Source organism: Nycticebus coucang, chromosome 9 (assembly GCF_027406575.1).
Source record: "Nycticebus coucang isolate mNycCou1 chromosome 9, mNycCou1.pri, whole genome shotgun sequence".
NCBI lineage: Eukaryota > Metazoa > Chordata > Mammalia > Primates > Lorisidae > Nycticebus > Nycticebus coucang.
Window position 1 is genome coordinate 5,385,512 of NC_069788.1, and position 144,179 is coordinate 5,529,690.

Genomic DNA, 144,179 nt, shown 5'->3' on the forward strand with positions numbered 1-144,179 from the left:
AACACAGACACCTAAAAGGAAAGCATGACAGAATGTTTTTTGATTAAGTTCCTGAAAGAAAATGGAGCGCCTCTGTTACAAGTAAGGACTGTGGTTTTTGCAGCTATTCTAAGCCTTAGGTATATATTCAGATTAATTTTTTTTTTTTCTCAAAGTGGTATCCTGGGGAATTCAGAGACAAGGTCAGATCACAGATTTCTTTCCTTAAATATCTTGACATCAGAGTTGGTTAATTCCCATTCTACTATGGTGCTGGTGGACTCGCTGTCTGCTAACCCAAATTATTTTAATGTGGAATGGCAGGTTCCTCATCCTGTTGCTAACTGATGAACAATCCTCAAACTCCCCGTCCTTGCCCACAGCATTTAATCTTCATCTGACACGAACATACGTAATTGGATTCATTATTCTCTGCAGGGCAATAGGCACTGAACTTTCATTTATTCAATCACACCATCAGCCCACGAATTATCTCTACTTTTTTTTTTTTTTACTTCCTCTACGTTTTCTTGGCAGTGAGCTATTATTTGTTAATATTTGGTGTAGTTTAATATATCTGGGCAGAGTTAGAATTTACCTTAAATGAAATGCAATTTAAAATTACTAGATTATTTTCTAAATGTCCAATCTATGCCACAATAGGCTTTTGAAATGATGCATAATTCCAAGAGAAACTTGAGACAGAGGCAAACATTACTATAGCTTCCATTTCCCCAGTGTTGCCAGAATTGACCATTTCAAGCCTTGGGTCAATCAGTACAACACGTTTTTGAATACAGTAGGAAATGATTTATAGATTTCTGTTCGTCTGCGTCCCAGCACATGGCCAGCATCTCTCTTTGGCCTTTGCCTAAACATTTGCTCTTGCAGTCCTAAGAAAGCAAACTCTCCTGTGTTCAGACCCTGAGGAAAACGTGCTCTGATGATCCCCGGCTTTACCGCCAGGGGAGCTGAAGAGCTAGGGGTCCAGTGCGCGCGGCCCAGAGGCCTCCCGCAGATTCAGGGTGATGTACATCGTACAGGATTCGCCAAGTAAGGCTCAGGGCCGGTAGTACAGTGGTTACAGCGCCGACCACATACACCGAGGCTGAGGGTTCGAACCCAGCCCAGGCCAGCTAAACAACAACGACAACTGCAACAAAAAATAGGCAGGTGTTGTGGCGGGTGCCTGTGGTCCCAGCTACTTCGGAGGCTGAGGGAGGAGAATCGCTTAACCCCAAGGTTGCTGTGACCTGTGACACAATACCAAGAGCACTATACCAAGGGCGACATACTCAGTCTTTAAAAAAAAAAAAAAAAGAATTCGCCAAGTAATTCTATAAAATGGGCCAAACATACCTTACTCTTAAAGAAAAAGGGCGATCAAAAGAAAAAAAGAAGAAGAAAAAGTACGACCAATTCTATTTCCCCAAAATTAAATGTTCTCTCTTCCCAGCTTGTTTCCATAGAGCCCATGCACAGGAAGGCTTTAATGTCTTTCCAGCATTTTAACAGAATTTACAAACATTCATCTTTTTAAATGTCTATAGCCTTTGAAGTAACAAAAGAAAGCATCACTAATTAGGTATGCAGAAGGAAAATTCGGTTCATTACGAATCGTCCAGGAGCCGCACGCACCATTCCAGCTATGGAGAGTCAGTCCCATCAGGGAGCCAATGGGCCCCGGCTTCTCCATCCAGAGGGTGTCTGTCATTTAAAATCGTACACAGATGTGAACATACACCCGGGTTATTTTAAAAAGCACTTAATTTGCTATAGTCTTTAACACCTGGCTTCTTTACTTGCGCCTTTTCCCATTTTATCCGAGCTCAGATTTAAAGCTAGTCCTCCCAGCAGCACCTGACATCAGCACACAAACCCTGGAAAGGATGTGAAATATACAAGCGACGTGACTGTCAGTCTAATCACCTCTGTATTTCTAAAAGCAAACTTCTGTCTCCAAAGAATAAGAGAAGGCCTCCACCCCCCAACCCCCCACCCAGGATATGAACACCTTTGATTCTCTTTCCTGTTTCCCTCTTCAGCGCGCATGCTCAGCTTCCATCACCCCCTGTTAGGGTTACTGGGTGCTGTTACCGGATGGCACCTGCGCACTCTTGATGCCTGGGCAGAAACCAGAGCGTGAATAAAAGGAAGAGGCTGCAGCTCTGAGATTGATGAAGGTGGGGTCTGGGGTCTGGAAGAGAAGGCAAGCTCCCTCCCAGGAAAACCTGGACAGTAAGATCCTAGTCCCAAAACTCAGGGGGATTTAGACATTTAGACAACCCATGAATAGTCGCTTATTTTGCTGTTGTTTTTCACTGCACTCTGTTTAAAAAATACATAGGATTCATTCTCCTCACAAACATGGAGGGAGATACTGGCCAGTGTATCCTCTAGGGTCAGAAAAGCAGGAAAAGTCTGCCCAGCAGCAACATCAATCACACCCTCCTATTATGGGCATGGCCACGCAACTGACCTCACCAGACAGTGTATCTACCCGAATTTCCAGGAAAATCTTGATTCCCATAATTTATGTCAGTAGTATCTGTGAAAGGTGAAAGCCTAAAAATCAGAGTCAATAGAAATATTTAATATCATGCCTCTAATGACACAACCACAAAAGTTTTAGAACAGAAATGTTCAGGGCCATCCCAGTTATCTTTCTCAAAGTTTCATATTTAGATGACGCAGATTTTAAGGTCTTCACTGCTTTAATTTTTTAAATTTTCACTAAGAGTTGAGAGTGACAGGTGTCAATAAACTAAAAATCTTCACAAAATAGGTAGATAGGTCTATCCTACAGAAAATGTTGAAGGAAATAAGCATTGTTGGGCTTCAGCCTCTGCTTCTGGTGAACTTGGTTCCTGCACACTGTAACATTCTCTGTCTTAATGCTTTATCTATTTTTTAGAAAAATCTAATCTTAGAAAAGGAGCTGATAAATTTAATCCTAAGATATAAAAAACTAGAATTTTGCTCCCAGGGTTAAACCTCAAGCCAACACTAAAAGCATTCTGACAGTGGAATTTTAACCAAAATCACATTTTAAACTTAAAAATATTTTGAAGAAACTGGTGATGTTGCTCCAAAGCATAAATAATTTCTGTGAAAGAGATACCTTGGCTAAATTCTATGTTTATAAATCAATGTATCTAAATTTAACAAGGTCTAGTCATTTTTGAAATTTATTCAAAATTTCATAATAAGCCAAAGCCATTGTGGAATAATCTCTTTACTCACAGTGGGGCACATGATGACATATAACTGTGTGTTTACATTCATAGGATTGCCTGGAAAGAATGGATTTTAAAATGGGAAAACCTGGTATAAACTAAAAGTGTTTTAAAGCATGAGACTATTGTTACGATTTTATTCCAGGAGATGTAAGGAGGTAACAGTCTTCCTAGAAGTAGTTTCATTCCCTGGGCTGCTGAAAAGGCCCACAAGCCCAGTTGGCCCTGCCCATGTCAGGTGTCAGTGTGTGGACGGCCACCTTTTCTCCTATGTATTTGTGAGAAGGATTCTCCTTTCCAGAGAGTGCCTTATGTGATCTAGTTTATCAGAAGTCTAGAAAAATTTAGGAAAATATGAATTCGACAAAATCCAAAAGGGATTTTGTGAATCCCAGAGGGTGCCTTATGTGACCTAGTTTATCAGAAGTCTAGAAAAATTTAGGAAAATATGAATTCGACAAAATCCAAAAGGGAAATTCAGGTGGGCATGTAAATCAGAATCATACACACACACTTCCCAGAACCTTAGAATCACATATGGGGTTATTATTATATCTATTTTTATAATTTATAAAAATCTATTTATAAAAATAGATATAAACTTATTATAATTTATAAGTCTATTATTATCTATTTTGTCCTAATTATTCCTAAATATAGAAAATATATTGTCACTAGCATCTGAAATTTTAAAAACCATATTTGAACTATTCTAAGCTAATAATGACTATGACAAAATTTACCTAGCATTTTTTAAAAATAAATATCTTTATGGTCCATGTCACAAGAACCTGCAGTACTCATTTAGAAATACATGGGCCCCAAAGTAAAAACACATAAAATAGCATCGTTCTTTTTTTCTATAAACACAGTTGAGAAAGGTAATTTTATAGCCCAATGTAATCAATAGCCTAAGAAGATTTTCCAGTATTCTAATGATGGAATGCCTTCAGCATACATAACTCAAATTTAACAATTTCTAGTCATTATTTAATTGAGAGACTTGAGTATGTTAACAATTTAGGATACATTTACATAAAAACCAATCCTTTGGTTTATAATTATCCATTCCAAAAAGTAAATTATTGGGGACGTCTCTGTATTTCCCAGAGGAAATGGAAGAGAGCAAACAGAAAGAAAAAGAAATATAATGAAAATTTGGAAAACAAGAAGGGAAATCACACCACTCAAAGGACGACTTGCCGTGATTGATGTGGTGGCTTTTGGCTAATTTCCGAGAGAGGATTTTGTGCATATTGGGACATACACATATCTTCAGAAAAATCTCCAAAACTGAATTGTTTGTCCTTGCAATTTTTGAAACCTTAGATGATTTGGGGATAAACTCAAAGCCCAAATATTCATGTCAAAGAGAACAAGTCTCCGAAAGCAAGTTAGGGCCAGACCACACCATTTCTGGAAACAAAGGAAAACTGTAACCAACCCAGTTAGAAACACACTCCCTGGGTTCCCACCAAGCAGCAGAGAGGAGACGGGCCAGAACAAACTTACTCTGTGGTCCCTGCAACACAACCATTTCCCAATGCCCCCATGAGAAATCTTAACATCTACAAGCACAGGGTGGCGCCTGTGGCTCAAAAGAGTGGGGTGCCGGCCCCATATGCCCGAGGTGGTGGGTTCAAACGCAGCCCTGGCCCAAAACTGCAAAAAAAAAAAAAACACCCCAAAACATCTACAAGCACAAAAATGAAAGTTCCTGTTTTTTTCCAAAAACTGCCACTCTATTGACAACCCATGTGCATGTATTTTTCCCTTTGGGTAATAGACTCCCTCAAAAAATGCATATCAGACTGATTCCGGAATTCACCAACATGCGTGGTTATTGAGCTAGGGTAATTTGCTTTGTTAAGAGTTAAAATTTCTGTCTCACATTCAATTGAAAGGTCTCCTTCCATTGCCTGCCTAGCAGAGATAAGCTTGAGGCTCCAGAGGCTTGGATGGGAGGACAGGGGAAAGGTGCTGGTCCAGAAGGATGGAAAAGGGACAAAAGTCATTTCCTAATGCAGCTACACAGAGCAAGCAGGTTTCCCTTTTTTGATGTCAGTGGGGGCCTCCCTTCATCCACGATAATGAGATTGCTGTCCTGATTCTTTTGCTGATACAGTTTCATTATCTAGACAAATTTTCCCAAAGGACTTCCCTAGTCGCCTTAGCCCAACTCTAGGGCCTTAGTCATGGGCACATGCTTGGAACTGGGGGATAATCTTGTGCTTTGTGCACAGGATATGCTGCCAGGCCAAATTCCTTTCTCCCACTTGGGAGCACCAAGGTGTGTCTTCAGGCTCAATGACTGAGCAAACAATCAGGACATGAGAACCCTATTTCCCCACAGAATTAGAAATGATTCTCTTAGTTGGGAGAATCATTTAAGACGGATTTGTACCAAGGGCAGGGTGGAGGGAGGGGTCCATCCCTTGCAGGCAATAAGGCTGTGCGTTGTCTGTAGAGAATTGTAAAGCAATAATAAACCTCGCTATGAGTCAGTCTGTTTTTTTATCATCACTAAAAATTCTAATCAATGTCAGTGATAAAATACTTTTTGGTTTAAGTTCTAAATAATTACTGGAGATTTTGTGCACGTGAGTGTACTGTGTATGTGCTCTTCAAATTAGTACATTTTTATTGCCTATCCTTTAATAAATATTTATTGGACGTGGAAGTTAATATGGAGAAATCACTATTAGTCGATTGGCTCCCAGTAACTTGGGAGTGCAGTAACTTGCATTCTTCATAAAGACTCAACTTATAAAGGATAAAGTTTGATCTGAACACCGTTGTAGTACCCCATAGTCTTACTTTAAACAGCAATTCAAAACTAAATATCAATAACGCAGAGATTGGAAAGTAGAAGCAGAATCAAAGAACTTCAATTCTGTTATTCTGTGTGGCCCCCTGGTGTTTTTATAATATTTGTGTTTCAAATGTGAAATAGTACAAAATGGGAGGTGTGATACTTCTGGTTAGTACATGCCAATCTCAGTTTGTATATGCAATATATTAATGAATCTGAATAATAGCTTTAAAGAATTGAAACATATTCTCTCTTTTAAATTGCCAGCTAAAGAATAAGTCATGAAAGTAACACATTAAATCGATGGCACCATTGAGTAATGGCACACATTTTAAAAAGCACACTACGCAGGGATTCTTTAGCTAGTGTTCTCTGTGATTCAAATAATGATCAAATGTCAGATGTGTTCATGTTGAAGATGATAAAGTTGAAATGGAATCATTCTTGGTTTTCCGTGCTATTTCTGGAAGACTCTTGCTGAGCCCACAGAAGAGAAGTTGAAACAACTGAATGGTGGTGGGTTGACGTGGTCATTTGTCATGGTGAGTGACATGACAGAAACCCACACTGACATCGGGCAAAATCAAAGGAATTAATCCCAATCTTTATGTGTATCTTGTGTTAATCATTCTTTAGAGGTTTTGCAGAGCTCATTTTTTTGGAAGTGTTATTTTATTGAGGTCTGTTCTGGAACTCTGGAAAAATTGCATTCATCTAATTCTTCCCTCATTGATGAGAACCACTACAGGATGTGCCCAACAGTGAAAAGACCTCCCCAGACTCGACGGCAGGCTCATTATAAAGCTGCCCAGTCCCAACAAGTTTGAACCTTAATTTTCATCTTCAAAGTACCACAGAATCCAAAAGAAAATGTGTACTCAAGAGGATTGGTGTAACATTCTTCTCTGCTGTAGGCAATTTTTCTTTTCTGAATTATCTCTTTTTCTGGTGTGAAGTTTTAGATGAGGTTAATAAGATCCCAAAATATTTGCAGACAGCCACAACCGGCCTTGAACAATGTACAAGGAAACAACAAAGTTTAAAATCACTGCTTAAAGATCAGGACACAGAAATGCTGAAGAAAACGTTAATTATGCTACGTGACACTATAGGGACAGACAATCCACTAGAATCATAACAAACTGGAAACCTCCGAGTTGCGGCAGATGCAGACGGGAGCCTGATCTGAACTTCCCTTGTCTGACTAAAGCGGAGCTTCAAGTGAGGCAGTGCCCTGAACATCCCTGATCCCCAGGAGAGGTCTTTGGTTACAGAGGCAACTGACTTCGGATGCTGAGACAGTCCCCAAAATTATGTAAATGAGCCTCATCAGAATCTTCCATTGCGGCTGAGTACAGTGGCTCATGCCTATAATTCTAGCACTCTGGGAGGCTGAGGCAGGAGGATCTCTTCAGCTCAGGAATTCAAAACCAGCCTGAGGAAGAGCAAGACCCTGTCTCTACTAAAAATAGTGGTTGTTGACTTTACTCCCAGCTACTCAGGAGGCTGAAGCAGGAGGATCGCTTGAGCCCACGAGTTTGAGGTTGCTATGAGCTATGATGGCATCATAGCACTCTACTGAGGGCAGTAGAGTAAGATTCTATCTCAAAAAAAAAGAAGAAGAATCTTCCATCATTTGAAGGCCTAACAACTACCCCTTTCCCCCTTATTAACCAGGTATATAAGCTTTTCCCTCTGTGTGTGCCAGGAGCTGCTTTCTCTGTAGACTACCCCTGCATGCATAATAAATTTTTCTGCTGTTTATCTATTGTCCTCATTAATTCTCAAGCTCCAGACCATTCAGACCTACAATGGTAAAAGAAAAATTTTTCCTCCCAACAACATATAAGTAAATAGATATTAACATTTAAAAAGTCACATTTTGGTCAGATGCAGTGGCTCATACTGTCAGAAGCCATATAAGGTACAGCTCGGCCTTACTTCCTCTTCAAGTAAAAAACAGTTTTACCTTTTCCCGGTAACTTTACCTGGCAACTAGCCAACTAATCACCTTATGCCCCATCTTACTTACTCTAGCCAATCCCCAGTTAACAACTCCTCTGAACCTCCCAACAAGACCCACCCACCTTCCCTGTAATGCTTATAAGGCACAAGTTTTTTCAATAAAATTTGAGACTTGATCAGAAAACTGTCTTGTCTCCCTTTCTCGCGCCCCTTGTTTGTTTTTCTCCTTTAGGTGGTTCCTGCGTCCCCCGTTACTGTCCCGCGGGCCGGGACATCATACATGTAATCCCAGCATTTGGGGAGCCCAAGGCAGGACTGCTTGAACAAGCCCAGGAGTTTGAGACCAACCTCCACAACATGGCAAAACCTCATCTCTACGAAATTTAAAAATTAGCTGAGCCTGTAGTCCCAGGTACTTGGGGAGTTCTGGGCTGCAGTGAGCTGTGATCATGAGTTACACTTCAGCCTGGGCAGGTCGCAGAGTAAGACTTTGTTTCTAAACAAACAAATAAATAAAACTGTGAAGAATGCCAGGAGAAATAATAAGAGATACCAGTCAAGCATTAATAGGAGATATAAAAAGTGATAGCATTGAACTATTTCATTCATTGTTGTAAGAACCAGACATTTGTTCTAAAGAAAAGGATCGAATCATCTCTGATTTTTGCAGAAGAAAAACTTCTAAGTTTTTACAAAATACGATATAAATATATCTGAGCTTACTAAAAAGACATTGTAGTAAAAAATTTTTTATTTAGGACATTTGAAAGCTACTAAAACAGATCCCAAAGGGAAAAAAATGACATGCTTAGTACTGCAATTTCTTGAATTTATCATGAAATGCCATTTTTATAAACTTCTGTTGAACTTACTCTTACATTTAACACTTTACACTACTACTTGTGTAGGTATTGTTTCATGTGGAAAAGAGCTTTGAAATTAATAAAAATGGTCTTGTATCAACCATGAGTGAAGATAGATTGAAAAATCTGGCTTATACCATCATGGATCGTGAAGATGCAAAGAAGATTCATCTTGATAAAATTAAAGCTTGAAAACAAAAACTGCAGTATTATTCATTACTGTGACAGACCAGTTTTCAAAAAACTCATTGATAAAATTAAAATATGTTAAACTATTGCTTTTTGCTTTTTTCTGCCATATTTTGTTCATTTTTGTTATCTTTTACTGGCATAATCAAAATTACAAAAATCTATACAGTATTTTTCCACTGACTTTTGTTTCTGTCTGTTATGACTACCTATTTCAGTCTGTGATAGAAACAGTGTTCTTCTAAACACAGAATGTCACCGGAACATGTTTTATAAGAATTTGTTTCTGAGATATTCTCTCGGCTCACATTCTAGGTCTGGCATTAAAGAATGACCGAGTAATACTACTGATGCCTCTTTGCCTTTTTCTACTGGGGCAAAAGTCATACAGCAATGTACACTATACATTGTACGATAGTGGTTTATAAAAGATTTTTGACCACAAAATTAGAAGGATAAGAATCTAACTCTTAAGAAACTCAAGCCAATTAAAAATCTATACTTGCTTAATAGGAAGCAGCAATTTTGTTTTAGTGGACTAATTCTGAAGCTTTCCCTAATAACAACTCTTTTCAATTCTCATCTTTAAGAATTCTGTATCACTGCAACTTGTAAATTTCATATAGAATGGGGAGAATTTTTAAATATGTACTATTGTAACTTTAATGCACCAAGGTAAAAAATAGAATGAATTAACACTCTGTTTCAGCTGCCGGCCGTACCAACAGGAGTTGCCAGTGTGGAGAACTTGGCTTTCATTTCCAGTTGAAAGAGATAGAAATGGTGTCGAAATGCACGGTGTTCTTTTGCAAAGATGTATATTTATTAAATTAGATTTTAAAACTTGAAACAACACGGCATAAACCCTCTCTAAAATTGTTCAAAGTTGCTCTCAGGAAAGTCATCTTCCAATTGCTTCCTGTTTTCGCTTCCCCAGGCTAGAAGTATGAGAGTTTGAAGGTGAGTGATTCTCTCTGCGGTTCCCTCCTGGGGAGAAGTCATCAATGCTGCCTTGCAAATGAGCAACCCAGGCTGAGTTCCCTGGTCAATGAACCAGAAGGCTGGGCAAAGGGAAGCTGGCTTTTATTTTTCTCTTTTCCTTCTGTTACTGGTCGGTAATTTAGGGGCTTGAGATCAGGCTTGATTTTCTGTGGGTAAGCTAACCCATCAGGTGGAGCCCTTGGTAATAGCATTGCGGAAAGGGAAGAAGAAAAACAAGATAATGAAACTTAGATGCCTTTTGGTTTGGAAGGAGGTTTATACTTTAATGACTTTTTTTTTCTTTTTTTTTAAAACGTGCACTGCATGAAAAGAGAAAATTAATGTTTTTGTATGTCTGTTCTCCATTTAAAGAGAATATCGGTTCTAGTTGACTAACGCAGAGGTAGGAAAACTAGTAAGCCAAGTTCAGTCACCATGATTAATGGCTTCCTCAGAAAATCTTTAAAATTATGCATTTTTTCTTTTAACAAGAGACTATCTAGATTTGATTTTTAAACAAAGAATCCTAAAATGCTTAAAGTCTGATACTTTGAAGGAAAAATGTTTAATCATAAAGGGGATACAGAACTGTCCTAGTCTGGTGTTCTAAGGTCTTATAATTTGGGCTATACCTGCAGCATTAGGCCATTTCCTTCTTATCTTTTCTTAAGACCTAAAACAGCTGAAATAAGTATTTTTACACATAGTTCAGAGTGCCTCTCCTGTTCTACAAGTCATAAACCACTTGGGCTGAGTGCCATAAACATTTTTATTTAATTCCTTAAACTTGCCTTTCAAATCACTCTTTGCCATGTATGATGAATTAATTGGGAAACTATAAATAGAGGTGAACTAGAAGCAAAATATGGGTGTGTTAATTTCATTAATTTATGGCTAAAGAATTGGACTGAGTGCTACTGAGTTTCGTCTGCCCAACAAGCTTTCAAATCCCCTTCTTCTCAAAACAGACCCTGGTCCTTTTGGCCACAGAAGTGGGATTAGCTAATTTGTCCCTCTTCACGACAGTGACGGATCCCAGTGTAAGTCTGTGACCAAGCAGGGCCAACCTTAGTCCTGGCCTGGAGTTTTTACATGAACACTCAAAGGAAATTTCTCTTTCCAGCTGGGGTATGAAATTGGGATAGCCATGAGTGAGGGTGGGAGATTGGTAGGAGAAAGTGACCCAGCACATGACCAAGGACAGGTGGAGAGAAAGGGTGTCGGCCTCTGTGATCTGGGGTCTCCTCTGTCAGCCCTGCTTCCTGGATCCCTGCCTTTAAATTTGTCCCCTATCACAGTGTCACTTCCGGCTGGCTACCGAGCAACGACTCATCTCTCGCTCTCTTTTTTTTTTTTACTGAATGAAAATCATTTCAGTTCTGCAACTTGCAGCCAAAATGTTTGGACTAATGTGTGTGTGCCATTTGTAAGTATTTATTTTAATTTAGTTTTTTGTTTAACAGGAAGACTCACTTCTTTTTTTGGATGTGCACTTGTATCAGTTCTATTGGCTTTAAGAGACATGTGAGAAGCTCCATGATCCAGAAGCAGACTGGCTTCACCACACTCAAAAATGCCTTCCCTGTGCCCAGCCCCAAACCTTGGGAGATGGTCTATCCCAACTGCCTGCCTTTTCCAGAATGTCATATAAATGGAACCACAAAGAACACAACCTTTGAACTAGGCTTCCTTCACTTAGCAAAGGGATTGACAAACTTTTTCTGTAAAGGGCCAGGTGCATATTTTTAGCCCTGTGGGCCATGTAGTGACTGTCATATCTGTTCAGCTCCACCACTGTGGCCTGAAGCCAGCCCCTACCCCATAAGTGACATGGCCCTGGACTTGGCCCTTAAACCAAATAGTTTGCAGACACTTGATCCAGCATAATATTCATACACTTAAGGTGAAGTTCACCATCTCTTTGCCTCTATTAATAGTCTGTTCCTTTTGATTGCTGAGTAATATCCCCTCAACATGTGAAAGACACTTGAATTGTTTCCACTTTAAGTGATTATGAATAAAACTGTGCTATGGTCTGAATGTGTCCCCCCAAATTCATATGTTGAAACTTAGTCACCAATACAATCACCTTAGGAGGTGATTGGGTCATGAGAGCTCTTCCCTCAGGGATGGACTTAAGGCCCTTCCAATCACACAGGACTTGGCCCCTTTGTCCTGCTCTTCTGCCCTGTGAAAATGCTGCATTCATCCCCTCTGGAGGTTGCAGCCATCATTTGGTACCATCCTGGAAGCTGAAAGACCAGCCCTTAAACTTGCCAGAGCCTTGAGCTTGTACTTCCCAGCTCCCAGAACTGTGAGAAATGAATTCCTATTTTTTGTTAATTGCTCAGTCTCGAGCACTTTGTTACAGCAGCATGAACAAAACTAAGACAAACTGCAATCAACGTGTGTTTGTACAGTTTTTGTATGAACTTAAGTTTCATTTTTCGGGTGAAATAACTAGGAGTAGTATTACTGGGCTGTGTGGTTGGTGCATGTTTAGTTTTATAAGAAACCGAGAACCGTTTTCCAGAGCAGCTAGGCCATTCTGCATGCCCACTGGCAATATATGACAATCCCCCTTGCTTCTTATCCTAGATAGCACTTGATATTGTTAGTTTCATGGGGTTTTGCCACCCTAGTAGCAGTATAATAGTATCTCATTGCTAATTTTTACTAATTTGAGTTTCCCTAATGAACAATGATGTTCAGTATCTTTGCAGGTGACCATCTTCTTTGGTGAAGTGACTGTTCAAACCTTTTGCCCATTTCTTACTGGGTTATTTCCTTTTTTTGAGTGTTAAGATTTCTTTACACATTTTGGTTAAAAATTCTTTGTCATATGTGTGATTTTAAATATTTTCTTGGAGACTTTATCTCTTTCATGTTTACATGGATGGAGCTGGAACATATTCTTCTTAGTAAAGTATCTCAAGAATGGAAGAAAAAGTATCCAATGTACTCAGCCCAATTATGAAACTAATTTATGGCTTTCACATGAAAGCTATAACCCAGTTATAACCCAAGAATGGGGGAAGGGGGAAAGGGAGGGGAGGGAGGGTGATTGGTGGGATTACACCTGCGGTGCATCTTACAAGGGTATATGCGAAACTCAGTAAATGTAGAATGTAAATGTCTTAACACAATAACTAAGAAAAGCCAGGAAGGCTATGTTAACCAGTGTGATGAAAATGTATCAAACGGTCTATAAAACCAGTGTATGGTGCCCCATGATCGCATTAATGTACACAGTTATGATTTAATAATAAAAAAATTAATATTTTCTTTCAGTCTTTGGCTAGTCTTTTCATTCTCTTGATGGTATATCCCAGAGAGTCTACTTTCTAATACTTTATGGATAGAATTCCAACATAAAAAGCAGGGGGCACAAACATTCAGTCAATTACAAAGAGAATAAAAAATAATGTCACTCTTGCTCTACAAAAGTTTTTGAATTTTGATGAGGTTAGATTGGTCAATTTTTATTTTATAGTATTGCTTTCAGAGTCATATTTAAAATCTCTCCAATTCAAGGTCACAAATATTTTCTCCTATGCTTTCTTCTGAAAGTTTTATAGTTTCATATTTTACATTTAGACTTATCATCCCTCTCCAGCTGATTTTTGTATAAGGTGTATAATATCTAGGTTTTTTTTGTTTGTGTGTTTGTTTTTGCATATGGCTGTCCAGTTGTCCTTGCTGAAATGACTATTCTTTCTCTGGTGACTCATCTTTGCACCATCATTAACAATCAATTGGCCATGTTTCAGTGGGTTATTCCTGGGTTGTCCATACTGCTGCATGGACCTACATTTGTCAATATCACATGGTCTTGATTTCTGTTACTTTATAAGAAATCTTGAAATCAGGTAATGTGGTTGGAAGAGATGACAAGCTCTGCCTTACCATTTGTGGGTGGTATTTCCCATGTTCACTTTTCTAAGTCCACATACATGATCCACTGGGAGGTCGGTCTGGGACTTGTGCACTAAGAGTAGATGATGGTTTTGCCCTCAAATCTTTGGCTATGCTTCTTTGGGTCTACTTTGCCCTTGCACAGCTTGGGAGTAAGCCTGGAACTTGTCACTACAGAGAATGTCACTACAGGGTCCCTTCTCTCCAGCTTTAGCTCCCTCGTCTATGCAAATAGGGCTGCCCTTGGAGTGAACTCGTGAGAGGAAGAGTGGGAGACCACAGAAGTCGTTTCTCTGGGCTTTTAGATGCTCAGGCCAGGGAAGCCTGCTGTGCACAGCAGGGCACCGTCACGGTTCCAGGCTGGCCTCATGGCAGAAGAGAAGAAAGGCAGGGGGAAAGGATGTCTTAATCTATTCAGGCCCATATAACAAATTTATAGAAGTTGTTTTCTCACAGCTCAGAGAGCAGAAGTCTATGATCAGGGTGCCAACATGGTCAGGTTTAGGTGAGGCCTTCTCAGCTGCAAACTACAGACTCCATACCTCATGCTCACATGTAGAAGGGCAAGGCAGCTCTCTACCTCCTCTTGTATAAAGGCACTAATCTTAATCATGAGGGCCCCACCCCCATGGCCTACTCAACCCCCCCCCCCCAAAGTCCTCACCTCCTAATGCCATCACCTCAGGGTTGGGACTTTAACATATTAACTTTAGAGTGGCACAAACATTCAGGCCATTACAACAGGCAATCCTCCATAGTCTCCAACCCCATCCTTTTTTCAGGCCTCCAGCTAGAAAGAGGCAGTTTCTTCTGTAGTCTCTCCTGTCCATGTCCCCTTTGCAGGTCCCAGACTTGGCTTACCCTCAGGTCAGGCTGAGAGACAAACGATAGAAAGAAATACAGCAAAGCACCATTGTGCTGTTGGGCTGTTCTTCTGGTTTGGACTTCCCTCCCTGATATGTCTACTTTGTTTACCTTTCAGAACCTGTATGTAGTTACTTTTTACATTTTATTCAGATGTTAATAAACTTTTTACATGTTATTCAGATGTCAATGAGAAACAGACTATTGTGGGCTTGTTCAATTTTTGCCAACACTTGAAGTTCAATTGCTTATTTTTAAGGCTCGTTCTTAAACTTCTTATATTCCACTAGAAATTGCAAAAATATTCTTTCATATTTTTTCCCTCTCCTCATTTTTTTTATGTCTTCTTTCCCTACTTATGATATCCCATTATGTCAGCTTCTACTAAAATTGGACTTTCAACCTGGCACTCAGGCATTGCACCTATAACCTGAGATATCTTTATTTCTTTTTTGTATTTGATTTGGCTAGGAGAATATAGTGAAATGATTCAACGAGAAAGTGCTAGATTATTAAAAATAAAGATCTTATACAGTAAGGTTTTTACATCTTGCAGGAAAGTTGATTGCTTAAAACTACCAAACGTTCATAATTTACCAGATCTTCCAACTGTGTTAGTTTTCTTTGGACATGAAAGATATAAAAGAACACACCAGAAGAAAAAGCAGAAGAGCTAAACTATGTTTGCATACTCTGCTTTCCCTTCATCTGTGTTCTTGAAACTTGAAAATACACAAGTTATACTCCAATTTCCCAGCAGTTAAAAACATAAATCAAAAGAGATAAACCTTAGTCTCCATGTTACCTTTCACTGGTTGTGTGACCTTTGATAATTTACTTAATTTTTTTGAATTTAATTTCCTCATTTGTTAAGGGAGCTTATTGGACAAGAGGTCTCTACAACCTTCCTTTTTCAGTTGTGACCTTCTATAAATTTATAAGAGAATAATTGAAAATAGACTCTGCATCAGAGAATTACTCATCAGTGACACCGCTGAGCATACTAAAGAGGGAGGCAATCAGGAGGGTCCCTCCCTGTTTTTCAGAAAACCAACAATCACTGAGTAATTAATCCAATGTTTTTGGACAGTTAGTGGCTGTCCAAATTAGACTATAATTTGAAAATGTATAATTTGCTATTAAGCTAAGGCTGTTTCTGAGTTTCTGATTGAGCTGGCATCTCAGTACAGGGTTCATAGAGGGGCTTGGAGGAGCTGACAGATTAAGATGATTAGAAAAAAAAAGCATTCCCTGGAATGTAGTTATTATTAGTTAAATGCAGACATTTTTCTCCCTTGCTAAAGAGCTCTGGAAGAAGAAAGATGAAACTTTTCAATGTGCAGAGCAGAGTTGATCTATTTAACTAAAAAGAATGTGAAGCACCCAGAACATCTAGTTGGAAAAGGGGACAGTCTCTTCAATAAAGTGCTGGGAAAACTGGATATCCACATTCAGATCAATGAAACCACAGCCCTCTCTCTCATCACATACAAAAATCAAATCAAAATGAATTAAAGACTTAAATGCTGGATGTGAAACTATGAATCTATTACTAGAAAACATTGGGAAAATGCTTCAGCACACGGGGTTGGGCAAAGATTTCTTGAGTAAGACCTCAAAAGTACAGGCAGCCAAAGCAAAAATTGACAAATGGGATCATGTCGAGCTTCCACACAACAAAAGAAACAATCAACCAAATGAAGGTACAACCTAAAGAGGGGGAAAAAACATTTGCAAACTATCCACCTGACAAGGTATTAGTAATCAGAATATACCACATGAGGACCTCAAACAACTCAATGGCAAAAAGCTAAATCTGATTTACAAAATGGGCAAAAGATCTGAACAGACATTTCTCAAAAGAAAACAAATGGCCAAAAATCCAATGGAAATGATCCACATCACTAATTATCAGGGAAATGCAAATCAAAACCACAATAAGATATTATCTCACCTCAGTTAAAAAGGCTATTATCAAAAAGAGAAAATAATGAATGCTGAAAAAAATGTGAAAAAAGGGGGACCCTCATACCCTTTTACCTTTGTGAAAATGTAAATTAGTATAGCCATTATGGAAACAGTATGGAGCTTTCTCAAAAAACTAGGCTTACGAAGTGACCCACCAATTCCCCTGCTGAACATATATCCACAGGAGGGGAACTCAGCATTTCACGGAGACACCTGCATGCTCACCATTCATGATAACCAAGACATGTAATCAACGCAGGTGTCCATCAAAGGGTAAATGAATAAAGGAAATGTGGTACATATTTACAACACGATATTATTCAGCCATAAAATAAGGATTAAATCCTGTCATTGGCAGCAAGATGGATGGAACTGGAAGACATTATGTTCAGTGAAATAAGCCTGGTACAGAAAGACAAATCACACGTTCTTCCTCATATGTGGGCGCTAAAAAAAATTATCCCATGGAAATAGTAATAGAATAATGGTTACCAGAAGATGGGAAGGGTTGTAGGGAGGGAGGGAGATAAGGAGGGCAGAAAATAAGGGGCCAGGTGTGGTGGCTCATGCCTGTCATCCTTGGCACTTTGGGAGTCCATACTGTTTACTGACTTATGCTATATTGTCATATTTGGGAGGGGGGATGGGTGAAAAACATGACAAAAATAAATACAAAATTCATCTGGAAAAATAAATATGGTGGAATTGCCACTTTTTTTTTTTTTTTTTTAAATAGCAGTGCTGGTAAGAGGTGGTAGCTTTTAGGAGGTGATCACACCATGAGGACATGGCCTGAGGACGGATTAGTACTTTATGACAGGGCTGAAGGCCACCAGTGGGCCCTTTTGCTCTTCTGCTGTTCGATCCCAGGAGAGCATGGCATTTGTCCCAGAATGCTGGTGTGTTCCCAGCCTCCAGAGCCTTGAGAAAATACATTTCTGTTGTTTGTAAATTACCCAGTCTCAGCATTTCCTTGTAGCGGCCCTGATGGGCTGACACAGGACCTAACCTTTTACTTTCGAGCTCTCTGAAAAGCACTAAGTGCTCCATGAATATATGTCAAATGTCTGATGAACAAATTAATCAATGAATGAGCTAGTGGATCGTAACAATAAAATAATCCCATACCTCCATGTGTGGAATTTAATAATAACTACTCTCACTTGAAAATTTAATGCAGTTTCCTGAGCAATTAACTTCTACCTTTACTTGACATTTAAATCTATAGGCTCACGAACTTAATCCTTAAAATAAATGCAATGTAAAACGCTTAAAATGTGTCAGGGTATCTGAATTAAAAAGCATAAGCAAATACAACTTGCCATGTTAGATATTGATTTCACCATTTCTGGCCCCGGGAAAATAAAATCAATGTTTATCGTGGCAGCCAAGGAGGAACGGTGGGGGCTCAATGAGCTTCCTGTGTGTGTTCATTCTGCCGGGAAGTGAAACGAAAGGGATCCGCTGTGAATTACGTCGCGGTGACGTTGATTAAAGCCGCTGTGAATTACGTCGCGGTGACGATTAAAGCCGCGCGCCTTCGCAGAGCGACTGCAACGCCGTCGGGTGCGGGAGGAGTCGCCCTCCGGGACGGTGTCTGCCCTGCGGGGCAGCGAGCAGGCAGCCTTTCCCAGCTCAGTGATTTTACTGCATATATTCAACGGCATCCAAGTGCAACAGAAAATGCTCTGCAGTGCTAGCAGGACAGCCGAACCATAAATGCGTGGCTGCTTCAGAGAGTCCCCATGCAAGGGACGGTGTGGTTTGATAAGCGCTAAGAAAGGGGCGACGCTCGCCAGGCATTCATTCCATTGTGTCCTCAAAGCCGGACTGGGGAAAACCCTGTCTCTTTGTTGGTTGGTAAGCAGACAAGGAAGGATACTATAAGCAAATATCCAAAGACAGAAAAATATAAAAGCCCTCTTTCACACCTGGCCAAGTACGCCATGCTGTAATACGTGATACAAAGAATTGCAGAGCCATTGAGGAAGGTGCGACTGTGGAAATAGAAAATTCCCTCGTGGGGCTGTCTGTGTAGCTCTGCTCTCCCTGCACCTCCCACCGGTGTTAATATAGCTCTTGCTAGGATATGCAAATGATGCTAAGGAGCAGATGTGAGAACATTCTCTGTAAAGACAAGTTATTGGGTGTGGAGCTCTGGGCAGTGCAGACTGGAGCCATGGTCCTTTTACTCACGGTACCATAAGTAGGAAGAAGAAGATGCATTCACCGTGAACACAAAAGCTGCAGAAAGACACCAGGGAAAGGCCAATTCGCATCTATGCTTAGGTAGCCTTGTCTGGTTAAAATGCACTTTGCCATTTTCAATCGGTTGTAGTTAGAGGTTACAACGAGGAGCATCTGGTCTGGCATGAACACATTTCCCACAGAGTCCAGAGAGTTCTATGATACATTCCTTTATCATCAGGTTATCATGAAAACATTTACTTAGCACCTTTTAGGTTTAGGAATGTTGTTCAGGAAATGATTTCTTCAAGTCCCTGAGCAATGGTGTTTATTTTAGCAGAGGGCAACAGTTAGGGGTGCTTTATTTATTCGTGTGTTCAAATTCAGCCATTTCCTGACTTCCTAAGGCTTTGTGTTCGTCTTTTATTCTCCCGGGCCATTTTAGGAATCTCTGTCGGGCATGTCCGTTGAAATGGAATTAAATTTCCTCAGCAGCTAGTTATTAAGGCCACGTGTCACCACTTAGAAAGTCCTTTCAGCTTTTTTCCCAGCACGAACGTGAAAATGAATACCAGTCCAGAGGCTCATAGGCTAAAACATCTGCCAAAATGGAAGCGGGGGCGCTTTTCCTCTGGGGGTGGAGGGGGGGGAATTCTGCATTTGGGGCTTTCAGGGAGCCCGGCTGCAGGCCTATTAGCCCAATCTCATCACAAGCAGGACAAGGGAACTGAAGCAGGCGGGGTAACACCAGCAAATGCAAGGACAGTGCATTTCAGGGGCCTTATGGAATTCTAAGGCATTCCCTGATACCTGCGCGAGGCGTCATTCAGCGGCTTCTCTCTTTCTGGACTGTATTTTCTCAATTATTTGGCATTTGGAACAAACACTTCGCCTTACATTACACATACTGTTCAATCCAATAAGCATTTTAAAGCTTCTACTTATACTCTTTCAGCTGAGAAACCTTACCCACAGGGACAAGTGCTAGTCTCACTAGCTTCATAACCAGTGGGCAATTTCTGGAGTCTAAATTTTATAGCAGAGTCAATTCAAACATTTTTATATTAAAATTACTAATACAATATGGTAGCATGGAATATAAAATTCACATGAATTTTTAAGATAAAGCATACCTTCGGACAAGTTCCATCCTAAAGCAACCTGAAGGCCTTTACTCCTCTGCTATAAATGGTACTGAGGGAGCAGACCTGAGAACAATCTCTGTAAAGACAAGTTATTAGGCGTGGAGCTCTGGGCAGTACAGACTCTAGCCCTGGTCCTTTTACTCACGGTACCATAAGTAGGAAGAAGAAGATGCATTCACCACGAACACAAAAGCTGCAGAAAGACACCAGAGAAAGACCAATTCTGCTTAATGGGCATGCCGCGTGAGTGCTGGTACCTGGGAAAGGCCTGGAGATGGGAGAAGAGTTTCCACTGGTGGAGTGTATGGAAGGGCTTTCCAGGCAGAGGGATTGGCCTGTGCAGAGGCATAGCGGCATGAACCAGGATGGTAGATTGAGGAGCAAGAAGCCATGTCACGTGACTGGAAAGTCAGGCAGAGCACTGGGAAGGTGTATCAGAAATTGTGCTTATGAGGCCAGGTCTGGTGGCTCAAGCCTATAACCCCAGCACTCTGCGGGGCTGAGATGGGAGGATCCTTTGAGCCCAAGAGCGTGAGGCTGCTGAGTTATGATGATGCCCAGCACTCCACCCAGGGTGACAGAGTGAGACTCTTTCCCCCAAACAGTTGTGCTTACGTATACTTTTTTGTGTGTTATTTCGGATAAACCAATATTCATTGGAATCTTCCATTGAAGAATTGACTTCGTAAAGTGAAAATAACTTCTCCATTTATCTAGAAAAAAGATTGGACTTTTAAATTCATTTAAATTGGGGCACAAATCCATGTTATCTTTTATAATAGATTATGTGGGTATTTTTTTCCTTCATTTGCCCACAAAGGTATTTTATTTATTCTGCAAATATTTATGTAATGCTTACCACTGGCAGATACAATGATAAAACCAACTATCAAAAGATTCCTCCTTCTCCCCCTAAAAGAAATACAATCTTTTCTGAAGGAAGACACTGAGCCTAGCTTTGTACAAACATTTATGCTCCTCTGAGCCCTAGAGGAAGACCAGGCTTGTCCCAGGTGCTGGGATTATACAAGAGGGCAGCTCTGCCTGGAGAGGCCTGCTGCGTTTCTCTTACCAATGCTTACCAGCCGAGGCCTGAACCTAAGTGCATGAGAAAAAACCAGTCACTGTGATGCCACCAATTATAGATAGTAGTTTCCAATATTCTCACAAACTTGGAAGAAAACAAATCACAACATCTAACTCAATACCAGTATTTCCTCCCCAAGAATCAGAGGATTTTGTAGAGGTCCCACCTTACTTCCACTTTCCCTTACTCAGAAATGAATCCTTGGTTTTCTATGAATAATACTGAGAAATTTGAAGTTGTGAAAAATCAAGAATAATGACCATATTTAAAACTTTCTCACTGGAATCAAAAAGAATGGCTGTTGAGATAGCAAATTATTTAAGGTCATTGGTTGACATAGATAAGAAAACACATTGGGATCTTATCAGAAGAATTCCACGGTGCCTGAGACAGGGCAGGCGGGGCGAGGTAGAGAGACTGATGGGCCAGAGAGCAGTGAAGAGTGTGGCGATTCCTTGTTATGGTCCCCACTACGTGGTCTGCTCACCAGCTTCCTAGACCAGGAACTGGATTTTGCCAGTGCTCCCAGAATGATACAAAAAAAAAAAAAGCAAAGCAGAAACTCTTCTGTATCAGCCACAATGTCAGTTCATAAATCCTGGGATTAATGGTCAGGAAGATTCCTTGTCATGACTAGTGGCACACTGCCACCCAGAGCACCCGTCTGACACCAGTTTCCTGGGAAGGCAGGGGGTGGCGTGGTAAGTCTGGAACTGGAGCAGAGGATGGCGGAGTGTGATGACGTCATACAGGCCTCAGCACAGTGATAATGCAGGGGTGGGGGTGCCCTCTGCCAACCAGAGGCAGGGGAATAGCATTGTGTGTGTGGACTGGGGGCTCAGCCCCGCCATGTATCACCTGTAGGACCCTAGGGATAGCTGCACGGTGTCTCCACGCCTCAGTGTCCTCATCTGTAAAATGCCGTGTGGATGGAGCAGTAGCTGCCCAGGCTGAGCAGCCAGGCTGTGTGCCTGTTGTTTTGTATACACACATCTCAACTGACAGCGACCTTCAGAGGTGAGCACTGTCGGTGTCCCTACTCTGCAGAGGAAGAAGGTGACACACTTCCACTTCCTGCGGAATGATGGCGCCTCTTTCCTGATGTGGTGGCTTACAAATGTCCCATTTCCTGGTGGCCGGCTTTTCTCCTTCTCCAGACTTCTCCTGTCGTACAAAGGACTCAGGGGACAGGTGGGGTCTGGACAGACAGGAATTGTGCTGTGCAGAGGAGAGGACAAGTGGCGTCTCGGAGCTTCTTGTCTCTTTAGATTCTAAAATCAAACATATGTCATACTCTGAGGAAGACTTTAATTTCTCTTCCACTCTCTAAATCTCTGACTGGCCCTCGAGAGTAATTCACATTCTTCTTTTAATGTATTTTTGCCTTTATTTTGGTGTTGACTAGGAATCTGGATGTGAATTTCCTGAGTGCACTCACGCGCTCACTCCCCATGGTGCCCTGCACAGACAGTGGTTGGGCCACCCCTCCTCCCTTGCTCTCTCCCATGGCTTGGATACAATTACGTTCAATGTTTTTACCCAGCCACACAAATCCCTTATGCAGTGGCCCCAATATTAACGTTTGTTAGGCCATATGTTTCTCTTCCATGCTCAGCACAGGAAAAACACCCTCAAGTCCTTTCGTGATGTGCTTCAGGTGCCCAAACCAGAATAAACCTGGCTCAGGTGGCCAGTCTCCAAAGACTCCACCTCCAAATAATAGGGACTAAAAGCTTGTTTTCTTTGTTTTGTTTTGTTTTTATTTTTGGAGACATTGTCTCACTATGTCACCCTTGGTAGAGTGCTGTGTTGTCACAGCTCACAGCAAACTCCAACTCTTTAAGCGATTCTCTTGCCTCAGCCGCCCAAGTAGCTGGGACTACAAGTGCCCACCACAACACCCGGCTATTTTTTTTGTTGCAGTTGTTGTCGTTGTTTTAGCTGGCCCAGGCTGGGTTTGGACCAGCCAACTTTGGTGTATGTCCCAGGCACCCTAACTACTGAGCTACAGACATCAAGCTGGGACTAAATGTTTTTGTCCCCTCAAAACTCACATGCTAAGGGCGGCGCCTGTGGCTCAACAGAGTAGGGCGCCGGCCCCATATACCGGAGGTGGTGGGTTCAAACGCAGTCCTGGCCAAAAACTGCAAAAAAAAAAAACCCCTCACAGGCTAATGCCCTAACCTCCAATGTGATGTTATTTGGAGGTGGAGTCTTTGAGAGAAAATCAGGTTAAGATGAGGTCATGAGGATGGGGTTAGTCTCCATACAAGAGGGGACACAAGAGAGCCTTTTCTCTCCCTCCCCATCTCTGACACCGTGAGAAGGCAGCCATCCTTAAGCCACAAAGAGGGCCCTCCCCAGAGCTCAACAATGCTGCTCCCTGACCTTAGACCTCCAGCTCCTAGAACTGCAAGGAAATAAACTCTACTGTTTGGGCCATGCAGTCTCTGATTGTCACACAAGCTGACTAGTGCGGTGATGCCACCTTCTAACCTGGTCTTCTTACTCAAGTTACCAGAATCTTTAAGATAGCTGTCAATTTTCTAAAAGTAGGTTATTATCTAGATATGGCAAGACCAACAGATCAGGAAACACTATGGTTCAAAAGAGAGTTTGTTATATTTAGGGATTCAGAGAGGAGGAGGCAGGGCACGCCACAGGGGGCCCCCTGGGTGGGGCAGGGGGCGGAGGGAGGGGGCGGGGGCAGGGGGCGGGGATAATGTGGACAAGAGCCCTTGCTGTGGTTTCTGTAGGACAGAACTGATGAGGCAAGGCAAAGGTGCCTAGAATTTCAGTAATGTCAGTTCTGGGGTGTAGGGATGTCCTCTGTTGTCTGGTACCTGACCATCGGGAGATGGGCAGGTGGACAGTGGTCCAGCATGTGACAGACCAATAAAGGAGGTGGGGGTTGGTAATGAGCTCTGGATTGGCTGGTTTGCATATGAACAGGGCACACTCTGGAGTTTTTTATCTCTAGAAATTAGTCAGCCTTGGAAGGACAGTCCCTCCAGCCTCAGCAAGGCCCAAGCTGGCAGAGCATCGGAGAATAAAGGCACGGTTCATACAGCAGCGAGGCCTATCTGATGTAGATGTTAATACCAGACGATCTCATTAATTCAGCCCTTAATAAAAATCACAATAACATACTCGTTAAGTTACATTCATAACTTAATGAAGGGAATAACTTAATGAAGACCATATGGAATAAGATCTTTAAACAAATTACTCCCATTAGCTTGTGCACAGTTATTTACTAAAAACTACAAATGCCGTGCGCAGTAGTAATTAAACCTCCAATGTCGTCTCACCAGAAATCTTTAGAACCCTTAGCCACATGGCCAAAGAACATTTCTCCTTGTTTTTTCTTTTTTCTTCTACACTGCTGTCCTGATACCTAATTCCCTGTTGATCTAACTTCTGTGATTCCCACCCGCTTGTCGGAACAGTCACTTCTTATCTCTTATAATTAATTTCAAAATTTCTCATTCTCTTGTTCAGCAACTATTAACAAATTTGATCTTAGAAAAGCAAAATCTTCCCCAATTGAATTTCTATGACCTTGACAGTGTATCATGAATGTTAAACTTGTTTTCAGGAGTTTCTCATGGAAGGCCCCCTGACAGTTGCTTACCCTGGGAATTGTGCTGTGTGCAGAGTGGCAGAATTCCACTGGCTCGTGTCTTGCTTAAGAGGTTTTTATCTGGCACTTGGTTATGAAAGAAATTACATTTCTTCTAGTAGCCGTGGAGTTTTGCCTGTAATGCTTGGGATTAAGCGTGATGGAGCCCCCCCTGGCCTCTGCTCTGTTTCTCTCTGCTCCACCCCGACTTCCTCCATCCTGGGGGATGAGCCCTGCGAGTACCACGGGGCATTCACAGGAGAGGATTCATTCATTACTGGCTTTCACAGGTGAGGGGCTTTTGATGGGGGCATAACTGCATTCTCCCACATCGACTTCTATGTTTAAATACTCTTTCTGCTACTGTACAAATGTGTGACCGTCAGCAAGTTAACTCAACCTTAATAAGCCTTAGTTTCATCCTCTGTCAATGAAGTTCATAACGATTAATACTTGCTCACAGGTTACTGGGGAGATTAAATGAGATAATGCAGGTAACACAATTAGCATAGCACCTGGTTCATCATAAATGCTAAATAACAATTACAACTACTATCACAAATATCCCAATTTAGTTCTTCCTGAGAGGCTTGCTGTATTTTAAGGTCACTTTTTATAAATCGTTGGTTTCATGTTCCTTTTACTAGTTTAACTCTCAAAATGTAACTTCTTTGTAAATGTAACCACCAAGTACCACCTTCTGGACCTAGAATGCAGAGACCCTTATAGTGTCTCCTAGGCTATATGTAAAATCTGAAGTTTTATAAATTCCTGGACATTAGGATCTCTAGTGTACAGGACTGCATTACAATTCATGGGCCCTTTCCTCCAAAAAATAAAGAATAAAAATTATATTTTATGACTGAGTTGGTATAAAGACAAATATAATCTAGGCAGCATTTATTATTATATTAGCTCTTTTTTCTTTTTTTTTTTAGAGACAGAGTCTCACTTTGTCACCCTCAGTAGAGTGCTGTGGCATCACAACTCACAGCAACCTCCAGCTCTTGGGCTTAGGTGATTCTCTTGTCTCAGCCTCCCAAGTAGCTGGGACTACAGGCACCTGCCACAACGTCCGGCTATTTTTTGTTGCAGTTTGGATAGTGCCGAACCCGCCACCCTCGGCATATGGGGCCGGCCCCCTACTCATTGTACCACAGGCACCGCCCTATATTAGCTATTTTTAATGTCCTTTCTCTAATTTTACAAGAAATTAAAATAAAAACATTTCCATGAGCCCTTACATGTACCCAGGCCCAGTTGGCTGCTGTGTCACAAGGTGAAGTCAGCCCTGATGGTGGGCTCAGACCACAGCGAAGTTCAAGGTGCCCCGGGGAGGATCGTTCTGAAGACACAGCTAAAGATGCTGCTGTAGCTCTTTTGTTGACGGGAACAGTAGAACTTTGACCAAAATCATTCTTACAAAAAATGTTATTGATTAACAACAGTGTGAAACTCACTTGAGATCACCTAGCTCAAGACTCATAGTTCATGGATGTGAGTTAGACTCACTGTCAGACTGAGCAGCTTGGAGCCCCGGACACATGGCACTGGCACCAGTTCCGCTGATGACAGGCGGGTTTCTCATCCTGCTATCCATTACTCTTCAAAATCACATTTGAGCTTATGCCAAAATGTCACTTAAAATATTTTGTTTCTCCAGCAAAGCAGTGTCCCCAGCAGCATATTGCATGGATACTTATTGGCCCTCAGGGAGTGGAACCTATGGAATGGGATTTGCAGTCTCTCCTCTTCACTGCACTGCCAGCAACTATTTTTCAGGGTAAACTGGTATTACGTTTGTTTATAACCACTTTCATTAGTTCTCAACCTGGGATAAGCTAGTTCAGCCTTTAGTAGATAAATAACAGAACCATGCTATATCTGGTAGCTTTAAAACACGACACGCAGGCCAGGTGCAGTGGCCCACACCTGTAATCCTAGCACTCTGGGGGGCCCAGGTGAGACGACTGCTTGAGGCCACGAGTTCAAAATCAGCCTGAGCACGAGCGCGACCCTGTTTCTACAAAAATAGGAAAATTAGCCAGGTGTAGTGGCATGCGCCTGTAATCACAGCTGTTCAGGAGGCTGAGGCAGTAGAATCCCTTGAGCCCAGGAATGAGACCCTGTCTCAAAAAAATAGAGAAGAAAAGAAAAAAAGAAGAAAATAACATCCTTAAATGGATGCCCACATGGGAAGAGAGATAAGAAAAGAAAAAAAGAAGAAAATAACATCCTTAAATGGATGCCCACATGGGAAGAGAGATAAAAAAAAAAAAAAAACGGGCGGCGCCTGTGGCTCAGTGAGTAGGGCGCCGGCCCCATATGCTAAGGGTGACGTGTTCAAACCCAGCCCCAGCCAAACTGCAACCAAAAAATAGCCGGGCGTTGTGGCGGGCGCCTGTAGTCCCAGCTACTCGGGAGGCTGAGGCAGGAGAATCGCCTAAGCCCAGGAGTTGGAGGTTGCTGTGAGCTGTGTGACATCACGGCACTCTACCGAGGGCAATAAAGTGAAACTCTTCTCTACAAAACAAACAAACAAACAAACAAACAAAAAAACAGTAGGCTGGGCATGGTGGTTCATGCTTGCAATCCTAGCACTTTGGGAGGCCAAGGCAGGGGGGCCACTTCAGGCCAGGAATTCGAGACCAGCCTGAGCAACATAGAAAGATCCTATATCTAAAAAAGAATGATAATAATTAAAATTTAGCCAGATGTGGTGGTGGGTACCCGTGCCTGTGGTCCTAGCTACTTAGGAGGCTGAGGGGGAGAATCACTTGTGTCCAGGCATTGGAGGCCACAAGGAGCTCTGACTGTGCCATCTCACTCCAGCCTAAGCAACAAACTGAGACCGTCTCTAAAAAAACAAGACAGTAAATGATGTTAAATATTCAGTCAGCCAACAAATGTGTGTTGGCCATCGATTCTGTATCGGTGTCCATGCTGGTCACTGGTCACAGAATTTGAGACGGAGAGCAGGTTTTTTCTTACCTCTGTCAGTCATTATATACCCACGGTGTTACACACATGAGTGGCAGTTCGTTTTTGATTATAATAGTAATATATTTTATGGAGAACAATCTGTGTAAATTATCCCTTAACTTAGACATTGCGTGTTATTTTTAAACTGTATAGAGAACTTATCATGCACTGTCTTGGCTCTTGCTCAAAATTTACTTATTTTGCTCCTTCTAAAAAAGATAGTTTCTGTGAACGTACAAGTCTCAGTTGATAATTATGTTCTGTCAACATTTTGAAGATGTTATTTTATTGTTTTCTAGCTTTCATGGATTTTATTGAGAAGTTACATGTCAGTCTAATTTTAGTATAATAGGTCCTTTTTTTCCGTGATACTTTTATAACTTTTCTGTGCCCCTTTACATGAGTGTGTTGAAGTGAAGGTTACTTTTATTTATCTGGTTTGGGATTTGTTTGGGTTTCCTGAAGTTGGGAGTTTGAGACTTTCTATGATTTTGGAATGTTTTTAGTATCGCTTGGATATCACTTTTCCTCTAGTCTGTTATTTTCTTCTGAAACTCTGAACTGAATTTAGTTAAACCTCCTTACTATGGAGCTTTCTCTTATATTTTTTTAATCTTGTTTATCTCTGTCATTTTTTCTGAATAATTTCTTTGGACCTAATTTATAGTTTACCAATCTTTTTTCAGCTAGGTCTAACTGCTATTTAACTTATCCATGGAGCTTCTCATTTCAATCATTCTTTATTTCTATAAGATTTTTTTATTATTAAATCATAACTATGTACAATAATGCAATCATGAAGTACAATGTGCTGGTTTTATATACAGTTTGAAATATTTTCATAGAACTGGTTAACATAGCCTTCATGGCATTTTCTTAGTTATTGTGTTCAGACATTTATAAAGGGTACAGGTGAAACTTACAAGACTTTTTATAACTTGCCAGATCATTTTGTAAGTCTCTTGGTCCTATTCATATATACAATACTTTTAAATATTTCCGTAAGTACAGTAGACCCTCCATACTTGACCACCTCCCTCAGTTGACCCCATTTTCATAGACTGGACAGGCACCATATGTACATGTCAGTACAGGAGGCCTCGTTAACTATGGCGACTGCCTCCGTATGATGACCAGTTTGTTATAGTCTCTTGGGTGGTCAACTTGCAAAAGTTCTACTGTATATTTAACATACTTATTATACATGTACATTCAGGTATCAAATGTTTCCAATATCCATCCTCCAATTCTTCAATTTGTTATTTCTGCTAACTCTTGGTTATGATGGTTTCTTTCTTTCTTTCTTTTTTTTTATTGTTGGGGATTCATTGAGGGTACAAAGAACCAGGTTACACTGATTGCAATTGTTAGGTAAAGTCCCTCTTATACTTGTGTCCCACCCCCAAAAGGTGTGTCACACAGGTTTATTTCTTCTTGCATTTAGTGGTTTGTAATTTGAGCTCACTCTGGGAACATACGCTAAGAATTTTTTATGTTCCGGGTATACAGTCCTTACACCAGAGAGGAATTGCATTTACTGGGCTTGTGATGCTGTCTGGAGCAGCAGGTGCAGAGTCAGTGCTCCCTGTCCCTGCCCCACAATTCCTCCAGGGCCCCTCTATTCCATGGCGGGAGGGTTCTGTCACAGCTTCCCCGGGAGAAGACTCCTTTAAATAGGGTTCCTCCTTAGATCCTGAAGTCCCAAAAGTGAGGGGACAAAGGGTGGAAAAGGAAACTAACATTTAAGGGGTTATTACATGACAAGATCCAAAGTAGATGTTTCATATCCTATCTGTTCTTTAATTTGGAAAGCACTTATCAATATCTCATATCTTGAAGACTCTAAGAACCCGACATCCACACCTTGCTATTTGACACAAGCAACTAGGGAAACCTAAAGCATAATTGGTTTCCTTCATGTACTGACCCTTTTAGAGTTCACCTTGGTTTTGACCCACAAGTTTATAGTAAATTCTAACACTAATTTAGCCTGGGTGGTTAAGTTTCCCCAAGATCGACACATATTTGCATATCATACCCCCTGAAAGGATGTACCGAGTGGCCCGGCAACCATGATTCCAGCCTTGCTATGATACACAGGTTAGTTACATTGTTGTGACATTTCCAAAAGTTTGGCTTCGTAGCCAAAGGGGCTGTGTTTCTCTGCAATGAGTATCCATCAGCGTTTCTGAGAAACGCCCCAGCATGACTCCACAGCCTCTCTAATGCAGCCAGATCAATCCTCTGGGGTACAAACTATCACTATTTCCATAGGACAGTTTCCATCTGGAACATCCCATGCTAGGCATCAAAGCAGTATTGAAGATGAAATATTCAGCCTACATGGAGAGGCATTCAAAACAAAGACCAGCCGTTGTGTCTACGTCCTTGGTGAAGAAACTCCCGGGATCCATAAAGCATCTGGACAAGTGGCTGAAGATGCTCCGTGTGAGGAATGTGCTTTTTACATTTGCACACAACTAAAGCGGAAAGTCAGAGAGAGCCTTGAAAGGCCGGGACTATCTTCAGCTACGTGACAGGAGTGAAGAGAGAAAGCTTTAAAAGTTATTGATTATAAGACAGCCAGGATAAACTATGGAGTTTTAATTAAACCCTGCTCAGTAGAAGTAGGGTCCAGTCCCAACAAGTTGCAGGAATCAGATATTTGTAGACCCCTCAGGGCACCTAAGTGGCCTGCACATATTACATTTGCTTTGCCTGATGTGGTAGTGCTAGTAGCAGGTAGCTATTTCAATTTAAAATAAAATTAATAAAAAATTAAATAGGACCGAATGCTGGTGGCTCACACCTGTAGTCCTAGCACTTTGGGAGGCCAGGGCAGGTAGATCCCTTGAGCTTAGAAGTTCAAGACCAGCCTGAGCAAGAGTGAGACTCCGTCGGTACTAAAAATAGAAAAACTAGCCTGGTATTGTGGTGGGCACCTTTAGTCTGAGCTGTGAAGGAGGCTGAGGCAGGAGGATCTCTTGAGCCCAGGAGTTTGAGGCTGCTGTGAAGTCAGCTGACACCATGGCACTCTAGCCTGGGACAATAGGCTATTAAATAAATAAAATATAGCTCAAAATTCATTTCCTTTGTCTCACTACAGGCTGAGTATCCCTAATTCAAAACATCTGCATTATACAATGCTCTAGTATCTGAAACTTTGACCACCAATGTGATGCTCAAAGAAAATGTTTATTGGAGCATCTTAGATTTTGAATTTTTGAATTAGCAACGTTGAAGTATCCAGTAAATACATATAAAGCAAATACTTCAAAATCTAGAAAATACTTCTGGTCCCAAGCACTTCAGATAAGGGATGATCAAACTGCGTCCACGCTCAGGGATTCCACGGCTAGTGGCTGCCATGTGAGACAGCACTGACCAGCATGGTCCCGTCCCCGCAGGACGTCTCTGGGCATTCAGTGAATGCATGTTGAGTGAATGAACAATGACTGCCCAGTGCTAGAAAAGAGGAGAAGAGGTACTGTTTTTGTAAAAAGTTGATTCTTTTTTTTTTAAAAAGTTGATTCTTAAAGAATTTTTTTTTAGAGACAGAGTCCTACTTTGTCCTTGGTAGAGTGCCGTGACATCACAGCTCATGGCAACCTCCAGCTCTTGGGCTTAAGCGATTCTCTTGCCTCAACCTCCTGAGTAGCTGGGACCACAGGCGCCCGCCACAACACCTAGCTATTTTTTGTTACAGTTTGGCTGGGGCTGAGTTTGAACCCACCACCCTTGGTATATGGGGCCGGCACCCTACTCACTGAGCCACAGGCACCGCCCTGAAGAAGACATATTCTTCTTACTGAAGACATAATCTATATTTGGAAAGAAAAGAGAGGTGGGGTGATAGAATGACGTTTTAAGAAGTATAATGTGAAGTTCCTTTGGGCGTTGGTTGAATTTCTATCGCAAATCCCTCCTCTCATGTCTTCATGGTTTTATTCAGGAGGACTTGTGTGACTAGGGACATCTTCTAGGAGCTCGGCGAAGGAGCTGTCCTTCACAGGGGGGCAGCCAGGTGGAGAAAAGAGGCCTCGAGTAAGGAAGAGGAGCCAAGAGAGTGAAGCTGTGAGCACACGTGTCCACCAAACCAGACAGGAAACTCGACCATAGCTTTGAAATTCCACAAGCTGTGACACTGGGCTCAGCCCACTTTGTCTCTGATAAAAACACTCTAGCTGACATCTAGGCTGTATTGTCATAAACCAGTTCAGGGGCTGGCAAATTGCAGTCTGCCAAATTTCGTCCACTGCCTGTATTTGGAAAGCCTAAGAATTTTTTTTTTATGATTTTAAATAATTGTAAAAGAAACCCCAAACAATGTTTCATGACACATGAAATGTGTGTGTGATTCAAATTTCAACATCTATAAAGGTTTTGTTAGAGCACAGTGAGCTCATTTGTTAGGCACGGCCTGTCACTGGATCTCCTGCCATAGTAGCAGAGTAGAGTGGTTACAACAGACCCCACGGGGCCTGTAAAGCTTAAAACATTTACACTCCGACCCTTCCTAGAAAAAGTTCTCCAACCCTCTGCTAACTACACTAGCAATAGGAAGAAAAGGGATTTGCATAGTCTGAGTGTCCTTTATCTGAAATGTGTGGGACCAGAAGTATTTTGGATTTTGAATTTTTGTCAGATTTTGGAATATTTGTGTTATATTTAGCATCCCTAATTTGAAAATTTGAAATCCAAAATGCTCCAGTGAGCATTTTCTTTGAGTGTGATGTCGGCACTCAAAAAGTTTCAGCTTTTGGAGCATTTCATATTCCGAAGTTGTAGATTAGAGATACTCAACCTGTCTCACAAAACACTGAGGCTAGGAATAGGTTAAACCAAGGTACAGCCACCTCGTAAGAAACCAGAACTGAACAGAAGGTTTAGAAGACGGGAAATGATGGAAGGAGTACAGAGTTACTTTGCAGGCTAAAAACAAACAAACAACGTCTTCATCAAATGTAAACTGCTGACTTTGTTATCAATGGTAGCATGGAATTGGACAGATAAACAGAAGTGAACTACGTCAGTGAACCATCTAACCTTTCTGAGGATCAGCTGGACATCACAAGTTCTTCACCCCACATAGAGTTATTTCGAATGCAAACACAGAGATAAAAGCACTCTGTTATGCAAGTATAAAGTAAAATTTCTACTGATAAATAAGTGGGATTAAGAAGCTGTTTATATGGCTCAGGGCCTGTAGCTCAGCGGCTAGGGCGCCAGCTGCAGACACCGGAGCTGGAGGACTCAAACCCAGCCCAGGCCTGCCAAACAACAATGACCACCACAACCAAAAAATAGACGGGCATTGTGGCGGGCGCCTATAGTCCCAGCTACTTGGGAGGCTGAGACAGGAGAATCGCTTAAGCCCAAGAGTTGGAGGTTGCTGTGAGCTGTGATGCCACAGCACTCTACCAAGGACGACAAACTGAGACTCTGTCTCAAAGAAAAAGCTGAATGACATTGGAGACAGATGAAATGGGGAGCAGTATTTTACAGAGGAGTTAGCACAAGTGTTCTATTTAGCAAGAGCCTATGTCACTGAGCTGCAGACAGGGCCAGGCGACCTCCCCAGAGCAGGCCAATTCCAAGCATGCCAAGCGCTCAGCTGAATCGGCACCGACGCTGCCCCACCCCCACCCTCCAGTGGCGCCTTGGGGTGGAGATGGGGCAGAGGACAAGGTGCTGGTTGGACAAATGTCTGTCTTTGATATAGAATCATCACCAGCAGCTGCTGCAAGGCCATTTGCTCAACAAATGTCTACTTAGTGCCCCCCCACGGGAAAGCTACAGTCACTGGGACAGAGGACGGGAAGCCTAAACTGTGGTCCCTGTTCTCTAAACACGTCCTGTGCCTGGAGAGATAAGGGAACACACTGGATTATCAGTGACCATCAAGTGGCAAATGAGAAATTCTGAAAACAAGTTATAGAAAGGAATGAACTAAAGATCAACAGAAGTAGTCAGGAAAATCTTCCTAAGGAAGGAGGAAGGACTTGGATTGGAACTTGAAAACTGGCTGGAGCAAGGGCAGTTGAAGAACTGGCTGAAGAACAGGGAGGCCATGGCTCCCCGTGGGGCAGGAGAGAGGCACTTTCCAGCAAGGGAGAGTCAGCCAGGCTGGGGCAGGCGAGTGTGCTAGGAAGAGTCTGGAGAGGGATGCTGCAGGATGGGGGTCTGGGAAGGTTTTTGCAAGCCAGATGGAAGGATCAGTTCACGTGACAAGGGGGAGACCTGGCATGTTTATGTGAACACGAGGAGGAATGAATTGGTATTCTTCAAAGCCACGGCCCAGGGAAGAGCTGCACAAGCACAGAGGAAACGGGAAGTCTGGCAACGTTCTAGAACAGTGGTTCCAACCTTCCTAATGCCGTGGCCCTTTAATACAGTTCCTGTGGGTCGCGAGCCACAGGTTGAGAACCGCTGCTCTAGAAGAAGAGAGATGAGCAGCCAGAAATACAGTAGGCACCATAGTCCTTGTAAGATGGGGGACAATAGTTCTAGCAGACAACGCATCATACAGACCTCCTGAGGATAAGATAGGCCAGGGTCTGAGGACAAAGCTGGCCGTCGGGCAGCCCGTGCTATGAACTCAGGCACATCGTGGCCTGGCCAACTGTTGGCCGCACGGCGTGGATTTATTTATACAAGGTCCCGATGAACTTCTTTGAAAAGACAATGAGTAGAAGCACTGGCTCAGAGAACTTGCTTCCCAGAAAATGTGTCTGGTAAGGGCCTGTTCCCTGCTCCTAGAGGGCACCTTCTTCTTGTGTCCTCGCGTGGTGGAAGGGACAGTCTTTTACCCTGCTGGATAAAGGATTCGAATAAAAGGAAATGAGGCTCCAGGGGAGAGGGATTCTGAGGACACGAGGCAAGGCCACCACCTGAGTGTTCGTGCCCTTCCAGAGTTCATATGTTGAAATCTTAACCCTTAAAGTGATGTGGCTTGGAGGTGGGTGTTGTTAGACAATTAGGTCATGAAGAGGGAGCCCTCCAGACCAGGATTACCACCTTTATAACAAGGCCCCAAAGGGCTGCCTTGTCCCTTCCATCACATGAGAACACAATGGGAAGGTGCCCCCTATGAGCAGGGAACAGGCCCTCACCAGACACTGAATCTGCCAGCACCCTGACCTCTGACATCCTGGCCTTCAGACCTGTGAGAAATACATTGCTGCTGTTTATAATCTCCCCAGTTTGTGATATTTTTGTTATAGCAGACCCCCACATTTAAGAAGCCACCAATCCTGAATGGGAGAGAGAGAGACATCTTGAAGAATAATGAAGACGTTAAAGGAGCCTCAAAACTGCCATTTCAAAGACTTCACTCAAAGTGGCTACTGGCAGGTGCTACTGTTTTTATACTGTCCTTGGGAACTAAGATTTTTACTCCTCAGATTGGTGACCAACCCTAAAATTTTTGGCTCATACAAAATCAAAAAATTTTTAGTAAATTAATGAAGAATTATTTTGTTGGTTTTGCTAGCAGATTTAACATTAGGCATAGTTTTTACTAGAAGTCATTGAGTCTTGGCTCAGCGCCCATAGCACAGTGGTTATGGCGCCAGCCACATGCACCGAGGGTGGCAGGTTTGAGCCTGGCCCAGGCCAGCTAACCAACAATGACAACTGCAAAAAAAAAAAAAAAAAAAATAGCCAGGCATAGTGGCAGGCGCCTGTGGTCCCAGCTGCTTGGGAGGCTGAGTCAAGAGAATCACATTAGCCCCAGAGTTTGAGGTTGCTGTGAGCTGTGACGCCACAGCACTCTACTGAGGACAACATGGTAAGACTCTGTCTGAAAAAAAAAAAATTATTGAGTCTCAAAGGTATTTCATTAAAGATTTTTACTGCTACATCAATACTGATTTTATTTACCAGTGTGAGTAAATCAGACTGGCTTGGATAAATGACCCAAAGGCCAATTTTGTCTTGCACGATGTACCTGTCAATACTGGCTGAAGTGTACTTACTGCTTCATAGGAGAATGATTAGAGAAAAAGAATTACAAAGCTGTTCCATGATGAGGACGGCTCTCGTAGGTAAGCCACAGAAGATAACCAATGATCAGATTGATCATGCGTGCTTGAGAAACAGACTGGTGATGGAAAACAATTAACAGGCAGCACCTGTGGCTCAGTGAGTAGGGCGCCAGCCCCATATGCAGAGGGTGGCGGGTTCAAACCCAGCCCCAGACAAACTGCAACAAAAAAATAGCCGGGCGTTGTGGCGGGCGCCTGTGGTCCCAGCTGCTCGGGAGGCTGAGGCAAGAGAATGGCTTAAGCCCAGGAGTTGGAGGTTGCTGTGAGCCGTGTGACACCACGGCACTCTACCCGAGGGCGGTACAGTGAGACTCTGTCTCTACAAAAGAAGAAAGAAAAACAATTAACAAAAACTTCCAACCACCATCTCCTGGTGAACAGAATTCACCATCTCCATGTACAAGTAGACTTAGTGTGAATGGTGAGGGGACACAGGCAGTTTCATATCTAAGAAGATATCCAAAACATCTCAACCTTTCCGTAATCCACAACCACCTGAGTAACTAAGTATTGAGGGCCCTGAACTTGCAGCGTGATTCTACACTAATTTCTAATCGATAGGATGATTACATTACTAAATGAACCAAAATAGATTCTATCAAGAATAAAGGGATAGTCTGGGCACAGTAGCTCATGCCTGTAATCACAGCACTCTGGGAGGCTGAGACAGGTGGCTCACCTGAGGTTAGGAGTTCAAGACCAGCCTCAGCAACAGCAAGCCCCCATCTCTACTAAAAATAGAAAAAAGCTAGCCAGGCCTAGTGGTGGGCACCTGTAGTCTCAGCTCCTAGGGAAGCTGAAGCAAGAGCATTGCTTGAGCCCACAAGTTTGAGGTTGCTGTGAGCTATGATGCCACAGCACTCTACCCAGAGTGACAGTGAGACTCTGTTGGAAAAAAGAAAGAATAAAGGGGTACGGTGGTCTAATATCATATGATTGATTTCTACCAACAGAAAGGGGAGATAAATGGTTAAATATAAAAATGAAACATAACTGGTTTGTTGAAGAAAGTGAATCTAAACGCTTTTCTATCGTCTATTAAAAAAAATTGTTCCCATTACATTTCAATGTAATGAATTAGAATTATATTATAAAAATTCTAGGAAAATCTTTCAGAAGTAAAGCAAAAAACCCCAAAATTCTCAAGAGAAAAGACAAAATGGCTAACTGGAAAAAATTATCTGTATCCCTTTCGGATGAAAATCAAACACATTTAAATGTCCAGGTGCTTAAGAAGGTTATTTTTAAAATCATAAAGTTCAGGTCAGTCCCTGCGGTGAATACTAGTAAGTGGTGAACAGTTTGTCTGGTACTTTCTCTAAGGCCATAAATTCAGCAGTGGTACAATATGAAAATAAAGAGATACATTTATTTGTCTACTGGGAGCACCACTTCCTGAACCCTCATTAGAGGACAATGTATATAACACCTTTTTGCTAACAACTCTAACATACTGCAGTTGGGATACTGCCCAGGGAGTACACATTCAAATGAAGAGACCTTATTTTGAGTAATTGTTATTCTCAGTTATTAAATGTCTTTCTCTTCCTTGCTTACAAGCAAATTGCTCTGAGGTAAATGTTTATTTTAAAGCAGGAAATTTGGAAAATCAAGGTTGATACAGCAAAGTGCACCGTTTATGGGGTAAATATATGCTTGCTGTTAGAATTTAAATAAACGTAATTCATTTAACCCTCACTTTTTGGCTAGAAAAGGAAAGGAAAAAAAAAAAAAGAAGAAGAAGCTCCATCTTTCCTTTCAAGTAACATATGTTTTGTGTACATGGGCCACGACAAACGTTTTGAGACAGACTGTATTATGGTCCATTATTTCACTTCCAAGAGACACAGGTGACAGAGTCCTTTCTGATTTAGCATGCAAGTTTCAACTTGTTCATCTTACTGGTGTTGCTAGGAGGGCTTCATTTGTTTCTGTCTGTGGGGATTTCAGGTTTCTTTCTTTTTTTTTTTTGCAGTTTTGGCCGGGGCCAGGTTTGAACCCGCCATCCTCGGTATATGGGGCCGGCGCCCTACTCCTTGAGCCACAGGCACTGCCCAATTTTATGTTTCTTGATTTTTGTGTGTCTCAAAACTTTCATAATGACCCACATATAAATAAGGAGTCCAGAGGTAGAATCCAGAGTGTGTGGCACAGGTACCCAATTCAGGGCAGGGGCATGTGGCTCCCTGGCCAGCAGGTATGAGCCACTAAGATAGCCAGCTCTGCTCACTCCGATAGAATGTGGAATCCAACCAAGACTAGAAGTGTCTCCATCAGAGGCTAGAGAATATTAACAAAATGATGCTTCCAGTAGATAGAAGTCCCATACACGTCCTGGGAGCCCAGGTACTCTGGCTCCAGGAGAAATCTATCTGCAGGCATAGAAAGCGCCATCTCTGGACGCTCACATTTCAGTTGTACATCATAACATAAACCCTTGCTCTTTTGGGAAAACAGGTTGTTCTTATTTAGCTGAGCTGATCAAAATTTTCTTCTAGTGTCTGTGGGTAGATTCAAATTTTGTGGGGCCTGGAACTTATACAAAATAAAGAATACAAAATTAGGTATGAAAGGAAATGTTTGTAAAAATGAGAAGAGACATCACATCAAAGCACAAATTTAAAAAATAATTGACAAATACCAACACTCCTAAATCCAGAAAAAGAGCACACTGCTTATAATTAAATGTCTAACATAGCTATGTTAATACTTTCCCTACATTTGTGGTTGTATGTTTTTGATCATTTCTTCCTATGGGAAATTATTTTGTAATCCAATTTGTAGAGATAATAGAAATTGTATCTCCTTTCTTCTAGCATCGTTGATTGAACATTTAAAAAAATCATTGGTAGTTTACAAAAAGTTTTTTTCTGACTTCACAAGTCATTACTGAGAAAGACGCGTACATTTTTAGGAAACTTCTATCACATTTCTTTTATATATGCATTCTATGATTTCAGGGCTTTTCAAGTTTTCTGGCACAGTGACTAATTCTAAGAATTCTTTGAACTCATACTTTGGAACCACCAGACCATGTCAGGACAGTATGTATTAATATTAGAGCTGCTAGGACTAGCCCTCCAATGTGTTGGGATCCATAAAATATGTCCTAATGGATATCTTCACTGATTCTCTATAGGTTCCTGTCAGTGGCTATCCACCATCCCACTCTTGACACCACACATCGGGTTCCATCTGGGGTGCCACTTATCAGGCCCAGGACTGGCCATGTCTCCTGCCCCTGGCTTATTCCAATTTTAGTATATGTGCTGCCAAGCGAGCACTGCCCCTGGCTCATTTAGCTATGTTCCAGACATGGACCACTAGGCTACCTTGCTCGGGAACAATTGCTGTTAGGTGCCTGAGGGCTATTTGCTTTAGCAGAAGGGAAAGAGAGAAAGACAGTATTTGAGGGAGTAAAGCAGTGTTAGTAAGAAGAATACATCTTAGCAGTCTTTTGTAGAGAGAGACGTCATGCAGGCGTTCTGCAAGGACAGAGTAAGAGTGAGCAGGCTCAGGGTAGAATGCGCACCTCCAACTGCCTTCTTCTCCAGCCTCTTACAGACACACTCCCGTGGCTCTTAACACCAGAGGTGTAGAGATTGCTAATCACTGATGCTAATCATCAGCTCTCCCCCAGCTCTCATGTTTGTTAGGAGAGTCAAATCCCTCCTCAAGCCCTTTTCACCAGGGTGTTACATTACCAAGCTGTAGGTGTTACAACTCTCACTCCTCCTTGCCATAAGCTATATGGACTGCTACAGGTTCCAAACAGAAATTCAGGTCAATTTTATTTTGCAAAATTCCCATAAAATGAAGAAAGTATGTAGTGTTTTTGTAATTGCACATGTTTGTATTGCAGTGAAACACACCAGCCTCAAGTTCAGTGGGTTGAGATGCTGTGTTCTTTCCCATGACTGTAGGATGGCGCTCAGCTGGGCAGGTCAGCCTGGCAGGTGTCAGTGGCTGAGAACATGGCGGTGTTGTGTGTGTTTGCTGAGAACATGGGGGGTTGTGTTTGCTGAGTACATGGGGTGTTGTGTGTTTGCTGAAGGACCTTGCCTCACCCTGCGAGTGCCCTTCTGCAGTTCCTGACAGCTTTCTGCTCTCTGTCCCCCGTTCTGCATGAGGACGACTCTCCTTCCCGTCACCTCCCTTCTAGGGTTATGCTGGAATCTGTTAGGACAATCCTCCTTCATACCATCGTGTCCCTGACTGCCTTGAACAAAGTTCTGCTTTCCACATGGTCTCACTACTCCTTGCTTTGCTGGGGTTTTTCTTTTCTGATCATTTTCAGAAAATCTCCAGCCGGCTAGGTTCACTTACTACTTGGGATGTGGAAGAGAGCCGTTATTTTCATCAACCAGCACTGCTTCTGTTATCTGGCAAGAGCCCACCCCCCTTTTCTCTGGGGGACCACCCTTGCTATTCCATGTGGTTCTTGCAGACCATGCTGGGGCTCCACTGCCTAACATCTTCTCTGATGTCCCACACGTGGTCTTTACTGTTCCTTCTTCAGCACATAAAACACTCATGCTAGACGTGGATGCAAGCAGGGAGCTGGGCAGCTGGGGCCTCGAGAGCCGGCCCTGCCTCGCGTGTTGACTCTGCTTCTCAGACCAGTATTCACTATTATCATTGCTTTTAAGAAAAAATGGGTCAGTTCCACTTGCTTTATATCCAAAGTTATCCTTGGCACCAGGTGCTGGTGACGTAAGGTGACAGCGGGCAGGAGGCTGCCCAGTGAGAAGGACTGACGTGGAAAGTCAGGTGGGCTTAAGGAAAGAGGCTGGAAGCTGGAGTCCGCAGCAGGGAAAAATTCAATTAAGCACACCACACACGTGGACAGAAGTGTGCAAACAGGGACGCTGACAAGAAACGAATAGTGTTCAATGAGTAAAGACCCTGCGTGGGCGGTCTGTCTCCCTGTAGGGCCAACCACTGAACCAGCCCAATTAGCAGGCAATTAAAAAAGCTTTCAGATTATTATGCTTTGCTTAGAGGAAGAAATTATGTATACAATGACTGAGTAAAAGTAAAGACTCCGACAAGTACAGCAATTAGTCTCTCATTTTTTGGTTAAATTACATTTAAAAAGACAAGAAACACAAAAATTATGGGAATAAAAAAGGATATCTTCAAATCAAGTTTAATGAGTTATTCTAGAATGGCAGAAGTTAGACAGTCACCCCCAGGTCTGTGAGATTTTGCTGTTCCCAGATGGAGGCCCTGTGGGCTTGGCTTCCTAGGTAGAAAGTTCCCTGGAGACACGAACTTTCTAGAAGATGCTAAAAAAATTATTATGCTAAAAAAAAAATCTCAGTGTAGCCCACAGAATGTGGTCAGCCAACACGATCTGAGAGCTGGAGGATGCTCCCCAGGGGTAATGCACCGAGGAGCCCAGCAGGGAAACGCAGAGTGTCCCCCTCGCTGTGAACTGCTATTCCTGATATAAGACTGTAAGAAGGTTTAACTCCATGTACCTGTTCCTAATGAGACACAAAACTGAAGGCATTCTGAATTACCAGTCTTAAAAAGGAGAGTCACCCCTGTCTTTCTTCAGCTTCTCTTCTGTGAAATCTTCACGGAGCCTCCAGCACCTCTGCTCTCCACTGTCTCAGCTTTTACCTTCTTGTTTCTGGACTCTCCATGTCTCAGTCGGCTTTTGTACGATTTCTGCTGAAGCATTCTTCTCTGTAAGTGGCTTACTGGCATCCCAGGGAGTCTTTAAAAATTACATCTGTTACAGAAATCCCACTTGCCCCAACTTACACTTTTTCTTTAGTAACTTATTCCAGGCATCTCGAGCCCTTTTCCATCTCTATTCACGATTGCTCAATTTTAGCAATTCTTTCCACCTGTTTGGCATGTTATTAAAGCATTCACTCAAAACTTGCAGAAAGTTGAATCCAAAGGATGTATTCTAGAGTTTGTCTGACCTGACATTTTTCTGAGATTCCTCTCTCCCTGGCTTTCAAACAGTCCTTTATCCTGGTTTTCCTATTTCGTCGGATGATCCTTCCTTCCCTGTTCTCCAGGGCTTTCTGAATTATCTCATCACAGCCACTGTGCTGTTCAATAGTGAATTCATTCACCTGGTGGTTTAACCTGTACCTCAATCTCAGGATGTCCCAAAACAGCCTCATGATTTCCCCATTTTGGCTAATTGTATCCATCAGTCAAACCAGAAAATATGAGTGCCATCCTTTACTCTTCCGTCTCCCTAATAAGACACCTCTGCAGCCTCGACCCTAGTTCAAGCCATTGTCATCCTTCAGTTTACTTTTGAATTGGTCTCAGAGCCACATCACCCCACATCACCTTCCCCCACACCCTGTCTTTTCTCATTCACATTCCTGAAAATGCAAGTATGAATGTTTGACACTCACTCTAAATCCTTCAGCGACTTTCAATGCCCACAGCAGAGCTTCTCAGACACTAAAGAGGCTCTAAACTGCCCAGAGACCTTGTTAAAATGTGATTTTGACGGGAGCAAGCTCTAGCACATTTCGTGTGGTGTGCTGGTCCATGGGCTGCACTTTGAGTAGCAAGGCTTTACAGGTTAATTTCCAAATTTCACAACATAGAATATGAGGCCAGTTACAACCTAGCCCCTTGCCCAGAATACACGTGCCACCACTATCATTGCAAACTTTTATTGGGTCCCTTGAACATGCGGTTGCCTCTGTCCAATGCTCTCTTGTTCCCGTTTCCTTTCTCACAAAACTTCTTTCCTTCTTTTTAGAGATGAGATCTTGCTTTGTCACCCCGGCTGGAATACAGTGGTACGATCACAGCTTACTGCAGCTTCAAAGTCCTGAGTTCAAGCAATCCTCCTGGGTCAGCCTCCCGAGTAGCCGGGACCATAGGCATCTGCCAACACACCCAGCTAGTTTGTCTACTTTTTGTAAAAATGGGGTCTCCCTTTGCTGCTCAGTCTGGTCCTAAACTCCTGCACTCCAGCAATCCTCCTTCCTTGGCCTCCTAGAGGGCTGGGATTATAGGCATAAAGCATCAGTAAACTTCTGTTGATTGGGCGTTTGGTTAATTGATCTTATTCATTCATTTGTGATGGAGCTTCAGAATGACACCCTCTGATAAGACGTTTCTAGTAGAGTCTCCAAGACATAACTTTGGATCACATGTCCTTCCTCTTTGTTTTAGTCATGCTTTCATTCTGGACGTCCTTCAGGTGTGTCTTTTAACATATAAATAACAGAAGAAAAAAAAAACATATAAATAACAGAACTGCTGATACATACTTGCTTTCCATCTTTACCCTGAGACCGTCTGTGGCTCTCTGAAGGCAGACTCTGTCTTACGCGGCTCCCTGCGGGCCTGGCACGAAGCAGCTTTCAGCTATGTGCTAATCTTCACGCTTTCCTTATCACAATCTTCTCACAAGCTTTGCGAGGGATCTGAACAGGTCAGGAGGCTCTCGATTCACCGACTCACACGATTTTCTAGCCACAATTCTTATATCTTTCTCCGGTGAGTGAAATAGGCCCCAGCTGTGAATTAGTCCATCCAAAAGATAAAGATCAAATACAATTTCCATAATAGTAGGAAAATAGATGTTTTACAAGTTCTTTAGTGTGAAATGGTTCAATAATACCACATTTGTTTCACGTGTCTTAACAATTCACCTTTGGGTCTTTTTACAGGGGTGATATTTTTTTCTTAATGAAAATCTCACTAAAGTTTTCATGAGCCCACTGGTGAGAGAGCAGAAGCATATTAAGAGCCTTATGAAAAATATATTGTACATCTTTCTCTGGAAATTGTCTTCATCATTTTGCTGGATCATCAATGGCTTATCATCATTCTAGCTTTACAGCTCCTTTTTCTTTTATCACTAGAAGTGGCTTATTAAAAAGATAGATTAAAATACATTTGGCTGCTTAACCAGGTTCGGACATCATTTCCTACAGCACGAACACGGGGCCGCAATGTTATGTGAGAACAAATCCATCTCCTTTTTTTCTGAACCCGGAACAGATGTTATCATCAGAACAATCTCTCTGCACACAGCTGAGCCATTAAGGGACAGCTTATCTCCGGTCTCGTGGGCAACACAACCGAACATCTTATTAATCGTGGAAACCGCTGAGCTATTTTACTGCTGTTTGCTCTGCTTAAAACTCGTGTTCTTCCAACCTCTTCCTCCCTGGGCAGCAAGGGAAGCCACGAGGCCAGGCCCTGGGAACTGAACGAGGACCTCTGCTCCGCGCCGGGCAGGCCCAGCCAGCACAGTAGCCTCTGGCTGAGTCACTTCCTGTTGCCCACTTGTGCGAAGTCCTGTGGTCAGTACCCTGAAGAACCTTGTCTGGTATACGATTCACTTTAAAATTCTCTGAATCCCAGCGCAAAGCCTCCGGCATGGGCCCCTGCCCTCCTCCAGGCCCAACCCGCCTGCCCACTGGTCCTCCTGCCCACCCCCGTGCCGCCCTCCCGCCCTCCACCAGGCCCAACTCACCTGCCCACTGGTCCTCCTGCCCCCGCCCCCACTCACCCTCCTGCCCTCCACCAGGCCCAGCTCCCATTCCCCACAGTACGACAGGTGTGTGCCTCTTTCCAGAATCCAGGTTTCCTGACCCACTTAAGTAACTTTCTGAGATATTGCAAAGCCTCCCGTCGCCAGGCCTCATGTCCACTCTACTGTACTATCATTTGCCATGGAAGCATTTTTCAGGGATTAAGTTTCATTTTCACAGCGGTCTCCCAGGTCGCTGCCATTAAAAGCAGCGCAAAGCCCGCCCCGCAGCGTGTGCTGCGCCGTCCGGCCTCTAGGTGGCGCCGCCCGCCAGGTCCGCTCGCCCGCTCCGCCCGGGCGTGCTAAGCGCCTGCGTCCTTCCCCGGGATTATCCAGCAAATACGGACACCGAATTTTTTAGTCATGGAACATCAGCATTTCCCTCTGTTCCCTTTTAGCTCCTGTTTTCTGTGCAAAATTCAAATTAAGAGAGTAAACGATGCGCCTGATTACTTTTCGATCTCTTTTGCCCTGTTTTCCACTTTAGAACCAGAACACCCTTGACTTTTAGCATATTCATAAAAGGTGCGCCCAGTCGCACAGACACAGGAGTAAATGTTTTTCTTACATCCTTCCGGTATTTCCCTTCCACGAGATTTGCATGTATTTCTGGAAACAACTGTGGGTTGATTTGTTTTTTTTCAAAGCAAGCAGAGAGCAGTACCCATGCCAGGCAGGTGCATTTGGAGTTCTGGAAATACTTTTGAAGTTCACTGGTCGCTAACATTTTGGTCCTTCCTCCCATTCTAAAATTAAAAATTTTTCAACTTATAACTGTAAATACATGTTTTGAATCTGAAATAAGAGTGCTGCGTGGGAAATTTAGTAGGGCTTAAAGAATGCAAACCCAGAACCCTGTTTTCTAGTTTTATTGACAGTTCTTAATTTGGCCACATTCAGAAGACCGGCCTATCTTGATTTTAAAACAGGCAACAAACTCTTACAAAAACCATCAGCCTAGCTTTTCCTCTTTACACTAGAATTGCCTCCTTTGTTCGTCTGCCCTCATTTACGCCCTGGATTGCTACCACTCATGAAATTTTACTTGCATTCTCCTCCCACCATCCTTCCTGTCACTGACTTTATAATTGTTGCATTTTACTTCTGATGGTTGCTGTTGGTCACATTCATAGCCTAGGGCGAGACTTACATGGAATAACTGGAATGAACATTGTGTTTAAAGATACTTCCTGCTGCTCTCTCTCTCTCTTTTTTTTTTTTTGCAGTTTTTGGCTGGGGCTGGGTTTGAACCCACCACCTCTGGTATATGGGGCCGGCACCCTACCCCTTTGAGCCACAGAAGCTGCCCTGCTCTCTCTTTTTATAAACTGAGATTCAGTAGAACTAAAAATTGAGACGAATGTCTCGAAGATATATATATGTGTGTGTGTGTACACACACGTACACACACATACATACACAACAGAAGCACTTTCCAAATCTTACATTTAATATTTATGTACTCACTTTCTGACAGCTTTGAATACAACCAAAGTCATTGTTAGGCAAAGAACTTTGACTATAATCAAGGTTATTATAAGACGAGAGAACATGCTGTTTTCATCACCCACCCACTTGCTCTACCCAAGAAAACTACGGAACAGCAGTTAGCTCATATTAAGGGCTATATCTAGCAACTGCTAAACCGTCAGCCTTCTGTCAGGCTTCTAAAAGCAATTTGTATTGATTTCTGACTTTAGAGCTAAAATTAAGAAGGAACCCAGGAAGGCCAGAGCTTTTCTTGAACAGAGAAGCAACCCAAAGTTTATATTAGTGAGTATCTTGAATGTGATAGTTAAGGCTTAAAAAAATATTCTTGGATGAATATAAAAGAAAATTAATCAAATTGAAAAAAAGTGGGTAGTTACGTAAGATAAAAATGAGTAGTATCAGGTTTGGGTCTGCTTTCTTTGTCAGCCAGCAGTAAGTTTTCCATTAGAGAAAAGAGATGGTTTAATTAGCTAATACTTTTGTGAAATAATAGTCCCAAATCTGGCCTATATATCAATGCCCAGCAAGTGCTGGGTTTACAGGCTGAGATTAACTAGGTCCTGGAGTGAACCTGTTTTGAACACAACTTGTGGACACGTGTGAAGCTCGCAGCACAGAGCCTCGGGGACAACCTCCTCACCAACACAGATCCTTTCCACAGGTGGGCTCGAGCACACCACAATGCCACCAGCATGGTGACAAGCTCCTACTGGGACAGAGCCACACGGAGAAGCACGTTTAATTTCCAAAGTCCCGCATGGTCCTGGCATTCTGACTAGGGAAGCATGTCTTGATGAGAAAATCAACAGACAGAAAACAGGCGCTTACCAAGGGCTAAAGGGGCAGGCCGGGAGGCACCAGTGAGTAACAAGCTGCACGTCCTGGAGGCCGTCTTCTGAAGCCACTTCCTTTCCCAGTGAAATTAATTTTTCTTTTATTCCAGCCTTGCTTGTAGCTAATAAAAGAAGGCTGCTGGGCAGGATCGTCTGTCTCCCTGTTATCCACCTATCTAATCACCAGCCACCACGGACTGAGACTGGGGCACACACAGTTGCTGTGTTTAATTGGATCTGGCACCTGCCAATGCCTCGTCACCTTATGCTTTGTCCTCCCTTCCGGGTAAAATCTTTTAGGGTAAATGAATAGGTGGTAAATGAATCCAATTGCCTATTTGCCACAGGAATAAAATTAAAAATAAAAAGAGAGCCAATACCTGTGTCCTTCACAAAAACTATTGGGTCCTGTGTATTTATGGATTTGGAATTAAAGAGAAATTCTAGGGCCAGGCTAAGACCAATGCTGTAAAAATAGGTTAGTGAATAACATCTAAATAACTGATTACATGATAAGTCATTTTCTTTGTTTGTTTTTGTTTTTTGAGATGCAGTCTCGCTATATTGTCCAGGCTGGTCTCAAACTCCTGGGCCCAGGCAATCCTACCACCTCAGCCTCCCGGGTAGCTGGGATCACAGGGGGTCACTGCCGTGCCCAGGAGTCATTTCCATGAGCTTTAACCACATACTTCGGGACTACTGTGCCTTTTCCTTGAATGTCAGCAGCTTTATCAAATCAAGTTTGGAGTGGCTGAGTAAGAATGACTAGAGCCCCACACTCGGTCCCCAGCTTTGCAGCTGTCACGTTTATGCCTGTGACGAGCCCCCCACCAGCCCGGGGAGCAGCTGAGCCTCTTGCTTCCTGTAGGAAGGTATGGATGCTGAACAGCAAGGTGGCGCACTGCGATGCCAACACTCACTTAAACCCTGCATTCACAGGACACGATCAATCTTTTTGCTCTGAAGGAACATGAGTAATTCCAGGTGAGAAGTCACTTAGAAAATCTTCTTACGGAACCCTTTTACAATATGGCCCGTAATCAGTTCATTGCGTCTTTGCTCCCATTCACTCTTCAGTCCCCGATGTGTGGTGGACAGGACTCCTTAGTGCATTTCCCCTCAGCCTCCAGTGTGAGGGGCGCTGTAGGGAGGGTGGCTCTCCTGCATTATCCAGCTGCTGCGCGTAGGTCAGCAGTGTGGGAATCTCTGCCCAGCTCATCCCGGGTAGCCCGCTTGGCATGACAGCACGTGCTCCAGACCCCCTGTCCGCACGGGACCTATCTGCTGTAAGCTCACAGGCCTGCGCCCGGCTGGGGCTGAGCTGGCTCCTGCCTGCACCCCAAGGGCTGCTTCCTGATTGCACTGGGGAATTCTCAGACATTCAGGGGACTGGAACTGTAACTTCCCAAGGTCGAAACCCAGCCTCCCTTCCTAGTGTGTCCTTCCTTGGGTATTCTCCCTCAAATGTAATAGCGTAAAATACCGTTTTCTTATCTCTCTGATAAGCCACTTTTTCACCAGTTTAGCAGGCCTTTATATTTAACTTCTTCTGTTTAAATCACTAGATGAGGCTTATCATCTGATTGGTTTTAACACATTTAAAACTTAATAACTGGTAACTGTAGCAGAAGACGTAAGGAATCAAAGCTCTAGTGATATAACAAGGAAAAGCTAGACTTCCCAGGATATGGCCGTCTAGTCAACCATCAGACTGTTAAACATGTAGTTAAGTCATGTATTTGATTGGGCTGTAGAGTCAGCTATTACATGACAAATGTATACAAGGAAAAAAGAGGATGTACAAGTAACTGATCTCAGTACGAAGCTGACCCAAATTAAATGGTACATTATTTTTTTTAAAGCAGCTTTTCAGATACTAAACAGTGAACATTTATGCTCATGGGGAAGTTACAAGGTGCTATGCTTTAACAATATCATCCAAACATAAATCAACAAAATTGGTGATGATGCCCTTACTGAAATAAGAAAAGGTTTGTTCTCTCCTTTCCCAGAGGTTCGCCAGGGAAAAGACACAGCTAAGGCTTGTGACTTACTAGCAGACTTCTCAGGTTTTGGCCGGACGGTTTGTCTCATGACTTTTCATTGTAAGTCATGCCAAGGATGATATTCCATCACAAAAAAACGAGAATGTGATTGGTAACATATTGAAACTACCACCAAGTAAAGGGCCACTTATATGAGGGGGACTGATAGGCAGTTTTCGGTGATGTCTAAAACAGCATCAGGGAGACAGCTCTCTCAGGCAGACACCACCCCCAAATCCCCTTATTTACTGTGGTTCTGACTGCAGCCTTCTGATCCCAGCAGCACCCCTGCCCACCTGCAGGCAGGTGTAACTGTTCACGTGTTTTGGGTTGCCCCTAGACTACTGGGTCACTTGGAAGTCACTTGGAGGCAGCCTGGTGCCCTCAACGAGTTGATGACAGGAAAGGGGTTTCCTGGTCTGTGGTTCAGAAGCCGTCCCGGTCTGATGCTGGAGTCTCCAATCTATGATCGCTGAAATTCTGTTCACACAGACACCTTCTGCCTGGGACGAGAAACCTGTCAGTACTCAGTCCCTCGTCTGTGACTAGGGTAGGGCATAGTGACAAATCTGTGAAGCGGCACAGTCAGCAAGGCTGCGGCTGGGATCACTTATCCCACCTCCCAGGCTGGGAAGGAACACTGCCATTGTCCTCACTTCTGTCACCTGTATGAGCCGGTTAGGAGCTAACTGTTTAAGAGCTGCCTACCACTAAAGACGGGAAGACAGAGGAAAGGCTAGGTCTGGGCCAGGGTGCAGTGTCAGTGACAAAGTCGCTGGTCTTCTAGCCCAGCAGTTGAGCTCAAAGCCAGTGCTGTCCTGGAGCCCGGGATCTGCACTCGAAGCTGGCAATTGTTATTACATGACTTTAGCCTGACAGGGAAGGGAACAAACGAGAACTCAAACAGGATAATGATGTCAATAAACGAAATCAAATTCTACAGCATGAGCAAGGTTTGTTTGTGTTTCTCTGGGACAAGTTGTTCTGCCCATCCCCCAAAGTGAGACCCTACACAGGCGTGGTAATTCATTAGAGTGACCAATAACAATGAGACCAGAAGCAGCATGTGAGGTCCACACGGAACACGGAGGCTGGCATCTCTAGGGCTTGCAAAGACCATAATACAATCACTCTCCCGTTTCAGGGGTAGATCCCAAACAAAATAACACCAGAAAAATTTCCTCCACGAACGAGTGCTATAACCATGTTATTTTAATGACAAAAATAATACAGGTTTTTCTCAAATAACATTTTTCTAAGAGAAGAGCAAAAAGGGTAATATTAAAAAACCCTGGGTAGGAAAAGGAAAAATTTTCCCTTACCATTCGCATACTCTTTTAATCTTTGGCAATGAAACCAGAGGGAAACGTCTTAAAGGCAGATTATCTATATATTCTTACAAGCTCAAATGAGTTTTACACACACAGAGAATTAACATTTTAGGGAGGCTGTAACTAAATCCCATTAATATTCATCACTGTTCTGCAGATTATAGGTGGTATCTGTACCGTTCATTAAATTCCCTCTTTTAAAAAAAGATAACAGTTCCCAGAGACAGACGGACTCAACCGGAGACACCAGATTTGTAAGATAATATAGTAACAAGAGACTGGACACAGAGAGGCACTGACCACTGTTAATAAAGAAACTATGGGGGTGGGGGGTGTGTATGCGATGAAATATTATTCACCCTTTAAAAAAGGAGATCACACGTGGACGCTGTGCCAGGGAACAGAAGCCAGACACAGGAAAAAAAAAAAAATCACAGTCTCACTTATATGTAGAACCAAAAAAATAATAATAAGGTCAAATATATACATAAAACAGCGGTTACTGGGACAGGCAGGGTAGGAAATGAAGAGATGTGGGTCAAAGGATACAAAGTAATACGTATTAGGTCATTATATCTGAAATGTCTGGTTTCTAATCAGAAGTTTGGTTTGTTGTATCTCAAACAAGAGGCAGCACAATTCATCAAAGTGTGCGCCTCAACTACAGGCTCAGTTCTGCCGGCTTGACGATGGCCTGTCTTTGTCAGCAGAGAAGCAGCCTGGACAGTGAGTGGTCGTGAAATCGCCAAAGCTTTTCCCACAGCTTGTTGAGAATTGAATACTTTTCCTTGCAGGAAGGCTGGAAGGCTGGAAGAAGTGGCGGACAGCAGGTGAAGGTCTGGTGACTATGGTGGTGACAGGGGTTGCAGCAGTGGTGTTTGTGCTGCTGCGCTGTCCTACGAGGGGACTGGCCTGTCTCTGCGACCAGTCCTGGCTGTTCAATCACAGGCGTCATGTTGTCCAGCTGGGTGCAGTGGACGTCCGCTGTAATCACCTGACCAGGCTTCAGAAAGCTGCAGTGGGTAACACCAGCCCCGGACCACCAGACACATTAGCTCTATTTGATGAATATGGGTTTTGGACTGTTCCGGCGCTTCATCTTTATGTAACCATTGTTCCCAACACTGCAATTGTCAGAAACAATCCACTTTTCATCACACGTAACAAAGAAAGGTAAGATTTGAGGTTATTTTCTTTTCTTGTGCTGGTTTAATTCATGAGGAACCCGTCTACCCAGCTCTTTCTTGCTGATTTGTTTCAAATGGTCCAGTATTTGTTGGAAGAGTAACATCAGACGTTGCTGCTAATTCACATGTAGGCTGAGACGGACTCGTTTCCACTACTAGTTTTCAGCTCATCATTATCTACCTTGGTCTCCTGATGCCCACGTAGCTTATTTTCAAGATGAAAATCATCAGAATGGAACTTCTCAAACTCTCAATGTACTGTGTGTTCATTAGGCACGCCCTTCCCAAACACTTCATTCATATTTTGAGCTGTCCGAACTGCCTTAGGTCCGCAACAGAACTCAAAAATAACAACAATTTTGGACTTACCTATGGTTTCACCAAAATTGCTCTAAACCAAACTTTGAAAGCATAAACCAAAATATATGTTTGAAATAATGAGGATGTACCTTCGCGCGCACACACACACACACAAGACGTGCCAAAGTGAAATGTCAAGAGGTAAGAGCTGTCAAACTTAGTGCTTAAGGAAATCAGACATTTCCTACTTAATAACCTAATAGACTGCATAAGTCAAAGATCTAAGGTACAACATGCAAACTATAGTTCATAATAGTATCATGAAGCCAGATGCGGTGGCTCATGCCTATAATCCCAGCACTCTGGGAGGCCAAGGTGGGTGGATTGCTTGAGCTCAGGAGTTCGAGACCAGCCTGAGGAAGAGCCAGACCCTGTCTCTACTAAAAATAGAAAAACTATCCAGGTGTGGTGAGGGGCACCTGTAGTCCCAGCTACTCAGGAGGTTGAGGCAAGAGAATCACTTGAGCCCAAGAGTTTGAGGTTGCTGTGAGCTATGATGTTACGGCACTCTACCCAGGGTGAAAAAGTGAGATTTTGTCTCAGAAAAAAAAAAAAAAAATAGCATAGCATGGATTAACAGAACGTGGTGTATACATACCACATAGTACTACTCAGCTATAAAAAAGGATGAATGAATGTCTTTTGCAGCAATTGATGGAACTGGAGATCCGTATCCTAAGTGAAGCATCTCAAGAACGGAAAAACAAACACCACAAGTGCTCTCTAATAAACTGTAACTAGCTAAGGGACCCACGTGCACAGGAGGAAGGAAAAGTCACTGGAAATCAAGCAGGGAGCAGGGCAGAAATCTACCTCACGGGTACAAAGAACCAATGAGCACTGAACACCTTTCAGGGGATGGGCACACTTACAGCCTGGACTCAAGTATCACAAAAGCTATCCACAGAACAAAAACACTTGGACTCCCGTAATAGTCTGAAATTAGCAAAAGAGTATGGCATTCAGGATTTCTGCTTAAGGAGTAGATTATAGCTGCTGTCGGGGGGAGAGGAAGTGAGCTAGTATGTGAGATGATGGATGTGCCCATTCATTCCGCTGTAGTAACCACTTCACTGTGTGTACGTGATTTATAACAACATGCTGTATACCTTAAAGATGCACAGGAAACGACTTGGAAAAAAGGGAAAGTACAGAAATGCCACTGTGGTTTAATTCACAGATGCCAGTTCAGCAGCAGACATCATCTTTATAAGGTGACGTGGTAACAGGAGACTGGACAAAGAGATGTCACGCATTATGACATTATTCTGTTATTCCAAGGAAAAAAGAACTTCTCTCACTACACAAAAATGCTTCCAGCTAGAGGGACAAAAGCAAAATGAGAAAAGCATTTATCTTGGCAGCAGCATTAGAAAATTATGTTCCTGAGATGTTTGCATCTCCTTTCAGTATGATCAAGGAAGCAATGTTCTGCCAAAACCAAAGAAAACCTTTTAAAGTTACTTCTTTATTGCACAGTCAGGTAAAGAAGTTTTGTACAGAACAGTACTGTCCAAAAGAAACACAATGTAAACCATCTATGTAATTTTGAATTTTCTGGTGATCACATTAATAAAAAGGAGAAAGGTGAAATTCATTTTAATATTTCACTTAACCCAATGTATCTAAATGATTATTTTAAAGTGTCATCAATATAAAATTTGCTGAGATATTTAACAACTTTTTCACACTAAGTTGTCAAAATCTGGAATATATTTGCACTTGCATCACAAATTCAGCAAGGGGCATTTCAAGTGTCAACAGCTGTGTGAGGTGTGTCACTGCCACATGGGTGGCACTGTTCCATCCTGGAGCCTGTCTCTGTAACATGTGTGAAGACAGGTACAGACACTAGAGCTTTCAGTGGTAAGTTTGGGTGTCATGAACTTTTTTATTATAAGGCTAAAAATGATGTATATTACACTAGTGCAGATTGCCTATTTATAAACAGGTTTAAATCTTTCTGTTTAGACCTTCTATTCATTATAAGCAACACTAAGTCTTCAGATAATATGCTTTCAAATACCAGCGTCCACAGGCTATTAAAGATGTCGTCCCTGGGCACTGCCTGTGGCTCAGTGGGTGGGGTGCCGGGCCCGTATACTGAGGGTGGTGGGTTCAAACCTGGCCCTGGCCAAACTGCAACAAAAAAATAGTGAGTGTTGTGGCCAGTGCCTGTAGTCCCAACTATCTGGGAGGCTGAGGCAAGAGAATCACCTAAGCCCAGGAGTTAGAGGTTGCTGTGAGCTGTGAGGCCACGGCACTTTACCGAGAGCGATAGAATGAACTCTGTCTCTACAAAAAAATAAAATAAAAATAATAAATAAATAAATAAAGATGCTGTCCCCTGAGTTAGCAGGAGTCTCAGAAAACAAACCTACCTTCTGGTACCCTGTTCCTCTACCTGCCAACTGGTTTCCACACACGTAAACATGTTGCCACCACAACACACAGAGATGTTCAGCACGTTGCTGATCAAGATCACTCAGGTTAAGGGTTAATTAGGTAGATTCAATACCATCTCCTATGACTTCCAAAACTATTCATGTTAATTAAATAACATCATTTTGGCTATTGCTATAAGCCCATTCATTGTATGTTGTGAGACTGAGGAAATGTGTGTATATAAGCAGGCAGTCTATACAGAGATTTCCTGTTGGTGAAATTTTGTACAAGAAAACTAAATCACACTATTATTATTGACATTAATTTCTTACCAAGTAACTAGAATTGATGAGCCTTAAAATACCTGTACAGACCCCTTCTTAGAACACAGAAGTTCCCCAAGTGTGTCTCTTGGCTGATGGGCTGATGAGCTGAAAATCAGCACACAAGAAAAACATACCATATATGCCCTTAACAGGAAGAGAGGTTTCCAAGGAGAAATTACCATAATAAAACACATTCATTGGGGCAGAGCCTGTGGCTCAAAGGAGTAGGGCGCCAGCCCCACATGTGGAGGTAGAGGGTTCAAACCCAGCCCTGGCCAAAAATAAATAAATAAATAAAACACGTTCACCTTCCTACTACTAAAATACACAAAATGAAACCACTACGAGATTCCACTTTGTACTCCCCAGCTTGGCAAAAAATTGACTTGGACAATGGCAGACACTGGCGAAGATCTGGAGTCCTGAAAATTCTAGTGCGTTGGTGGGAATGTAAGTTAACACCATTACTGTGGGAAGCAATTTGGCTTAACCAGTACAGTCTCCGTGGGTTTCCCTGTTCAACTCAGCAGTGCTATTCAAGGTACACACCCATTCTTCTATGCACCAGAAGCCACACATTTCCTTGTTTTCAGTCTAAGATCTACTTCAATAACCAGCAACTGGAAAAGCGAAAAACCGTGATGTCTTCATATGATGGAATAGTGCTGAGGCATGAAAACACTCCCGTTGTAATGAATATAAAGAGCAACAGAATACATCCAGTTTAATTCCATTTATTACACATACATGAAGGTCAGACGACCAAGGACGGGAAGATTCGGCACGGGCCTCCTCCATCAGACAGGGGGAAAGAGGGGCCCAGGGAGAAGCGCACGGCAGGAAGGTGGGGGGTAGGCACACAGGGGCTGTATTATGATGATTATTACCCTTTATACTTTAACATTTATATTACATGTGGGTATGCATCTTTCTCTCTCTATATATATTCCATTGCATAGGACGTTCTTAAAAATAGGGCTGGACATAACAAACAAAAAGATGACCACAGATGATGAACCACAGCCTGGAGCGCCATCCACTCACCTCACCCCGTCATTTACCACTGGCCCTAACTGTGGCTTCTGTCCCCCTCACCCTTGAAGGTGGAGATCACAGTCCTGCTCAGACAGCACCCACCACATTCCAGGGGCTCGGCCCGTGCTGACGGAAAGGACGAACATACTAACTTGACCTGCATGTCCAGAAGAACTAGGAAAACTCTGAAAATGTGGGTCATAAGTGGGCAGTGACCATTCTGCTTATTTGGTTTCAGTTTTGAACATTTCTGCAAACTTACAGCCTGTTCCCTTTGATCCCTTCCTCTACCCCCCTTCTGTCCTGGTGTTTAAATGTTTGAAATGGCTCAGTGATGAGATCAGCCTCCCACACTGACTTCAGAAGTGTTGCTTTCTTCTGCTTTCAGAGGGGGCCACCCCAAAGTGGGCCCTGGTAATAGGGTCGTGGCCACTTTGCCCTTGTTAGTACTCAGGATGCTACAAAGTTATCCATCTGAACCTGCCCACAGGCTAAGTGGTTTAACTCCGTTCAGCCCTGATCACTGTCTCACGTGATTCTTTGGTCTCCTCTCAACATCGCTATGCTGGACCCGGCCTGGCTCCGAGAGTGGCTTCACTATCTGTTTGTACTTTGACAACTGAACGAGCAGCTTTCATGTATGGGGTTCACGGGTGGGAGCAGAAACACAGCCTCCCTGCCCAACACAGAAGATTCAGCCTAACACAGAACTAAAATTTTAGGAAGTGTGAGGAGTACCTAGGGAACAAACACTCCAGTCTCAGGATGTATGTATTCTGAAATTTATTCCCCTTTAATGCTGAATATAAAATCTAAGATTTCACCAACTCCTTAGAGACAAACACATACAAATTGAAACCTAAAAATAATAATTATGCAGATCAACGTGGAACCTGACACTTAAGAAAAACTGTTAAATGAAAACTATTTCCAGAAAAGAACAAAACCTCATAATAAAATCAAACAAGACCAAAAAAAAAAAATGAAAATAAAAAAACAAAAAATAGAAAGAGGCTTTGGTACCTTTCAGTAACAGAAGACAAAAATAAGTTTAGTTCATTATTAAATTCATATAATATAAAAACTATCTCTGGGAGGATGCTGAATTAAATCTATAAAAGAGAAATAAATCTAAAATATATTAGAGTCTGAAAGGGAAAAGATCTTTTCTCTTCTTTGTTTTTAATAAAACACTAGATTTCGGAAAAACAAATATTTTCCCCACGGACGTTACCCCTGGTCTAGCAGGTGGCACTCTGTTTTACCTCTGACTGTACAATGGCATCATTTGGTTTTTAGCAGCACGTTCCCTTTGTCCCCACGAGCCTCTGACAGGAAATAAAAACTCTGTCTTGAATGCCCTTGATACTAAATGTGTTCCCACAATTCCCATCTACTTCTCTCCTGGGTTTTTAAGACTGTGATTACCAAAATCTAAAGGCAGCTAGTTATAAAAGGAACAAGAAAATCATTATTATGTGTTTGGGACTCAGCTGGTAAAAACGTGCAAGGGCATGACATACTCTGAGTCCAACGTGGCCCCCAAGGGCGATTCTGGACACCTGCAGAGCCTGGTGCTATACAAGTGCCACCACGGGGCTGCGGGCTCCCTCCTGGCACAGCACTACCCAGGCTGCTCTATCATATCTCTCTGCTGATAAAAAAAAAAAAAAAATCCAAAGCCAGGTGGGGAGATGGTGTGTAACTGCAGCAGAATTCGTCACTACTGTCCATGCCGTCTGTTTAATATAATCACACTAGGTATACTAGGACTAATGCAAAAGTTTTAAGACAAATACGGACAGCTTTCTTTGTCCAACAAATATGGTACTGATCCTGTGACCCCAGGATTCAACTTGCGACGCCCCAACCTTCCTGACTGCGGTTCTTGGAACTCACTGGCAAGCGGAGAGCAAATGAAGCTGGGTAACTACAACACGACCATTTTCAAAACTGTGGTATCTTAAAAAGAAAGTCTAAGTCTCATCAGATGACTCACATACTCAAACACAATATCCAGTTCAATAAAAAAAAAAAAGAATTCCTGAATAGTCCCTGGGATTTATGACATGGAATTTGGCTTGGATATTACTTAACGCCAACTAGCCCGTAACATCCATATTTGACAACAGCTATCCTGGGAGAGATGATTGTGGATCAGGCGTCTGCTCCAGGCAAGTAGGAATCTGTCCTGCTTTGCTTCTGGCTACAGCCCTGGACTGTACATCTCAGGCTGGGCCTCCAGCATCAGCATCTGACAGGTTTTTCATGGACCACATTTAGCAAGGCATGGGGCCAGGTGGGTGGGGGGTGGCATGGATGTGAGCTTTAATTCTGCTGCTCTTTCCATTTCTTACAAGTTTCCTGCTCTGAGTCATAACGAAGGCCCAGAATCAGGATGCTGTACGCAGTACTCTAAGATTTTATCCTGTTCAAAGCTGTTCCCGTGGTTGACAGCTAAAACCCTGAGAGCCCCTGTTACAGGGACAAGGATGCTGAGAAGCAGCCTCCGCCCACTGAAGCAGCAGACAACTTCCCGCCTACCAGCATCCACCCCAATGGGAGAAGAGATTTTACTTGCCAACTACAATTCTTTTTTTTGAGACAGAGTCTCACTCTGTGCCCTGGGTAGAGTGCCATTGCATCATAACTCACAGCAACCTCAAACTCTTGGGTTCAAGTATTCCTCTTGCCTCAGCCTCCCAAGTAGCTGGAACTACAGGTGCCTGCCATAATGCCCAGCTGGTTTTCGAGGCGGGGTTTTGCTCTGGCTCAGGCTGGTCTAGAAGTCCTGAGCTCAAGCAATCCACCTGCCTCAGCCTCCCAGAGTGCCGGGATCAAGTACAATTCCATGTGACTCTCCAGACAGCCTCTCTCTCCTCTGTGTTGCTCTGGAGACACACTTGTACCCGTGTGTGGACGAGAATCTGCACTATTCTGAAAATCCGAGAATGTGCACTGGCCAGAAATATGAGCAAGTAAAGTTACAGGAAGAAGGAAAAGTAATGTAAGGGAAAAATTAAATTATACAGCAAGAGTGGTATCTTTTAATATGCCTTGTAAAGGGTTCATAAAATATACCTAATTAAGATCTTCCTTCTTCAAAAAATATAATTCCTCCACAAAATAGAACAACCAGCTGTTAGGGGAGCTGCATTTAAACATATATGTGCACTTATGTGTAAATAAACTGCTACAGCTGAATATGCCTTCCGATACTAGGCAGACTCTTTTCCTCTGAATTTACTATCTAATTTGTGCACCTCTTAAAATATATCTTTCACGGAATCTTATGCATTTAGGTGAGGTTTCCGCTTGCAAGAAACAAAGAAGCATGTATTTCCCCAAAATGCCGATTATTTTCATCCCTGTAACTTAGTTCTGATCACTTGGCATTGTAGCAGGGATTTTCGGAGACATCTGTAGGAGCTTGGAGAACTTATGGGGGTAAGAGTTTGCACTACAAAAATGAGTCTAGAACATCTAACTCTTTTGATAGGTGTTACTACAAAGCTCTGGAACAGTGAAGTTTGTGACTCTGCCACAAAAATCTTCAATGCCCTTTGTCAACCAGCATTGCTTTTCCTCTTTCTGATTCAAAGACTCTAATAACCTGGCATATTAATTTCAAGGATGCAATCCAGGCAGCTTAAAGAGAAGCGGGTTTTATACAAGTCTGGCATCTACTACAATCTAGGGCAGATCCAACATTTCCTTTCTGCTGGCGCTACCCACTTATCGCTCAGTCATTACCTGTAGCAGGTAAGAGTATTTCCAGGTGAGTGAGGCAACTGCAGGCAAATTGGAAAACAAATAAGAAAAATCCACCACCTGATTTGGTTTAAAGCAATCATGCAATTCCCATTATACCCACATCTTCCAAACACATCTTTTCCGTGGCAAGCAAAGTTACTGATAATGTATGTGGCTTTTGTCACAGTGATGCCTTAGGTAAGCAGGTGTGTGCTGAGTACCAGGAGGCGCTCCAAGATGCATCTCCATCCTCGTCCGCTTTTCTAAGGCTCTGCCTATTTGGTTAAAAAAGAAAAAAAAAAAAGACATGAGTCATTGCAACACATGGACAAGAAAATTATCCTTAGTAGGGTTTTTTTTTTAATGTCAGGAACAGTCGTCACATTGGAAATCGGAATAAATCACCTTCACGTGATTGACAAGAACAAGTCCTGGTTTCAGCATCGGAACCCAGAGGTCAGCCACACCTACTTGAATGGCCAAATATAAAAGGGACGCTGACCTATGGACGCTCCTCTCCCAGGCGCTATTCTGGGTCTTCCACTACAGGCCCTACCTGGGATCTATTAAAATAATAAAGTTAGTGGTTTTCTACCTGAAAGTTATGAGTGAGAAGGGCTCCTTTTCTCAGGGTTAGGGAGGTACCATGATGGGCTAGGTGCTGCTGACTGCAGCCAGCCACAGGGGAAAGTGAGACCCCCCCACTTACTGCCTGGGGTGAGTTTCCATACTTTGCAACTTCTCAGGAAAGGCGGGAGATTTGTATTTTAAATATTAGCAACATTTATGTCCTTTTGAAATTCTGTTCAGGACAAGCAGAGCCAGTGTGGCCTGCGGACCACCACTTGATGACCTCTGACCTTCCTTGCCCTATCCACCTCTGCGAGCCGCCAATCAGTCTAGACTGCCCCTGTGCCTGCTGGGACCATGCATATTCTTTTCCTGACAGGCTTTCCAGCACTGTCTGTGATATGTGTACCCTGCAGAGAGCAGGACAAGAGAGGAGAAAGGGGGGGCTTTCATCTGTTAGTACATTCAACCTGTGAATATCCTGTCAAAGCCACTGGGTGTCCAACCTTTGGCCTGTGGGCCACATGCTAATTTTGTGATTGTTTTTTTTTGCTTATCTGTGGTGTCACATACCATGAAAAGTATGCACAGACCTTTCTGTGCTAATGAACTTTTGTTTGTGTTTGTGTATTTAATATGTGGCCCAAGACAACTCTTAGTCTTCTGATACGCTGCAGAGAGGAAAAAAAGGTTGGACACCCCTCTGGACTGTGAGATGAATCATTATCAAAGCAAAACATAAAATACTAGAAAGGGGGAAATGCTGAATTGTTCAATTGTTCTTTTTTTTTCTGAGGCAGAGTCTCACTCTGTTGCCCTCAATAGAGGGCTGTAGTGTCACAGCTCACAGCATCCTCAAACTCTTGGGCTCAAGCAATACTCTTGTAGCCTCCCACGTAGCTGGGACTACAGGCGCCGCCACAGGGCCCAGCTATTTTCAGAGACAGGGGTCTTGCTCTTGCTCAGGCTGGTCTTGAACCTGTGAGCTCAGGCAATCCACCCGCCTTGGCCTCCCAGAGTGCCAGGATTACAAGCGTTAGCCACTGCGCCCAGCCTGCTAAATTGTTCTTAAAGGTATCTTCATTGCCTTCCTATCATGATGAAGTCTGAGTTGCTATTAACCTTTAAAGCCTCGAATGCTTCATGAGTGAGCAGAACATCCACGGACATCGCTCTGCTCCCAGGCGCTCCTGCCTAGGTACAGCTGATTCAGGTGCTTACAAACAGCGGGCTGAGTGGAGGGCAGGGGCTGTCCTGGGCCCTCACTATGTTTGGGATGGTCTGAAATCAAGTCAATCTCAAGGGCACCAAGACCAACTTTAATACTATGACCACAGCCACGTGAGAATGCATATTTTACAGAAGATAGATTTCCTGATGCATTTTTGAGAAACTAATTCTTTTTAAAGGATAAAAAAAGTCAGCCCATAAAGTCTCTAAGGAACCTACATCTTTGGGGAAAACAGGAACATGAGGTGCTTTTTCAAAAGGTTTTTGCATAGACAATGATGCCCACTGGATTTCTGTATTCTCTTTTTTTTTTTTTTGTAGAGACAGAGTCTCACTGTACCGCCCTCGGGTAGAGTGCTGTGGCGTCACATGGCTCACAGCAACCTCTAACTCTTGGGCTTAAGCAATTCTCTTGCCTCAGCCTCCAGAGTAGCTGGGACTACAGGCGCCCGCCACAACGCCCGGCTATTTTTTGGTTGCAGTTTGGCCGGGGCTGGGTTTGAACCCACCACCCTTGGCATATGGGGCCAGCGCCCCTCTCACTGAGCTACAGGCGCCGCCCCCTGGATTTCTGTATTCATTAGATCACCCTTATCCCAGTTTTTTACAGTTCTTTGAAGATGATCCTGGATAGTTTATTATCTTTGAATAAAACATATTATAAAAATACTCTAATTTTCTGAAGTACTCAAATGTTCCTCTTTATAAAAGTAGTTTTAAGAACCCTATGTACTGGGCGGTGCCTGTGGCTCAGTCGGTAAGGTGCCGGCCCCATATACCGAGGGTGGCGGGTTCAAGCCCGGCCCCGGCCAAACTGCAACCAAAAAATAGCCGGGGCGTTGTGGCGGGCGCCTGTGGTCCCAGCTACTGGGGAGGCCGAGGCAAGAGAATCGCTTAGGCCCAGGAGCTGGAGGTTGCTGTGAGCTGTGTGATGCCACGGCACTCTACCGAGGGCCATAAAGTGAGACTCTGTCTCTACGAAAAAAAAAAAAAAAAAAAAAAGAACCCTATGTACTAAACGTGCAGGTTTTGCTTCTCTTACAAAATGTGCACAAAAACCACCCACAGCCATCTGCGGACTCCCTGATGTAAAAACAAAGCAGGTGCCCCATCGGCAAGCGCTCCCAGAGCTGCTGTGTAACCTGCTGCCTACGGCCCCTGCCCTGCTTCTGTCGGTGTGCCCGAGATGGTACAAATCTCGGAAGACTTACAGACACCAGAGTTCTAAGGAAGGCACTCGCATTTCAATTGTGTTAAAAATAGAATTAGAATTCTACTTTAGAATTTAGTCTCAATTTGGAATATAGTAAAAACCTCAATGACTGTGTACAGAAAGACCTCTGGGAAATAAAAATGCCAATGTGGCTAGCTCTGAGTAATGATTTTTATTTTCTACTTTATACCTCTTTGCATTTTCCCAATTTTTCTGAATGAGCTTAGGCTACTTCCATAATCAGGGGGGAAAAGGATTTTTTAAAAGGGAAAATAACCATCAAAATATTATCTTAAGAAATGCTTTTTCTTACTTTGGACATGAATCCATGTGCGATTATTAATAAAGAAGATAATATACATCATTTCTAGGTGTAAATATGAAAAAATACTGAGTCTTTTACATTTTCCAAAAGACATATGACTTAAGTGGCTTCAGAAATATTTAGGAATTGCAACATTATTCCAAGGTTGACCGTTTGTTATCTTAAAACCTCTCCTCTCCAACGAAAATAAGTTTAAAATACCTTTAAATATGGCTTTGAGTCTGCTATTTCAAAAAATAAGACAGGTGGAAAATGTGAATTTTCAACCTAAAATAGAAAGCTCCTCCTACTTTTGCTACCTTAACTCTTTGGAAGATAGCATATAAATTGATTTTTTTTTTTTTAAATAGAATATCACTTTCTCACCCTTGGTGGAGTGCTGTGGCATCACAGCTCACAGCAACCTCAAACTTGGACTCAAGTGATCCTCTTGCCTCAGCCTCCCAAGTAGCTGGGACTATAGGAGTTCACCACAACACTCAGCTATTTTTTAGAGATGGGGTCTGACTCTTGCTCAGGCCGGTTTTCAACTCTTGAATGCAAGTAATCCACCTGCCTTGGCCTCCCAAAGTGCTAGAATTACATGCGTAAGCCACTACACCCTGCCATGGTCTCAATTCTAAGTAAATAAATACTCTATTTCTAGCAACAATTGAAAATTGAAAAGAAAAAAAAAACCCAGCCTCTTTTGTGTGTTTTACCATGAATTAATCCATCTGAAAAATGGATTTTGAAGAATAGCAAACTAAAAATTTTGGAGACTATATACACATTCTTCTACTACCTTAAATCTCATTCTCTAAGAACAATCTTCAAAAGATGAATTTTAAAATAAGAATAAGATAAGATTTACCTCCTTTGATGCCAACCGTGGTTTCAGGCCAAGGAATGAAAAGACTGTGTTGCTTTCCTTTGATTCAAAAAAACTGTCATAATCCTAGAAAAAAGGGAAGGAGAAAATTAAACCAGTAACCAAATTCTTCATGGAATTAAAAACTGCACCACTGCTCCACCCAGCCTGAGAAGAGCTACAGAAATCTTCTGGGTTTATCTGCTTGAGCCCCCAAATCTCTTTCAGTATGATGAATGTAACAAGTTTTTATTTTATTTTTTTATTATTATTTGTTTTTATTGTTTGGGATTCATTGAGTGTACAAAGAATTGGGTTATACTGCTTGCATTTGTTAGGTAAAGTCCCTCTATATAACTGTGTCCCAGCCCCAAGAGGTGTGTCACACACCGTGACCTCCCACCCCCTCTCCTCCCTCCACCTGCTCCCTCACTCCCCTCATCCCATACTCCTTGTCTTAGCTCATCTGCTGTCTTCATATTAGAATTGGGGACATTGGGTTCTCGCTTCTCCATTCTTATGATGCTTTACTAAGAATGTGTTTCACCTCCATCCTGGTTAATACAAAAGATGTAACATCTCCATCTTTTTTAGTGGCTAAAGAGTATTCCATGGTATCCACATACTTATGATGCTTTACTAAGAAGAAATGTGTTTCACCTCCATCCTGGTTAATACAAAAGATGTAACATCTCCATCTTTTTTAGTGGCTAAAGAATATTCCATGGTATCCACATACCACAGCTTGTTAATCCTCTCCTGAGTTTGTTGGCATTTAAGCTGTTTCCACATGTTGGCGATCGAATCCCATTTGATCCTGCAATCCCATTACTAGGTATCTACCCAGAAGAAAAAAATCCTTTTATCATAAAGACATTTGCACTGGACTGTTGATCACAGCTCACTGTACAATCGCCAGAATGTAACAAGATTTTAATTTGAAACCTACATAGAATTAAAACATAAGATATTTGACAAAAGAAATGAAATAGGAACATTCAAAATGTGCCACACTACCATTTGCTGGTGTGTGATCACGGTGGGCTGAGATTCGACCTCAGTCATCACAGGGAAGGCCGCCCCCCAATTCCATTCTTGACATTTTATTATCTAGGGCTTAAAACCGATCTCTGGGTAAGCAGAGAGGCGGGAAAGTCCCTGAGCTTCAGCCAGAGTCCTCCTGCTTCTGACGTTTTCCATATTCTTTGAGACTCTATCTTCAGAGGAATGACAAGATCAAATAAAAACTAAGGGAAACTATATTCCCTGTAACATTTACCTTTGCCTCAGACAAAGAATCCCTTTTCTCTCTCTACTTTCACGAGAAGCCAACAAGGAATTCTGTCGAGGTGTCTATCAACCACTTCTCTGAAGGCCTGTCTGTATCGTGCTACACTTTCCAAGCTCATGTAGAACAGCCTTAAAATTTGGCAATTTGGTCGCTTTATCCTAAGGATAACCATGGTAAGCCAGTGGTTCACTTTGTGCTCGCTGCCTTATAAACATGCTATTTCATCTCCACCACAGCCCACCAGGCTGGAGACTGGCTCAGAGGAAAGACATTAGGTTGTCCAAGTTCAACAGCAAGTAAGTGGGTGAGCAGATATCTGGGCTCAGGGGTCACTGACCCCGAAATTCATACTTTTTGTATTGTAAGATGCCTCCTGCCTGAGAGGAAACCAGGTATGGGGCACCCTGTGTGCTGGGGTCACTGGGCCCTCATGATCCATTGCTCAGCCAAGCCAAGGGCATCACCAATACTTTGCAAACCCTTCCAGAAATCAAAACGAGGCAACGACAGTGTAGAGACCTGCTTCTTGCAAAGCACGCCTCATCTGATTCAAGATCTCTGAATTATTTACTCCATGTACTGACCCTCTCATCCAAAAGCTTTGGCAAGTTGAGTTTCGTAGTTCTGAAGGCAGCTGTGACTTTAATCCACAGTCACCTAAGCCTGAGGCTTTGCACCAGCTTTTCCTTCCAGCTCGAAAGAGAAGCCCAGCTACGTCAGTTCTCTCTGAAACTGGCATTTCAGGTGGTCTGAAGGATGTGCTGAGCTTGCCAACAGAAGGGCTGGGACGGGGCATTCAGGGCGGGGACAGCACAAGTGAAGAGTGAGACTAGGGGTTTGACAAGGACGACCATGTGCTGAGCTTTGTAAACTAAGAAAAAGATTTTCAATTTTACCTGATGTATCAAAGGAAATCATATAAGGGTTTAGAGCAGTGGTTCTCAACCTTCCTAATGCCACAACTCTTTAATATAGTTCCTCATGTCGTGGTGACCCCCAACCATAAAATTATTTTTGTTGCTATTTCATAACTGTAATTTTGCTAGTTATGAATCGTAATATAAATATCTGATATGCAGGATGTATTTAGGCGATTCCTGTAAAAGGGTCATTTGATCGCCAAAGGGGTCACGACCCACAGGTTGAGAACCACTGGTTTAGAGCAAGGGAGCAAAATGGTTTAGTTTCCTTTAAGAAAATATCTAAATAAGTATGTGGAGAGAGGGAGGGAAGAAGGGACACGGGGAGAGGTCCAGAAAAGACCTTGACAACTGTGTAAGAGATGAAGGCAGCTTGGCCAGGGCGACGCCAGTGGAGACAGCACAGCCGACAGGTGTGGACACATTCTGGGTGGAACTGACCACCTGGGGGTGGATCTGAGTGTTGGGGAGAATTAAGAAGTAAAGTGGCACTGAACTTTCTGGTTTGAGGGCAGAGATGAGAGAAAAAAGAGATTTGAGGGGAAGGTCGAGGCTGCCTTTCAGCAAGGTAAGTTTGAGAAACTCTGAGACCCCCCAGTGAAGACAGCAGCTAGGTTACTGGAGTTCCCATGGCTCTAGGACATACAGATTTCAGAATTTATTTTAAAAATCTATAACTGTTTAGAAGACAATACAATATAATCCTAACTATATCAAAAATAAAACAGGTCAGGCTGAGTGTGGTGGCTCACACCTGTAATCCCAACACTCTGGGAGGCCACAGCAGCTGGACTGCCTGAGCTCAGGAGTTTGAGACCAGCCTAAGCAAAGTGGCTCCCTGCCTCTACTACAGATAGAAAAACTAGCCAGACATGGTGACAGGCGCTTGTAGTCCCAGCTACTTGGAAGGCTGAGACAGGAGGATTGATTGCTTGAGCCCAGGAGTTTGAGGTTGCTGTGAGCTATGATGATGCCATAGCACTCTACCCAGAGTAAAAGAGTGAGACTATGTCTCAAAAAAGTAATAATAACAAGCATATGAAAAAATGCTCACCATCCCGAATTATCAGAGAAATGCGAATCAAAACCACCCTGAGATTATCACCTAACCCCACTGAGAATGGCCCACATCACAAAATCTCAAAACTGCAGATAACGCTGTAGATGTGGAGAGAAGGGAATACTTTTACACTGCTGGTGGGACTGCAGACTAATAAGACCTTTTTGGAAGGAAGTATGGAGAATCCTTAAAGAATTCAAATTAGACCTCCCGTTTCATCCTGCTATCCTATTACTGGGCATCTACTCAGAAGACAAAGATCATTTATCATAAGGACACTTGCATTAGACTGTTTATCGCAGCTTAATTTATAATTCCCAAACTGCAGAAACCGCCTAAATGCCCACCAACCCAGGAACGGATTAACAAGCTGTGGTATATGTACACCATGGAATACTATTCAGCCACTGAAAAAGATGGAGACTTTATATCTTTAGTATTAATTAAACTGGATGGAGTTGAAACACATTCTTCTTAGTAAAGCATCACAAGAATAGAGATGCAAGATTCCAGTGTACTCAATTCTGTTATGAGGACAATTGATGCTAGTACATGGCAGGGGGTGGGGGAACAGGGGAGCAGAGAGAGGGAAGGAGGGAGGGTGTGAGGGGGTCCGGTGTCTGATACACCTATTGGGGGCAGGACACAATTATAAGAGGGACTTTACAAAGATAAATAAGAGAGACTTTACGTAACAAATGCAAGCAGTGTAACCTGGTTCTTTGTACCCTCAATGAATCCCCAACAACAAAAACAAAATTTTTAAAGTAATAATAACAATAATACAGGTCAAAGTTTGATGTAGAATACAGGCAAAATCTCATGAACGGACAATGTTCCGTTCTGTGTATGGTCCTGTCCAAATCAGTCTCTACCTGACACTGTGCTGTGGGGAGAGGCAAGGGAGACACGTCACAGGACGCTCCATTCCACCCTTCCAGACACCCACTCTGAACATCAGCGTGCTGGTTCCTTTCTCTGCCACTTTCTGCCTCTGCTCAGTCTAAATTCTTTCCCTAAGGAATCGCATCACAACCACAGCCCTGTGTAAACTGATATCTCTAGCTCTCACCTCTGCTGAGCTCTGGTTCTGTACATGCAACTAACTGTTCACAGACTCCCGAACACAACAGGTCTGAGCCACAATTCATTACCTGCCGTCCCACAGGCTGGCCCTCTCAGAAAACACGAGTTAGAAACCAAAGCACCAGAGGGGCCCTTTCCTCCTCAACCCCCATCTGACTCTCCCTCGAGCCTCTCCATGTTTCTGCTTTTGTCTCATCACCCCTGGCCATGCCCCTCTTCTGCAACAACACCCCAAATTGTCAACGTTCATCTAATAACATGTTTCCACAGATCATTCTCTCAAGTGAAGACAGACTGATCCTAATTCTTTGGCTTCCAGACTTCCCATTGCTTGTAAGATACAGATAAACCCTCAGTGTAGTGTAAAAGGCTCTCCACGGTCCAGCTCTGACTCATGCACCAACTTGGGAGAGCACAGAGGTGTCGCACTCCCACCTGCACTGGCCACTGGAAATGGAGTGGTGTCCAGGCTCGGTCAGCAATGGGCGTGACATCCAGGAATCTGCTGCCTGAGTTACCTGTGGCTTTTACCCACTTGTGGAACCCCCTGAGACTTCCCTCCTGTCTCGGATACTACTGAGTCCCTCGGAACTCCAGAATCCACAACATAAAGGACCATCCAGCAGACTCGCTTGTGTAAGGACTTTTGGCCGTGTCCAGCTGTCAAGTCCAACCTAGGTATTCCTGCTCCTGGATATATCCATTTAGAAACTGTCCTCTCCTGTTTAACTCAACAGGAAAGGGAAGAGATTAATGAGAAGAAAAAACTGACAGTTAGCAACCCAGTCCTCACAACACTGTCCCTGTTCTTCAGTCTAAAAGGCCTGTATCTGTCACTCTCTACTTGATTAAAAATCTCCCATGGCAATACGAATGCAGGAACGAAAAGGTAATCATACAAGAAATAACAACTGGGAAACAGGCCTCATTCAATCTCTGTAAATGTAGTTTGAGTTCTACTTTCAAAGACTGAAGCGGCAACATGAGAATGCCATGCATGTATAAGAACAAAAGGCAAGCTGCAGCGAGGTTTAATGTTTGCATTTTAGGTGTCAGTGTTTACGATTTAAAACCTTAATCTTAAAATGATTACAATTCCTCACACCACAAAATTGGAAATAAGGTAAACTCTCACATGCAAATTTCATCTACTTAAAATAAGACCTATAAATTGTATAGGGTAGAGAAATATGTAACGTTATCAATAATTCCTTTATTCACGTTAAACTAAATGAGTTCTTGTAAGTTTTTGTTGTTGTTTGTTTCTTTTTTTTCTTGAGACAGTCTGAAGCTGTCACTTGAGTGCCATGGTTTCACAGCTCACAGCAACCTCAAACTCCTGGGCTTAAGCCAAGTCTCTTGCCTCCAACTCCCAAGTAGCTGGGACTACAGGTGCCCGCCACAACGCCTGGCCATTTTTTGGTTGCAGTTGTCATTGTTGTTTGGCAGGCCCCGGCTGGATTCAAACCAGGTGGAATGCCTGAGCTCACAGGTTAGAGACCAGCCTGAGTCAGAGCAAGACCTTGTCTCTAAAAAAAAAGAAAAAAGAAAGAAAACCATTTTCTTTCTTTTTTTATTTTCCAGTGGTAAGATAGGACGTTTATTAGAAGTTAGAAAGGAATACAGAAAAGCAACAGAGCTTCTGGAAGGGGAAAGAACTGAAGAGCTCTCTTGGGAGTGTCCTCGTGGTCTCTTTTATTTAGGGGTCTTAGGAAGAAAACCATTTTCAAAAGTCAGTGTTAGGGGCGGCACCTGTGGCTCAGTTGGTGGGGCGCCGGCCCCATATACCGAGGGTGGCGGGTTCAGGCTCGGCCCCGGCCAAACTGCAACCAGAAAATGGCCGGGCGTTTGGCAGGCGCCTGTAGTCCCAGCTACTCGGGAGGCTGAGGCAGGAGAATCGCTTAAGCCCAGGAGTTGGAGGTTGCTGTGAGCTGTGTGAGGCCACGGCACTCTACCGAGGGCCATGAAGTGAGACTCTGTCTCTACAAAAAAAAAAAAAAAAAGTCAATGTTAGACTAATGCCTGACACACATCAGGTGACAAATAATTTTGGCCATGTGGACGGATGAGTTATATTAGTGACTCATAGGCTGTGTTTTAAGAAATACCATATCGAACTAGGAACATACTTTAAGTAAATCCTGTTTCTATCCTGGTTTCAAAGAATTCTATAAAAAAATTAATTTCTAATATTAAAAGGCTTTTGAGTGGCCTGATGAGTGCTGAAGTATTTTTTAAAAAAGCAGAACTATTTTGTTGGCTCAGCACCTGTGGCTCAAGCGGCTAAGGTGCCAGCCACATACACCTGAGCTGGCGGGTTCGAATCCAGCCCCGGGCTGCCAAACAATGATGGCTGTAACCAAAAATAGCCGGGCATTGTGGCAGGCACCTGTAGTCCCAGCTACTTAGGAGGTGGAGGCAGGAGAATCACTTGAGCCCAGGAGTTGGAGGTTGCTGTGAGCTGTGCTGATGCTGCGGCACTCTACCCAGGATGAAAGCTTGATGCTTTGTCTCAAAAACAAAACAAAACTATTTTGTCATGTTTAGGCAAAAAATAGGTGAATGATAATTTAAAATCCAGGACCTCTTAATAGTTAATACCTCCTTTCAGAGGTAAGTTAAATCATATTATATATAATAATTTAATACAGTATTAAAAATTTTTAAATCGCTTCCTTCTAAGACATATAAATAAGTTCTTATGGGTTATAAGCATTCTCCAATAAAAGAAAAACATTCTGCTTTCTTATTAAATTTGTTCCTCTTGTCAGATTTATATATATTTAAAAATATATATTAGAGTTCCTACCAAAAAGAATAGTATTTTAGAAATTCACATAAAGTTTCCAAATAGGCTTGCTGAATTCCTCACAGTCCACAGCACTCTTCCCTGCAGCGTTTGTCAATACTGTCTGCGGACTGTGTATTTTAAGACAAGCAACCTTGTGTAAGTATAGAATATAATGATCGGTCACTACTCCCTTTGCAGAAGCATATAAACACACCAATCACATTCCAGGTAAAATTTTAATTTTAGAAGCTGGTACATTTTCATCACATTTAAGACACAGGAGAAAAAAATCTTTGTTTTTAACACCAAGCAAAATACAGCCAGCTAGACAGCTGTTTTTGTTTTTTATTTTTAAAGTCACCACCTCCACTTCTGTGTGTGTGCAGCTCATGGTAAGATCTACAACAGGTAGAGCTGACAACAGGCTCCTCCCTGAGAGCTCAGGGAAGGCCGCGTGCTCCGCCGGACCACGGCCGACTAAGCACTGGAGACAAGCGCGTGAACGTGCCTTGCCCCTTCAGTGTCACTGAAGAGAACAGTTAAGAGCCATCAGCAGCCACTCTGAGAAGCTGCTTTGCTTTCCGTGGCTAAGTCGATGATAACTGAGTGACAGACCCGTATGATTTCTTCACGCTAAGACCTGAGCAAGCAGGCGGCTGCAGGGAACAAAGAGAACACACGGCTGCCACAGGGGCAGCCCTCAGCTCTAAAGGAGCCAGAGAAAATTCAGTTTGCCCAAAAGAAGAATCATTTTTTTAAAAAACTGTGAAAGACTATAGTAGTTCTGCTGCTTAAAATGGGCAGAGACTCTTAAATGTTCTTTCAAGACGCAGGTTGGTCTCTGAGCAGAATTTCTTGATTTGGTGGATAAAGACCCTTAATTCTATATTCTATTTTATGAAATCTTGATGTAGAAAAGAAAATTGTTGACAGTTCCAATCCTAGTAAGATAAGTAAGACATAGGTCTCTAAAATAGCTTCTTTCAGCAATTTTTATGCCAAATATGAGTAATCCCAAGCCAAGAATCTTTAGTTTCTAATTCATGGTCAATATTCTGACCACAGAGTTCCAGAGTGAGCAAGCAGACCACCCCCTCTTATCTGAGTGCCAAATTTTTATGCTAAACCTAGAAAAGGGAACCAGCAATACGATTTTAAGAAATACCTAGAATATGTAAAACAAAGACAATTGCACCAGTACCGAAAACAGAGCCAGGCAAACCACAACTCCAAACAACGGAAGAACAGTCCTTCTCAGGGAACCCCGCGGTCTGCAGGATGCAGACAGTGAACACAGCCATCAGGGCCAGGAGACCCGTCATAAAAATGAGGAGGAGCGTCTGCAGAGGCCGAGACAGCCAGTCCTCCCCCACAGTATCCAGAGTTCCTAAGAGGCGCCCTCAAAAGGACGACTGCCAGAAAACTCCCTGTGGTCACCCTTCCCCACATCAGTCACAGAAGGGACAAGCAGGAAGAAGTCGGTTCCATCCTGAAGGAACTCATGCCAAGGTCCTTAGCTGATGAGTGAGGCTCCTTCATTTTCACCAGAAGGGGTCCAGCCTGCTGCCCGCTGCCTGCTGATCCCACCCCTTAAGCTCAGACTTAGTCAGCCCCCTACTCAAAGGGACACAGGCCAGGTAGGTCTGGGAGAAGCCAACCGGCTCCCAAGAAAGACAAAAGACAAAAGCCAGAACTAATGGGGGACAGCAGATGACCGCTCACAGAACATAAGAAACCTGAAAACACTCTGACCCAACAGCCCTGCAGATAAAAGAGGGCGTTGCATCCACAAAACGAGAACAAGCCACCATTTTTATTTTTTTTAATTTTTTTTTTTCTTTTGTAGAGACAGAGTCTCACCGTACCGCCCTCGGGTAGAGTGCCGTGGCGTCACACGGCTCACAGCAACCTCTAACTCTTGGGCTTAAGCGATTCTCTTGCCTCAGCCTCCCGAGCAGCTGGGACTACAGGCGCCTGCCACAGCGCCCGGCTATTTTTTTTGTTGTTGTTGTTGTTGTTGCAGTTTGGCAGAGGCTGGGTTTGAACCCGCCACCCTCGGCATATGGGGCCGGCGCCCTACTCACTGAGCCACAGGCGCCGCCAAGCCACCATTTTTAAAGGAGTAATAAGAAAACAACCACCACCAAAGAGGTCCCAGAAATCAACTTTGATTGCCAGAAACAAGTTTGGAAACAGATTAAACAGAAGGACGAAAACTAAGCTGGTGATCTTGAAGATCAAAGTAAGAATGCCTCTGGGCTGGGAGTGGTGGTGGCTCACGCCTGTAATCTCAGCACTCTGGGAGGCCAAGGCGGGCAGATTGCCTGAGCTCAGGAGGTCAAGACCAGCCTGAGCCTGTCTCTAAAACTAGCCAGGTGTTGTGGTGGGCGCCTGTCGTCCCAGCTACTCAGGAGGCTGAGGAAGGAGGATCGGTTGAGCCTAGGAGTTTGAGGTTGCTGTGAGCTAGGATGCCACGGCACTGTACTGAGGACAACAAAGTGAGACTCTGTCTTAAAAAACAAAACAAAACAAAAAACCATTTAGAACATCAAGATCAAGGGAGAAAAATTATTAAAAAGTTAAGTACACCAAAAGAAAATAAGGGCAAAACTTCACCTAAAAAAAGAGAAAATACCTGTAGGTGAAAAAGAGAAAATGGAAAGCAGGAGAAAAAAAAAAGGCAAAAAAACACTAGAACTTCTCCAAGGTTCGGAGTGGAGCTGGGGAGAGTTAATTTACAGATTGAACAGTCCTAAGGGCACATACTGATGAAATCCCAGAACTCCAAGAAAACCCTAAAATCTTCTAGAACAGTGGTTCTCAACCTTCCTAATGCCGTGGCCTTTTAATACAGTTCCTGTGGGTCGCGACCCACAGCTTGAGAACCGCTATTCTAGAAGGTAAAACAATCTACCTATAAGAATTCATTCTAACAGATGTGAAGTCTTCCAATCAATACCATGAGTACAGAAAATGGAATAATCCTTCCTGAGGCAATATGACTTTAAATACAGACTTTTATAACGAATGAAATTATCCATTAAGAATGAAAGCCAAGGGTGGTGCCCGTAGCTCAGTGGGCAGGGTGCTAGCCTCATACACGGAGGCTGGCAGGTTCAAACCCGGCTTGAGCTAGCTAAAAATGACAACTGCAACAAAAAAGTAGCTGGGCGTTGTGGCGGGCTCCTGTAGTCCCAGCTACTGGGGAGGCTGAGGCAAGAGAATCGCTTGAGCCCAACAGTTGGAGGTTGCTGTGAGCTGTGACGCCACAGCACTCTACCCAGGGTGACAGCTAGAGACTCTGTCTCAAAAAAAAGAATAAAAGCCAAATAGAGACTTTTAAAACTATTAAAACATTTAGAAAGTTTACCTGGTAGGCACATCACGTTAACAAATTTCTGGGTTAGGGGTAGTCCCAGGAAATGATAAGGAAAGAAATACAAGGAAAAAAGGGCGTGGTTCTCGTATCTCCAGACCTCACAAATGTGAGGTGAAGTGAAAGGTTACAATGTCTGAAGGGAATTCTTTAGATCTTGACATCATGTCATTCTCCTTGAAGCCACAGGGATTTGGTAAGATAGGATTCTATACCCTGCTCACTGGCTGCTCACATTACAGAGCACTTCCGTAGGGAACAGTATTTATATAATGTTAACAATATACAGGTTAATACACATTTATATAATATAGTTACAGAAGAGAATGTGACGTGAACTTTAGCAATATCGTGTGTATTTGTACATCCAAATGGGGGAGAAATGAGAAAAACAATAATGTTGTTTTCTCTTCAATTTTCGAAGGGAAAAGTAAATGCTGTCCAAATGTTAAAATCAAGGAGTAAAGATATTAATATATGAAACAGAACGGTCATAGCCTGGGAAATGGCAAAGCAGACGCATGAAGAGTCCACATCTTGGGAAAACGGGGGTCAGATGGAAAGCAGGGCAAGTTTCCGGCTCTGCCCCCCGTGAACAGGCTCGGATGTCTTCCTGCTGATCTCAACGCAGCTGTACCATCTTCACAGTCTCGCTGTCTTTTCATTAACTTTTAGCTGCACGAGGCTCAGAAGGAGAGGACAGTGTGTTAACAGAGGGGGCACTGCCCGTCTGGATCTGGGTGAGACGTATTTCTGGACATACCACTGCCCGGGCCTCAAACTGCCTGGGTGAAGTTTTCAACATTCACAGCACAAGTCATCATTTTTATTAAAGTCACATCCCAGGGATTCATCACTGTAGAATATTGAGGCAAACATCCAAGTAAGGTGAAAATGGGAGATTAAACGTTTATAGACTGAAGAATAAAAACTAGGGTTATATGGAAGAGATAATATGGCAAAGAGAACCTAATTAAACCGCTACGCTTCTGGGCACATAGCTGATCAGTAATCAGACACACAGGGGAACTCGGGCCCTCCCTCCAGGACGTGGCTCTTTCCTCCCAGCTATCTGGATTAATGCTACCCATAGGAGTATTGACACTGCAACATTTGATGGCCAACATGCTCCTTGATTAGGTAACTGGTCTTTTACATGGAAGGCCTTGGAATACACATTTTCAAATGCAGATAAAAAGTTTCCTAAGAAAATTCTACTTGTATGGTAGGTAAGCTTCTAATAGATAAAGTTTCCCAAATAGATTTCTTTATAAAAGATTAGACGTAGGGCGGTGCCTGTAGCTCAAAGGAGTAGGGCGCCAGCTCCATATACTGGAGGTGGCGGGTTCAAATCTGACCCCGGCAAAAAAAAAAAAAACTGCAAAAAAAAAAAGTAGATTTTAATAAGCTAATTTTGACCTTTGACACTTGGCTTTGACCTTTATTTAAAAACTGGAAACGCAGTACAGTTTGTCCTAACAGATCTCATTATACACAGCAGGTGCTCAGAACCTTGACAAGGCAAGACTGGGGGAGCGAGGTGGCCGCCCCTCAGCTGGAAGCATCTGCAAGGGCATTCCCTGCCCGTGTGACCACGCCAGGCAGGTGTGCCCTGCGTTCCCAGCACGCCAGCTACCAGGTACCAGGTACGAGGGTAAACAGGTCTCGGAGCACCTGTGCTCACAAACAAACTCTATGAGACAAATGTTTAATAGCAGTAGGAAGGCACATGTGTGCTGGGTACAGGGCAGGGAAAATAACAACCAGAGTCCTAATTAGAGAAAGTGTAATAACAACACACTTTTAGTCGAGTTTTGAAAGTGAAATAGGATAGAATTATGTACGATGTAAAAATCACAGGATTATGATAACCAACTGGGTGAATGAGGTGAGGAGAATGGGTGTGCGGGTGATTTTAAGTCAGTGTTTTCAACCTGTTTATCCCACGGCACACTTGAACCTATAGTTGAACTTCTGTGGTACACTTAAATTACGTTGATCAAAAAAAAAGAGTAAAAAACAATACACTTATGTGCTTTGAACTTGTTTCAAAAAAAAAAAACTTAATTAAGGATCTTTAAAATTTTTCACAGCACACCAGTTGAAAATCACTAATTATTATATAGATGATACAGCCAGGAATCCCAAATAACATCCAGACTTTAGAAACAGCACAATCTCCTGTGGATGATAAAAATTTTGGACTTTAGCTTTCTTTCTTTTCTTTTTTTAAGTGACTCTAAACAGAGTTCTGTTAATACAAAATGACTGCAGAGAGGGTACGACACAGGTTGAAATTTCTGGCCATCCTTATCCCCACTCTGCTCTGCCAGAGGAAACGCTCAACTGTCAGGAAGGCAGCTGGGAAGCAGCTGGTCCAGGGTTTCTCCAGGGCAACCACAGCAGCAATGTGCTCAGAATCTTCAGGCACGTGGCTGTTCTGGGCAGAGGGACAGGCTCCGTTCACGACTCTGGGCACCACCCAGCATGGAGAAACCACCTCTGGTTCTACCAACAAGATACATAATAACCTTTTTGTTCTGATTTTTCTTTCATCAAGTGAGTTATTCTTGACCTTGAAGCCCAATTCCGGGCCACAAACAACAATTTCTCATGTACCATTACATCTCAAAATGTACATCTCTTTGCTGTTTGACAGAAGATTCTAAGGACAGGAAGAAGAGTCGGCAGGGTAAAAGTGAGAATGTAGTTCCTAAAACAGCAGCACTCAATTTTAGGTGCTCTTCAGAGCGGCTTGCCCGTAATGAACGCACTTCAAGTGGCAGCTGGAGACACAGCCCACAGTAGGGAAATGGTGAATTATAATCAGCCACCAGGGGAATAGTACACAAGTTCTAACAGGTAAGTTGACAATGACACGGAATCTGTTTTTGACAGAGAGTAACGCAATGCTTTGAGTGGTACAGACAGTGATTAATGATGTGATTTTTAAAATTTAAAGCTTTTTTTTTGGCTTTTTAAAAATTTTATTTCGTTGCTTATTTTTTATTTCTTTACTTTTTTTTTTTTTTTTTGAGACAGGGTCCCACTCTATGCCCCTGAGCAGAGGACAGTGGGCGTGGTAGCTCAGACTTGGGCTGCGGGCACCCCGCTGCCTCAGCCTCCAGGAGCCGCTGGGATTATAGGCGTGCGCTGTGGCGCCCGGCTGGGTTTTTCCATTTTTCTCATGAGTCGGGTCTCACTGTCGCTCAGGTGAGTCTCGAACTCCTGAGCTCAAGCAATTCTCCCTTCTCAGCCTCCCACAGTGCTGGGATTACAGGCGTGAGCCACCGCGCCCGACTAAAGCTATTTTTTAAAATAGTGAAAGGATCTAAACCAAAAGTTTGCAGACTTATTTGGAAAAAAAAAAAAAAACAGAGAAAGTACCGAATGGTGGTGAAGATGTATAGAAACAGGGACCTCTGTGCACTGCAGGCAGGATTATATAACGGTGCAGCCGCTGCAGAAAACTGGCTCGTCCTCAAAAAATTAAAAATATAGCTACCATAGAATCCAGCAATCCCACTTCTAGGTACACATCAAAAAAACCTATAACAGTCTCAAAAAGATATCTGCACAGCCAGGTCCACAGCAGCCCCACTCGCAGTAGCCAAGAGGTGGGAGGAATCCAGGCATCCATCCCCGCGTGAGCACACACTCAAAGGGACTCTGCACAGACTCAGAAGGGGGAGTCTTCACACCTCACCACGTGGGTGAGTCCTGAGGACATGAAGCCAAGTGAACGAAGTCGCTTACCTGAGACAAAACCATGCGATTCCACTTCTGTAAGGAATCTGAAGGAAGCAAATCTATGGACCCTGTACAGAAAGTGGAGTAGTGGTCACTGGGGCTGGGGGCAAAGGCGAGTTGCTAAACAGGGACAGAGTTGCAGTTCCACGAGATGAAAAAGGTCTCGGGATCTACTTCACAGCAATGTGAATATATTTAATACTACTGAACCGTACACATTTAAATTGGCTAAGATTTAAGGTTAAATTTTACAACTTTTTTACCACAGTAAAAATGTTTTCAATAAAACTACACAAAGAAATCCAAATCCTCTACACACTGAGCAGAGAGGGAGAAGGTCCGGGAAGGGGAGCAGGCACCTTCCTTCTCTGCGGATGCCGTGTTTTCACTGCCGGTGCATCCCACAAGTGCCACTGTCTGAGCCTGTGGGGTCCTGAGCTTTCTAAAATCCAACTCAGAATGGGCAGTGCCTGTGGCTCAAAGGAGTAGGGCACTGGCTCCATATGCTGAAGGTGGTGGGTTCAAACTCAGCCCCAGCCAAAAATTGTAAAATCCAACTCAGACACTACAAGCCATCAAGAAGGCCCAAGTGTTGGGTGTTTTACAGAATCCCATAAGCCACAGCACAGGGAAAGAATCTTGCTCACAGGACAGTCCTGGAACCCTGCAGAACAAAGCAGGCTGTGCCTGTCTGAGCTCTTCACTGCAAACAACTGAAAAAGGCCCTGGGCCCCCAGAGGAAAGGGACTGATGGACGCAGAATGGAGAGCTAAGGGAACCCACATCAAAGCCAGAGGACTGGTTTAGGAAACAGGAGGCATCTCCTTGTCTGGGTAGCCAAGAGCACAGCCCTGTCATTGCCTAGGTCAGCTGCGTAAGGACGGCGGCTGCAGCTCTGCATAGCCCCACCACCCCTGAGACTCACTGCCTCAAACCACAGACTTAGAAGGGGGACATCTTAACACCTCACCATGTGGATGAGTCCTGAAGACATTATGCCAAGTGAAAGAAGTCGCTTTAAAATTTAAAGCTGTTTTTTTTTAAAGTGAAAGGATCTAAACCAAAAGTTTGCAGACTTATTCGGAAAAAAACAAAACAAAACAAAACAGAAAGTAACAAATGGTGGTGAGTGTTCAAACTCCACGGTGTGAGGAACTGTTTGGCCATGCCAGGGAGCTTCCATTCAGTGGGAAAGTCCTCCCCAAATGTATGACACTCAAATGCTCAGGGACAGAGAGGAGCACGTGTCCGCACTGGTCACCCAGCAGCTCAGCAGGTGCTTACTCTGAGTCTTACAGGCTTAGCTCGTCCAGTTCAAAATGAAGAACAGCAGAACCTCTGTGAGCGATCACCCAAGGGACTGTAATAAACTGGTCAACAGAGGCGGTCAATATAAGGAACCAGGCCTCCTGCTCTCATACACATGTGGTGCATGTCCCATCTATGAAAATTCAGCCAAGGTAAGGAGGTGGTCAGTGTGAGGAGGTCAACTACACAGGTGCTACTGTAATTAAGGTCTAGCCAATTCCAGGTGTTGGAAGAACGAGCGGGCTTTCTGGACCTGTCCCCTGCACCCTGGCAGGTTTCCTTGGGTTAACCAAACCAGATGAGACCACTCATGAACTACTGCCGGGTAAAGCAAGGTGCTCAGAGCAGGCGGGATGAACAAGGCCTGTGGCGAGTTGCACCCTAATGTTTTTTGTCACATTTACTTGACCTTGGTAAGAGCAGATGTCACCTTCAAAACTCCTGCCAGAAGAGACTATGCTGACGGCACACACCAGCAGCTCCTGCTACCCCCAGCATGGGACTGACCCTGCTTGAGCAGAGAAGATCCCATCTCTCCAGCACACTTTAATCAATGCACAAGCCTCCAGCTGGCTGCCAGTCTACCTGAAAGAACCTCCACATACCCCACAGGGCAAAGACATGCGGAAACCTCCAAGTCATAACGAGGTAAAAATAAGGAGAATAAAGTTAACTTTATTTCACATTACATTCTGTTCACTTGAAACATTTCTCTGTTCAAAGAGCTCTGAAGATGTCTCCTTTATGATGACAGAACAAAGATGTGTCTACTTCTTTTCTCTCAATAAGTCAAGAAAACAGCAAGGATTTTAAAGCCATGTAATCCCACTGTTTGATAAACTAGGAGACACCTAAACCCCTGGGGGACACGTCTCCAGTGGGTGGAGAGACGGTGAGAGGGCTGAGAGACTAGAGGACGGCCAGACCTCAACGCTAGCAGATGCAACGCCTACACCAGCCAGCTGCAAGGCCAGGAAGGGCCAGGAAAGGCCAGGGAAAGGTGGGTAAGTGGGCAGAGAACAGGTTGTTTGAAAGTCCACATAACCAGCAGTTAGAGCCTAGGGAGCTAGAAGCTACATTACTTGTAGACATGGCATCAAGGAAGCTAAAAACTTATAAACGTGGGCACGGAAGAGAGTGGGGGAAACAAGAATATGAAATGAAAATGTGCATGATAAAGACAGACACCACCCCCCCACCCAGCTTCCTCACCCTCTATCTAGGTCTGTCAGGCTGAGAGTCCCTAAGCAAGAGACTGAAAGGCCGTTCTCTAGAAAAGTTAAACCATTATCTGAAGAAAGGCCCTCAGATGCTGCTGTTGATCTCCGCAACAGGAATGCTAACAGGCTACCTGGCTGTCCAGCAGCAAAACCTGCCTTCAATCGCAGGTACCTCCTGGCTTCCAATAGCTCCTAGTGTCTCACCTCTTTAAAGACAAAGACCACATACATCTAAGGAGAAAGGTCACCAAACAAAGTGAAAAGCAAACAAACAAACAAACAAGAAATCAGCGGAAATGGGGACAACAGTGGTAATAAAAGAAATGTCAAAGAAATTATGTATTGTTGGTGAATTATTCACAATACCTTGCATTCCTATCATAAAAATAAAACATTATTAAAGAGAAAAAAAATCAGAGTAAGAAAGGGGAGGAAAAAAGATGACATAAGTTCAATGAAAGGATTAAGAGGTAAAGTTTTCAAATCTTCCAGAAAGAACAAAATCAAAAAGGTAGATAATACACACAAAAAAAGATTAAAATGTTGGAAAATCAATGTAAGAAATTCAATATCCAGATTAATAGGCACCCAAGAGAAATGGAATAAGGAAAAAAGTAGGGAGAAAATCTTTCAGAAAAATAATATAATACATTTAATCACTCAACCATACAATTTTTTAGATTAGAAGGCACACTGAGCCCTCAGTACACTGAATGAAAAATAGCTTACATCACAGTGATTCACAAAAAATATTTTAGAATATTGTGTCTAAGAGATCTTAAAAATCTGCATAAAAGAAACTGACATAAACATATAAAAGATCAAGAAAAATGGCATTAAACATCTCAACTGCAGTACCAGAAACTAGAGCATAATGAAGCAATAGAAACAAAATTCTTTCCAACTGAGAATTCTATACCCAGAAACCAGCACTCAGTTATGAAGCCAGAATAGAGACATTTTTGTACCCTCAAAGTCTGAGGGACAGGAAACTCTGTGACCATGTGAAAACAGTGTGGTAGATGGCGCCTATGGCTCAGGGAGTAGGGCACCGGCCTCATATACTGGAGGTGGTGGGTTCAAACCTGACCCCAGCCAAAAACTGCAAAAAAAAAAACCAGTGTGGTAATAATCCAGCCACTTACGCCACAGTACCGGTCCCCGTTAAATATCTGAGGCGGCAGAGGGTTGCCCTGCGCGGGCTTCTTTTCTGGAGGGATGTTTTTGTACATCCATTGCCTCTGTTCTTCTGACATTGTGATATCCACCTCCTCAAACTCTATCTTGTTGGCCTCCAGAAATCTAACCACATCCTGCTGCTTCTTCTTTATCTAAAGAGAGAAGACAGACAAATAAGGAGAAACGTTCATCTGAAACGATACGTACATATTTCCAAATCCAACTAGACTTAGCTTCTCGTTATCAGAGGTCACTCATACAAAGAAAGAGGTGATTTATGTAGGTGTCCTGCCTGGCCACTGGCTGGACGTTGGCTGAGAACTGAGCCAGTCCGGACACAGTGATGGTGCCCCTGGATACCTGAGGCCCGACTCAGACCCCTACAAGGCACAGACGCTGGGCGAGAGGCCCACTTGGTTCTCAGGGGCCACGGCTACTGTTCCTCCCACCTCCAAGCCACCCCCCCACTCTCACCAGTTGATATTTACACTCAGGAAACCCCCTTCTGCCCAAGACCCTCTGAGAACCATGGCGAGTCCATATGAGCTGCGACATTTCGTTGATCTGCGTGAGCAGCAACATTTCTCTTCCCCTCCACAGCCTCTTTCAGATTCCCCAGCTACAGCCACTGTCACAAAAGCGTCCTTTCATCACTTCACGAGAGGAAAGCATTCTCCACTTCCCCCGTGAGCAGAGTGCCGTCTCACGTCAACTCTGCCTCCTAACCTCCCCATTCCCCTGCTCTCACGATCCCTCCTCAGTCGCTAGGGGTCAGTGTGCTCTGAGGAGCTACAAACACAAGTGCAGGTTTCCAAAATGTCACCACCTGCTTCAGATGAGATGAGGACACAGTAGACCCCTCTCATCCACGAGAGACGTGTTCCCAGGCCCCCAGCAGATGCCTGAAACCATGGCAGGGCCGAGCCTTACCAAACACAACCCTGATGGCTGCTGAGTGGCCAACAGTGGCTAAGAGGCAGGTGGCAGACAGGGGATGGGTAATGCTGGACAAAGGGATGATTCCCATTCTGGAAAGGACACAGCGGATAGCAGGAGATTTCACCACGCTACTCAGAAGGATGGTCAATTTAAAACTTAGGAAATGTTTATTTCTGGAGTTTTCTACTTAATATTTTCAGACCCGTGGTTGACCGCAGACAACTGAAACCACTCAAAGGCACCATGCAGCTGAGGAGGGACCGCTGGATTCCACGTCTTATAGCACATAAAGCACGGGGAAGCAAGCTGGCCTTTCTGAGTGACCCTGGGACATCTGCATGAAGAACAGACTTAAATGGTGAAGTGTATTCCATAATGGCCAGAGAAAAGATGCATTCTGAAAGGCCCATCAGCCAGTACGACCTCTCTTCATAAAAACAGACACCTAAAGAGCTCGCTCTCACAGGCTGATCTCCAGCAAGCCCCTCCGGCAAACACCCCCTCAAAAGCCTGGATGACATGTGTCTCCAGGGTGGACATGTGTCATATGCTGTAAGCAAAGAGATTCTCATCCTTGGACTAACGTCTCTGAATGACTGACACAGTGGTGTGGTGATTAAGGACAGAAATAAAAAACTAGCAACCTAGGCCATCTTCAAGAACACCGTATGATCAGACATGCAAATTCACAGCGGCACCGTCTCAATTTCCTGAACTAAACCATCGCTCATTTCTGAAAGAGTTAACTTTCTGTTCCTTACTAATAAACAATTTCAGAAATGTAGCCATATTATTTTGGAAGTTTTCCTTCCCAAAAAAGCATCATCTATCCTACTTAATTTCCCCTTAAGACCCTGGAAGATAGATTTTATTGTTTCCCTGAATTCTAGGGGGGACACAAGGATCTGAGTGACCACAGCAGTGTCTGTAACTGTGTCTCTCATACTGTAGAGCCAAGCCCCATGAATCAAATCCCAGTGACAAAGGAAGGGACATTCTCCTGGCTCCTGATCCACCCGGGACACACTGCTCTGATAAGGCCACACCAGCTTCCATTAGTATTATCTGAACGTACCTGTGTCTCAGGACCCCTTCCTCCTTATGGCCAATATTTGAAAATTAATCATAGAATTCAACCACGTCATTACCACTAACAAAGTTCAGAAAGCAAAGGACAGTTCCCTGCTCACAAGGGCAATGATTGTCAGAGTGCTACCGTTAGGAGCAAAGTGTGAATGACAATATCTCTATTTTAAGTGAGGGAAGCAGGGAGGACATGACCAGGTTTATGTTTCAAAGAAGCTGAATACTGTGCAGCATAAAAAGGAGAGTGCTGTGTGCTACTGGCGGTGTTGGAAGATCTCCTACCTTCCGAGATTAAAAACAAACAACTACAAAGTAGCGGACTGTGTATGTAGATGACCCTCACTTTTTTAGAAAAAAAAAATGGAGAAAAATAGGAACGTATTTGCCTTTGCTTGTATTTATATTGTTCCTTGAAAACGCCTGAAGGTCATATAGAGACCCACAAAGTGGTTATCCAGAGGCTGGGGGAGGAGACAAGATTTTCTGACTTACAAATGTGTTAATATTCAAAAGATTAAATAGAAAATATATTTTGAGAGAGAGCAGGTCCTGCCACAGAGACGCCATGCTTTGTATAAACCAAGTTTTCCTTCCCAAGGTGATAAGAGCAGAACTCAGAATAGTTTGTTGGTCTTTGGCCTCCACATTTCTTTACACTGAGAAGAAAGGACAGATGATTACACAAAGAAATGGCTGGGAGGCCAGTGAGGGAGGATGCCCTGAGCTCGGGAGTGCAAGATCAGCTTAAGCAAGAGCAAGACCCCATTTCTACCAAAAATAGAAAACCTAGCAGGGCATCAAGGGGGCACCTGCTAGTTTTTCTATTTTTGTAGAAATAGAAATAGAAATAGCAGCCCCAGCTACACAGGAGGCTGAGGCAGGAGGAGTGCTCAAGCCCCAGAGTTTAAGGTTGCGGTGAGCTATAAGACCATGACACTCTACCCACAGGACAGAGTGAGACTCTGTCTCAGAAAAAAAAAAAAAAAGAAAGAAAAGACAAAATAGCTGAAACAATAGTAATACTCCAGCACAGTGGTTCTCAACCTTCCTGATGCCGCCGTGTATTTTCATTGTTACAAAGGGGTCGTGACCCACAGGTTGAGAACCGCTGCAAGTCTAGCAAATCAACAAGGTTGGAGAAATTAATCCAGAGAAGGAAGTTTTCGAGTGGATGTCTGTGCCATTAGCTCCAGGAAGGAAGGTGAGTCACACCACCATGGCTGTTTGTCAGATCTGCAGAGGTGAAGGTGACCTGGAACTGTGGGAGCCTGGGCTTGGAGCAGGGGGACAGGCAGTCCAGGAAGCAGGACCTGGGAGGACTCGTCGGCCTGCTGGGTGGGGCTCCAGGTAACAGAGTCAACAGGAAGCTGTCAAGGGCGCATCATGTGCTGGACATAACCCCAGAGTCCACAGAGCAATCACACACCACGGTTTCCTTCACACGGTAGTTTTTTCCTCCCACATTGCAACTTGTCTGAAATGAAATGCAACTTATAATCATTACCAAAAGGAATTTGTGAAAAGCAAATAGAAGAGAAGTAGATTATGGCCAAGAGTCACTGCCTTCCCCTACGCCCACTTCCCCACGAGTGGAAGGCACCTGTAACTCACCTGTTTTAATGTAAACACACTTGAGAGAGCAAACAATAGCAGTTACTTACTCAGTAACCAATCTCCCTTGCTTAATACAGGTTCGATTTAGAAGAGTAACGTGCTCAGCTACAAAACCTTGTTTACCCAAAGGTATCCATACTTGAAGGTGACCACATGTGGACTCAGTCACACTGTCCACGGCTGTTTCAGCCCTGCCAACAGCAGAGCTGACAGTGGCTGCAACACAGCCAGGGGCTCCCAAGGACTAAGACAGTGACAAGCTCCCCTTGACAGAAGCAGCCTTTGGGGTGGATCCCAGAACTTCACTTCTGGTTCACAGTTCACTTTCTTGGGAGCTCTCCCCTGACCACTCGATTTATACTTTTTTTTTCTTTTTTGAGACCAGGTCTTGCTCTCTAGTCCCAGGCTAGAGTGAACTGACGTCATCACAGTTCATGACAACCTCAAAATCTTGGACTCAGAAGATCCTCTAGCCTCAGCCTCCCAAGTAGCTGGGACTATAGGTGCCACCACAACATCTGGAACATCTGGATATTTTTCATTAATTTTTTGTATAGACGAGGTCTATGTTGCCCAGGCTGGTCTAGAATTCTTGGCCTTAAGCAATCCTCTTGTCCTGGCTTCACCATGTGTTGGCCACTGCAGCCAGCCTCCATTTTATAATTTTACTAACCACCCCAGTGCTCCCAATGTCTAATTTTTTCAGCATCTGACAGACGGTATGTTCCGTGTACTCTATCTGTTCCCCTCCTCCTACTTGAATACAGACTCCCCAAGGACAGGGGACTTTGTCTTCACACAAGGAGAAGAGCCCAGGAGACAGGACCTTCCCTCCCAACTCCCATCACGGCTCACAGGAAGTCTCACCTCCTCCGACAGCCCTCTAACCACCCGGCTGAAGTTTTATTGCCTGATTTTCTTAAAATTTATTTATACATCTGCTCACTGTTTTCTCCACAATGTCAGTTCTGTAAGCCTAAGGACCAGGGGAGCCTCGAAAAACATTAACTTAATGGATGATTGAAGAATTGTCATTCCAGTGCTGAGAATCAACAATTTTTAGGCAATGTTCAAGAAAAGCTATTCAAACTTGAGTTAGTAATTTAGAAACTAATGTAACTCAGGTTTAGCCCAACAGGAATGTGGGTCAAATGTAGTATTCCTCAGTCCTGAAACTGTAAGAATGTAAAAAGCAGCAAGTTGCTGCATCTAACTGTAAATGGCCAGAATAACTCAGAAGAATCTGCTGACCCCATTGTGGGAAAAGGCTTTGCTTCTAACTTTGAACATGAGTGAAGAAAGCTGTACCCCCATGCGTGTTTAAGTAAATTCTATTTGCATTTTGAAAATGTGTAATGTAGTGTTTTCTTTTGCTCAAATATATTTGTCGATACACTTGCAAATTGATGGCTACTGAGAATTAAGCAAACGTGTTACCACTTCCTAGATTCTGCTTCCATTTGCTACTATAGAACTCCATTGCCCTCAACTACTTCCCCCAAGTATCTCCAGAAAGGAAGGAGGAAGCAAACCCCTCTCTCTGATGGGCTTTGAAGAGGCCTGCCTGGCCACCGCATGGATAAGCCTTTACCCTTTCGACTCCCAATCCCTGCATCTGCTGAGGAAGTCCGTTGAGTCTGTGTGAACACACAGTGACACCTGGAAATCTTAGTGAACCACCTGTAGCCTAGTGGCTACATTCCCTGGCCCCACAAGTCCCCAGGGAATGCACCAGACAGGCTAAATAATTACACTGCATCTGTGTCAGCCTTGGCCCCCTACTCTGCAGCCCTGACCTCCAAGTAAACTTGTACAGCTCTGCTCTCTCTTCTGGTAGGGTCAGCTCTCTCCAGGAGGCTGCCGGTTAGTGCCTGCAGTCAAGCAGCCCCAGCCAGATTCCTCCCATAGGCTTCCAGACACGTCCAGTCACGTCTGGAACCAGGGTGTAGGCTGCTGACACTGCAGCCCGGGGCCTCGGAGCTCACTAGTAAATAAGCAGACATAATCGATCCGAGTAAGACAGGTGTTTTTTAATATTGAGATTTAACATTTAATATTGAGAACAATTGCGGAAAGCAATTTAGCTAAAGACAAATGAGGTACAGATAACAGACAACGGGGCGGGGGGGTGAGGGGGACTGCAGGGGGCAGTATGTACAGTTAGCCCAGTCTGGCTTTAATCCAGACCCTGTCAGCTGGGAGAGTCGCGGAGAAATTACTCAGCCTCAGTTTTCAAATCTGTGAAATGGACTCAGTACCTTTTCCCACAGGTACATGGAAGAACAAAGTTCTTAGAGCTAAGCAGAACTCGGCAGAAGCCAGCACCCCACGGCTGTTCCGTTCACTCTAACATACTAGCTCACCTCTGCCGCCCCACAGTGTAAGTGATTTCTGGTACTTTAAAGGCTGTAGGTGTTTGATTCAACTGTTGCTTCACCTACGTCCACACTTCAAACACACAGCTCTTTCTTCTCTGACTTGAGGTAGACAGAAGGCTGCCTTGCGCCTTTTATGTTTTTCAAATGGAGAAAAAGCCAAAAGATAGGCAGAGGAAAGAGAAGAGAAAGGTTAAGTTTTTTAATTAACTTGACAGAATTTACAGAAGGGCTAGCCTGGACTAAGGGAGGCAGAGGGCCTACAGCTAACTCCTCCTTTCAAGTAAAAAGGGGAGGGAAGGACTGAGGCTCTTTCCTTGTCCAAGACCCTAGGGAATTGCCCCACAGCCATTGACCATCACAGCTGATGCCGCGAGATCCAGGCACAGTCAGGGAGGCATTAGCCCCAGCTTTCCTGCTGAAGCCAACAGGTGAAGATGTGGGGCCCTCTGTCCTCACTCTTTCTCTGTCTAGCCTGGAGCCCAGGTGTGAGGGCTGGAAGTGCCAGGCAGCCTTTCCACCTTGAGGTGACAGCGCTGGACACAGCCCCTGAAAACCCTAGCAGAGCAGGCCCTGCGCACACCCAGTTTTCAGACTTGCCAAACCAACACCTCCACACGGTTCAGCTCGAGTTAGATGGTTTGTCAGCTGCAGACAACACGCTCCACTGTCGGGGAGCAGGGCTGGAGGGTACAGGAAACCCCAGACGGCCACCTGCTACTGGCAGCATCCTGATGCTACTTAACTAAACACGAGATTACACAGAAAGCACCGTGCTCCAGCTTCTATTTCAGTTTATCTTACTAGAAAGCAAATACCAGGTTATCAAGCCAAGATAATTAAAGAGGCTGTCTTGTAAGAGATCGAAGCTGGAGTTTTAGAGAATCAGAATGTCAGAAAGATGGATTACAAAACACAAGGCAATTTTCAACAGAACCATTATTGTATGTTGTGAATTAAATGCAATCTTAACGGTGGAACCAGCCGTGATGGTTTTCCACCCATGTCTCCCTAGCTCAGTCCGTGGTACTTACTAGGCACGCCTATGTTTGTGTTAAAAACATCAAGCTTGGCAGCGCCTGTGGCTCAAGGAGTAGGGCGCCGGTCCCATATGCCGGAGGTGGTCGGTTCAAACCCAGCCCCGGCCAAAAAAAAAAAACATCAAGCTTGAACACATACTTTATACTTTATTCTTTTCTTCTTAACTAGTCAACATTTTGGTCCTGTTTTCTTGACCAACTTGCATTGGTTTCTTTTTTCCATGTTCATGATGTAAAATTATCTTGTCAACTTGAATTTTTAATCTATAAAGGTTTTATTGTGCACAGAGAAAAAGGGGCTTTTCAAATTAAATTTTTTTTTTATTTAAAAAAGCCATAATCTCATCACCCCGAAGTTTTTATTTTTCATATCACCTTCCAGGGATTCAACATTTAGAAATACTTTATACAGCTGGCATAATAACATTCATGTTTTGGAGAAGGATGTTTCAGCTGTAGCACAGATATTTTGTTTCTATTCTCTTCATAGTTATCTGATTGCATAAATTCTGTTGAGTACTTATGCTGATATATAAAAACATTGCCTTAACTTTGGTATTTAGGTGTGTTCTAAAGATTTCTTTTAGTAGTCCCAGCTACTTGGACTGAGGCTTAAGCCCAAGAGTTTGAGGTTGCTGTGAGCTATGATGCCACCACACTCTCCTGAGGGTGACAAAGTGAGACTCGTCTCAAAAAAAAGGGAAAAAAAGTAAGTGTTCCAAATTTGCTTTCTTCATGATAACAAATGATTTATCAGTAGTGGGCTACCTAGTTATTAAAATACACAAACTTTCACACATAACATACCCTCTTCCTTCTCAATTTGCCCCTTCAAAGTGAAGAAGACATCTTTTCTTTTTTTTTGAGACAGAGTCTCACTTTTTAGCCCTCAGTAAAGTGTGGTGGCATCACAGCTCACGACAACCTCAAACTCCTGGGCTCAAGCAATCCTCTTGCCTCAGCCTCCCAAGTAGCTGGACTACAGGTGCCCATCACCAGGCTCAGCTAGTTTTTAGAGACCGGGTCTCACTCTTGCTCAGGCTGGTCTCCAACTCCTGAGCTCAAGCCATCCACCCTCCCCGGCCTCCCAGAGTGCTGGGATTATAGGTGTAAGCCACCTCACCCAGCCTAGTTTGATACCTTATTAAATAACTGTCTCATTCATGACAGTCTTGACTTTTTTTTTAACTAAAACAAAGGCTGTCATCCATAGAATTGTCACAACGAAAACCTAGACATAAATTTTTCTAATCTACTAAAAATCTTTCAAATGAGAAATTGTAGTGAGTTTTTAAAAAATGTTTTTAAGTAACATCTTAAAAAAATTTTTTTAAAGTAACATTTTTCAGTTGGTTTCATGGAATAACTAATTGACATTGGAGAAGACGATATGATTGCTACCTACCAAAACTTTTAACAACTTTTACATGACTTATGAGTGAGAGTTAAGTCTGGCCCTGCAAGTGCGACATTGAGATCTCTGGGGACCCTGGGTAGTCTGTGAGCAGGTGGCTCTGTTGTCCTGAACAAGGTGACAATGACACCAAGGGCGGCAACCTGACCCTCCTATGGGCTGGTTGGCTTTGATTTGTGTTCTGGTACAAAACTGCCCCAGTCCTCACTAACAAGGAAGGGACAGATCTGTATCACTACAGGCAGGTTACTTACTATAGCAAAGCCTTAGTCTCCTCATCCAAAACCCTGGAATACTGACATTCACGCATTTCAGAATTGGCTGCAACCTCAAATACCTCTCTGCTCATCAAAACCCACCGTCTCCTCTCCTTACATTACACAAAGTCACCTTGCTGCGAAAGACTTCTGCACACACTAGTCCAAACAAGCTGGTGACACCTACACTTCCCACTTCTCAGAGACATATATCTTTTTTTACCGCACATACAAATTAATATTTATGTTAAAGTCATCCCTCAGTATCCAAGGAAAACTGGTTCCAGGAGCTCCCCCATATCAAAGTCTGAGGATAAAACAGCATGCATAGTATGTGCAAATCCTCCACTTTCAGTCACCCCGGATTACTTATAATACACACTACAGTGCAGACGATATGTAAACAGTTGTGACACTGTACTGCTTTTTAAAAATTTGTATTATATGTTACTTTCTTTTTCTTTTCTTTCTTTTCTCTCTCTTTTTTTTTTTTTGTATTTGAATAGAATGTTGCTATGTTACTCAGACCAAAGTCAAGTAATCCTCCTGCGTCCTTAGTAGCTGGGATGACAGGCGCGTACCACCACACCCGGCTATGTTTTGTTTTTATTTTTTTGAATATTTTTCATCTGCCCTTGGGTGAACTCAAGGATGTGGAACCCACAGACAGGGAGGCCGACTGTACTTAGGGTTCCAGATGTGCTGGAATGTGTCTTCCCAAGGGCATTCTCCACTTAGTATTTGCTCAAATGTCACCCAGTAATTTCTCTGGGGGGTCCAAGGAAGAGTGGGTTCTAGAGGGATGAATCACTTATCAGAAAACAGAACACTCGGAGACCTGAGAGAAAGCAGGCCTACCCATTCACTTGGATTTCGCTGGATTTTGTCTTTGACTCTCCAGGAATCACGGCCTCCCTGCTTTCTGTGTTTCCCCACAGTTCTCTAGTTTCCCTGCCAGCAGCCAGTGCCGGGCCAGCATCTCTCCCCAGAGCTTCCTGCATCTTCTCCCAGCCAGATTCCCCCAATACCACTTTTCAGAGAAAGGCTAACATGATTTTTTAAAAAATAAATAAAATGGAAGATTTCACATCTCTGTTTAAAAACCTTTCAGTAACTTTCAATCATCCTTCAGACAAGGGTAGGAATCTGTCCCCAGGCCCAGGCAGGGTCATTCCTGGGTGGGTCTGGGTCACCCGGAGGGCTTTGTGAAAATCAGATTACGAAGGGGCAGGACCCCAGAGTCTCTGACTCAGCAAGATCAGGGTGGGTCTCGACAATCTGCATTTCACATCTTTGAACAATGGAACATTATTTGGTCATAAAGAGGAAAGAGGTGCAGACACGGGTACACCCTGATGACTTGGAGACCCTGGTCATGAAAGACCACACGCTGTTCCTATTCCATCCCTCACAGTCTGCAAGGGGGGAGTCTGCAAACAGGAGGCAGGCTTGTGGCTGCTTGGGGCTGACGGCTAAGCCCTGTAGGATCCTTTGTGGGGTACGATGGTTCTGCAAATATCCTAACAGCCACTGAGTTGTACAGTTTAAATGGATGAACTGTACAGTGTGTTAATCATACCTCAATAAAGCCATTTTTTAAAAACCCAGCATTTGCATTTCTAACAGCTCCCAGGTGACGCACACATCATGCTGAAAGGACCACAGCTCTGCCCTGACCCCGGGGTTCTGTCCTGACCCTTCATCTCTGCACTAACCCTCGCAGGCCCCCCTCCCTCTGCTCAGCTCCGCCACCCCCCTGCATCAATCTCTCTGCAGCCCTTGCCCCTGCACGCAGCTGACTCGTGTGTTCTTTCTCATGGCCTCAGCCTTTACCCTCTCAAATAAATCTCAAATAAATAAAGCACCCAGGTTCATTAAGTAAGGTCTTCCCCTTGTAAACACTTTCACTGTGTCCTTAATCCCTCCTCTGTAACATTAATTACACTTTTAATTAAGGAAGTAACAGGCTCCTTAAAGTGTATCCTCGGGCTGGGATGTAAAGCAGATACGAGGAGGAGTGGCCTGTTCTTGGGTGGGCCCCTGGCGAGCTGCAGAAGCATCTCAGTAGGTGTCTGCACTGGGAAGGGAGTAAAGTAAAAAGATCTGGATTTCAAAGCCATCGTCCTCAAGCAGGTACGACCTTCACCTCCAATCCCACCTGCCCTTTCCTCCTGGTCCAAATGTGCAGCAAGTTCTCTGATGTGTCTACCAAAGCATCTACGCAACCTCTTGAAGCTTGCAGAGAGAATACAGCAACAATCTAACCAAGAAGAAAAACTGGGACAGAGCGCAAAGCCACTCTGTGGGTCTAACTCAGCTGACCTCTGGCTTGGGGGACCCACAAGAATAGTGATTAAGCTGAAGCAAGGACAGAAGTCCCAGTGAGGGGGTTCCCCGCCACTACTCACCATGAAGCACGGAACCAGAAGAAAAGGACACACAGGGCAGGGACTAACATAGAATATGCAAAAAGCCAACCCGAAACAAAGACCTCAGCCCAGGGCCACAATGCACATAGTGTCAGACAGAGCCCCACACACATTCCATCCATTTGCACACTGGACGGGACAGGGACGCTCGCTTGACCTGCAGTAAAAGCAATCACTGTGCAATCACACCACGCGGAAAGTCTCCCCTACCTTTCTCAGAACTACACCCAATACAATCATATTTTACAAATAAAAATAAATGAAACAGAATTTTAAGCCACAGTAGTTCATAGCAGCTATGTTCAAAAATAAGTGGCAAGTGGTTTGGAGTGTTTTTTAAAGATTCGAAGATTACTGGGCAAAGTTACTTCCTTCACACACTGTGGTAAGTTACAAAACTCCACCAACTCTCCCCTGGGCACCCACACCCTGACACCATGAGGGGGCAGCTGTTTCCACCTCAAGGCGGAGTCCCTTTCTCCATCCCTTGAATCGGGTGGGGTGTTAGCAAGCATGATGGAACAGAGTCTCCAGAAGTATTCAGGCCTTGTCCTCTTGCTGCTGAAACCACCACCAAGGGAAGGAGCTTGAGCTGGCCACACAGTAGGGTGCACACGGCCCAGTCACCTCTGTCGCCCTGGCCAACAGCCAGGCCACCCTTCCTGCTGAGCACCCCAAAACCTTCTGCTGCTATCGGGGGTGCTCACCAAATCTTGCTGGTTTCACGTCCACTCTTTTACAAGCTCCACTCAACTGCCCTTCTGGGTATGTGTGCCTCTCCTGAGAGGACCGTGAATGGAACGCCTCGCTACTCTACGCCCATTAGCATCTTAAAACTTCATTTCCGTATCGCTGGACAGGCCTGGAACTTTCAAGGGCCTCCTCTGACTGCCAAGAGAGTCATCACTCTGAGCCTAGCACTTGAGGATCATCTCAACGGGTCCCAGATGCCTTTCCCAGCTCCTTTCCCTACGCTGGCTCCCTGGAGTGAATGACCCGGTGATGATTCTTTGATTTTCTCTGTTCCCCTTCCCCTGAATGCCCTCCTGCCTTCTGGATATTTTTTTTTTTTTTTTTTTTGTGGTTTTTGGCCAGGGCTGGGTTTAGAACCCACCACCTCCGGCATATGGGACTGGCGCCCTACTCCTTGAGCCACAGGCGCCACCCGCCTTCTGGATATTTAAGTCCTACCCATCTGGCAAGGCCCAACTAAGAGCCGCTTCTTACCCAGAATATCCTGCACTTACTTCCTCTGAACCACCAGAGAACACACTGCCTGTTTTCATTCTGCTGCTATCTGAGAGCTCCTGGGTCTTGTCTACTCAAATAATTTAATTTTGGAGAGCAGGGAACATATAGTATACCTGTCCGGCTTGAAGGTGCCTTGCTAACTACCTCCGCAGATAATGGCGTTGCAGAAACACTGAACATTAAATTGCCAATGTCTAGACCTTGATCCTGAAATCAGCCGTCTGTTCCTCCGCTACTCACTGACCTATCAACCTACCGAGACACAGGGAGCTTATGTAAGTAACTCCCCCAAAATAGCTGAACATGTAAGGGGCAGTAGATAGAACTGGAACCCAGCTTCCTGAAATAGCAGCTCAATGTGCACGTCCCCATTCCGCCAAATGATTCAAATCTCAGTTAGGCAACCAAGAATTCTCAACTCACAAATGTCGTCCAAGATGAAGACAGAAAGCCCAAGGCTCTGTGTGTTATTTCAAGCAGCTGGTTTTGAGGTATCAGCCAGGAAGCAGTTCCTATTCACAAATTCAGCATTCCAGGGAACAAAGCACCATGAGCCAGAGTTGCAGAAACAATAGAGAGAAAAAACAACCCATAAACACTCACTTTAGATTGAAATAATCAGACAGAACATAGAAAATAAATTTAGTATGTTCAATGAAATAGAAGTGACAGGTGTAGTCCCAGCAAACTGGCTCCCTGAAGCTTCTGGAGCAGACTCAGGCACAGCCCATGGCCACAGACGAGGCAGCCAGCCTTCACAGCCTCCTCCATGGCTCACGCACACCCCCACCAACTCTGCTATAAAAACTATCCAGGACACAGAGGATGAAACCAAAGGGCACTTTCCTTTATTTCTTTAATGGACAGCTGCTAACCACAAAATTTACTTTGTACCAAGGACATAAAAAAGTGTTTACAAACCCCAAGAGAAGGACACACATAATTTGACACATAAGGCCTAAGATGTACGAATTATAGCTTCAAATGGGCAATTATCAATTCAAAATTATGGGCTAAGGGTAAGCAATTAGAAAATTTTCTTTTTTTTGAGACAGAGTCTACACTGCCTTTGGTAGAGTGCTGTGGCGTCACAGTTCAACCTCAAACTCTTGGGCTGAAGCCTCCCAAGTGGCTGGGAATACTGGTGCCCAGCACAACACCTGGCTATTTTTTTGTTATTGTTGTCATTGTTGTTTAGCAGGCCTGGGCAGGGTTCAAACCCACCAGCCCCAGTGCATGTGGCTGGTGCCCTAACCGCTGTGCTACGGGTGCTGAGCCAGAAAATTTTCTCAATGGGGATAAACAGATGACTAAAAATTTAAAACCACCGAGACAGACTAACATGGCACAATGTATGCTTTTAAGAGTCACCCCCAACCCCAAATACCCCCTGGCTCCCCACTCCTTATTCCTACATCCTTCCCCTCTGCAGGCTTTCTGGGTATCTGCTCATCCTGAACGTATTTATTGAGTTTCAGGCCCAGCCTGCGCCAGGCACCCTGGAGAGCTCAGAAACACTCTGACTTCACACTCTACCTGGGCTGTACCTAAATCACCTTAGTTCCTACCGTACACCTGAAATCCAGTTTCCCCTCGCAAAGTCTCACTGCCCAACGACAAGTTTGCTATTGTTCCCATTGTTTTGATGTTCCAATCTGTCACAGACTAACACTTTTATAAAACAAGAAAGTAAATTTCTAGAAAATTCAAATAATAAAGACATACAAAATAGAAGCCTGAAGTTTTCATTATTGCAGTTGATAAACAATACAATTACTTACTAAAGTTGCTATAAAAGTTTCTAAATGATGATCCTCACTGTAGTACTTACACAGGTAACACAGTATAGTCCCGGAGCCACACCTGAGGTGGCCCTGGTGCTCCTGGGTCTTCACTTCAATGGTGTTTCTCAGCTAAAACCCACACTGCCCAAACTTCCTGTGCAAGTTCTATTTATTGTTCACAGTTCAGCCCCAAATCCGGGAGGGTGAATCTGCCCCCCCCCAGAGGGCATTTCCCCCCTGGTTGTCACAACAGGGTGGGTAGGGTGGAAACTCCTGGTACCTACTGGGCAGAGGCCAAGAATGCCACTAAAATATTTTAGGATGTACCAGACAGCCCCCTCCAACTCCAAATAAAGAACTGGCTGAGCACAGTGGCTCATGCCTATAATCTCTGCACTCTGGGAGGCCGAGACGCGTAGATTGCATGAGCTTAGGAGTTGGAGTGAGACCCTGTCTCTATTACAGAAAAATTAGCTGGGCATTGTGTTGGGCACCTGTAACTCCTGAGTCCCACCTACTCAGGAAGCTGAGGCAAGAGGATCTCTTATGCCCAAGGGTTTGAGGTTGCTGTGAGCTACGACACCACAGCATTCAACCCAGGGTGACAAAGTGAGATTCTGTCTAGCCCAAAATGTCAACAGTACAGCAGGCGAGAATCCCTAACTTCCTTTACTCACTGCCCTCCAGGGTCATCTCCTTCACTGAACCCCACCATACCACTGGTCACCACCAACCTAACATTTAGTGACATACAGCTTGGCACTGCTTGGTAAAAGCCACATGTTTTATCTGTGCCCCTTCCCTCAACTTGACCATGAACTCCGCCTCCTAGCCACATGCCCCAGGGCTCTCCGCAGGTGGCTTGGGAGGCTGCTGTCCCAACCCCACAGCTGCCTCCTCCTCTCCTCTGCATCTGAAGAAAGGCAAGGTGCTCTATCTACCTAGTCTCTCAGTCAACGTGTGTATGAAAATATTTTTAGTCTGCTCTGCAATTTTTGAAAAAACCTGTAAGTAATGATGTAAAGCCATAAGAAAACATTTAACCAAGACATGGAATGAGAGATGTGGGTGGTTGGATTTTATTGGTTTTTTGGGTTTTTTTTTTACATTTCCTGGCACAATACATGTTTATTTCCTAAAGGAAAAAGTCAGTCAAGCATAAAATATGAATTTATGATGCTCCTCTTTTACAAGATTCTCTCTGAAAATTATACACAACTCTTCAGACACGAGCTTCCTGTTAATTAGAGGATAGTTTGTAGAAGAGCTGCTGCTGCAAAACTTGCTGTAACAGTCAAAATCCTCTGCAGTAAGAAGGAAATTCTGCTGAGGATAGGACTTTCCATAGACAAAACTCACAGGACTTCAGCCAAAGGTCACGACCATCAATGTCCAGAGATGCTGCCGTGCAAGGCAGTGTGTTTGGGGATATGCTGTTTTCACTGAATTAGTCAGTCCTCAACTGTGCGGAGAGGGACCCCAAGAGATGATCTAAAAACTGCTTCTATTTACATCTAGAAATAGGAGACGGCAGATCATTTTCATAATTATATTTTATATGATGTATAATTATAGAACATAAACGCTTTATGTTTCCATAGTAGGGATAAACTGATACCCCCAGGAGCAAGTCTGGACGCCCCACCCACATTGCATGGAGACGCCTCCTGACCTGGGTTAGCCATGTCATCAGCTTTTTCCTCCCTCTTGGGCTACTGAGCCCCCTAATGTGCCTAACCTGCTGCAAACCCAACTGTCCACATCCAGCTGGACACTGCAGGACGTTTCCATCCTGCAGAACAGCCACTGGGAGCTTCCACACCCTCTCAGTCTCCACGGGTACTGGCCCTTCCCTCAGATGACCTCAAGTCCTGCTTGTTGGACAATAACGTCCAACTTGAACAATGTCTCCAAATCCTGATCTCTGCCTCTCAAATCTTTCTGTTATCTTCAGCCATATAATTCTCCATTCCACCTTGACACAAAAGAAAAAGTAGAGAAATTAATTAAGGAGAATGCGCAAGAGAGAGAGAGACCTCCATGCACGTCTAAGACCTGGCATGAAGAAAAACCAAAATCTCTTAAAAGAGGCCAAGGAGGTTCACTCAGCAGGTGTCTAGAGACCTTTAGATGCTGCCCTGAGAACTAAGGGAACACAGATGATAAACAAAGCCTCCAACTGAAGCAGAGCTGGTCTGATGGGATGGGAGGGTGGGGACAGGGCTGGCAACAAGTAACCTCAACATCAAACAGGCACATTAAGCAGGTCCTCTGTGGGGAGGTGCAGGGCAGGCATGAAAACCTACAGCGATGTGTGACCCAAGAACAAAAGCACCATCAGAAACATAAAAAGAAGAGACACAGAAAGAACAGCTCCCAGTGTGGGGAGAGAAGGTCTACAGGTATCAAGACGGAAGGTGCAGCGTGGGGGCAGTTAGGAGCAGGTGGCCTACTTTTCCCTATAAATGCAAAGCTCACCTAAATATATTGTCATATTTTAAACTACAGTATTTTTAGTTTAGAAATCTTCCTGAAATGCAGCATGTACCCTCCCACACTGCTAAGCAGAGTACATCTACCCCAAATGTGTCAAACCTGACTTAATCTGTTATGGACTAAGAACTTCCCTAACGACCCAGTGCATCCAGCCCGGTGCACTGACTTTCTCGGAGTCTGTCTACATGTTGCCCCCCCCAATACCAAACAGCGCCCCAAACTCTGCTTCTGGAACTCTCCTGTTATGCTCTCAGAAGGCCACCGTCACCGCTCACAGCTTCTCCTTGTGACTCCCTCACTTGGGGTTGGCAGACTTCACCTCCTTCACTAACAGTCCTCTGGGTGACAGGGTCCTGCAGGAAGGCCCCGCCCTACAGGGTGTAGCATCAATAGAAAACGGCCTCTCAGCAGCCCTCAGCTGCCTCCCAGGTTCCTGCTTCATTCCACATGGAGGTTCCAGAATTCTGGTACATAAAAAGAATTAATACTGTAACAAAATTATCATGAATGTCACAGATTCTTCATGCCACTTATTTAAGCAGCAGTAACATAAATCACGCCCCCCCAGCCTTATGCCCCTCCCTGCCCCTCTTCTGCATGCTCGGTTAGCTTTGTCTGATGTGGACACTACAGTAACAGCATTTCTTCTGCAGTCATTCAATAAAATACTACCTGCCAAGTCCTCCAAAGGCAATGTGGGAACACAAAGATACACTGAACTTAGAACTCAAAGAAACAAGGGTGGCCGTGCTGGGCTGGAAGACGGCAGTTCCATGGGCTGCACCAAGGAGGGCTAGACGGGAAGTTCCCCCACTGTGGATGGCAAGGAGGGGACAGTGGGGGGCTGTTTCGTGATGAAGGGCCTGGTGCTGGGCTTTGAAGGAAAGAGGGGCCTCTGACCAGTCAGAAGGCGGGGTGAGCACAATCAAGGCAGAGAAAATAGCAGGAGAAAAGGCCTCGAGAGTGAAAAGAAAAAGAGGTCTGGCGTGCGTGCGTGTGCGTGCGTGTGTGTGTGTGTGTGTGTGTGTATAGAGAGAGAGACAGAAAGAGAGAAAAAAAAATAGAGAAAACGCTGCCAAAGTAGGTCAGGATGGGGGGGCCAAAAAGCCGGGCCTGAAAGCTGCAGGCTCTGAGGGCCAGTGAGGTCTCCTCCTCTCTGAACCCAGCACACACCAAACTTCATCTTGTTAACAGGATGATGAGATTTTTTTTTCTCCATTAATGGAAAAGAATTTGAAAAGGTGAATTATTAATCATCTTATCCCTTTAATCATCTTTCAGACCCAAGCTCACCATTAAACGAACCCGTGGGGAGTGAGCGTGGAGCAGGCGCTCATCCTGCTCTCGCACTGCAGGACACACACGCACTCACACTAACACACTGACACTCACACACACAGAAAAGCTTGGTCCTCAAGTCTGAAACAAAGGGCAGCTCGGGGACCTACAAATCAGATCCGTTTCTTTGATAAAAAAAAGAACAGAGAAGGCAACATCTCCAATTCACAAACACGTACAACAAAATATTTCAGGGCTCGGGGGAGTCTTGGTTTTCCACTGGAGCTTTTTATTTAAGTGAAATTTTCTAGAATCTTATAAGCAGCCACCTTCCCACCTCATTCCCCAAAGTCCCTCTCAGCTCTCTGGTGCTTTTTCTCTAACTCTGATAGGACTTCCCTTGCCCACATGGATCCACCTGCCTTCACGACTTACCTAGAGGAGAAGTAGAGGATTAAATTCTGCACGACCCTGTGTTCTCCTCTCAACTCAAAAGATGAGTTTTCCAAGCTCATCTTTTCTCCCCAGACAGAGTCTAAATTATCTGCGAGGAAGAATCGTGCCATACGCTCTCTCTACGCCCTGCACACAGCTGGACCCTGAGCAAGGGAAGGTGACCACAAATAGGCAGGAACTGATGAGCTGATTACTTTCCAAAATACGTATCACCTAAAGACCCCATCCTGTGTTATTCATATTGGTCTGTACGTTGAATACAAGAAAAAATTTTAAACTCAGAAGAGATATTTAAAAATAATAATAATAATGGTGGCACCTGTGCTCAAAGGAGTAGGGTGCCAGCCCCATATGCTGGAGATGGCATGTTTAAACCCAGCCCTAGCCAAAAAGGAAAAAATAAACAAACAATAATAAAACCAATTTTTAAAAAACAATTATGAACATGATTACTCATTAGGGAGACACAAGCCAAAACCACACTGAGATACCACTACCTGCCCAGGAAAATGGCTATAATCAAAAAGACAATTTCAAGTGCTGCCAAGGACGAGGAGAAACTGGAACCTTCATGTGTTGCCAGTGGGAATGTAAAATGGACTGGCCAATTTAGGAAACCGCTGGGCAGTTCCTCAAAAACATAAAATTCAGAGTTACCACATGAACCACCAATTTCACTTCAAGGTATATAATATACCTAAGAGAAATGAAAAGTTATGTTCACACAGAAACTTATACACAAATTTTTGGAGAGGCATTAATCATAATAGCCCCAAAGCAGAAACAACCCAAATATCCATCAACCGATGAACGGACAAATAAAGTACGGCACATTCATATAACAGAGTATTATTCAGCCACAAAAAGAAATGAGGGGCTGGTCCACCTATAACCGGATGAACCTTTCGAACACTATGCCACGTGAAAGAGGCTGACGGGAAAGGTCTCACGTGATTTCTGAAATGTCCAGAATCAGAAAATTCAAAGACAGAAAGCAGATGACTGGGTTGCCAGGGACTAGTGGAAGGAGGGGATGAAGAACAGCTGTAATAGACATGGATGGGGCTTCTTTCTTGAGGTGATAAAACATTCTGGAATCAGGTGCACAACAAAATAAACATTCTGAAAACCACTGGAACGTACACTTTTTTGAAGTGAATTTTAGGGTATATGAACTACATCTCGACTAGAAAACAATAACATGATGGAACGCCTGAAGGAGCACAGAGAAGCGAAGGGTCTCGTCCAGACCCAAAGCTGACTCTACGGCCTCAGCACAACTGCAGTGCTCACCTCCAACTCACCCTTCCGTGACCTCACTCCACAAGACGCTGCTAGATGAAAACCCTGAACAATCCACTATTTAAAAAAAATGTCTCCAGGCAGGTCTGCCCTAGAGTTATGACGTTAGAGTAGCAGTTGTGAGGTTCCCAAAACTACCTGGTGACTAGAAGGCTAGAGCCCCAGGGACACAGCAAACAGAGGGCACATTTCACCCTCACACTGTGTGGTCAGTCTCCACCAAGAGTAAATATTCAAATGCTCACTGGAGTGGGGCAGTTTGCAACATAAAGAAACAAAGCCAACTGGCCATTCAGGACACAATTTCCTTCCTTACACACACACACACACACACACACACACACACACACACACACACACACACACGCCCAATTTCTGCTGGCTGCAGTTCTTCATGAAGCATCTACACCCCTCTAATCTCGTTGTTTCCCACTTTTAAGAGACAGATGCCAAGAAACACTTTCTATTATATAAGGAAAAGAACAGCATGAGGTCGGTGACAAACAGCTCAGAGCCGGGAAAGGGGTGGGAATGGGAGGGAGACACCAAAAGCACGTGCCCTGCTGAAGGCTGAGCCGCACCACGACCTGAGTGGCACCTGTCCTACTCAAGGACAGCAGGAAACCCAGGTTCTATCTGTATGAATGGAAGACACCTTCCAGTGTCTAAAATCTTTGCTCACACATTTTGAAAGCACTATGTTAACCCAAAAGTGAGGCTTCAGACTCTGCAGCCAGACTGTGATGTCCAGCGTCCGCAACCCCTAATAAACAATGACAGTGCTGGGTCTTCCTAAGGCTACACACCTTTAACTCAGGTCCTGCTATCTGATTATCGAAACGATCTTTCTCCTTAACTGGATATTAATAGCTAATTTAAAGTTGACAAGTCACACACACACACACAAAAAAGAAACCCAGAGAATTTTAAATGACAGTAATGCTAATGGCTACAATTTCATTACGTTTCAACAACTTTTCTTTCCTTTTTTTTTTGTAGGGACAGAGTCTCACTTTACTGCCCTCGGTAGTGTGCCGTGGCGTCACATGGCTCACAGCAACCTCCAGCTCTTGGGCTTACATGATTCTCTTGCCTCAGCCTCCCGAGTAGCTGGAACTACAGGCGCCCGCCACAACGCCCGGCTATTTTTTGTTGTTGTTGCAGTTTGGCCGGGGCTGGGTTTGAACCCACCACCCTCGGTATATGGGGCCGGCGCCCTACTCACTGAGCCACAAGGCGCCCGCCCTCAACAACTTTTCAAATGGGGATTCTGAGATCAGGAGAAGTTAAAAGACTTGGAAGCCACCTTGCCCACTAATGTCCAGATCCACAATTCAGACCTAAACTAGACTTTCTGTACCTACAGTCTGCACTCTCTACACTCCCCACATCACACAGATGACTTCTCTCTCCTGGGCTCCTGAGGCTCTTAGTAAATTATGCTTGGAGAATCTGACCTTAAGAGAGATCACTGCCAAGAACACACCAGGATCTCGGAGTGATTCACCTGGACGGCTGAAGCCTGTGAAGGGGCTTCCTGACCAGCCGCTCCATCCTGAGGGCCCGTCTTCCCTCTGGCCTCCCCAGGCATGGTGACTGCGTCTTTCCCTTTACACTTGAGGGGTGTCCACCCTCCACCAGGCCTTCAATTCCCTCCCCTCTGACCACCAAACAGCCCTGACCCTGGCTTCCCACCTGGTACCCCTCTCTTGTGTTAACTCCCACAGTGGGCTGCAGTGTCTGAGTAAACTTCCACTCACAAGGACACTTTTGTGCAGAAAACAGGGCCATTCAATCCTATAATTCCTCTACTACGTATATACCCAGAAGACCAAAAATCACATTATAACAAAGATATTTGTACTAGAATGTTTATTGAAGCCCAATTCATAATTGCTAAGTCATGGAAAAAGCCCAAGTGCCCATCAATCCATGAATGGATTAATAAATTGTGGTATATGTACACCGTGGAATATTATGCAGCCTTAAAGAAAAGATGGAGACTTTACCTCTTTCATGTTTACATGGATGGAGCTGGAACATATTCTTCTTAGTAAAGTATCTCAAGAATGGAAGAAAAAGTATCAATGTACTCAGCCCTACTATGAAACTAATTTAGAGTTTTCACATGAAAGCTATAACCCAGTTACAACCTAAGAATAGGGGGAAGGGGGAAAGGGAGGGGAGGGAGGGGGGAGGTGGGCAGAGGGAGGGTGATTGGTGGGATTACACCAGCGGTGCATCTTACAAGGGTACATGTGAAACTTAGTAAATGTGGAATGTAAATGTCTTAACACAATAACTAAGAAAATGCCAGGAAGGCTATGTTAACCAGTGTGATGAAAATGTGTCAAACGGTCTATAAAACCAGTGTATGGTGCCCCATGACCGTATTAATGTACACAGCTATGATTTAATAATAAAAAAAAATTAAAAAAAAAAAGTGAGAACAGGGAACAGGGATTAATTAGCCCACAGGGAACACAGCTCCCAGGACCCAGGGTCCAAGACAGGAAGGATGAGGGCACACACCTGCTCCACTGACATCTGTCCCAGCGGAGCTCAAAAGGCCCCAATATTTACATGTCTCTGCCTCTGACCCCATCTCTGGGCTCCAGGCAGCCAGCCCACATTACCGGGTTCCCTCCCATCCACCCAGCTCCACTCACCTTTGGCACACACTGAGGGACAACCACATTCAGGCACCTGGCACATTTAGTTCCCCTCAGACAGCCCTTTCAGGGCACCACCTACTCAGACCGCTTCTAACCTCTGCGGCCTTCCTCTAGGACACAGCCTTCGACCAGGACACACAGATATGACTGCCTGGACCTTCTGGGCTCCGTGGCAAGACAACTTATTTAAAGTTTGGGTTTCTCAGGCCAGGTGTGTGGCTCACGCCTATAATCCCAGCACTCTGGAGGCCGAGGCAGGTGGATTGCTTGAGCTCAGTCAGGAGTTTGAGACCAGCCTGAGCAAGACTAAGACCCTGTCACTACTAAAAATAGGAAAACTAGCCTGGCACAGTGGCAGGCTCCTCTAGTCCCAGCTACTTGGGAGGCTGAGGCAGGAAAACTGCTCAAGCCCAAGAGTTTGAGGTTGCTGTGAGCTGTGACACCACAGCACTCTACCCAAGGCTCTGTCTCAAAAAAAAAGGAAACATGTGAGTTTCTTACTCTGAGGGCAGGGAAGGAGTCTGTCAATGGCCACTATCCAGAGCTCCTTTAAGGAATGAGAATAAGACACACAAGCCCCACAGGACTTTCTGCAGAAGGTGGGAATGGTGCTCGTTACTGTCAGTAGGAAACATTAGCTTTCCCTTACAAGTTGTACCTGTTTTAGCTTCTTCCAGTCTCCATCCAAGCACAGCCACTGCTTTGACCTGTCCTAAGGACCCTGTGCCCACAGTTACCAGCTCACCCGCTGAGCAGAGGCCTGGAACTGCTCCTCCGCCACCCCCACCTTTAGCTTTTACGCTCACACGCTGCCACTCAGGCCAGGTGTTCTGCATCAGCACAACCCAGGGGCTCTGCTCAGCAGGCTGTGTTCGGGGCTCTCCTGGTAGCCAATGAGGAGAGATGAAAAAAGAACCAGAACGAAATCAAAAGAGAAGATTTACCTGTAGCTTCTACCATTGAGCTGAATAACCCAAGGCCTGGCAGCTAAGCACCTTGTGCCTCTGAATATATCAGCGTGGAGGGGACTGTAAGGACAGAGTAACCTACAGGCCACCTGGTCTGGCCACCCTGCTGGGCGCAGGGAAGTGCTCCCTGCCCACTGCTGGCTGACCACCATCCCTGCGCAGGGAGTCTGCGTGGCCTAGGGGTCTGCCTCCCTCTCCCATCTCCACCATGTTTCCCCACAAAGACCCTGACCTCTTTTGCCACCATTCACCTGCCATCTGCCAGCCTATTTCACATGACTCAAAATCCAGTGCTCAGGCTCACCGTCAGGATTCTGGGAAGTATCCCTTGTCTGCATGAGACACAGAAACCACTGCGGCCACCACCAACAAATTTGCAGGGAAAGACAGGCGGATGTAGGCAGAGGACACTTCCATCTGTTCACCTGGGTGTCTCCCACTCCTCTTTCCTGCTACTCAGACTCAAAACATTGTCTGTTCAGGCACATCAGTCTGAAAGACAAAGTCTACACGTGAGAAGTCTAAGACAGCGGTGGCTGGGATCTGGCACAAGCCCTGACCCCCCTTCCCCTAAGGCCAGAGTAGCCGTCACCAATCCCGCTGTGTTCCTGCCAGTCCCTTCAGGGCTCCAAATCCCCCTCTCCCAGCTCTCCAGACAGCCACTGTCCATCGGCCAGAGCTCTCATTTGGAACAAAACCGACTTGCCAACTCTTGGCAATCCTTAAATCAAGCTACGACTCTAAAAAAATGCCACGTACAGGCATCCCTCAGTATCCACAGGGCAGGGGGAGGTGCTCAGATGCTCAAGTCTCTTTGATAAAGAACGGTTTAGTATTTGCATATAATTGTACATATCCTCTCCGATAATTTAAATCATCTCTAGATTACTCATAATACCGAATATAATGTAAATGCTTTGTATTATACATAATTATCATACTGCATTACTTAGGGAATAATGACAACAAAAAGTCTGCATGTGCTCAGTACAGACGCAATCACCCACGTTTTCTTTTTAAATATATTTGATGGAGGGGGTTGAATCCCCAGGGGTGGACCCGCAGAGGCAGGGGCCTACCATGCTGTGCATAGCAAAGAGCAGTGCCGTCCGCAGAGCAGCACACACACTGTGAGCCCTGAGTCCGGTCTGCATGGCTCCTGCAGAAGAGGCTGTGTACCTGTAAAATGCCCCAAATTACAGTGGAAATCTAATCAAGTGGTGTATAATGACCTCTCAAATTATTACATTCTTACTAACTTTTTTTGTTTTGAGACAGAGTCTATGTTGCCCTTGGTAGAGTGCCGTGGTGTCACAGCTCACAGGGACCTCAAACTCTTGGGCTCAAGCGATTCTCTTGCCTCAGCCTCCCAAGTAGCTGGGCCTACAGGCGTCTGCCACAACACCCAGCTATTTTTTTGAGACAGGGCTCTCACTTTTGCTCAGGCTGGTCTTGAACTCCTGAGCTCAGGCAATTCAAATGCCTCAGCCTCCCAGAGTGCTAGGATTACAGGTGTGAGCCACCGTGCCCAGCTTTTATTGCTATTAAGTTAATGTAGAAACCCTTTTCCACTTAAACTTCCTAAAAACTGTCCCAAAATTATATGAGCATGCATCTTCAGCTTGTAAGTACTATGTACTGTACATAATTTTTGGATGGTTAAAAATGTTACATGGTTCAAGGTCAATTTTTTTTTACTATTACTACTACCGCTAAAGATGATAATGATATAATAGGAAAAAGAGGTCACATTGAGCACTCACTGTGTTCCTATCACTCTGCTGAATCATTCATTCAAGGCTCACAGCAATTCTATTACACAAGGTGCTACTCCAACCCTACCTCATTTTTGGAGACAGAGTCTCACTTCCTTGCCCTGGGTAGAGTGCTGTGGTGTCACAGGTCATAGCAACCCCAAACCCTTGGGGTCCAGGCTTATGGAGGTGGCAGATTCCCCTTGAAGGAGCTGAGCAGTGACTACAGTAATTAAGGCAGGGACCCAGTGAGTCGAGCTCACACGTAATGCCGTGAACATAGGACCACGCCCCACTCCTTGTGCAGCCCCCAGAAGGAAAACAAATCACTCAAAGCTACGCTGGTTGCTGTCACTTTGTGTTCTCTGCTTTGCTCTGTCTAGTATTAGCTGGTGTGTGGCAAAAGCTGCCGGCTTTAACCACATCTGCATTTACCAAACACCACTGAACTAACTGTCAAGCAAGTCACAGTGCTGGTGCCTCTTATTCTAAGCCCTCCATCCCCAAAAGCCACTAGACCCAAGTTAACAAAAAGCCATTTCCAGATTTGGGCCATGACCCAGCAGGAAGGGGAAAATATCCTGAAGTAGTTAGAACCCTCTGCCACAGCCACAGCCAGCAGCCCAGGGCTCTTTTCCTTGGGAAGCTCAGCCCACAAAGGTCCCGGCAAAGCAGACACACCCTGCCACGCCCCAGGCCCTGCTCCTCCACCTCTGGGGCAATTCCAGGAAACCCCCCTTAGTCTTCTGCCAAACAGTGAGCCAGCCCAGAAGAGTCAGATCCCCCACTCGGGGGGTAAGCTGTAGCAAAGGGAACTAGACCCAAGGCCCAACCAAATTGTTCCCAGATTCACCCAGGGGCTGCACAGCCTAAAGGTACCTGAGTTTGCAGGTGGTGGTTTGTAGGCGGTGGCACACTGGCCTCTGAGTACAGCTTTCTGCTTCGCTGCAAAGCTGTTGTGAGTCTGGAAGGGAAACCCCAGGGAAAGGAAAACCCAGCTTTTGCTGGGTTTTTCTTTTTTAGAGTTAAGAAAAAACTAATCAAATATAAAGAGCTAACAATAATAACATTTTGAATTCCCAAAGTCCAGTTCCTGAGTAACCAGCCAGTGCTGGTGGATAAACTCAGATAAGTCCATAAACAGAAGGACCCAGGAAACTGCACTGCATTAGACTGTCAGCTAATGGCTTGTGGGGAGCTCCAACCTCCAACACTTCCCCAGCACCCCTGCCTCTCCCGGCCACCCCCCCAAAACTAGGCAACAACACACTGATCACTATCCAAAAACAACTCCCAGGCCCGGCAGGGTGGCTCCCTCCTGGGATCCCACTCTGGTAGGCTGGGCAGACGGATGGCCTGAGCTCAGCTGAGCAAGAGCAAGACCCTGGCTTTACTAAAAGTAGAAAACTGAGGCAAGAGATCACTTGAACCCAAGAGCCTGAGGTTGCTGTGAGCTATGCTGACACAGCACTCTACTCAGGGTACCTGATTAAGACTCTGACTCCAAAAAATAAAATAAAATGAAAACCACTCACAGAAAGGCTCAATGGCACCAGCCTACAACCAGAAAGACAACCCTCCCAAAAGACCATACATAATCACAAGTAGAAAATTCCCCTCAAAAGTTAACAAGCATTTGCCATTTCACAGAAAAAAAGGAAATTTTCACTAAATTTCTAATTTGGAAGGGTAAGGTCCTATTTTGCATAACAGATAAACAGTATAACACAAAAGTTATCACAGAAAAATAATGAATAAAGGAATGTGATTTAAAACATAACTTAAGTTTCTAACTACTTCTGCAGCTAAAATAACACCTGTTAGAGTTGTTCCTGCTAAAACACTGCTAAAGCCTAAACCTTTCTGAGTTTAAAAGTTGAATAGGTGACTTTTTAAAAAATAGACACTGAGCAAATGAACTAATTTCTTGATCCTATAAACCTTTCTGAGTTTAAAAGTTGAATAGGTGACTTTTTAAAAAATAGACACTGAGCAAATTAACTAATTTCTTGATCCTATTTTTTTAAAACTGCATTTCAAAATAAAGTATTTTAAATGTTCATATATAATAACCAGTAAGTCTTGCCAATTTCTACTTTGAAAAGTTAAACACTATGAATCTAGATTATTTTTTCTATTTTGTCATCCATTTCTAAATTGAGTAAAAGAAAAAATAATTCATTTCAGAAATTTTTATAAATTAAACATGAAAAAAAAAATCTAAGGAGGCCAGGCACCCGTGTTCAGTGGTTAGGGTGCCGGCCACCTGCTCTGGGGCTTGTGGGTTCAAACATGGGCCTGCTAAACAAACAAAAAAATAGCCAAGAATTGTGGCGGATGCCTGTAGTCCCAACTACTTAGGAGGCTGAAGCAAGAAAATCACCTGAGCCCAAGAGTTTGAGGTTGCTGTGAGCTATGACTTCACAGTACTCTATAGAGGGCAACAAGTAAGACTCTGTCTCAATTAAAAAAAAAATCTAAGGAAGAAATAATTGCTCTCCTTTTCTGCTTTTGATTAAAATAATTTTTATTTTTATTTTTTGCAATTTTTGGCCGGGGCCAGGGCCGGGTTTGAACCTGCCACCTCTGGTATATGGGGCTGGTGCCCTACTCCTTTGAGCCACAGGCGCCTCCCGATTAAAAAACTTTTTAACAGGGCGGCGCCTGTGGCTCAGCGGGTAGGGCGCCAGCCCCATATGCCGAGGGTGGCGGGTTCAAACCCAGCCCCGGCCAAACTGCAACAAAAAAAAAAAATAGCCGGGCGTTGTGGCGGGCGCCTGTAGTCCCAGCTGCTCGGGAGTCCCAGCCCAAGGATTTGGAGGTTGCTATGAGCTGTGTGACGCCACGGCACTCTACCGAGGGCGATAAGGTGAGACTCTGTCTCTACAAAAAAAAAAAAAAAAAACTTTTTAACAGGAAGAAACAAGAAACAACACTCAATCTTATGTGAGTCTTCCTGCAATGTAAAAACCACCCTGTACTTCATATTATAAATATTTGTCAAATTTTAGTTTCTTCAACAATCAAAAGAGTGAACCCACAACCTACAGAATGGGGAAAAAATATTTGCAAATGATATATCCTAACAGGGGATTAATATTCAGAATACACTAGGAACAAAAAATACTCAACAGCAAAAAAACCCCAACAATCCAATTTAAAAATAGGCATACGATCTGTATACATATTTCTCAAAAAACATAAAAATGGCCAAAAAAATACATGAAAAAAATTCTCGACATCAAAAATCATCAGGAAAATGCAAATCAAAACCACGAGATATCATATACACTCCAGTGAGATCAGCTATTAACAAAAAATAAAAATAAATTTAAGGCTCGGCACCTGTAGCTCAAGCGGCTAAGGCGCCAGCCACATACACCTGAGCTGGTGAGTTCGAATCCAGCCCCGGCCCGCGAAACAACAACGGCTGCAACCAAAAAATAGCTGGGCGTTGTGGCAGGTGCCTATAATCCCAGATACTTGGGAGGCGAGGCAGGAGAATCTCTTGAGCCCAGGAGTTGGAGGTTGCTGTGACCTGTGATGCCACAGTACTATACCCAGGGTGACAGCTTGAGGCTCTGTCTCAAGAAAAATAAATAAATAAATAAATAAATAAAAAATTTTAAATGTTGGGCGGCGCCTGTGGCTCAAGGAGTAGGGCACCGGTCCCATATGCGGGAGGTGGTGGGTTCCAACCCAGCCCCGGCCAAAAACCACAAAAAAAAAAATTTAAATGTTGGCAAGGATACAGAGAAAAAGAAGTCAAGTACTGCTGGTGGGAATGCAAATTAGTACGGCCATTATGGAGAACAGCATGGAGGTTCTTCAAAAAACTACAAATAGAACCACCCTGTGATCCAGCAATCCAAAGCAAAGGCAATCAGTAAATCTTTAGAGACACATTTACTGCAGCACCATTCAAAGTAGCCAAGGTGTGGAGTCAGACTGTTCACCAGCAGGTGAATGGAGAAAGAAAAATGGTGTGCACACACACAACAGAGTGTCATTCCTTCTCTGGGGTTTGACTACGGGTCCCACCACCTACACAGCCCAATCTCAAGTCAGTTCACTTCAGCCTCTTCTATAAAATGGGAATAAATAACTACCTTGCGTGTGACAGGGAGGATCCGAAGACTTAAAGATTAAAGGGTCCGGGCACAGCCTCACTAGCTCCTTGTGGCATCAGAATTACTGAGAAATTAACACCAAGTCCTTTCTACATAATCACCTGACTGTAACTGCACCAGAGCTCTTCCCTCAGGCTCCCTTACACGATGAACAGTTTTACTAAACACATTTGTGGGGGTGCAACAGCTTACCTGGTAATTGTGTATTAAAAACAACTATAAATCGGGCAGAGTCATAGGTATACATTTTAAGTGGCAAAGAGCAAGTTAATTAACCGTAATTTCTATGTGTTCCCTCCCCATCCTCCTTTGAAAAGACTGCTGCAGCTTGAACGACGCTGTTTCCCAACTTCGCTTCCATATCTGTAGCTCCCTGTGACCTGGCTCTCCATATCCAAGCTACTGCTGTCCAGATCACTTCACCCTGCCCCCATGGCACATTCCCCCACCCCGCCCCAGTCCTTCATTCTCCTCACTTAAACGGTTTGCACATCTCAGAGCTGGACGGAGGCAGCACGGATTTGTGCCAAGCAGAGAGTCTGTTGTCCCAGCCATCACATACAGCCAACACCTAACATCTAATGCAGAGCCTGGGTGGTAAGGACGCTTCCAAGGACGAATCCGTGCATGAATGAAAGCATTCAGGAGTCGGGAACCAGGCTTCCTACTAAACCTCAGTTTCACAAGGACTGGACGTAAATGACCTCAGGACAAGCCACTTAACCTCTATGCCCAAATTTCCTTTACGAAATAATTAGGTGGTTGGCCTTTACCAGAAATCTCTTTAGATTTCCCTCCAGCTCTGAGCCCAGGAACTTAATGAGGAGTAAAAGACAGTATTTGTTTTCTTGAGAAATTTTACTCAAGGCAAGTTAGGAAAGTACCAATTCTTCTCGAATCATATACCAGGTGTCCCCCATTGCCAGACAGCACCATGTTCCCTGAAGAACAAAAAGCTCCAGGTAGCAGGAGAGCGGCAGGAACTGAGGGCAATCTGAGGCTGGGGCACCACGGAGCTGTCCAGCTGTCCGGGGCTTCTTTCAGACACTTCCCAGTCTCCTCCACAGCTCCCTGCTCCCCAGCCTGAGCACAACGGCTCCGGAACTCTCTCCCAGTCTCCAAACCTAACCCCACCCCTCTCCCTGCCATCTGCCTCAGGCTCCCACATGCATATTTGATGACTTCTGGCACATCTCCTCCTTATCTGACATTCTGCAATACATCCCTCGGCCTCCTTTATTATTTCTATGTCTGCTAAGAATGTTCCAAACAGCATGTGTCCTCAGGCTGTGTGTACTTTATTACGGCTGCTTTTACCTTCCCTATCTTATCTCCTTCCTTACCTGGTCGGCTAATTCCTTGAAGACAGAGACCACACCCTCTATTCTTCTCTGGTTTCCCAGAACTCCAAGGACAGAGCGTCACAAGGCAGCACAGACCCTTAGAAAATACTTGCAGAATAAATGAATGAAAGAATTGGCTGATTTCAATGTTTTTAAACCAGAAAATCATATTGACGTATTTCCTGGACAAAGTTACTAAAACCTCCTTTTCAGGTATATAATTCAATGTCATTAAAATGACTTTTTCTAATGAATATACTATTTTCTTAGAACTGAAATAAAATGTGCCCACACTATAACATGAATGACAGCAACACTGTCAGTAGTATAAGAAATCTGATTTTCAGGTATATTTCATTGTATAATAGTGGCATCACTTTTGTTTCCTGGTAAAAGTAAACACAGGCTGCACCTACAGCTTGCTAGAATTGGTGCTAGTTATTTCAGCTGCTGAAGACGGAGAGCTTATGGGAATCAGGACAAGATAGGATGATTTTCTCTAAACAGACTGTTTAAATCTATTGCAGCTTGAAGCGGGGCATCTTTTTGGAATCCATGGAACTTACTTATCGTAAGTTTAATTCTAGTCACCTTCTCTCCTTGTAGTTCAATAAACTTCCAGGCAGACTTGGGAATCTAATGATTTGTTGTCCCAAGCACTTGCTGGTCATGGCTGGATCTCAAATAAAACACTGCCCACGGTCAGCCCAACACTGCTGGAGAGAAAACCCTGGCTATGACATCAAAGCTTGGTTCAGGCTAATAGTGTAAGCCCCCACCAGCTTCTTCATCCCAACAGATGAACCCGGACATTTTCGTAAGTTTTTAGAAATCATCATTCTTGCATATGGAACATAAGCTTAACATCACGGAAAGTATCAATATTACAGAAAAGCTGAGCACTGACATAAGAGCTAATACGTGTATTACACTTGAAAAGACTCAGTGAATAACTGTGTGCTGATATAACTGGGGAAACTCAACAAATGGGAGTTTTCTAAGACCTGAAAAGATTGGGTCTTCAAACAGCAGACCATTAAAACAGATCAATAATGTTTATGGGCTATATGTGTGTGGTAACTGGGTATGGCTTTCAGCTCAGACAAACCAAGTCAGAACATAGACACTGAAGGAACCCAAGTCATCACAGTAAAATGCCCCCCAAAAGAATAAATTCACTGTAAGACTGACAGGCATACACATATTATTCAAGTGAATATGTTTTTATGAGGATTCATCCACATTTACTCCACTGATGAAATCAAAACATTTTTAAAGCTAGAGTGCAATTCTGAGTTAGCCACCCAAATCCTTTATCTACAGATGAGAAACTCAGGCAGGGATACAGCACCTTCTCCAAGCTTACACTGCTGGTCAGAACCCACACTACAACCAAGTCTCTTAATTTTAGCTGGGTGTGCAAAACACACAACTTTAAATTTTAAATTAAAACGTCCTATTTGTTTATGGACCTAAGGGAAGGAAATGTGGGGTTCCAGAACGATCTTGATATACCTACCACCTACTGACAGGATAAGTAAGCCAAGTAATGACTTCGACTTTGTCTTCATGTTGCCAAAAAACGGCCCAGGCTTGATGCTATGAAGCATCCCTTCTGCAATCAATAAAATACTGTTGGGATAATTCCTGAAGCAAGCAAGTTGGGTGATGAAACCAAGAGCCTGGTAGCATTCTTAGTAAGGCGTGTGTTTGAACACATCTACCCATAAAATACTGGCTTCCAAACACACAAAGTACAGCTTCAAAGGGGAAATCTGTAAAAGGCAGAGATGACTAAGCAACCCAAATAACTAGAAACATTAGAAATTGTCATTGGTCTGAAGACTAGAATGTGCCTCACAAAAAGATAAATTAGAGTTTCTCACCTATTGTTTCTGGTGTAAATGGGGGTGGGTAGGGGTGGGGTTAGTTGTATTATAGTGTTGGCTTCTTTTTAAATAAAAAGCTGCAGTGGTTTAAAAGGATTTGGAGACAATACTTTATTCCATCCTTCACACCGCTCACTTAAGAAACCAATTTTGGAAAAATCAGGTTGAGCTACTGGGCAGGCAAATGGCCAGACCAAACTTGAGAAACCTAGAGTGCACTTTCTGATGTATTTGATCATGTCTGTCACCAAAGAGCCTCTTAACACTATACTTTACCTCTTAGCTAAGAAAACCAAGTCTGACTCAGTGGGCTATCAAATATACTACTGAATTGTTCCCGAAAGTCTGACCTATCTTATCTGGCTATTTACTTCTTAGAACAACAAAAAACATTCCTAAAAAATGTCAAGAACATTCACCAAACAGAATAGCTAAAAATAGGACCACAATGTATAGATTCCCGAGATGATGAAATATACCCCAGCATGACAGGTGGAAGGAAAATGTGAATACCCACGTATTTTACATACAGATGTAGAAAACATTTATGGCACCCTAGGGGGAAAAGTGACAATGAGAACTACCAACCCTGCACCGCAGGACAAACCTGGTTTACCGTTCTCCCCGAGCAGGTAGAAAACGAGAGAAATGGACTGGGGGGCAGGGAAGGGTAGGTGGAGAGCAATGCCTTTAAACTTGTTTCATTCAGAAACTAGTTCAGCACACCAAAAGCTCCCGAACAAAAACATAACCAGACTGAAGGTCCCAAATCGGGGACAAGTGAACTAAAGGAGGGACCCCGACGCTCTCACACAACTCCGTCCCCCTCCGAGCCGCGGCACTGGCGCTGGGGGGTCCCCTCGGGCTCCGTTATCCACCCGGGTGGGCGTGCGAGCGCGGGGGTCCCACCTTCCCCCCCGCCCTTTCCATTGTTGTCCGGCGCTGCGGGTCACCTGCGGCCGGCGGCTCCCGCGGGCGGACGCGCCGCGCGCCCCCTGTAGGACCCACGCCCGGCCCCGCGCCCCGCGCCCCCAGCCCGCCGCCGGCCCCGGCGCTCACCGCCACGAAGCCCGAGGAAGAGGCGATGAACACGCGGATGACCATCCTCGCGCGGCGCAGGGAAGCGGCCCTTGGCCCCCGGGCTGCGGGCTGGCGCGGACGCAGAGGGGACCCGGCTGGGAGCTGCGGGCGCGGCGCCGCCGTCGGGGAGACCGCGGGCTGTGGGTCCCTCCCGCCGCGGCCGCGGGTAAAAGCCCAGCGCCGCCGCCGCCCGCCGCGGGGAGGGGAGGGGAGGGGAGGGGAGGGAGGGGAGCCGGCGCGGGGCGTGCCGGGAGTTGTAGTCCCGCCTTCCCGGGGCGGCGGGCGGACGAGACCTTGGAGCCTCCTCCCCAAAGCGCTTCGATCCCGAAGGCGCGCAGGTGGCCGCAGGGGACCCGGGGGCTGGAGGGAAGCTGGGAGTCGGAGTGGCGAGGATCCCGGAAAAAACGAACTGGGCAAAAGGGCTTGGGTCAAAGTCCAAGCTAGGGCTGTGCGCCGTGGTTCGCTGGTCGGAGCATCCCCACCCAGAATCGCCCCACACACCACCGTGCGGCGGGCGCGCAGGGCCAGTCCAGCCGCCGCAGCGGGGCGGGGTGGGCCGGCCGGGTCCCCGCAGGTGGCGGGGCGGGGCTGGGGCTCGCCGCTGGTTTTCCTGCAGCTCTGGAGATTTCAGAAAGGCGATCCTTTGGGGAAAAGAGAGGTTTTCTTTTTGTGTGTGGATGCTGGGAATTAGAGATCCAGAGGAGAGGACAACCGATATTTTATTTTTCCTAGCAAAACTGTGATTGTAGTAGAAAAAAATAAATACCAAAGGAAATTAGAATCCTGCTATCAACATTGGAAATCAGGACCCCACCCGCCTCACCTCCTCCCCTACACAATGGCCTCGCCTCTGCGCACCTGGTATTTACAGTTGAGCCAGATCTGTGCCTTTTTCAGAACTGCAGCACATTCCAGCGCGGTCTCCCAGGAGGATGCCGTTAAGTAAAAAGCTTTCACAGAGTTGCTCATGCTTTAGGGATAGTTCTCTAGCAAGCATTTTCTGTTTGACAAAAGCTGGAGCTTCTCACAGTTTCGTGGAAATGAGCCAGTTTCCCCTGCAGCACGGTATTTACTTTCTGCCTTTCAGCTTGGGAGTCTAGCAGAGATCTGGGAACAGTGTTAATTAATAGTTCTAAAAAGAGAAATCCGATGTTGAGGTCTCTGGCTCTCTGATAATTTCTTGCAGATATACTAATCATTTCGAAGTTTGGGGGGGTTTTTTGAGAGCAATGATCAATATTTCAAGTTCATAACCTTTCCTATTGCTTATCCTATATAGATCATTTCTGTAAGTACGAATCTTTTTTTAGTTTAGTCCAATAACAGAAGATATTTCTTCCTAAGTGTTTAAGAATGTTAAGTATAGGGCGGTGCCTGTGGCTCAAAGAAGTAGGGTGCCAACCCCATATGCTGGAGATGGCAAGTTCAAACCCAGCCCTGGCCAAAAACTGCAAAAAAAAAAAAAGTTAAGTATAAGTTTGGCTGTAGTTGATCTGTCTCTGAAAATGTAATTTGGCAGTTAAGGGTGGAAGTGAATGTTTATAAAATATAAAATGATTTTCTTAAAAGTAGATACCGTACTTCCTGTTTAAATGCAAATCTTTATTGAAGTCAACATTGTCTTCAGTTTGGAGTTATTCAGCTACGAAGATACAGTTAATTAAATTCCAACATATTGGAACCCAGAGGCTGCTCTGTGGAAGGTACCAGAATGAATAAAAAGTTGAGTAAAACATTTCCTCAGTCAGCAGAGCACCTATTGTCTGTAAAAGAAAAAAGACGGGTACAAAAACAGCAACAGAGCATGACAGAGTGTGCCCATAGAGTGTTGTGGGGACAGAAAGGAAAAGAAGAGAAAAGTGGCTTTCTATGGAAGGGGCTTTAAAGATGAGTAGAGTTGGGGCGGCGCCTGTGGCTCAGTCGGTAAGGCGCCGGCCCCATATACCGAGGGTGGCGGGTTCAAACCCGGCCCTGGCTGAACTGCAACAAAAAATAGCTGGGCGTTGTGGTGGGCGCCTGTAGTCCCAGCTACTCGGGAGGCTGAGGCAAGAGAATCGCTTAAGCCCAGGAGTTGGAGGTTGCTGAGAGCTGTGTGAGGCCATGGCACTCTACCCAGGGCCATAAAGTGAGACTCTGTCTCTACAAAAAAAAAAAAAAGATGAGTAGAGTTTCTACCGCAGTCAGGGAGGATACAGGGTAGGGATGTTCACAGTGTGCAGAAAACAGTAGTTGATTTTGCTTCTGTAGCGATATGAGGGAACAAATAGAGGATGATGCTGAAGAAAGGAGGTTTGAATGAATGGAACAAAGTCCACTGGGTTGCCCAGCTCCTTGCATTTTTCAGGGATCTGTTCCTCTCCTGTGATCTTAAAGGTTGTAAGGGTCCCCAAAGCCTTGTTCATGCAGAAGACCTGTCCCCCCAAAGCCCTGTTCACACGGAAGACCTGCCCCCCAAGCCCTGTTCATGCAGCAGACCTGCCCCCCAAAGCCCTGTTCGTGCAGAAGACCTGCCCCCCAAAGCCCTGTTAGTGCAGCAGACCTGTCCCCCCAAAGCCCTGTTCGTGCAGCAGACCTGCCCCCCCAAAGCCCTGTTCATGCAGAAGACCTGCCCCCCCAAGCCCTGTTCATGCAGACCTGCCCCCCCACCCCCACCCCCGCCACAGCTGATGGGTCTAGGGGTGAACAAGGCCAAGCAACGTCTCTGCCTTTAGGATTTGGAGTTGGGACTAGGAAAGCAAGAAAGCTTGAATTTGTGACAAAGCAGCTCAGAGTTTTCAGAAACCAACATTCCAACGTGAGAATGCGAGAAGCTGAAGAGGAGGAGCTAGTAAGTAGGAAGGGAACAAGGAGACCCAGTGAAGAGTTGGAGAACTATAAATTTCAGAAAGAGTCTTTACAATGCTTCAATATAGGAGTCCTCAAACTATGACCTGTGTGTCAAATCTAGCTGGCTGCCTCTTTCAGAAATAAATTTTACTGAAACGCATTACTGCAGGGCATGGTGGCTCACGCCTTTAATCCCAGCACTCCAGGAGGCCAAGGCAGGGGGATCAAGTGAACTCAGGAGTTGAAGACCAGCCTGAGCAAGAGTAAGACCCCATCTCTACTAAAAATAGAAAAACTAGCTGGATGTTTTGGTGGGCACCTGTAGTAAAAGCTACTTGGGAGGCAGAGGCAGGTGGAACACTTGAGCCCAGTAGTCTGAGGTTGCTATGAACTGTGATGATGCCACCCACAGCACTCTACCCAGGGCGACAGTGAGACTCTGTCTCAAGAAAAAAAAAAAAAATTACCATTTGTATTGTCTACAGAGCGACATAGCATAATACATTTACATTTATATCTGGCCCTTCACAGAAAAAGTTTGTCATTCTCTGTCTATGATTCAACCTATTGCTGTATCCTTGCTCTGGAGGGCTGTGTAATATCCCTGTATCTATAAAGTTCTCATCTTGTTTAAGGCACTTCAAATGGGTTTTATTTCATGCAGCTCAAAGTGCAACTAAGAAGTTTGTATTTCATAAGCATTCTGAGGAACAGAAAGATAGCATCAGAACTATTTTCTAAGCAGATTGCTCTGGTAATAGCTCTGTTTTTTTCCACTCTAGATGGAAAGTCTCATCTCTAGAGCTGCATGCAGGACAAAGTGTGTTAACAGTCTAGGAAGCCAGCAAGGCCAGTGTGGAATTGAGACCCTGAGTTAGTAAAGAAAGTGAAAGTGTGACCAAGAGCAGAAAGCAATATGGGCTATAAGATAGAGGTCTAGGATCAATACCAGGGCATCAGACTACAGAGGAGATTAGATGCAGACCTGGCAGGTGAAGTCTATGGGTAGAGCAGGCAGCTGTAACTTAAAGACATACTCAGAAAACTGAGCAGGTTCCTAGGCTTGAGGGAAGTTGCCCCTCTGTTGCCTAGGACTTGACTCCCTTGACAAGGCATGATGGACCATCTGTCCAGGGTTGTAAAGCAGGTGTTCATCACCATTTTCTTCTCTAAAATGGGTACGAGTAATGGCTCTCACCCAAGATTGCAATGAGGGTTAATTATGCTTAGGATATTATCGAAGGTATGCCTCTTGGTGCCTCTCAACCCACAGTCCTTCAAAAGGAAACTTCTAGTCCTCCTGCTCACAGATGTTTGGACCATTATCTGTGTACTTCCACAGCATGACCTATTTGCCGCTTGAAAGTAATTAATGACATATATGACCAACCTTGAAAATACATACTGGTCCATTATATTCTTTCTGAAATTTATAATTGAAAATTTATTTATTGATTTTAGGGTCAGGCTCCTGCTCTGTCTCCCAGGCTGGAGTGCAGTGGCATAATCATACCTCACTGTTGATTTTAGGGTCAGGCTCCTGCTCTGTCTCCCAGGCTGGAGTGCAGTGGCATAATCATACCTCACTGTGGCCTCATACTCATGGTTGCTAGCCACCCTCCCGCCTCAGACCCCTGAGGAGCTGGGACCACGGGTGTGTGCCCAAGCGCCTGGTTTCTGCTTGGAACATCTAAAGGCTAAGGCAGTTAGCAGTAAAGGCGGATGCTGTAGGGCTGGGGTGGGGTTGGGACGAGACTCTTTTTTTTCCTTTGGCAGTGTTTTTTTTTTTTTTTGGCCAGGTTTTTTTTTTTTTTTTTTCCACCCCCCCTTGACCAGGGCTGGGTTTGAACCCACCACCTCCGGTATATGGGGTCAGCGCCCTACTCCTTGAGCCACAGGCACTGCCCGGGACAAGACTCTTTGATCAACTTGAGGGAATGAAGGGATTGAGGTAATGACTATGAATAGAAAGCCAGTCTAGGGCCAGAGGAGAATGGACTCCATGTGTGGTGAGGAGCAGCGGCCCTGAGGAAGCTGGCTTCTAGGCTAAGTTTTTATGAGCCCAAGCCTGCCACAGTTTCATAACCCCGCTTCCTTGAGCTAGTTATTTTTTTTTTGAGACCGAGTCTCACTTGGTCACCCTTGATAGAGTACATCCTCCCAAGTAGCTGGATTACAGTGCCCACCACAATGCCCGGCTATTTTTTTAGAGATGGGGGTCTCACTCTAGCTCAGGCTGGTCTCGAACCTGTGAGCTCAGGCAATCCACTTGCCTCAGCCTCCCAAGTGCTGGGATTATAGGCATGAGCCACTGCACCCAGCCTTCTTGAGCTAGTCTAAATGGGCCTCTTTCCCTAGTACTATAAAATCCTGAGCAGAATACCCACATAAAGCATGGAGAACAGATTATGCTTCTTTTTTTTTTTTAGATTATGCTTCTTGATGGGTCCAGCAGATGCTGTAGTGGGGGCCACCAGGAAGGTGCCAGTGCAATGGGCTTGGATTCACTGTGCACCGGAAGTGGGTGCTGTGAGGGCGGGAGCAAGCTGGACAGCTTGTCTCAGTCAGACTTTTGTCTGAAATATTCTAATTTTTCAATGCTGATTTTGAAAAACTGAGCCACTAAACCCAGACCATCTACAGCTACAGCCCCGTGGTCTTTCTCTAGGTTTATCTCTTTGGCGGAAGGCACCGAGCCCAGGGTTTGGTGCCCAATAAATCCATAAGAAGCACTGGCTGTTACTGTGGTGATGTTCATTATCATTGCTGACCTTTACAAGTGCCACGGCCCGTGGGGATGTGGAGGCCAAAGCCGAGCTGCAGGGGTGAGAACCGGCAGCCAGTCAGGTGTGGCAACAGCTATTTGTTCTTAATCTCTCCAATTTGGAAATTGGGGTGATGGTGGGGGGAGAGCAAGGGCAGAAGCTTGTCCAACCTGCGGCTCTCAGGCCAAATGCTGATTTTGTGAGGATTTATTTTGCTTGCCTGTGGTGTCAGGTATCGAGAAATGGATGCAGAGACCTTTTTCTGCTCATCTGCCTTGGTTAGTGTTTGTGCATTTAACATGTGGCACGAGACAGCTCTTCTTTCCATGTGAAGCAGAGAAGAAAAAGATTGGACACCCCTGCAGGAACATTAACTATCATTTACTAAGGTTTATCTATAGGTTAAATACAGAGACCCTTTACACAGTTTGACGTCTCAACTGTCCAGATTTTATTTGTAGAATGGAATGGAACCTGATTGCTGGTTTTGTTCCCATAGAGCTGCCCTGGTTTTTTTTGTTGTTGTTGTTTTGTTTTGTTTTTTTGAGTCAGCAGTTCACTCTGTCACCCTGGGTAGAGTGCCATGGCCTCAGCTTAGCTCACAGCAACCTGAAACTGCTGAGCTCAGGCCATCCTCCTGCCTCAGCCTCCTGAGTAGCTGGAACAACAAGCATGTGCCACCACACCCAGCTAATTTTTCTATTTTTAGTAAAGACAGGTCTCTCTCTTGCTCAATCTCATCTAGAACTCCTGAGCTCAAGCAACCCTCCCTCCTTGGCCTCCTAGAGAGTTAGGGTTACAGGCGTGAGCCACCGTGCCATCCTGCCCTGTTTCAATAGCTCTTTTAAACCAATACTATCTAGCTCCCCAAGGATTTAATTTTTTAGGGGACTTCATAGTCACAGCACCATGCCTGTCACAATCCCGGCCTTGCTCCAAGTGGTTACTTGTCCAGAGCAGAGTCGGCACCTCTGATGCTATGGGTGATAATTTGTGGGCTGGGAGGTTATGAACCAAAGGGCAGGATAGGCCAGAGAGGTTAAGGAATGGGTCCCAGAGCCAGACCTGGATTAATGTCACAGCTGTGTGACGTTAGGCAGCTTGCTGACCTGGCCTGTACCTCACCTTCCTCACCTACCTCATTGTTGGGGGGCGTAATAGAAATGATATATGTAAAATGCTTTGTTGCACAACTCCTGGTTAGGAGTCAGTAAGTTAGGACTCAATAGATGCTAGTCTTTACTGATTATGCAAAAATAAATCAGGGAATGGCCTGCATTTGCAGAAAGCATATAAATCCTATAAATATTTGTTTCATGTCTGTGATTTAACTTTCTGAAGAACAAAGATCTCGCTTATGTAAGCCTCTTTATACAGTGTCATGTTTAGTTAAAGTGCTTAGCAAAATCCTTTTGAGGTTAAAGAAGTTTAGAGGCCATAATTAAGATTGAAAGAAAATTAGTGAAATGAAACATCAATAAGGTTGAATAATGCAGCTTTTAATTTCACAAGAAGAGAATTTATGCACTACGTTATTATTGCTTCATCAGGTCAATCTGCCTATTCTTGATCAAATAAAATCTTTATTAGCAGGAACTATACTAACCAATGCCTGAATCAGATGGAACTTTTAGCACTTATATGTCAGGATGAAGACCAATTATAAATAAAGAAAGGCCGGGCGTGGTGGTTCACATTTATAATTCTAGCACTCTGGGAGCCTGAGGCGGGTGGACTGCCTGAGCTCACATGTTCGAGACCAGCCTGAGCCAGAGTGAGACCGTGTCTCTAAAACTAGCCAGGCATTGTGGTGGGCACCTGTCGTCCCAGCTACTTGGGAGGCTGAAGCAAGAGAATCACTTGAGCCCAAGAGTTTGAGGTTGCTGTGGGCTATGATGCCCTGGCACTCTACTAAGGGCAACAAAGTGAGACTCTGTCTCAAAACAAACTAACAAACTAACAAACAAACACTTAACATGTCATTCCAAGTCTCCTAAGTGCTTAAAAGAAAAAAACAGATATTGTTTTTTGTTTCTTATTTTTGTTTTGTCTTTTAATCTTGTAAGACTCTTCTAGTCAACTATGTATATATGGAGTCCCCCCCCCCCCAAGAGTGCATTCTCTAACAGGAAACGACATCACTATACAAAATACATATTCAGAGGCCGTGCGGTGGCTCACACCTGTAATCCTACCACTCTGAGGCGGGTGGAGTTCAAGACCAGCCTGAGCAAGAGCAATACCCTGTCTCTACTTAAAAATAGAAAAATTAGCTGGATGTTGTGGTGGGTGCCTGTAGTCCCAACTCCCCAGGAGGCTGAGGCAGGAGGATGGCTTGAACCCAGGAATTTGAGGTTGCTGTGAGCTATGATGCCCAATGGTGCTCTACCTAGGGTGACAAAAACAAAACAAAACAAACAAACAGAAAACAAAATTGATTATTGCTTAAATAGTTCTACACCACACAAGTTACAGGGATTTCCGATACTCTACATTTGGTTTATTAGTTCACTACTTTGTAAATGATTACCACAATACAATAAACATAAAATTTACATTTAGGTTATTGTTGAATTCAGAAACTATTTTGATTCCTCATAAATACATTGCTAATGAGCTTCAGAATTCATTATAATTTCTCATTATGCTAGGCAAAAAGGCCATTTAGAATAATTGCAACAGAGGAAATATAAGAAAATGTTTATATATAGATACAATTAAGAGAAAATGGAAAAGTTAGGTTAAACAAAGTAGTATTATTGTAGCAATTATTTTAATTATATTTTCAAAGGACCTGCTGAATGGAAATTAGGAACATTTTTAAGTGCTTTTTAATACCTGAAGGCTTAAAGATTTTGAAAAGAACAATTCCCCAACTCTTTTCCTAAAAGTAAAAATCAAAGGGTTGAGAAAAAGCACAGAGGATCTGAACGGCAAGTTACCATTTCTTGTCCTCAGTTCTCTGCACCCATCTCTCCCCAGTACAACGACAACTTGAATTATAGATAACTCTGGTCTACACATCAATGAGTGCCTTTGGGTTTAAACAGTGTTTTTCAGGGAAGAAGCATTTTTGCATTAAGTGGAATTCCATTTAACACTGATGGCAGAAAGCAAGACTTTGCTATGAATTCAGTTCACCAAACTCAGAAGCCCTTATCTGACCTATATATCACTAAGTCTGACCAAATGAAGTATCACTAATGGAATTTATTCTTATTTTTGTGGTTATTTATTTATTTTTGAGACAGGATCTCACTCTATGGCCCAAGGTAGAGTGCAGTGGTGTTATCACAGCTCATTGCAACCTCAAATGCCTGGGCAGAGATGATTCTCCTGCTTCAGGCTCCCAAGTAGCTGAGACTTCAGGCACGTGCTGCTGTTTTTTCTATTTTTTTGTAGAGATAATGTCTTGCAATGTTACTCAACCTGGTCTCAAACTTCTGACTTGAACTGATTTCTCCTGCCTTGGCCTCCCAAAGTGCTAGGATTACAGGCCTGAGACACCTCCTCAGCTTCTAAATAATGGAATTTAGTCTGTCTCATAGTAATTTCTCCTTGGTTGTAAATCAAACATATTCGAGAAGTTCATTAAATTCTTCTTGCCCCAAGCACAATGTAGCAAAATGCCTTATTTTACTTTAAGCACAGTTTGCATTTGCCTAGAACATACAGATTAATATGAGGTTACAAAAGATTAGGGTACATTGTGTTTGTTACATAAAGTCCAAGTTGAAGTTGAGCCCTTCACCCAGGAGGTGTGCCATATACCCCTACGTGGTGCCTGTTAGATGAGAACACACCAGTCCCCCTCCCTCCTCCTGAATACAGTTCCTTTGAAAGGAATCTTTGTACTGTAATCTAAAGTTTACTTGAAAAATGTATTATTATCATTCTGGTTTTAGATAACAAAGTAAAATAAGTTATAATTTGAATAATTAAAATCTTATCAGTGTCTGTTTCTGTACAATTTGCTACATTTTGCCTTTGTTCCCCAGTGAAGAGTAACAGTTGTGTTTGTGGAGTCAAGGTTGGGAGTGGGCAGTGCTGGAGAACACAGAATTCCACAGTACTGAATAGCAACTTGTCAGACTAAAGTGAAGACCACCTTCTTGTTTCCAAAACCTGCTCTGTTCCCTACACTGTGTGCTGCAAGTTAGGCCAAACTTGGCCAAACTTGGCAATAGTGCCATGAGATTATTTCACATAGCAAAATGTGTGCAGGGAGGCCAATCCAGGTCTTCGCAGCCATCCAACAATGTCCTCTCAGCCCAGGACACTGTTCACTGTCCATTCTGCCATTTTCAGCATAATGACATCCGTTCTTGGGTTTGTTGCCTCTTGGTTGTGAGCTGATGACCACAGCCTCCAGTGTGGTGTCTTCATACCATCATCCAAGTAGGGAGAAAGATGAGGGCGAGCAGAAAACATGCTTTCCTCTAGTTGGGCAGGGAAAGCTTTCCCAGAGTCCACAGCAGACTCACCCCTCATTGGTCAGAGCTGGGTCATGTGGCCACCTGCCAGGCCGGCTGGGGATGCTCCTGAGGCAGGTGAGTGGGAAAGGGAGGCTGGGGGATGTCCATCAGGAAAGTGGTGGGAGAGGGAGACGGGTCTGGGTCTGACATTAGTCCTCCTGGGCAGAGGGTGGCCTATCACCACCCTGGACTACTGGGGGCCTGCTAGCAAGGAAGACCACGGGAATGAGGGGCAGCAAACAGTGACTGCCAGTCATCTGCTCAGTGTGACCCTGGGAAAATCACTTGACATCTGTCTTAGTCTGTCTTAGTTTGGGGCGCTATCACAAAATGCCAGAAAGTAGGCAGCTCATAAACAATAGACATTTACTTATAGTTCTGGAGGCTGGGAAGTTCAAGATCAAGGTACTAGGAGATTCAGTGTCTGGTGAGACTCCATGTCCTCATTCACAGGTGCCACCTTGTCACCATGTCCTGCGTGGTGGAGAGGCTGGCTAACACTTCAGGGATTCTCCTGTAAGGATCCTATTCATGAGAACTGCACCTTCACGACCTAATCCCCTAAAAGGGGATCCTAAAAGGCCCCACTTGTTAAACCAATGCATTGAGATTGGGTTTCATTCAGACCACAGCATTGTCTTTGCTGGAGTTTCCACATCAGTAAAGTGGGGATAACGATTAAACTTAATTCTTAGGCTTAGGGTGAGAATTAAATGACGCAACCCTAGTACATGGTAAGCATTTGTAAATATTAGCTGCTATTAGAGAGAGGGGCAATAATTCCCAAAGTGCTTGATTTATAACTAAATTCTTCGGATTCCCTGGAAAGCTCCACGTGCAGAAGACAGATGTGGAAACGTGACTTCCAGCTCTCAGCAGAGTTCTCTCCACCAGACCCACGTCCTGGCGTGATCTAGACCTTCTGTTCTTCTCTGCCTGACGCCCTCCGCCTCCTCCTTTCTCTCCTCCTCCTGTTCCCCACTCTTTCTCATACCTGCTCTTGCACCATCTTTTCCCGTGCAGTTTCTTTTTCTCTCTCAGGACCCTTTCCCTCTCCTTTCAGACCAAGAAATTATGACTTTGGGCGGCGCCTGTGGCTCAATGAGTAGGGCGCCGGCCCCATATACCGAGGGTGGCGGGTTCAAACCCGGCCCCGGCTGAACTGCAACCAAAAAATAGCCGGGCGTTGTGGTGGGCGCCTGTAGTCCCAGCTGCTCGGGAGGCTGAGGCAGGAGAATCGCTTAAGCCCGGGAGTTGGAGGTTGCTGTGAGCTGTGTGAGGCCACGGCACTCTACTGAGGGCCATAAAGTGAGACTCTGTCTCTACAAAAAAAAAAAAAAAAAAAATATGACTTCACTCTGCTCCTGACTTCAAAGTTAACAGAATGCTGGCCCTTACACAAGACTCTTCAGATTCCTACGACGCTGTTATCCCCCCAAGGACAAATAGGTAATATATTAGAGTTAATTTATTCTGCATGTGCTGACGTCTAAGGAATTCACAAGCCAGACAAAATCATGCACTTCACGTGTATAAATTGTCTGATAAACACACCTAACCACATTGTTTTCTTTTTGTTATATTGCTATCTTAAAGGTCAAAAGGAAATCATTTAGGGAAAGTCAAAAAGGAAAAAGACCTTTACAAATACCCCCATTTTTTTTTTTTTTTTTAACAAGTAGGACAGGCATTGCCCCTAGCTCAGTGGCTAGAGGCCGGCCACATCCACCAAGGCTGGTGGGTTCAAACCCAGCCTGGGCCAGCTAAATAACAATGACAACTGCAACATCAACAGCAAAATAGCTGGGTGTTGTGGCGGGCGCGTGTAGTCCCAGCTACTTGGAAGGCTGAGGCAAGAAAATCGTTTGAGCCCAAGAGTTAGAGGTTGGTGTGAGCTGTGACACCACAGCACTCTACCAAGGGTGACATAGTGAAACTCTGTCTCAAAAAAATAAAAAATAAAATGAAAGAACAAGTAGGACAAACTGAGAGCAGTGGGGAATGAGATCATGTGTGGTGAGAATAGGATGGAGTCAACCTAGCTAGGACAGAGATGACCATTGCTCTGGCCGGTTTAGGTCCACTCAACCCTCACCTCCTGTCTTCCATCCTTGTTGTTTTGTAAATTTAGCTTTAACCTACTACTGTATATCTTGAATGGTTTGGAACAACTGATTTAAGAGATTTCCTTTTAAATTAAAATGTTGTTATATGGATCATAAGTTATGTCAATTATTTATTATGGGTCATGGGTCATGACAACTACTGTTGTTAAGTGTTAATTACTATTGTTTAAGATATGGGTTAGTACGGTTCTTGCTTTTAACTTTTATATATACAACTGTGATTTTAGAAAGAGAAGAACTGTTCTCCAGAATTGCTGGCCTTCTGACAAAGTTTGGTGGGCCTAACCTGGGCTCTGCATATTGGCCGATGGGGACAGGGGCCCGACCCTCTTTGGTAACAAAACCACCTATGAAAACAAATAGATTTGCAAAAGAATTACCCAGCAAGTAAGAACATTTGTTTACCATTTCAAAGAAAATAAAAGGCAGAACACCCTCTCTCACCTATGACAGTGGTGAAGGGAACATAGCAGAGAAAGAAAACCAGACAGGGCAGGGGCTCCGGGCTTTGGGTGAGCAGGGAGAGAGTCGGCATGAAGCATCCATTTTCAAATACAAATGTTCACAGTTTCTCAGAACACAATGCTCTTCCGAGACACTGTGAACATTTGTGTTTGAAAATGGAGGTTCCCTCTTCATTGTGCAACAAAATCTTTCTTCACCTTCTATCAGTACCAAATGACCTGGCTTCTGAATGTTTAAACCCCCAGCTCCTTTTTATTTTTCTTAAGTTGCCTTTAAATTAGTACGAAATGGGAATGATTCCCACTAGTGCCTCTCAGAAAAGGGAAAGGGATTAGAAGTAAACGTTAAAACCAAATTTCATTAAAGCCACACCCCTCCCCTCTCTCACCCCTCCTAGCTTTCCATCTGAACAGGAAGAAGCCCGGGGTGTTTGGGGCTGGACGTGGGGGCAGGAGTGCAGTTTCTATTTACGCTTATCTTCCCCAAGGACAAGTGGCTTGGAGTGATGAGGCCTCTAGGAGTCAAGTGGTCTGCAGCTCTTCTGCCTTTGTCCCTCTGGAAAGTCTTAGCAGGGGTCAAAACCTGAAATGCCTGCAGGACAGGAGGGCATAAACAAAGACAGAACGTTTTACCACAAGGGCTTTAGCACCAGGATGTTTATTGCAACTTAATGCACAATCGCCAGGACAGGAAAGCAACCCAAGTACCCCTCCACCTAGGATGGAAATACCAACTGTGGTACGTGTATACCGTGGAATACCATTCAGCCTAAGAGAAGATGGAGCCTGCATGTTTACCAGGATGGAGTAGAACACATTCTTCTTAGTAAAGTATCTCAAGAATGGGAAAAAAGTATCCAATGTACTGAATACTAATATGAAACCAAATATAAACAACTACACTCCCACATGAAAGAAAAACAAAAAAACAAAAGTAGAGTCTTAGTCTAGCAAGGGGAGGAGGAAGGAGGGTAGTTGGTGGGATCTCACTTAATGTGCACAGTGTGGGGGTGTACAGCATGCCCCCCCCAAGGGCTCAATTACAACTTGAACTTTACCTTAGAATTGTAACCTAAACATTTGTACCCTTGTATTAATCTGAAATAAAATTAAAAAAAAAAAAGAACCAGGAAGATATGCCTGTACTTACCTGGATTCTCCAGGATATATTGTTAAGGAGAAAAAAAGCAACACACAGAGTTGTTTGCTATCTTTTGTGTAAGAAGGGAGAGTAATTACACATCAGGTGTAATAACATATCAAACTAAAAGTGATAAAATAATCACTTAGGGTTCAGACAGTAAGGAGGAAGAGAGACAGGGTGGAGGGGATATGAGTGAATAGAGTCCATTTTTCTAACTATATTTTTTGTTTTGAATTTGAGCCACGTAATTGCTGAAACATATTTTACCCATTCATAAAAAATTTTAATTATACAAAGAAAAATAATGCCAGGTGCAGTGGCTCACATCTATAATCCTCACACTCTGGAAGGCCGAGGTGGGAGGATCCCTTGAGCTCAGAGTTCCAGACCAGCTGAGCAAGAGTGAGACTCCCTCTCTACTAAAAATAGAAAAATTAGCTGGGCATTGTGGTGGGCACCTGTAGTCCCAGCTACTCAGGAAGCTGAGGCAAGAGGATTGCTTGAGCCAAGAGTCTGAGGTTGCTGTGAGCTGTGATGATGCCTCGGGCACTCTTACCCCAGGGCTACCGCAACAGAGTGAACTCTATCTCAAGAAAAATGAAAGCAAACTAAATTTGAAATCAAGTGGAAACAAATTATACCCTCACATAAGTGATATAATATACATGAGATATAACCCTTTTAAGTGGCTTTAAAGATAACAGTACTCTTAGTGTTTATCTTTAATGTAAAATATATTCCAAGAACATAAAAAGAAATGCTAAAAAACTGACAATTCACCAAGTAATTTTCTAGTATTTTAATTTTAAATCTACCTTATGTCTATGGCAAAAAATAACTATGTTAATGTTATTAGGTTCTTAAATTTTCTTAGTAAGAGAAAAGAGGTACATTTTATCACCAAAAAAGTTAAGAAAAATTCTGTAATATTAAAAATGAATTGGAAGTATTCATATGAACTCATATTTCTTAGTGTTGGCCACTGCAGGAATTTAGACACAATGACACTACAGTGCCATGATCTCAGTACACAGATCTTGGTTTATAAATACAGATAATTCTCCAACAAAAGGCCCCAGGGTTTCTTGGAGAAATGGCTGATTCTAAGTCAGGATAGCAAAAATAGAAAAACTGTACCAAAAAAATCAGAGAAGTGCTCGAAACATTTTGGGGACATCTCAGGAGAACATAGGAACCAGCCAGCTTGGAGGAACTCCCTCTGGCCAGATTTGGGGCAATGTGAACACCAAAAAGGTCAATGACTGCAATGGATTATAAACATTGAATAAATAAAAATCCACCAGCCTGAGCAACAGCAAGACCCCTGTCCGTACAAAAAAATTAGCTGACTGTGGTGGTGCACGCCTGTAGAGCTGGCTACTCAAGCAACTGAGACAGAAGGATCCCAGGAGTTTGATGTTGCAGTGAGCTATGATGATGCCACTGAACTCTAGCCCTGGTGACAGACTGAGACCTTTTCTCAAAAGAAAAAAGCCACATAGTCCATAGGACTGTTCAAAGAAAGACAGAAAATAACTAATTTGCCACCACAAGTCACCCTTGTAAGTGACTGTAGCAGCAACACTCTGCTCTGAAAATGAGTAATCAAAGAGAAAGAATTAAGTCCTTACCCTGCCTTTTTAGAAGGAACAATAATTCATCTCCAATATACAAGGAGAGGTATGCCTGCAAATAAATAAAGAAGCAGCAATAACTTAGAAAATCACCGTGTTAGAGTTGCCAATTAGGCAATCTGTATAACTAAATAATTATTAATGGGTATAACACTGTTAACCAGGAGGCTATTGTAGAACAGATTATTTACAGACTGCTGGCTGTTTTTAAGGAAAATTCCATACTTTTATAATGGAAGGAAGTGTGAGTCAGCGCTTTAGCCGAGAGATGGTATTTAACGTCATTATTTTGGGACAACCTGGCATTACACGCCTCCTGGTTGATGCAAAGTACCCTGCTGAAATGTTTACCCTAATTTTAGTTCAGCCTTTTGATTCGACTTTCAGTTTATAGGAAACATCAGGGGTGACTGTTAGTTCATTAACATCACAAGGAAACCATCAGACACATCCAGAGCATGGGTTAATCTATCAGACTTTGGCCTGGACTCTTCTCAAAGTCAATGTCATGGAAGAAAACAAACAACCCGAAGCTGGAGAGACCGTTCCTGTTTAACTTGCTTAACCAAGTACCGTGGATGAAACTTGATTGGTTCTTGGTTCAAAAAAACAGGAACTATAAAAAAAGACCATCTGCAGACAAGGACATTTTGATCTGGACAGGGTATTCAAGGTGGATACAAACAGGGAACTATTGTTCCCACTCTTGGTGTGATAATGGTATTGTGGGTGTGTAAGAAAACGTCCTTGTTCTTAGGAGATGCAGGATAAAATATTTAGGGGTGAAATTTTAAGATGCCCACTACCAAATTTCAAAAGTTCAGATAGAAAGATACACATATAGAGAAATACAAAGGAATCAAATACAGCAAAGTGTTAATAATTATTGAATCAAAATGTTTGGTATTTTTGGCTGGGGGCCCGTAGCTCAGTGGTTAGGGCACCAACCACATGCTCTAGGGCTGGTGGGTTTGAACCTGGCCCAGGCCTACTAAACAAACAAACAAACAACAACAACAAAAATAGCTGGGCATTGTGGCAGGTGCCTGTAGTCCCAGCTACTAGGGAGGCTGAGGCATGAGAATCACTTGAGCCCAAGAGTTTGAGGTGCAGTGAGCTGTGACATCATGGCACTCTACTGAGGGTGACAAAGTGAGACTCTGTATCAATAATAATAATAAAAAAGTTTGATATTTTTATGGAAAGTTGGGTGGAGAAGTTCACTTGCTCAAGGCCTCTTGGGCATGGCTTTGGGCTATGGTGCTCAAATTTGGCTCAGAATAAACCTCTTGAAATAAAAAAAAAAAAAAAAGTTGGGTGGAAGTTCATATATGAATTAAATAGCGACTGCAAGCATTTTCCTTTTGTTTCCCTGAATCACTGAGCAGAGCTTCCCGAAGCGATGAAGGCACCATGTGAGGGGCAAAAAGGACTGCAGAGATCGTGACGTCCATCCCCTGAAAGTGCCCATGAGGAAGAGGAGGTCTGGTTCCTGCACCCAGTGGCTGGTGCAGACTCCAGAACAGCCTCCACGAGCTTTTGTTCTTCCCAGTAAGGGGAATCAGAGGATCTGAGTGCAAAGCCTGCCTGTGTGATCTCAGGCAAGTCACTTCACCTCCAATATACAAGGAGGCGAAGAGGCGGATCTAGCTCATCAATAAACAAGGGAGTGGGGCATCTCAGTAATCATTGTGAGGACGAGGTGAGAAAAATGTATGCCAAGGGCCTAGAACAGGACTACCACATTACAAGCACCTGGGGACAAGACTGCCACATTACAAGCATCCCAGGGACAGGACTGCCACATTACAAGCACCCAGTGGACAGGACTGCCACATTACAAGCACCCAGTGGACAGGACTGCCACATTACAAGCACCCAGTGGACAGGACTGCCACATTACAAGCACCCAGTGGACAGGACTGCCACATTACAAGCACCCAGTGGACAGGACTGCCACATTACAAGCACCCAGGGGACAGGACTGCCACATTACAAGCACCCAGGGGACAGGACTGCCACATTACAAGCACCCAGGGGACAGGACTGCCACATTACAAGCACCCAGGGGACAGGACTGCCACATTACAAGCACCCAGGGGACAGGACTGCCACATTACAAGCACCCAGGGGACAGGACTGCCACATTACAAGCACCCAGGAGACAGGACTGCCACATTACAAGCACCCAGTGGACAGGACTGCCACATTGCCAGCACCCAGTGGACAGGACTGCCACATTGCCAGCACCCAGTGGACAGGACTGCCACATTACAAGCACCCAGGGGACAAGACTGCCACATTACAAGCACCCAGGGAGAAGACTGCCACATTACCAGCACCCAGGGAGAAGACTGCCACATTACCAGCACCCAGGGGACAAGACTGCCACATTACAAGCACCCAGGGACAAGACTGCCACATTACAAGCACCCAGGGGACAAGACTGCCACATTACAAGCACCCAGTGGACAGGACTGCCACATTACAAGCACCCAGTGGACAGGACTGCCACATTACAAGCACCCAGGAGACAGGACTGCCACATTACAAGCACCCAGGAGACAAGACTGCCACATTACCAGCACCCAGGGGACAAGACTGCCACATTACAAGCACCCAGGGGACAAGACTGCCACATTGCCAGCACCCAGGGGACAAGACTGCCACATTGCCAGCACCCAGGGGACAAGACTGCCACATTACAAGCACCCAGGGGACAAGACTGCCACATTACCAGCACCTGGGGACAAGACTGCCACATTACCAGCACCCAGGGGACAAGACTGCCACATTACCAGCACCCGGGGACAAGACTGCCACATTACCAGCACCCAGGGGACAAGACTGCCACATTACAAGCACCCAGGGGACAAGACTGCCACATTACAAGCACCCAGTGGACAGGACTGCCACATTACAAGCACCCAGTGGACAGAACTGCCACATTGCCAGCACCCAGTGGACAGGACTGCCACATTACAAGCACCCAGGAGACAAGACTGCCACATTACCAGCACCCAGGGACAAGACTGCCACATTACAAGCACCCAGGGGACAAGACTGCCACATTACCAGCACCCAGGGACAAGACTGCCACATTACAAGCACCCAGGGGACAAGACTGCCACATTACAAGCACCCAGGGGACAAGACTGCCACATTGCCAGCACCCAGGGACAAGACTGCCACATTTACAAGCACCCAGGGGACAAGACTGCCACATTGCCAGCACCCAGGGACAAGACTGCCACATTACAAGCACCCAGGGGACAAGACTGCCACATTACAAGCACCCAGGGGACAAGACTGCCACATTACAAGCACCCAGGGGACAAGACTGCCACATTACAAGCACCCAGGGGACAAGACTGCCACATTACAAGCACCCAGTGGACAGGACTGCCACATTACAAGCACCCAGGGACAGGACTGCCACATTACCAGCACCCAGGGATAAGACTGCCACATTACAAGCACCCAGGGGACAAGACTGCCACATTACAAGCACCCAGGGGACAAGACTGCCACATTACAAGCACCCAGGGGACAAGACTGCCACATTACAAGCACCCCGGGGACAGGACTACCACATTACAAGCACCCAGGGGACAAGATTGCCACATTACAAGCACCCCAGGGACAGGACTGCCACATTGCCAGCACCCAGTGGACAGGACTGCCACATTACAAGCACCTAGGGGACAAGACTGCCACACCACCAACACTGGGGGATAGGACTGCCACACCACCAGCACCCGGGGGACAGGACTGCCATACCGTCAGCACCCGGGGGACAGGACTGCCACACAGCCAGCACCCGGGGAACAGGACTGCCACTTTGCCAGTACTCGGGGGACAAGACTGCCACATTGCAAGCACCCGGGGAACAGGACTGCCACTTTGCCAGTACCCGGGGGACAAGACTGCCACATTGCAAGCACCTGGGGGACAGGACTACCACGCTGCCAGCACCTGGAGGAAAGGCCTGCCACATGGCCGGCACCCAGGAGGCCGCCCCTCTCGCTCTGGCTGCGGATGCTCACCGCCCTCCCTTACTCCTCGGCTTCTCCGGCTCTTCCCACAGTTGTCCTTCCCAGCACCCACCCCGCCTGGGCGTTCCTGAAGAAAGCTGGTGCAGGATTCTAATGCAAACGGGCTCCTGTGTCTTCGCGTGGGTGCTCCTTGCCCTGACTGCTGATGCGAGCCATGCTGTGCCATTCTGCGGAGGCAATGTCATTAACAGCTGCTCAGGGCCTCACTTGCTTCCCAAACGCTGCAGGAGGGAGCTTCAGCTCACATTATTACAAAATAAGACCCTGAAAATATCGAGGTGGTGGTTTAAAAGCAGATTTTTAAAAATACAAAATATTAGAAAAGAATATAAAAGCAGAAATCATTTGACCTTGAGGTGGGTACAGCTTATCGTGATACAACTCACACGCCGGAAGAGCCAAGGGCTCTTCAAGTAAAAAACAATCACAATAATTTGTGGTGGGTTTATATATATCAGGCACTGCGCTAGCCACCTTGCGGTGCTAGCACAATCCTCAGCGCAACTCCTTCATAAACACGAAGCTGAGGCTCAGAGGGATTTGTCAAGTAAGTGGTAAGGCACAGAGCCAGATCTGTGTCTGCCTGCTCCGAAGCCCACGTGTTTCCTAACCAGTGAGGTGCCGAGTCTCTGCACAGAGGAGGCTTCGCAGAGGTCACTGTGGTGGTCACGGTCCTGCTGGACTCCGGCTGAACCTTTTTCAGACCAGGTCAAGCTGGAATCGCAGTGGAGTTGTGAGTGCACAGAGTGGCCCAGCTCCACTTGCGCATAGGCTGAAACCCAAGCTCCATCTGACATCCATGCCAGGGGTGTATGGTCCCTGCTGTGAGGCCCCCCCAGACTTAAAGCAACCACAGGGCCTTATGGCCTCCCAAGCTGTAGGCGGTTCTCCCAACCAATCCAACAAAGTGTGAGCCCCAGTGGTGACCATACTGCCCACTGGCTGCCTCTGCCTCCTGCCTGTGTCAGTCCCTTGTCCAAACGATGCTTGTGCTGAACCTCAAGAGGGAACTCAGAAGTGCTTATCTGAGGCAGACCTCTTTCCAGGCAACAAATTCCCAGGCCACCTTCGGTCACTTCCACAGTTCTTTCTGTTTCTGTTCCCAGAGTCCCACTGGATCAGAAAGAGGCTTACGGCCTCCTCTTCCCCATGTACCTGGCTGCCATCTCTCCTGGGCTGCAGTCCTTCCCAAACCTACCCTTTACCTCTTCTGTGGCCACTGATCTCCGTGACCCACCACACACATACTTTGTTTCCACTGACAGGGCTGACTCAGGGTTTGTCTCCGTTTAAATCAGAAGTTTTCTATGCAATTCAGCAAGCGTATACTTGTAATTTCCCCTGAATTCTTCCTGGAGGTAACAGGGGAGGTAGATAGGTGGGTACTCCGTGATGGATTCCCACAGCAATGGGTATCTGTCCTTATCGTTGATTGTACGTGGTGGTGGCCATCAGCATGGCTTCTGGAGCCAGACTGTCTGGCCCCAACACCTACAAACTAAATCACCTTCACCTATTTGACAAAACTGAGTTCATAGTCATAACCCACCAAGCAGAGTGCTGTGGTGTAGAAACACCTAACATGGTAATTATTACTTCTTCTGTTAGTAAGGATCACCACCAGTAGAATAGAATATCACTCTGGATTACAATTTTTTTTTTTTGAGATACAGTCTCACTATGTTGCCCAGGCTAGAGTGCTGTGGCATCAGCCTAGCTCACAGCAACCTCAGACTCCTGGGATCAAGCAATTCTGCAGCCTCAGTTTCCCGTGTAGCTAGGACTACAGGTACCTGCCACTGTACCCAGCTAGTTTTTCTATTTTTAGTAGAGATGGGATCTCGCTCCTGCTTGGGCAGGTCTCAAACTCCTGAGCCCAAAGGATCCCACCTGGCTCAGCCTCCCAGAGTGCTGTGATGACAGGCGTGAGCCACCGAGCCCGGCCTTGGATTATAAGGGATCTTCCCAAGCCTGTAAGTGTTGCTTGAAATGGGAGGGGTGGACAAAATGCACAGCAGCAAGTCCCAGCACAAACCTGAGAACAGTCCCAGGGCTGGTGTGGGGAGGGCGTGGTCTTGTTTCTGGTAATGAAGGTAGAATGGAGATCATCAGGGTCAGGGGAACATGGACCTATGGAGCCTGGCGTCAGAGCGATCATCTAGGGTTCTACACCATGCAGTCTGTGTCCGGAAGTGTAGGGCTGTCCTGGGAAGACAGGAAATCTAGCTATGTCACCCTGCATCAGACAGTGTGTGAACAGGGTTGGCCAATGTTGTTAAGAGAAGCAAAGGCCTGGCATTCACCAAAGGAGACACGGCCTCCCTGCTGCCTGTGACCATTGCGTCCTTGGTTCACTGGCTACCAAACAGCTGGAAACATAAGCTGGGTTGGTTAGCTACTGATTCGAAATGCTTCCTCAGCTCCCAAAGCCTGTGGGCGTCTGTGTGTGAGCACGTGTGTGTCGGCCCTCCTGGCCTCACTGCCCTTCTCTCCCCACTGTCTGCCTCTCTCCCCGGCGTCCTGTTTCCTCCCTACCTGGGAATTTGCTGTTCTCTCTACTTTCTATGGCTTTCCCCAAATCTCACCTCGCCGGGGGCTATCTGTCCTTTCTTTAATCCTTAGCTCAAGTATCACTTACTTGGCTCGGCGCCAGCCACATATACCTAAGCTGGCAGGTTCGAATCCAGCCTGGGCCTGCCAAACAATAATGATGGCTGCAACCAAAAAATAGCCGGGTGTTGTGCCGGGTGCCTGTAGTCCCAGGTACTTGGGAGGCACAGACAGGAGAATCTCTTGAGCCCAGGAGTTGGAGGTTGCTGTGAGCTGTGATGCCACAGCACTCTACTCAGGATGACAGCTTGAGGCTCTGCCTCAAAAAAAAAAAAAAAGAGAAAGTATCACTTACTTTCTTTAATCCTTAGCTCGAGTATCACTTACTCCTGGGAAGTCTGTAGTCCTCAATTTAATTTACATTATTATCCAACTCTGTGCTCCCGTAAAAACCCATGTTGACTCTGGGGCAGTGTCTGTCGCATCATAAATTGTCACACTGTAAGCCCCTCAAGGGCACAACACAGGGTGTCCCAAAAGTCACCCTGCCTGGTGACTTGAGAGTCAGTGAACTGGAGACCTGGGTTCTGGTCCTTGTTTTGTCACTGATTCCTCTAGAACTATTTGCTGTGCAACCTCAGGCAATCACTCCACCTCTCTGGGCGTTGGCTTTTTCTAACACAGCACGGAGAAGGTACACTGTCATCTCTTCACAGTAGTTTTTAAACTCCAAGTCACGACCCACCAGTGTGTCAAAAGCCAATTTAATGAGTCAAAACAAACATTAAAGTATGACGTATAATAAATACTATGAAATAAAATAGAATAGATATTAGAATGTTTGTCTATATTTCTTAGGATGGATCATAGATAAAAAGGATGAAAAGCACTTCCCTTCAAAACCAGCTCTAAAATTCAAGATGGGTAGAATATTCCCAACTCTCAAGTTTGAGGATGGAAGGAAGTAGACATTTTCATTTTTAAGGCAAATAATTAATCAAAAGATTCATGACTCATGCGAGGTAGGCGCGGTGTCTCATGCCTGTAATCCTAGCACTCTGGGAGGCCCAGCTGGGTGGATTGCTTGAGCTCAGGAGTCTGAGACCAACCTAAGCAAGAGCAAGAGGCCAGTCTCTACTAAAAATAGAAAAATTAGCTGGGTGTGGTGGCAGGCACCTGTAGTCCCAGCTACTTGGGAGGCTGAGGCAGGAGGATCACTTGAACCCAGGAGTTTGAAAGTTGCTGCAAATTAGGGTAATATTGTGGCTCTAGCCAGGGCAACAGAGGGGGACTCTGTCGGAAGGAAGGAAGGCCAACTAATGTACTTCAGGATGAAGAAATAGAGTCCTAAGAGAAAAAAAAAAAAAGACTCATGCCAACAGCCCGCAGCTTGAGATTTTCTGCTGACAAGCCAGTTATTCTATGTTCCTTCCACTCAAGAAATTGTTCACAGTACCACGATGACAGGTACTATATTTCTGGGGGGAGTGACTAGAGAAAAGCCCTCTAAGGCCCTCCGTGTCCCCCTTCCCTTTGGCTGCAGGTCCATATTGGACGTAGCACCTCTGCTGTGCTCCGTTAGAGGAAGGAGAAGCCGGAGTGGGGTTAACACTTCCTCTTCCAGTCCTCCCTGACCCCTCCATCTCACCATGGCCAGCTGTGTTAATCAACACTCCTCCAGAAGGTCCCCTTGTCACACAGCAACATTGTAACATGCGAGGGAGGTGTTAGAGCCCAACAGGTGCTGAGGCCACAAGGCTGACTCTCACAGGAAGCACAAGTTCAAGTCCCAGTTCTGATGGTCGCAGCCTCATTATCTTTCAGTGTTTTTTGAGCCTTTTCTAATGTAACATTCTAAGTCTGTTTTTTCTTCTCTAATGCAAAGATTATTAAAAATTCTCTGAGGTTTCCTTCCATATACACTCCCCTCATTCATTGAGATTCCACCTGCTGTGACAGACCTTTATTAATTTTTTTCCTTTAAAAAAAAAAAAGATTTATTTAGTTTAGTTTAACATTTCCCCAATCTAAAGAAAAAGATGTTAAAACCTAGGACGACATACACACAAACAGCCATGAACCCAGATAACCTAAAGAAAAAAGGGCAAAGTTCTGTCCAACAGAGAAAATTATCTTCACTTCTGAAATATGTTTCCATGTCCTTTTCCCCTCGCAGCCACTTGGACCTTCAGAATAGCAGCTTTTCCCCAGCCGGCCCCTGAGCCTTGATTTTTATTTTTCATGCTCTTTAACATGGGTGCATTTTTCAGCATGTCAGGCAAAATCAGAAATCGGATCTTGCTGCCACGGATGTACACTTGCTCCAGCTGTGCCACACGACCATCTCTGTACGTGACTGTGATGTTGGACATCTGGCAGTTCATGTTGTTTTCAGCTTCAATGAGTTCCTCCCCCCCCATATACCTCACCAGTGTTTGTCTCACACGTTACAATGTGGCCTTCAGCCTGGTGCAGCACTTTAATGGGCACACCAATAGACACCTTGGCAGGAAGAGAGTTCGGTTCCGGCCTTCTCTTCGGTGCGGGAAAGAACGCTGCGAAGGCTTGAAGCAAAGCGCATTAATTTTTAACTTTTTTTCTCACAATAACCTGTGACAGGTATTCTTTGTTGTTGTTGTTGCTTTTTTTTTTTAGTTTTAAAATACTTTCTTTTTTTTTTTTTTATTGTTGGGGATTCATTGAGGGTACAATAAGCCAGGTTACACTGATTGCAATTGTTAGGTAAAGTCCCTCTTGCAATCATGTCTTGCCCCCATAAAGTGTGACACACACCAAGGCCCCACCGCCCTCCCTCCGTCCCTCTTTCTGCTTTTCCTCCCCCCCATAACCTTAATTGTCATTAATTGTCCTCATATCAGAATTGAGTACATAGGATTCATGCTTCTCCATTCTTGTGATGCTTTACTAAGAATAATGTCTTCCACTTCCATCCAGGTTAATACGAAGGATGTAAGTCTCCATTTTTTTTTTTTTTTTTTGTAGAGACAGAGTCTCACTTTATGGCCCTCGGTAGAGTGCCGTGGCCTCACACAGCTCACAGCAACCTCCAACTCCTGGGCTTAAGCGATTCTCTTGCCTCAGCCTCCCGAGTAGCTGGGACTACAGGCGCCCGCCACAGGGTCCGGCTATGTTTTGGTTGCAGTTTGGCCGGGGCCGGGTTTGAACCCGTCACCCTCGGTATATCGGGCCGGCGCCCTACCGACTGAGCCACAGGCGCCGCCCTCCATTTTTTTTAATAGCTGAATAGTATTCCATGGTATACATATACCACAGCTTATTAATCCATTCCTGGGTTGGTGGGCATTTAGGCTGTTTCCTAAATGCGAAAATGCTGTTTCCTCAATTTTGGCGATTGTAAATTGAGCTGCAATAAACAGTCTAGTACAAGTGTCCTTATGATAAAAGGATTTCTTTCCTTCTGGGTAGATGCCCAGTAATGGGATTGCAGGATCAAATGGGAGGTCTAGCTTGAGTGCTTTGAGGTTTCTCCATACTTCCTTCCAGAAAGGTTGTACTAGTTTGCAGTCCCACCAGCAGTGCAAAAGTGTTCCCTTCTCTCCACATCCACGCCAGCATCTGCAGTTTTGAGATTTTGTGATGTGGGCCATTCTCACTGGGGTTAGATGATATCTCAGGGTTGTTTTGATTTGCATTTCTCTAATATATAGAGATGATGAACATTTTTTCATGTGTTTGTTAGCCATTCGTCTGTCATCTTTAGAGAAGGTTCTATTCATGTCTCTTGCCCATTGATATATGGGACTGTTGGCTTTTTTCATGTGGATTAATTTGAGTTCTCTATAGATCCTAGTTATCAAGCTTTTGTCTGATTGAAAATATGCAAATATCCTTTCCCATTGTGTAGGTTGTCTCTTTGCTTTGGTTATTGTCTCCTTAGCTATACAGAAGCTTTTCAGTTTAATGAAGTCCCATTTGTTTATTTTTGTTGTTGTTGCAATTGCCATGGCAGTCTTCTTCATAAAGTCTTTCCCCAGGCCAATATCTTCCAGTGTTTTTCCTATGCTTTCTTGGAGGATTTTTATTGTTTCATGCCTTAAATTTAAGTCCTTTATCCATCTTGAATCAATTTTTGTGAGTGGGGAAAGGTGTGGGTCCAGTTTCAGTCTTTTACATGTAGACATCCAGTTCTCCCAACACCATTTATTGAATAGGGAATCTTTCCCCTAAGGTATGTTCTTGTTTGGTTTATTGAAGATTAGGTGGTTGTAAGATGTTAGTTTCATTTCTTGGTTTTCAATTCGATTCCAAGTGTCTATGTCTCTATTTTTGTGCCAGTACCATGCTGTCTTGACCACTATGGCTTTGTAGTACAGACTAAGATCCGGTATGCTGATGCCCCCAGCTTTATTTTTATTACTAAGAACTGCCTTAGCTATATGCGGTTTTTTCAGGTTCCATACAAAACGCAGAATCATTTTCTCCAAGTCTTGAAAGTACAATATTGGTATTTTGATAGGAATGGCATTGAATAGGTAGATTGCTTTGGGAAGTATAGACATTTTAACAATGTTGATTCTTCCCATCCATGAGCATGGTATGTTCTTCCATTTGTTAATATCCTCTGCTATTTCCTTTCTGAGGATTTCATAATTTTCTTTATAGAGGTTTTTTTTTTTTTGAGACAGAGTCTCACTTTGTTGCCCTGGGTAGAGTGCCGTGACGTCACAGCTCACAACAACCTCAAACTCTTGGGCTCAAGTGACTAGCCTGTCTCAAAAATAAAAACAAAGAAAAAAGAAAAACGGAAGGAAAAATGAGGGGAAAAACTTCACATTTTCAATTTCTCATTAAAAGAGGTGACTTTGTCATCGAGAAAAGTCAGGAACTGGAGTATGAAGATGGGGGGTGCTAATGCTAGCTCTGTGTCACCCCAGCAACAGCTCAAACTTTGGGGAGACTCCACCACACCACAGGCTGGATACCTTCAGCATGGAGACCTCTCATGGTTACTGCTCACATTAGCTCTCTAGGTTTCTTTTTCTGTGAAAGGGGCATAACAATTCCTGCTCTGTAGAGCTCCTGAAGGGATCAAATCATAGTAAATATTTGAAACTGCTGCATGGACTATCAAACACCTGACAGATGTTTGGGCCCATTACTATCAATGTGTTTCTCTTCTCTTTCTCCATCATCATCATCATCATCATCAGTTATTTGCTGAGTATACACTGTCCACCCTGCACTGCCCAGCTGTGGGGAAAGAAGCTAAATAATGGGGGACACAACCATGGAGACAAAGAGGGGACAGCCAGAGACAAAACATCAACACCTTGTTGTGTGTGTGGCTCTTCTCCATTTGATAAGTGCCTTTTCCATACTGCAGATGAAGAATTGTAGGAGAGGCTCAATTAACTACCCAAGAAAAAGCAGACAAGCCATTCTGGTGCCACGAGGACTGACTCCGGATGAATGTGACATTTTCGATGTAATACAAACACTGGGCAGAGAAGCCCTGTCTGTATGCCATTTATTTTTGCTTCTGATTGGTGAAAATTACAGGATTCTCAAAACTCAAATTCAGGGTGGTTTGAAAACAGAAAGTCAGTCCTTCTTGCTGACATGACTCTCCACCCACACATGCTTTGGTGCAAGAAATACGGTTTTCTTTACCTTCTGTTCATCAACTGGATCTTTACTGTGAGCTCTGCCTAAACCCTCATGGGCGTCTGTCAGTAGTGGAGCCTTTTCTGCCTTCTAGGGTTGCAGCAGAATCTGGGAGGGGCTCATGGAGGGACAAAAATGGAGAAAAGTCCTCAGCCTGCCCTGCTGTGACACACACTGGATCTGGTGGCTGAAACAGCAGGGACTTCACTCTCACAGTCCTGCAGGCTGAGAAGGAAGTCCAGGACTGAAGTGCTGGCAGCCTGGCTCAGGGGACAGCCTACAGGGTGCCCGCCAGTGTGCAGACAGAGGTGTTCCATAACTCCTCTTCTGAAAAGGGGACTGATATCATCATAAGGGTCCTGCCTTCTCCACCTCATCTAAACCTAACCATCTCCAGGGGCCCCACCTGCTGACATTGTCAGTGAGGGGCTGGGGCCTCCACGTCTGCCCCTGGGGAACACACACTCAGTCCATCACACTGTGCCAGCCCCACAACAGGGCAGACTAGTGATTCTGCCTCTGTCTCATGTCTGTCACCATGCTGGGGGGCAGGGCTTGAGTGTCTTCCCTGGGAGCACCCCAAGTTCCCTTCAGCTATAACCTGAGGTCTAGCATGGCCTCAGATCAGAGCAGGGCCCTCCTGGGCCTATGTGGACCTCAGCCAGGGCCCACAGCGCACTCCCGCTGAGCAGAGGCCTGAGGAAATCTCTTCTATAATCTGGAGGGAGGACCACTCACCCTCCCGTGTCCTCCAGGCTCTGCCTCTCCCCTAATGGGCTCCTCTTCTACGGGTTTGGTTTTAGGAAAACAAAACCCAGAAGGGCCTACAGACCCTTCTGCCCTCTGTCCTTCCCTGAGCCTCCCTGAGGCGATGAAAGAAGATGAGGAGAAGTGGGGGGAATTGGGGAGAAGGAGAGGACAGAGAATGTTCACGGAGAAAACACAACCTATGGTTCCAGTTGGGCACAGACGGTCTTCTCAGCACCCAGGATGGCAGATGGGGCTTCTCCTCTCTCACTGCCCTGTGGCCAGTGCTCTGGGACTGGGGACAGAAGCCCAGGTCAGGACAACTCCAGTTGCATATCACTTAAGTCCCCAAATTCACTGTCCTTCAAAGAAACTATAGTAATGTCAACAAAAGAATCAGGTCAAAAAATTTTGCTTTTCCAGAGTTTCTGATGTAGAATTATCGGACAGGTGGGAGCTTCAAAGTTCATCCAAACAAAAGCCTCTAGAACACACACAGTGTTAGGTGCTGAGAAAGAGTAACACCCCTCTGCGTCATCTCCCAGCATGTCCCAGAAACTATGGGCTGTAATATAATATTTAGGAATGATCCTGTTTCACTCAAATAAACGCCGCAGCTCTTTCCCTCACTTGGTCATGACTTATCCATTTCAGGTCTTTCAGGCACAAGGACCTGCTTCCAGCTCTTCAACAGTTGGATTTTTTTTTTTTTTTTTGAGACAGAGTCTCATTCTGTCACCATCGGTAGAGTGCCGCGGCATCATGGCAACCTCAAACTCTTCGGCTCAAGCGATCCTCTTGTCTCAGCCTCCCAAGTAGCTGGGACTATAGGTGGCTGCCACAATGTCCAGCTAGTTTTTTCTATTTTCTTCCTACTTTTAGTAGAGATGGGGTATCAC

The 144,179-nt window shown here is 44.4% G+C and overlaps 1 protein-coding gene and 1 pseudogene across 1 annotated transcript; both read right to left on the reverse strand.

Moving 5' to 3' along the window:
• Positions 1 to 55,051: 55,051 nt before the first annotated feature.
• SH3BGRL2 (SH3 domain binding glutamate rich protein like 2) lies at positions 55,052 to 115,817 on the reverse strand. The gene is made up of 5 exons (XM_053602257.1): positions 115,707 to 115,817; positions 114,828 to 115,466; positions 81,255 to 81,440; positions 63,311 to 63,394; positions 55,052 to 59,394 (listed from the first exon to the last, which is right to left on the reverse strand). Exons 1-5 carry the CDS (start codon positions 115,815 to 115,817, stop codon positions 59,383 to 59,385), a joined length of 1,032 nt encoding a protein of 343 aa, XP_053458232.1. The 3' UTR covers positions 55,052 to 59,382.
• A 23,076-nt stretch (positions 115,818 to 138,893) lies between these two features.
• Positions 138,894 to 139,467, reverse strand: LOC128593909 (small nuclear ribonucleoprotein Sm D3-like; annotated as a pseudogene).
• Between the last annotated feature and the right edge of the window lie 4,712 nt (positions 139,468 to 144,179).

Bases quoted from the DNA above. Each gene is read 5' to 3' on its own strand.
- SH3BGRL2 (XM_053602257.1), bottom strand. From the start codon at position 115,817: ATGAGCAACTCTGTGAAAGCTTTTTACTTAACGGCATCCTCCTGGGAG. The intron at 81,441-114,827 runs GTGAGCGCCGGG...TTCTCTCTTTAG, and splicing joins CTTCCTCGGGCTTCGTGGCG to ATAAAGAAGAAGCAGCAGGA. The intron at 63,395-81,254 runs GTAAGTGGCTGG...CCTTTTTTCTAG, and splicing joins ACGGGGACCGGTACTGTGGC to GATTATGACAGTTTTTTTGA.